This window comes from Poecilia mexicana, unplaced genomic scaffold (genome assembly GCF_051168715.1).
Source record: "Poecilia mexicana isolate PSO_F unplaced genomic scaffold, ASM5116871v1 scaffold_21, whole genome shotgun sequence".
NCBI classification, from domain to species: Eukaryota; Metazoa; Chordata; class Actinopteri; order Cyprinodontiformes; family Poeciliidae; genus Poecilia; species Poecilia mexicana.
In genome coordinates, this window is record NW_028263390.1 from 485642 (window position 1) to 627792 (window position 142151).

The window sequence follows — 142151 nt, forward strand, 5'->3', positions numbered from 1 at the left end:
AATCACAGCCACAATCATTCCATCATAAACATTCATTGTCAGCTGATGAAAATAAGCAGCTGTTAAGTGTGTTGGAAAGACAGAATGAAATTACAAGCTTGCTTGTAAATCAACAATCTTTATTTTTTCTGCCAAAACGGGACATACCAATATTTGATGGTGATCCACTCCAGTTTAAAACATTCATCATAGCGTTTGAACACAGCATTGAAACAAAGGCTCACAGTGCCAAAGACTGTCTATACTTTCTGGAGCAGTTCACTAGAGGTCAGCCTCGTGACCTAGTGAGAAGCTGTGTTCATATGCCTAATGATTCTGGATATGCTAAAGCTAAATCTTTGCTTCAAGAACATTTTGGTTGTTCATTGAAAATAATTGCTGCATACATGAATAAAGTTTTATCCTGGCCTGCTTTGCAGGCAGAAGATGTAAAGGCTTTACAAGCATTCAGCTTTCTGCTCAGGGAATGCTGTAATGTGATGGAAAACAATGGCTGTATGCATGAGTTGGATGTTCCTGCCAATATGCAAACAATTATCAAAAAACTGCCTTTTAAACTGCGAGACAGGTGGAGAAATGATGTGTGTGATTTACAGGAGAAGTTCAAAAGAAGAGCCACTTTCAGTGACATTGTTCGGTTTGTAGAAAGACAAGTGAAGATCGCCAGTGATCCACTTTTTGGTGATATCCAAGATTCTTCATCTAGACCAAAGAAGGATTTTGGAATCTATAAATCACAGCAGCGATTAAAGATAAAAGGAAGTAGTTTTGCTACTGTTGTTGGAGATATGCAGAAGAAAGCTGATCCTGAAGTAAAGAAAGGAAGAGAGACAGCTGTTATAAAGAGTTGTTTATTTTGTGGAGCTGGACATTCCTTGGACACATGCCCTCTATTGGAAAGGAGGACACATGGGGAGAAGATGACATTTCTGAAAGAAATTGGGGTGTGTTTTGGCTGTTTATGCACTGGGCACATCAGCAAAGACTGTAAAAGGCGACATAACTGTAAAGTGTGTAGCTTAAGACATCCCACTATGCTTCATGTCTTCTCCAAAGAAAAGGAAAATGCTCCAGTCCATAAGAGGAAGGAAGTGGAGACGACAAGTGGAAGTGCCTCCATCTCTGCTCAGTCCAGTGGTCTAACTGGGGCCGGTGAGCATGGCTGTACTCTCTCTATTTTACCAGTCAGAGTGAAGTCTACAAAGAGTCAAAAGACAATAGTAACATATGCCTTTTTAGACCCTGGAAGTTCTGCATCATTTTGTACTGAAGAATTGATGAACAGATTAAATGTCACTGGGAGACATACAAGCATCCTTCTACGGACAATGGGTCAAGAGAAGGTGGTTGGAAGCAACATTGTGTCAGATTTGGAGATTGCTGGGCTAAATGAAGACATCTTTTGTGAATTACCTGACGTATTCACACAGAGAAGCATGCCTGTTCATTACAGCAACATTCCACATCAAGAAGACCTTGAAAGATGGTCACATCTGAAAAATTTGAAGATTGTCGAAATCAATTCAGGAGTTGATTTGCTCATTGGGACCAATGTGCCTAAAGCGCTGGAGCCATGGGATGTAATCCGAAGTCAAAATGGAGGCCCCTACGCAGTTAAGACGATCCTTGGATGGACAGTGAATGGACCTCTCAGAGGAGACTGTGATGTCGACACAAGAGAGCTACAATCAACTGTTACTGTCAACAGGATTTCTATGTCAAGACTTGAAGACTTGTGGCAACAACAAATGAAGGTTGATTTTCCTGAATGTTCTCAAGATGAACAACCTGGATGGTCCAGAGAAGACAATCAGTTCATGGAGCTGGTTACAGAATCAGTTAAGTTGAAAGATGGTCATTACACCATTGCTTTACCTCTGAGACATAAAGATCTGAAAATGCCCAACAATAAGAAAGTAGCTGAACAGCGGGTGTTGAATCTCAGAAGGAAGTTTATCAAGAACCCTCAATTCCATTCTGACTATACTAACTTCATGAATGACATCATTTCCAAGGGCTACGCAGAGAGAGTCTCAGTTGAAAATCTTGAACGGTGTGATGGGAAAGTTTGGTATATACCACACCATGGAGTATATCATCCTCATAAGAAGAAGATAAGAGTCGTGTTTGACTGTGGTGCAACATTTGGAGGAAAATCTTTAAACACTCAACTCTTACAAGGTCCAAACCTCACCAGTTCATTGGTTGGTGTCATCACCAGATTCAGAAAGGAACCTGTTGTCATCACAGCGGACATTGAGGCCATGTTTCATCAGGTCCAAGTACCACCATCTGACTCTGATTTGTTGCGATTCCTCTGGTGGCCAAATGGAGAGTATGAGCAGCATCTGGTGGAGTACCGAATGGTTGCACACCTTTTTGGAGCTACATCATCTCCAAACTGTGCATGTTTTGCACTGAGAAGGTGTGCAGAGGACAATCAACAGTTGTTTACACCAAATGTCATAGATGCTGTGCTCCACAACTTTTATGTGGATGACTGTTTGGTCTCTGTAAGCACAGAAGAGGAAGCTGTGTCATTATACCAAGGACTTCGTGCTTTGTGTAAAAAAGGCGGATTTCAACTTCTCAAATGGATAAGTAACCGACGCAGTGTTCTTACTGCAATACCACAGCATGAAAGGTCCATTGAGGTGAAGAACCTGGATATGGATAATGATGAGCTACCAATGGAACGTGTGTTGGGTGTACAGTGGTGTGTACAATCAGACCTGCTGAAATTCAAGATCATCCTCAAAGATAGACCTCTGACAAGACGAGGAGTCTTGTCCATCATAAGTTCGATCTATGATCCTCTTGGATTTCTGGCACCAGTTGTTTTGGTCGCAAAGGGGATTCTACAAGATCTAAGCAGAAGACATATTGGCTGGGATGATCCTTTGCCACATGATGCTTCCCAGAAGTGGAAAAACTGGTTGGAAGGACTTCATCAGCTTGAACGGTTTGGAGTTAGCAGATGTCTGAAACCACAGGACTTTGGACAAGCCACAAGTTCGCAGCTTCATCATTTCAGTGATGCAAGCGAGAATGGATATGGAACCGTGAGCTACCTGTTGCAGTGTAATATTGATGGACAAGTGCATTGTGCATTTGTAATGGGTAAAGCGCGTGTAGCTCCACTGAAATCTACCACCATCCCTCGCATGGAGCTGACAGCTGCAGTGGTTGCCAGCCGAATGGATAAGTTGTTGAAGAAGGAGTTAAGGATGGAACTACAAGATTCAGTATTTTGGACTGATAGTACTTCAGTTTTGAAGTACCTCAAGAATGAAAGATTGAGGTTTAAGACCTTTGTGACAAATAGAGTTGGAGAGATACTCAATTTGTCAAATCCCTCACAGTGGAGGCACGTTGCTACCAGTATTAATCCAGCAGATTTGGCATCCAGAGGAACAAGTGTGAAGTCTTTTTTGAAGGCTGACACCTGGGTGTCTGGACCAAAGTTTCTTCATGACCCTGAATGGAAATGGCCTGAAAATCCTGAGGACATAAGTCATTTTGCTCTAGAGGATACAGAAGATCCAGAGGTCAAGACGTTAGTTTCTGTTAATGCGACATGCACCGATGAACAAGTGGATCCAATTATGGACTTTATTCATTCATTTTCCTCTTGGGATAAACTGAAAACAATGGTTGGGTGGCTACTCAGGTTTAAGCAATTGCTGTCCAAACTAGCTCAAAAAAGAGCACAACTAAAGATGGATTTTGCCGACTCTGATCTTGATGATGTTACACTTCAAGAAAGGCTGAAGAAAGAAATGAATATGTACAAGAAAAAGGTTGCATTCGGAGCCTTATCAGTGGAGGAGTTTGGAAAGGCTGAGAGTGCCATCATCTGCTATTGTCAAGGAAAGCGATATCCAGAGGAAATGATGAGTTTACAGAAACATGAATGTGTGAAGAAAACAAGCCAGCTCTATAAGCTTGATCCGATTCTTGATGGTGGTGTACTAAGAGTTGGTGGAAGGCTAAGTAAAGCAGCTATGCCTGCTGAAGCTAAATATCCAGCCATATTGGCTAAAGACCTTCACATCTCTGAAATCCTACTGCGTAACATACATCATCAGACAGGCCATGGTGGACGTAATCACATGCTTGCTGAACTGCATCAAAGGTATTGGATCCCTGGTGCCAGTGTTGCAATTAGGAAGATCCTATCTACATGCATAACTTGTCGACGACTCCATGCTGCACCAGGATGTCAAAGGATGGCAGACCTTCCACAGGAACGAGTGTATCCAGACAAACCCCCATTTACTTGTGTGGGTGTGGATTGTTTTGGTCCCTTTGAAATAAAACGTGGCAGGAGCCTGTTGAAACGATATGGAGTCATCTTTACCTGCATGGCAATAAGAGCAGTTCACCTGGAGATGTTGTCATCATTGGATACTGATTCCTTCATCAATGGTCTCCGAAGATTTATTGCCAGACGTGGTCAAGTGCTGGAGCTACGTTCGGACAATGGAACCAACTTTGTGGGAGCTGAACGAGAGTTAAGAGAAGAAATTGGAAGATGGAATCAAACTCTCATCAGTAACACTCTTCTTCAGAAAGGAATAAAATGGTCTTTCAATCCCCCTACTGGTTCACACCATGGAGGTGCATGGGAAAGCCTTATTAAGTCTGTTCGGAAAGTGTTAAATTCTGTTCTGAGAACACAGAGTCTTGATGAAGAAAGTCTTAACACAGTTTTCTGTGAAGTTGAGGCCATCATCAATAGTCGACCTATAACCAAAGCCTCTACTGATATCCATGACCTGGAAGCACTAACTCCAAATCATCTCCTTCTGTTAAAGACCATGCCTTCATTTCCACCAGGAGTGTTTTCCAAGAGTGATATCTACGCTCGGCGAAGATGGAGACAAGTGCAATATATGGCGGATCTCTTCTGGAAGCGTTGGCTAAAGGAGTACTTACCTCAACTACAAGAGCGGCAGAAGTGGCAAAGAACAAGACGGAACTTTCTTCCAGGAGATGTCGTCCTCATTGTGGACGACTCAGCTCCACGCAACTCTTGGTTAATGGGTAGAGTTGTGAACATTGTTCCTGATAAAGGAGGACTGGTGCGGTCAGTTCGCATCAAGACAAAGACAAACTACCTGGAAAGACCCATTACCAAGTTGTGCTTGCTTCAGGAGGCGGAGACAACATGAATATTTTAACAACCTTTGTTTTCTGCTTTCTCATTACCAGTAACTTCCGTTTCTAGTTGACTGCTTATTCAAAAAGGATAGATTTAGATAAATTAATATTGAGCAATTTATGATTGTTTGTTTCTTAGGATTGTCTCTTACATGTTAACATTTCTGATAATTATTTTGTAATAATTAGGGGCCGGAATGTAAGAGCCATATGAATGAAATTAATGATTATTGAGGTGACGGGAGCGCATGCCTTTGACACTTAGGTGGTGGGTGTGTCTAGGTGGGCGTGGCTGTCACTGAAGGTATGAATGGGAGCCACACTGGCGTGCTGGTTTATTATGTTTGAGGAAGCGGGTGCGCCGGTGGTGGTCATAATTTCTGTTGACCGTGTTTAATGCCGTTATTTGTTGGTAGTACTGAACGGTTTTGTCCTGGTCAGTCAGTGTAAAGTAAGACAATCAAAGTGGAATAAATAGATGATTGCATCAACAAAGAAGCGGCCTGGAGTTATTTGAAGCACGCGTCGGACAGTATGAAAATCCCCCGAGTTACCCCAGTGCGGTCCTCATACATTATTAGCTTTGCCGCACAATTAACTATCTTCAAGTTCAGAGTTTTATTTTATCAAAGCAACACAATAATCTTTATCTACCCTCTTTGTCTCCATTAGAAAACATTATTTTAAGTCACCTATATGGTAAAGGAGAGGTGTCTCTTCTTTGCTCCTTGTTTGTCGACAAATATTAAAAATTGTTGACCAATATTTGACAAATATTATTATTTTATTTTTTTATTTTTTTATTTTATTTTATCAGGTAAACCCCGTTGAGATACACATCTTATCTTATTTTCAAGAGGGACCTGGGTAGAAGTCTGCAACACACAGCAACCTGGTTACAAAATAAAATTAATTAATGCATATGCAGAAGTGTAAAACAGTAGAAAAGAATTTAAAAACAGTGACACTGTTTAATAGAATCTCGTCTGTTTTTAAGAATCGCTCGAAATAAGTCCAGTGAAACCAGCTTTGACATCTTTATTTCAGACTGGAGCTGTTTCCAGGCTGTAGGAGCCATCACACTAAAAGCTTGCTTCCCTTTTTCAGTTCAGAAAAGTGGAACATGCAAAAGAAAAATATTGTTAAAACGTAAAGAATGGGAATTAACAGACCTATGTAAAAGAAAGTTTAAGGATGCTGGAGCCAAGCCGAGTAGAGATTTATGAATCACGATCATTAGGTGATTGTTTCTCAGGACGCTTAAAGGAGGCCATTCAGCTTTTGCTGATTTATGATTTATTTTGGAGAGAGGAAGTCTTTTATTTTGAAGAATGCTTAACAGGATCTAGTTTTGTCTTTTGCCACTATCGAGCCTTCTGTTGATTTCGGTTGCTTGGTTACGAACAGCCATAGTTCAGCAAGTGTACTGTTAAAACAAATCTGAACAGAAACTGTTCAGCAAATACGTCTGAGCCTCCGTTATAATCTCCCTTTAGCCATTTCCCAAATCAGAAGCTACAATCGGAAGCCAACTTCAGCTTCGATCCAGACAGTCAGGAACGCCGCTACAGCTAGAGGACCGGACTGACGTTTCCTTCGGTGCAGTCCCGTTCTGTTTAGGATCCTGCTCAGAGTACGCATGCTATTAATGGTTTTAACCACAGTGCAAAGCAGCATCCGTATCTCTACATGTTGTAGACCAAACATGAAAGGAAACCTGACCAATTCATGTTAGCCACTGTACTAGCCTAGCATAATACCGCCACTTCCTGGACCTAAAATTATCACGTTTTAACGAGATACGTATCACGTTTTAACGAGATAACTATCACGTTTTAACGACATACGTATCACGTTTTAACGAGATACGTATCACGTTTTAACGAGATAACTATCACGTTTTAACGACATACGTATCACGTTAACGAGATAACTATCACGTTTTAACGACATACGTATCACGTTTTAACGAGATACGTATCACGTTTTAACGAGATAACTATCACGTTTTAACGACATACGTATCACGTTAACGAGATAACTATCACGTTTTAACGACATACGTATCACGTTTTAACGACATACGTATCACGTTTTAACGAGATACGTATCACGTTTTAACGACATACGTATCACGTTTTAACGACATACGTATCACGTTTTAACGAGATACGTATCACGTTTTAATGAGATACGTATCACGTTATAACGTGATAGCGCTCGAAATTTTTTTTTTCCTGCGTGATAGCAATGCGCTTCCGTACAGTCCTATGCAAACCCGTCAAATAAAGTCATACGGCAGGGTTAGGGTTCAGAAAATCAAATTTACTAATAGATTCGTTGTTTTAGCGGTGGAGTGGCCCGACGACCCGGTGGAAGGGCCCAGTGTGAGGGCCCAGTGTGAGGGCCCGGTGTGAGGGCCCAAAGGAAGGGCCCAGTGTGAGGGCCCAGTGTGAGGGCCCAAAGGAAGGGCCCGGTGTGAGGGCCCAAAGGAAGGGCCCAGTGTGAGGACCCGGTGTGAGGGCCCAATGGAAGGGCCCAGTGTGAGGGCCCGGTGTGAGGGCCCAATGGAAGGGCCCAGTGTGAGGGCCCGGTGTGAGGGCCCTCACACCAGGGCCGGTGGACCTGGAGACACTCGGGGTGTTCATGTTTTCATGTTGCTGAAATAATTCTGATTCAGAGAGAAAAACGAAAATGAGTCTGAAAACTGGTGAGAAAGTTCAAATAATACAACCCAACAGACTGGAACCCCACCAGGGATTTAAAAGGTCTTTGACAGTTATTCAGTCTGACTAAAGTCCTGAAAACTCATGGAGACTAAATATTGAATTATGAAGCTAAATGTTTAGTTGAAACTGTGACATTCATAAACGTAATAACACGAAGGAAATATAACCCCATATTTCAGTGTTGTAGGACTCGAGATCGGCCTTGGCCTCCATTTTTTGATGGTCTTGGGCTCTGAGGACTCGGCATTTTATTTCAAGACCAGTCGAGACCGCAACTGTGAAAATATCACTAAGCTACAGCATACTGTCCAGTTTATTTGTTAACATCTTTGTTTTCAGTGGATGGAAAACGCGCCATTAAAATCCAACCAATAACGTGTTTCTGTTCCCCCACTTTTCACTCGCGCGGGCGCTGCAGGACATGCGCAGTGGTTTCCTCTCAGCGGCAGAAAATGTCTGTCTAATCGTCAGTAATATAATAGCGCTGCATAAATCATCAGAAATCCGATGGCCACAGCTAACTCAGCAGCGCTTCGCTTTCACAGACGGTGGGGACGTCTAACTTTTTTCGTCACTTAGAAAAGTAGCTCAAAGAAGGTAAGCTCCGTTAACGTGATGTTAGCAAAGCTAGCTGTATAGAGACACATAAGCATTGTGATGAAAAAAAAGTCACTCACTGCCTGAATTATTGTGCGGAGATGTTGACTGACTTGTCGCATATATGGGACAACGCTGAGAGCCATTCTTTGTTCTTGCAATCCTCTGCGTATACTGCAGTATCTATCATTATTTTATTTAATTATGTACATTGATATTTTTTAATTAAATAAATAGAACACAATAACGAAAGAGCACAGAGCATGCACATTGCTCGTTTAAAGCGGCAGCTGTAATGTCTGCCATGGTGTCAGACTACCTGGCTTCATGTACTGGGATAGAGTGAAAACAGTCACAGTGAGCGTCTTGTGCCTGGTTACTTCTTGCTTGTTGCTCCTTGGTCAGTGTTCATAGTTGAGTGTCAGGGCATTGCCTCAATTGCTATGTTTAATGGTGCAGATAATGATGGTTTCTGACAGGGCAATATGGGCAAATGCCCAGGGTGTTATCTTTTTAGGGATGGCACAAGACCACCGCGGATTGTAGCACAGAGATGGAAGCAAACCAGAACAAAGAGTTTGTTCTGCTTTTAATATTGGTTAAATTTAAAGTATTTAATATCTAGGAGTTTTTATGTGAATATGGATCTTTCAGATCAATTTGAGAAGTAATTTTGATCATATTTCACCACTTTATCGTGTCTTGTAGCGTGGGGCGCTGGTCTTGGTCTTGACTCGGTCTCGGGTTAGGTGGTCTTGACCACAATACTGCCATATTTCCCTCTTATGGCTGAATAACCCAAAGTATTGCTGTTAATTTTACAAACAGCAGCTGTCAACATAAAGTTTTATAATAAGTTCTGTGTGGATCGCTTCATTTCTGCTCAATAAAAACAACTTTCCTTAAATAAAAGTTAAACAAATACGCTCATTATTTTACTGAATTTATGACCATTTTCATTCAGAACCAGCAGACGTTAAAATCTATTCAAACGAAAACTTTGTCATGTTTTCGTAATTCAGCTCATTATTAAAGGTTTTAGTTTCCTTTTGTTGCGCAAAGTGCCTCCGCTGTATGTGACGATTAGCTCAGTGAGAGGTGTGTCAGCCGTCCTCCGGTCAGAAGGGGGCGCTGCGTGCTGAAACCTACATGCTTGAGGAGCGAGTGGGAAACGGTATGTGTGGCGGAGAGTGGAGACGGCCATAGACATTAATACTTTAATTTAATTAATTAGTATTGATGTCTATGGAGACGGCGACCGGAGCAGGGCTATTAAGAAACGTCTGTGCAGCTTTCAGCTGTTAGCTGGGGCTATTAAAGTTAACCTCCAACCACCGCCTGGTTCATGTTCAAGGCGAGAGAGGGAGTTAACCCCGAAGCAGAGACTTGACTTCGGCCCTGGAGGAAACAGCCGCCCGCACAAGACATTATGGTACACCCGTTTACGTGCTGCTTTCACAATAAAAGCGCACATCCGGTCCATGTTTGATCCAGGTGCTGCAGTTGTAAAAATAATGGATCAGAAATAATTGGGGACATTATGCAAAGCTGAAAAACTCTGTTTCCAGTGACAGAGGGACACCTCTGGAACACAACCAGCAAACGTCAACCAGATCTGATGTATATTTTCAAAATAAAAGCCTATTAAAAAAGCACATTTTTACTTTTTTCCCCTAATTTGAAGTGCTTATTCCTTATAGAATGGAAAACGGGTCAGAAACCAGAGTGACATTTAAAACCATAAAGCTCAAATTTAATAAATGTAATATTTTTATTCAAACTGGATGTTTAAAATGTTCATAAAAGTTTTAATGATAGACATTTTTATACATGATTTTATTTTTATAGTTTTCAGTGAAATGTAATCAAGTCCTGAACAGCAGACATGAATAATGAAACATCCAGCAGATAGAGTGCCTGCTGCTGGGGCACTGGGAGCACTGGGAGCCGTCAGCAGAACCAGCTCAGGTCCTGAAACCATGACGACCATGTCACCATGACGACCCAGAGCTCCAGGAAGTCGGCTGAGGGTTCAGAGCAGCTGGAGGAGAGAAGATCCAGAACATCCAACCAGAGAAGAATGGATACCAGACAGAAGCATTCATCCAACCGTTCATTCATCCATCCATCCAGGATATTTTCTATCTCTAATTTCTCCATGACTGGTTTTATGGACCAGTTAAGAACCAGAACCAGAGACTGATGGGTCAAACTGTGTCCGTCCTCTGCAGACAGATGTCCTCTCCTCAGGTGGACATCCTGGACGTTTGTCCTCTGGACGTCCTGAGCTCTTTGTCTCGTCAGGAACCACAAACTCCAGGCCACCCACATGAGATTTTCAGTAGTTTTATTGAAAAATGCCTCTTCCGTTTTCAGAAATAAATAAGAAAATACGGCTGTGGATTTCACAATCTGCAGCTAAAACAATAAAAAGTGATGCTGCGTCTGAAAAGTTCTGACTCGACCCGGTAGAACAACAGGACGGTGAAGCGGCGCGTGACAGAATGAAGGCAAACTGATAAATACTAAGATACACATGAGAGCCGAGTTATACTGGACCTGAAGCTCTGCTGCGGCTTTAACACTCACTCTATGCAAATATGTTACAGGCAGGAAAACGGGAAGCTCACAGGGTTTACTGGGTTTACTGGTCCAAGCAGAACCTCCTCCGGTTCTAAGAACTGGGTCAAACACTCGCCTCCTCCAGTGCCGACACCGCCGCGCCAAACAGTATTCACAAACACCTTCAGGGGTTCAGCCGCCGCTCTTACGACGTCAGCCTGTCAGACGGCGTTCTGGGCAGCGACCTCTTCCGGCGCTGGTTCTGGAGCAGCTGGTTCTCCTGGGGGGCGGTGCCGGCCCGGGTTCCTGCTCGGAGACGCTGCGTTGAGATTAACGAGGACAGACGACCGCACGCTCTGAGCATGCTCAAGTTAGTAAGACGGCACAGGTTAGTCACAGCAGGGGGCGTGGCCACATGGAGAGGGGGCGTGGCCAATGCGTCTGACAGCAGCTAGCAGGGAGAGGTTCTGTTCTGGTTCTGATCCAGACTGGACTAAAACTGGACTCACTGACAGAACCAGAACAGTTCTGTTCAGTCCGGATGACTGGACCTGATATTGATTCATCCCAAAAACTGGCAGTGGGCACACTTCTGCTAATGTGCTAATAGCAGAGCTAACTTTTTGTTTACCAACTTTGAAAACGTTTAGCGCATTTAGCTACCCTCATTTAGACGTTTATATTCATGCCCTTATTTTGAAGGGGCTGAATGCCGTTTACCCAACAGTCTCATTTCCTCTTGGCACATTTGAAGTTAGCATTTTAGCACTAGCTTCTAGTAAATACCTTGTCAGTACAGCAAATTAGCATTAGTGGAAGTAAGTTTATTGTTTTAATGCTTAAGTGTTAGCATTAGCTTAATCTAAATACTCTGTTGCTAAAGTGCTACATCATTAGCTGAACTAATGCTTACAATTAGTGTTTTGGGGTCAAGCATTAGCTTTAGTTTAATACCACATTAGTTTAGCGCTTTAGCATTAGCTGAAATAATATTTTTGCATTCTTGCTTTAGGGTTAGCATTGGCTTTGGATAAATACGATGTCAAGATAGCGCGTCACTGTTAGGATAACTAATGTTTATGATTAGTGCTTCAGGATTAGCAATAGCTTTCACTAAGTACCACATTAGTAAAGTGCCTTAGCGCAGTGTTTTTCAACCTTTTCTGAGCCAAGGTACATTGTTTTAATTGAACACCACCAACCAAAAATGTAATCAAAGATACTCTGTAGCCGCCTATATTACATATAAAGTCATTCTTTTCAAAGTGTCTTGAATAGGAATCAAATAAACACAAAAAAATATGTATCATATTTTACATTTCTTATTTCAAATTGCACTTAACATGTCCACTTCAAAAATACACCTGAACACCTGAACAGCCACAACACTGTGGTGTGATGCATGAATGTGGTAACATTCATGTATCACTAATTCTCTTGTTTTAATGTAAAATCCTCTGTACCTACTGCCATCTAGTGGTAAGAAAATTACATGATTACACCGCTAGTCAGTACTACAGCAGACACTCAGAGATGGCATTATTTACAGATAGTTTGTTTTCAAAAAAATCTTTTAAGACCAATTACCCTATTTTCCAGACTATGAGCGCACCATGCTATAAACCGTGCCTTCAAATTTTTTACCCCCCCTGAAAACTTACATACATCAGCCGCACCGGGCTGCAGGCCGCTGGTATCTCTGCCGCTCTCGGTTTCCCATAAGGACCCAGCAGAGGGCAGCAGAGGGCTGCGTCCTAATAACTGCTGGATATATTAAGTTCTCCGTCTCCAAATCCGGTTTTGTTCACGCCGAGTTTACGTGCAGCGGCTTTATTTCCCTCCTGTGCTGCCAGATCGATACTCCTCAACTTAGAAGCTGCATCATATGAGTTTGAAAACATTTCTACGTCGTGCTGCTAGCATGTGGTTGTTCTAAATGAAAATCAGCGCGTTCTTCTTTGATTTCCAATTTTGACTTCCAATGATTCACTTCCTGCTAGAGAGCCCCCTGGTGGTTGAAGAAGAATTCACAGGAAAGAAGAAGCAGCTTATAGTCCGGAAAATACGGGAGGTGAAATTGGATAATTTCTACTGCACACCTGACGATCACTCACGGTGCACTAGTGTGCCGCGGCACAGCGGTTGAAAAACACTGCCTTAGCGTTAGCAGAAGTAATGGTTTTGACTGAGTGTTTTAGAGCTGCGCGGCTAACTTTTTAGTTAGCATTATCCACTTCTAAAAATAATCCAGAAAGGTTGAGTAAATATCCAGGACAGATTTTCATTTAGTCCCGATGAGCTGTCAGAGGCAGAGGCCACGCCCCCTGCAGGTGTTAGTCAGGTGACCTGATCACACAGATTGAAGCGGAGTTGGTTACTGACAGAAACCCAGTTTAGGACAACACAGAGGAAAGGTTCTGTGGATGGAGAGGAACCGGACCCTCCGGGGTCACAGAGGAGCGGTGCCGGGTTACGAGTTAAAGCCGGGTTCAGGACGACCCGCCTCTGTTAATCCACTTCTGTTAGTATGGGCTGTGGTTCTGCTCATGCTCCTCCACTGAGCCGGGCGGGTCGGTGGCGCCGGCGCCGCTGCGGTTAGTACGGCTCCCCTCGCTGCTGGTTAAGTGTTCCGGTTCCGGCGGTTTCCTCTAAGCGGTTCTAACAGTGTTTGTTCTGGCAGTCAGTGAAAGCAGCACAGGCGGCATTACAAGGCTAATTATACGGTGAACCTGAAACGGGCCAGACAGGATGGACCGGGTCAGAACCATCAGCTCAACACATGCACAAATGCTCAGAGTCTGGGTCCAGGTTCCGACCCGAAGGCTGCATGGGCGGGGCTTCAGACCGGACCGTCATTCAGAGGCTCTGCTGTTCCAGAATGGGCCAGAACCATTTCAGAACCGGTCAGGACGGGTCAGAACTATCCAGTGAGGGCCAGAATTGAACTGGAACTGAACTGGGTCTGTGACCCGGTTCTGTGGTGTGGTTCTGATCCACTCCTGGACCCAGACTCGTCACCAGAGGATCGTTCCCACATCACCATTCCTCCTCCTACGTACCTATGTATCCCTGGCCGTTGTAGGGAATCCCCACGCACTGCGAGGAGTCGCAGTAGCCGGGGGGCCCCGGGGGGCCGCGGGCCCCGGCGTAGCCCGGACGTCCCGGAGGGCCGCGGGGCCCGGGGGAACCTGAGGGGCCCGGGGTCCCGGTCCGACTCTCTCCTGCAGGACCTGGGGGTCAGAGTTCAGGTCAAACACTTCCTGGTTCTGTATGGTTAGGAACAGGAGCATTTCCTGTCTCATTAGACAATAAAAGCCTCTAGTCAGTCATCCTGTATGCTTTTCAAAATAAAAGCTACTGAGCTTTTATATAAATATTTCATTAGGATTTTGTTTGCTAAAGTATGATCAATATTCTATAGAATAATTTATCCTTCCACAGAAAATTATACCTTTCAAAATAAAACCCTGATGGTATATAACACAATTAAAACAGGTGAGTGACTTTAGCCTTTCAAAATAAAAGTGTCATCTTAAAACATAAAATCAAAACAGATGTTTTTAATGATTCAGATACTTTTCAAAATAAAAGCTTTGCTTTTTCCTGGTTCAGTTTTTACAAGCATCCAGAACATAAACACTGATGCTGGTACCTGGCGGCCCTCTGGGTCCTTTCTGTCCGACTCCTGGGACTCCTCGGTCGCCTTTTTCTCCTGCGGGACCTGAACACACCGTGGGTCACATATTGAGCCGTCCTCACCGGGTTCCGGTTCCGGTTCCATTTCCGGACCTACCTCTCTCGCCCTGCTGGCCGGGTTGGCCCGGGCTGCCGGGGAACCCGTTCCTGCCTCCGGCACCGGGCTCCCCACGGGGCCCCTGCCTGCCCGGCGGCCCTGGCGGCCCCGGGGGGCCCGGGCTGCTGCTGCTGCGGTAGTTCCCGTTGGGGATCTGGTTCAGCATGGTGTTGACCCGGCTCATCTGGTCTGAAACAGAACCGGGAGCGTTCCTGACCAGAACCAGCAGGGAGCGACGCATAGCTTAGCGGCGGCGGCTACGTACCGCTGACCAGCTGTGAGCAGACCTGGCGGGCGATGGAGCGCATCATGTTCTGGGGGGCGAAGTCGCCCTGCGGCAACAGAGAGCAGCCGACTTAGAGTCTGATAAAATCACCATGACGACATGTTGCTGACGTTAGCGAGCTTCCTGCTACATGACGTATGCTAGTTACTACAGCAGAACGAGTAACCTTCAGCCTTTTGGACCAGAGCGCGTTGAAACACAAGAAAACAGAAACAATGAGGAGATGAAGATGAACAAACTGAGGAAGAGGAGCGAGATGAAACAAAATCCAAAGAAGACAAAGATTTCTTCTGATAGCAGCTTCCAAATCGAGAAAATAGCTAACTGTTCTAGCTACATAGCACCTTCTGACGGCACTAAACGATCTCCATCTTTTTACTCAGGTGTTTGTACATTTGAAATAAACGTTACTCAACAAAAGTTGTTAACTTATCACAGCTCCTGCTAACGGTGTTAGCTCTACGGCTCCTTCTAAAGGAGGGTTAGGGTTAGCGTTAACCAACTCGCCCTGCTGGCCGGGTTGGCCCGGGCTGCCGGGGAACCCGTTCCTGCCTCCGGCACCGGGCTCCCCACGGGGCCCCTGCCTGCCCGGCTAGCTCTAGCCTTTAGCTCTAGCTAAAGGCTAGAGCTAACCTTTAGCTGTTAGCTCTAGCCGTAGAGCTAACAGCTAAAGGTGTTAGCTCTACGGCTCCTGCTAACGGTGTTAGCTCTACGGCTCCTGCTAACGGTGTTAGCTCTACGGCTCCTGCTAACGGTGTTAGCTCTACGGCTCCTTCTAACGGTGTTAGCTCTACGGCTCCTGCTAACGCTGTTAGCTCTACGGCTCCTGCTAACGCTGTTAGCTCTACGGCTCCTGCTAACGGTGTTAGCTCTACGGCTCCTGCTAACGGTGTTAGCTCTACGGCTCCTGCTAACGGTGTTAGCTCTACGGCTCCTGCTAACGGTGTTAGCTCTACGGCTCCTGCTAACGGTGTGATGTGAGCTTGTTTGTGCTAACGTCATGTTTAACGGCAGTTTCCCTGGATGTTTTTGTGCCTCCAGTCCATTATAACCGACCAGTGTTAACGTCCCAGCATGCATTGCGCAGGTGAACAGTAAATAAAGAAATGGGGTTTCTGATTCTGACACGTTCAGCTGGAGACGATCGGACTCACCCGCTCTCCTTTGTCTCCCTTTGGACCGACAACTCCCTGGAAGCAGAACAGAACCAGAACATTTGGACCTTCAGCAGCAGAACTCCAGAAATGTTCTGAGATTCCCAACACTCACCGGGGGGCCAAGGTCCCCGGGGTTCCCAGGCTGTCCTGAAGGGCCTTGAATTCCTGGAGTTCCTGGAGGGCCCTGGAAGGAAACACACAGAGGTCAGCTCCAGTAGGTCTAATGGGTCTAGCAGGTCTAGTCAGTCCAGAAGGTCCAGCAGGTCCAGTAGGTCCAGAACCTCCGGCAGTCTCACCATGGGTCCTGGTGGTCCTCTGGGTCCGGTTGGTCCCTCCTTTCCTGAAGGTCCCTGGAAACAGGAGAACCTGGGTTCAGAACCAGAACTTCCTGTGTTCTGACAGAACCGAATCGCTCGGCACTCACCCTTACTCCAGAAGGTCCGACGGGTCCGATGGGACCAACGGCACCAGGAGAACCCTGCAGAACCAAAAAACAAGTTGAAGTTCTGCTGTCCGGACCCAAAGGTGTTGGACAGTACATCTGGACCCGGAACCGGGTCATTTGTCAGAACTCTGCAGTTTCCACGGTAACCAGCAGAGGCGAAGAATCTAAACAGGAAGTGCGTTCCTACACTAACAACAAACTTTGACCCAATAAGAATAACTGATCATATCTATCAAACATTTAGTAATAACAATAGTAATAACAATAGTAATAACAATAGTAATAACAATAATATAATTCTCTCTATGTTCATAACGAAAACTTAAACTTTAAAATCCCAGCTGACCCGGTTCCGGTTCTGCTGCCTCTCAGAACATTCTGGACCTGGCCAGGGAATCCCTCACACTCTGGGTGTGGTCTGGTCCAGATCCTACCCGAATCCGGTCCGGTTGTCAGAACATGAGTTTTATCTGCTTCCGGTCCAGAACCAGAGCAGAACCGGGCTTACCTTCTGTCCCGGAAGGCCTGAGTCTCCGGGGTCTCCCTTCGGTCCCGGCCGGCCCTGAGGAGGAGAGCACAGGGAGTCAGATCAGAACCGACTGGTCAGAACTAACAGACCGGGTCAGAACCGACCGGTCAGAACTAACAGACCGGGTCAGAACCGACCGGTCAGAACTGACAGATCGGGTCAGAACCGACCGGTCAGAACTAACAGACCGGGTCAGAACCGACCGGTCAGAACTGACAGACCGGGTCAGAACCGACAGACCGGGTCAGAACCGACCGAGGGGTTTATGACCACAGTAAAGAATCTTCTTTTTATTCGGTTTCACAGGAAACTGATGGATGTTAAAATCTGACAGGAAGTCCAGGTGTGTGAGTCGGACTTACGGCCTCTCCAGGGATGGACATGCCGCTGGGCCCCTGGGGGCCGGGCAGACCCATGGGCCCTGGGGGTCCGATGTTTCCTGGCGGCCCTGCTGGCCCCTGAGGCACAGAGAGCAGCATGAGACATGTAACGAGTGGAGCGTCCTGCAGCGGAGAGGATCTTTGATCAGAGAAACTCACCGGAGCTCCGGCTTCGCCTCGCTCACCTCGGGGCCCCTTACTCCCGGGAGCGCCCTGCGGGGACACACAGCGAGCTGCAGCGGCAGGTTGCTGCAGCAACCTGCCGCTGCAGCAACACAATGCAGCAACCAGCTGCCGCAACCTCTAGTTGCAGCAGGTTGCTGCATCATGTGAAGGTGGACGGAGCAGACTGGAATCACGCCATGAACACATGAATGATGCAACACACCGACATGTTGCAGCAACCAGAGGCAACCTGTTGCAGCAACCAGAGGCAACCTGTTGCAGCTACCAGAGGCAACCTGTTGGAGCAACCAGAGGCAACCTGTTGCAGCAACCAGAGGCAACCTGTTGCAGCTACCAGAGGCAACCTGTTGCAGCAACCAGAGGCAACCTGTTGGAGCAACCAGAGGCAACCTGTTGGAGCAACCAGAGGCAACCTGTTGCAGCAACCAGAGGCAACCTGTTGGAGCAACCAGAGGCAACCTGTTGGAGCAACCAGAGGCAACCTGTTGCAGCAACCAGAGGCAACCTGTTGGAGCAACCAGAGGCAACCTGTTGGAGCAACCAGAGGCAACCTGTTGCAGCAACCAGAGGCAACCTGTTGCAGCTACCAGAGGCAACCTGTTGCAGCAACCAGAGGCAACCTGTTGGAGCAACCAGAGGCAACCTGTTGGAGCAACCAGAGGCAACCTGTTGCAGCAACCAGAGGCAACCTGTTGCAGCAACCAGAGGCAACCTGTTGGAGCAACCAGAGGCAACCTGTTGCAGCAACCAGAGGCAACCTGTTGCAGCAACCAGAGGCAACCTGTTGCAGCAACCAGAGGCAACCTGTTGCAGCAACCAGAGGCAACCTGTTGGAGCAACCAGAGGCAACCTGTTGGAGCAACCAGAGGCAACCTGTTGCAGCTACCAGAGGCAACCTGTTGCAGCTACCAGAGGCAACCTGTTGCAGCTACCAGAGGCAACCTGTTGCAGCTACCAGAGGCAACCTGTTGGAGCAACCAGAGGCAACCTGTTGCAGCTACCAGAGGCAACCTGTTGCAGCTACCAGAGGCAACCTGTTGCAGCTACCAGAGGCAACCTGTTGCAGCTACCAGAGGCAACCTGTTGCAGCAACCAGAGGCAACCTGTTGCAGCAACCAGAGGCAACCTGTTGGAGCAACCAGAGGCAACCTGTTGCAGCTACCAGAGGCAACCTGTTGCAGCAACCAGAGGCAACCTGTTGGAGCAACCAGAGGCAACCTGTTGCAGCTACCAGAGGCAACCTGTTGCAGCTACCAGAGGCAACCTGTTGCCAGTCAGAAGTTGCAGCATGTTGCAGCAACCAGAGGCAACCTGTTGCAGCAACCAGAGGCAACCTGTTGGAGCTACCAGAGGCAACCTGTTGCAGCTACCAGAGGCAACCTGTTGCAGCTACCAGAGGCAACCTGTTGGAGCTACCAGAGGCAACCTGTTGCCAGTCAGAAGTTGCAGCATGTTGCAGCTGTGTTTCTTAGCTCTTGTTCTGCCTCCTTCCTGTGTTCGCTTAGCGGTTGCATCATTGGTTCTGGTCGGATTCCAGGGTCTCCAGAACCGCCGGTTCTGCCGGGTTTGTGAACCGGGCCTGAGCGCTGACTCACCACTGGACCCTGGGGGCCCGGCTGGCCGCTGGCCTCCGACGTGCAGGTGCAGGCGTTGGGCAGGGCGGGGCACTTCAGCTCGTCTCTCTGCAGGACAAACACAGGTCAAAGGTCAACGTGGAAGACAGAGGAAACTGGTACCAAAGCACCTATAGTTCTGGTTCTGAACCGGAAGCAGAATTAATCAGAGTTCTGATTCCTCTGAGAGGAAGTTGCTAAAGGTTGATGGAAAGTTTAGTGGAGGGAAAACATGTTGCAGCCAGCAGCCTGATCAGATCAGCACTGTTGGGTTTACATGAATAAACTCTTTAAATAAACTGTTAGCTGCTTCTTTCAGAAAATCCTCAGGCTGAGCTGCAGTTTTTCCTTCCTCCACATTTTCCTGTGAAACTCTCAGAAGCTCTGGAGACTCCAGCCAAACATGTTGGCATAGTTTCCTTGTTTTGTGCTGCAGCCGGGATGTTCTGTGAAAGTTCTGGAACAAACCCAACAGAACCTCAGAGGGAAACCGGGTCAGGAACAGAACCCGGGTTTGGAGCGCCGAGTGCAGCAGCAAAGATTCAGTCAGCCGAGGCTGCAGGGTAAAAGACTCTCACCATGGAGGGCAGGTCGCAGCAGCGGTCCCGGCTGGTCCAGGCCAGGTTGCAGACGATGTCAAACATCTGGAGCTGGAACTGAGGAGGGAACAGCAGAACATGATGCTGGACACGGTTCTGATCCGTAAACAGGAAAAGCAGCAGGAGGTCTGGATCCAGTTACTGCAGCAACTGCAGCAGATGCAGACCTGCTGCTGCATCCTGTGGTTTATTACACATACCTTATATATTATTATGATTTATTCATTATTATGATTTATTCATTATTATGATTTATTCAATGTTATTATGATTTATTCAATATTATGATTTATTCCATGTTATTATCATTTATTCCATGTTATTATCATTTATTCCATGTTATTATCATTTATTCCATGTTATTATCATTTATTCCATGTTATTATGTTTCATTTCATATCTCGCCTGTACAGGTGATATGTCTGTATTTTGTCGTATGTCTCCAGATCATTGGGGATGAAATGATTTAACCTGTCTGGGTTCCTGGTGGTGGTTCGGGGGCCGCTGACTCACCGTGGCAGACTGGCCTTTGGACCCGATGGACTTGGCCATCTTGCCCAGAACCTGGTACCCGTCTCTGGAAACGTTGCCGGCCGCCTTTGTCTTCTTCTCCTCCACTTCCTGGCAGTCGACCTTCAGCTTCACGCTGCTGGAGGAAACCAGGATGTGGAGCTGAGGGAGGAGAACACGGGTCAGTGGGCCTTGTGGGCCCGGTTCTGGTTCTGGGCCCGGTTCTGGTTCACATGTCGGAGTAAAACACCTCCATCTCTGTGAGAACATCTAATGTTTCGAACCCCCAGAGATCAGACCTGGGCCTGAGCCCCAGAACCTGAGGCCGGGTCTAAACACAGATAGGATCACACTGACAGTGTCTCACTCGCACTGATTCACAGGAAACATGGATCAAGGTTTCCTGGAAAAGCCCGACTGAACCAGAACAAAGGAGGAACCGAGTCCAGAACTTTGATCCGAGATCAGAAAAACCTTCTGGTGCAGCGTAGAACCAGAGGAACACCAGACCGGGTCGCCTCCTCTCCAGAACCACTGCTAGGTTTACTGGACCCGTTTCACAGGCGCCGCCACTGGAATCCCAAACATCCTCTCGGTTATTTACTGCTCACTTCCTGCAGCACAATGGCAGCAGGAAGTGGCGCCAGAGGGCAGGAAGTGGCGCCTAGCCAGTTCCTTAATATCCAAACCAAGATATTAAGGAATCTGATATGGAGGCAGGAAGTGGCTGACTGGCATCGCTGCTGTGTGTTTACAGTGGTGGAGAAAGTACTCAAAAAATGTACTCAAGTAAAAGTAAAAAAGTACTGGCTTTTAAAAATACTTAAGTATTAAAAGTAAAAGTACTTGCTGAATGGATAACCTAATCGCTAATATCATTAAGTGAACTGATCGTATTTAATTTTAATACATAAGAAATGTGCCATTTTAATGAACAATGCCACAGATTAAACATGTCCTTATTGTGTTTATTCTCTGTAACAGTTTATACTTAGATATGTGATTCTATGAATCATAATTTCAGGAATGGAAACATCTCGTCTCCTGTCCTAACATAACATGAACTTCATTAGTGACATTTATTTAGAAAGAAATCCAACAGAAAGGGGATGGAAAGAAGGTGGGTGAGGGAGAACATGCAACCAAGGAGCCACGTAGCAGAGTTGTAGTCAAGACCACCGAACCCGAGACCAAGACCAGCGCCCTGCGCTACATGATATAATAAAATTAAGTTTATCAAAATTGGTTCTCAGATTGATCTGAAAGATCCACATTCCCATAAAAACACCTAGATGTTAAATACTTAGAGCTGAAATATATTTAACCAGTATCAATTAAAACTCATTTCATTCTGTTTTGCTTTCATTGCTGTGCTACAATCCGCAGAGGTCTCCTGCTATCCCTAGAAAAATAACACCCTGGACCATTGCCCATATTGCCCATGTCAGAAACCACAACTGAAACATCGCAATTAACGGTAAATAACGTTCAACTATGAACACTGTCCAACGGCGCAACAAGAAACCAAGCAGAAGGAGCACCATGACTGTTCTCATCCTCCCTCCCACTGCGATGTTTGCCACCATGACAGGAGATCAATCAATGAGCATGCTCTGTGTTCGTTCAACTTTTACTTATTCGGCGATTAAATAAACGTGTGTATGTGTTAGCTACTGCAGTGTACACAAGAACAAAGAACGGCTCTCAGTGAGGCTTCAGTCCTTAGGACTTAGTAAAGATCCGTCCAGAAGAATCGGATCGTTCCTGAATGTCATATTACTATATTGCACTTTGGTCACAGCGTTGTCCCATATATGAACACCTCAGTCAACACACAATGGCATGAGTAGCAACTTTTTTTCAGCGCAGATGCAACATGTGTCTCAGTACAGCTAGCTTAGCTAGCATCACGTCCACAGATCTTACCTTTCTTTAAGCTTTCCTTCCAAGTGACGCTAAAAGTTGGACTCAGTCCCACTGTCTGTGGAAGCGAAGCGCTGCTGATTTTACATGTCGCCATATCTTATATGCAGCTATTATATTACTGACGATTAGACAGACATCTTCTCCCGCTCAGAGGAAACCACTGCGCATGTCTGGAGCTCCGCGTGCGAGTAAAGGTGGAGGCGATGGGTGACAACAGACACTAAGTCACGTTATTGCTCGGATTTTACGGCGCCACTTTAAAACCCTGAACGTCACATTTTAACGGACAAAAAGCTCAACGCGACTTGGATGTAACGAGAAACGGGACAGTTTAGTAGAAATGTAGTGAAGTAGAAACTACAGATACTTACTGTAAAATGTAGTGGAGTAAAAGTAGAAAGTACCCATTATTAAATCTACTTAAGTACAGATACATGAAAATTGTACTTAAGTACAGTAACGAAGTACTTCGTTACTTCAAACCACTGTGTGTTTATTACTAACCGTCATGAAGTCAGACATGAAGCATTTAGCAGCAACTCTGACATCTAACGAATAAAAACTAAACCAAACGGTTTCTAGATTTCTAGGAAGAATTCACGGTTTACGTATCAAAACATCAAATGTTTCCTGGGATATATTTGGATAAAAATAACGGCGCTGTGGAATATTCCTGATATATTCATGGACGGTCTGGCTCTCTGGAAATGGTTCAGGGATCGAGACAAGCGTGGCCTGATGCGCTGCCTTTAACCTGCGGGGGGCGCTGTCTGACCTCCTCAGATGTTAGTGCTCCATCTCCTCATCTGGACTGGGAGGAACAGAGACGCTCCCCCTAAAGATTTTCTCCTCAGAGCAGAAAAACGTTTCATGATTCAGACGTCCTGATGTGAGCAGCAGCGGGTGGGGGAGGGGCCTGGACGGCTTACCTTGTGGAAGCTGCCATGGAAGATCTTCTTCACCAGGCTGTGGTCAAACGTGACTCTCTGGATTTCTCCGGTTTCGTCCTTATTGTAGAACGAAACAGTCTGAGCAGAACCTGGAGGAGAGAGAACTGTTCAGAACCAAGAGAACTGTTCAAATCAGAGACAGAAGAACTGTTCAAGATCTGTTCAGAATAGGGAATTTGTTCAGTCAGATGTCAAAACAAAGATATTAAGGAATCTGATACGTTTTAATTAGAAGCAAGGAGGATCAACTGGAGCTTTATGAGCACCACTAGCATAGCATCACTAGCTGAGCACTGCTAGCATAGCATCACTAGCTGAGCACTGCTAGCATAGCATCACTAGCTGAGCACTGCTAGCATAGCATCACTAGCTGAGCACTGCTAGCATAGCATCACTAGCTGAGCACTGCTAGCATAGCATCACTAGCTGAGCACTGCTAGCATAGCATCACTAGCTGAGCACTGGTTCCCCTGTGTTGCCCTGCATTGCTCTGCGTTGCCCTCGTTGCCCTCCAGCACCGCGGCGGACTCACCGTCCACGGTGACTCCGGTCTCAGGCTTGTGGTCCTTGGAGGAGACCTGCCAGAGGTCAAAGGTCTCGGCGGGAGAGTCGGGCAGCAGGCGGAACATCAGGATGATGGTGAAGGTGTCGGGCAGGCCGTCTGGGTGCAGCTCTCTGCTCAGGACACATAGAGCTGAAACTAGAAGCTGCCATAGAGTCGCTACGTTAGAATGCATTGGCCCCATCAGACTGAACCACATGTGGGGTTCCCCAGGGCTCAGTCCAGGGACTGCTCTCATTTCTATAAGCTCCCACTGTAGTTGAGATCAGTTTCCATGACTACCATATTATGATGTCACAAGGTGCCTCTGAACCAGCCAATCACTGAACAGACACAACAAATCAATGAAGGGGAGCCAGAACTTTCTCCAGCTGAACAGAATCTGAAGTTACCATCTTTGGACCTGCAGAGGAACCAGATCAGGATGACCTCTGACCTGAACCTGCACAGACAGTTAGAAAGCCGGCCTGGAGAACATCCAGAAAACACAGCATAGACCCTCAGGTCCTCTGGTTCCGGTTCTGGATAAGAACCCTCAGGCTAGCATGGAGAAGTAGCATTCAGCTTCTACACAACATAAATCTGGACCAGAACCAGTGAGCAGACCCGGCGACCCGGCAGGGACTCACGTGCTGGGCTGGGTCAGGAAGGCGTTGCGGTGCAGCCGGTACGCCGTGTAGCTGTTGAAGGATCCGGGCTCCATGGAGACGCCGGGGACGGAGCTGTAGGTCTTCTCCGTCAGGTTGAAGGCCTCCAGCATCCTGAACCCTGAGGAAGAGGAGGAGGATGAAGAGGAGGAGCAGGGTTCTGACCCGGTTCCACCTGAAGCTAGAACTCACCAGGTGAGGTGAAGCCATTGAGGTAGATGAGAGGACAGGCTGTGGAGGGAACAGAGCGTTCATTGGGGAACGGTTTCAGAGTGAGAGGCGGAAACGGAGGCGGACTGACAGGAAGTCGACGTTTCGCAGATGAAGGTGATCAGATTCTCCTTGATGGAGTCGAAGGCGTCGAAGTCGTCCACCACGAACACGTGTCTGTCGCTGGGCTTGCTGCCGATCTCCTGCAGCTCCACGAAGTCCACGTCCGCCACGCCGATGGCGAAGACGCTGTACCCTGGGAGCAGAGCCACGGGTCAGAACCAGAGCCACGGGTCAGAACCCGGGTCAGAACCAGAGCCACGGGTCAGAACCAGAGCCACGGTCAGAACCTCACTGATTTCTGTCTCCATCATCTGAAACGACCTCAGATCAAAGGGATCCTGATGTAAGTTTGGAAAAGTTCAGACTTTGGACTCCATTTTGGTCCATTTGGTGAAACTGAGGACGTCTGGATGTTTGGGTCAACATGAAGGCAATAAAGGACACAAAATGGCGTCCAGAGAGAAACAGTTCCTGGTTCCCTCAGGATCCAAAAGAGAAGCGACAACAAACAAGTTTTAACTTCCAGCTGTTAGACTGGAGCGGTTAGAACCGCTAGCTACAAAGCTAGTTCCGCTAACGCTAAAGCACTGTACCAATACAGCATGTAGCAGAAGCTAATGCTAACACGCTAACTTCAACAATGTTGACACCCACCATGTGTCAATGATACAATATGTTGTACTAGAGCAGCGGTGCTCAGGTGCAGCCGTCCTGCAGCTTCCTGCTCCAGCACACCTGAATCAGACGGTCGGCTCGCTGCAGGCGGTTCTGAGACTGTCCCGGTCTGAGTCCGTCTCTGGAGGACTGGACTTACTGTACTACACAGTATGTCACCCTCTGCAGGGTAACATGTGTAATTACACACCGACCTGTAGAGTTTGCCCTTCAGGATGTGGATAAAACAGTGTTCACCAACTTCAAAATAAGAGCGTGAATATAAATATCTGAAAACAGTTGATAACCAAAACTACACTAAACTTCATTTAGCTGAATGTTTACCAAACAGCTGCGTGAATTAGCGTTTGGAATTCATCCTGCAACATGAAGCGAAGTGCGCTAGACGTTTTCAAAGTTAGCAAAGGTGCTAAATTAAAGAATAGCTCCTCTACTGGCCCATTAGTGCCCTCTGCTGGTGGAGTGGATAATAAACCTTTAGGAGGAAACGGAGCCATAAATCGCTGCATCATTACCTGCATGCTGCAGCTTGGCGGCGTTCTTCTTCACCTCGTCCTGAGACCGACCGTCCGTGATGGCCACCACCACCTTGGGGACGTTCCTCCGCATCCCGTTCTCCACCGAGAAGGCCTTCTCATACGTGTGCTTCAGCGCCTCGCCTGTTCACACCCACAGGTTAGAGCGGCAGGCCGGAGACAGGCGGGCCGGACCGGGACCGGGACCAGGACCGGACCGGGACCAGGACCGGACCAGGACCGGACCGGGACCAGGACCGGACCGGGACCAGGACCGGACCGGGACCAGGACCGGGACCAGGACCGGGACCAGGACATGGACCGGGACCAGGACCGGACCGGGACCAGGACCGGACCGGGACCAGGACCGGACCGGGACCAGGACCGGACCGGACCGGGACCGGGACCAGGACCAGGACCGGGACCAGGACCGGACCGGACCGGGACCGGGACCGGACCGGACCGGGACCGGGACCAGGACCAGGACCGGGACCAGGACCGGACCGGGACCAGGACCGGACCGGGACCAGGACCGGGACCAGGACCGGGACCAGGACCGGACATGGACCGGGACCGGGACCAGGACCGGACATGGACCGGGACCAGGACCGGACCGGGACCAGGACCGGACCGGGACCAGGACATGGACCGGGACCAGGACCGGAGCGGGACCAGGACCAGGACCGGACCGGGACCGGACCGGGACCGGGACCAGGACCGCGACCGGGACCGGACATGGACCGGGACCGGGACATGGACCGGACCGGGACCGGGACCAGGACTGGGACCAGGACCGGACCGGGACCAGGACATGGACCGGGACCAGGACCGGAGCGGGACCAGGACCAGGACCGGACCAGGACCGGGACCGGACCGGGACCGGGACCAGGACCGGACTGGACATGGACCGGACCGGACATGGACCAGGACCGGACCGGGACCGGGACCAGGACCGGACCGGGATCGGGACCAGGACCGGACCGGGATCGGGACCAGGACATGGACCAGGACCAGGACCGGACCAGACCGGGACCAGGACATGGACCAGGACCGGACCGGGACCAGGACCGGACCTGGATCGGGACCAGGACTGGACCGGACATGGACTGGACCGGGACCGGGACATGGACCAGGACCAGACCGGGACCAGGACCAGACATGGACCAGGACCAGGACCAGGACCGGACATGGACCGGGACCAGGACATGGACCGGACCGGGACCGGACCGGGACCAGGACCAGGACCGGGACCAGGACATGGACCAGGACTGGACCAGACCGGGACCAGGACATGGACCAGGACCAGGACCGGGACCAGGACCGGACATGGACCAGGACCGGGACCAGGACATGGACCGGACTGGGACCAGGACCAGGACCGGACCAGACCGGGACCAGGACATGGACCAGGACCAGGACCGGGACCAGGACCGGACATGGACCAGGACCGGGACCAGGACATGGACCGCACCGGGACCAGGACCGGGACCGGACCGGACATGGACCGGGACCGGGACCAGGACCGGGACCAGGACCAGACTGGACATGGACCGGACCGGACATGGACCAGGACCAGTACCAGGACTGTATCGGACCATCCAAACACACCTGTCTTGGTGTTTCCTCCTCGGTAGCGGATGTGATGCACCGCTGCCATGGCGACGCCTTTGTCTGCGTATGAGTTGAGCTTGAACTCGGTCTTTGAGCCGTCGCTGTACTGAACGAAGGAAACCTGGAATAGGAGCGGCTTCATCAGAACATCTGGAATAATCCGGATTAATCTCTGGATCCTCCGAGACGGAGATCCAGTATAAACTAAACATGGCCGGTTCCGTTTTACAGTGAGTGGAAAGCAAACCTTTTGCTTCTCATCACATCACAGCAACAATTAAAATTAATTCAACAGAAATGTTTTGTAGTGAACATGTGACAGAGGGATCGCTGCATTAAAATGGAAAGTTGAGTGGAAGGAAAATCTGAAGCTTTACTGTTTAAAGTTTGATTATTTTACAGGAACAAAGATTAAAATAATTATTCTTGAAATGTGACCTTATGATATTTATATATAAATATATTTCACTGTGTTGCGTGCCATCGCTGTTGAACAGGACCAGGGCCACTAAAACATCTATTTAGTTTTTTGTTTCAGAATTAAAATCAAAATTGTGAGAAAAGAAAAGAGTCAGATTTTTGTTAGTGGCTCTAATCGGAGCGGACCGATTAGAGCCACTATTTATCTTTGATAAATAAATGAATAAATAGAATAAATAAATCAGATTTATTTATTCTATTTATGTGAAAATCATTTGTGTAAAAATCTAATAACATAATCTCCTTTATTTTAAATATAAATAATCTGCTGATCAGCAGATTATGAAATGATTTATCAATGACTTTCAGATTAATGATGATGTTTGAACTTTGACCTGCATCCCTGACGGTCCGACGACGTCGAAGGCGGCGATGATGCTGGAGACGAAGTGGACGACCTTGGTGAAGCTCTCCTCCCCGATGCTCCAGGAGCCGTCGATGACGAACACAACGTCTGCTTTGGCTCCTTTACACACTGCACACACACCAAGCAAAGCTCAACGTACGCAGCCAGAACTCTGACCCAGTTCTTCTGGTTCTGACCCATCAGAGCCTCTTAACCTCGACAGACTTCAGGAATGTTTCCGAGTCTGAACAGGAAGTAGAGATGGATGTTCGTGCAGCTACTTCCTCCCGTCTAGACTAGAGTAACATACTGTTTACTCATGGTCACACTGCGGGGATGTTTCCTCTCTGCGGATCAGAACCGCTTCCCATCCAGGTAAACTCTCTCTGCTGCAGACTCACCTGCCCATCCAGGTGGGATGGTGGGGGGCGGCGTCGGGGTTGGGGGCAGAGTCGGAACCGGAGTCGGCTTCACCACTGAGAGCAAACAGAATGACCAACATGTTGATCAGTAAACCAGAACCAGGAACAAACCAGTTGCTGCTAAGGAACCCAGTTTGACTTTGGTTCAGATTTTAATTTCACTGTAGCAAAAAAAATGCAGGAAAAAATCAGCTTATTCCAGTAAACTAGAACAGAAGGCCGGGTTCCAGGACCGACCAGAACCACCAATAGTTCAGGAACCTTCTGGACTCACGTGTCCGCTCCTTGGCGCCGACTCCTGGACCTTCCAGATTGGGAGTCTGAACGAAGACGGTGGCTGTGTACAGAGAGTCCGGAGAGAGTTCGTCGAAGCAGTACTGAGGCAGGCCGGCCGGGATGGTGACCTCCTGCTGACCCAAACTGGAGGCTGAGGAGGACGAACACGGGAACGGGTCAGACAGGAACAGACCGGAACCAACCGGAACCAACAGGAACCAACTGGAGCCAACCGGAACCAACAGGAACAGACTGGAGCCAACAGGAACCAACTGGAACCAACTGGAGCCAACTGGAGCCAACAGGAACCAACAGGAACCGACCGGAACCAACCGGAACCAACAGGAACAGACTGGAGCCAACCGGAACCAACAGGAACAGACTGGAGCCAACTGGAGCCAACCGGAACCAACAGGAACCAACTGGAGCCAACCGGAACCAACAGGAACAGACTGGAGCCAACTGGAGCCAACCGGAACCAACAGGAACAGACTGGAGCCAACTGGAGCCAACAGGAACCAACAGGAACCAACAGGAACCAACAGGAACCGACCGGAACCAACCGGAACCAACAGGAACAGACTGGAGCCAACCGGAACCAACAGGAACAGACTGGAGCCAACCGGAACCAACAGGAACCAACAGGAACCAACAGGAACAGACTGGAGCCAACTGGAGCCAACAGGAACCGACCGGAACCAACCGGAACCAACAGGAACCAACAGGAACCAACTGGAGCCAACCGGAACCAACAGGAATAGACTGGAGCCAACAGGAACCAACTGGAGCCAACCGGAACCAACAGGAACAGACTGGAACCAACAGGAACCAACTGGAGCCAACAGGAGCCAACAGGAGCCAACAGGAACCAACAGGAACCAACTGGAAGCAACTGGAGCCAACCGGAACCAACAGGAACAGACTGGAGCCAACCGGAACCAACAGGAACCAACAGGAACAGACTGGAGCCAACAGGAACCAACAGGAACCAACTGGAACCAACCAGAACCAACAGGAACAGACTGGAGCCAACTGGAGCCAACCGGAACCAACAGGAACCAACAGGAACCAACAGGAACAGACTGGAGCCAACTGGAACCGACCGGAACCAACCGGAACCAACAGGAACCAACAGGAACCAACTGGAGCCAACCGGAACCAACAGGAACAGACTGGAGCCAACAGGAACCAACTGGAGCCAACCGGAACCAACAGGAACAGACTCGAGCCAACCGGAACCAACAGGAACAGACTGGAGCCAACTGGAGCCAACCAGAACCAACAGGAACCAACAGGAACAGACTGGAGCCAACTGGAGCCAACCGGAACCAACAGGAACCAACTGGAACCAACCGGAACCAACAGGAACAGACTGGAACCAACAGGAGCCAACTGGAGCCAACAGGAACCAACTGGAACCAACCGGAACCAAAAGGAACCAACAGGAACAGACTGGAGCCAACCGGAACCAGCCAGTAATGTTAAGCCATCATGATATTTAGCAGAAGCTAATGCTAACGCACCAGATTGCAGACCGTTGGTACCCAGCATGCCTCAGTGTTTTAGCCGTTGAGGAACTCTCTCATTGGTTGGTCCATGGACATGATTGGAGCTTTTGTCCAATAAAGTTCAGGAGGGGAAACTGAACTGCTACGTAAACTGACTTCAAAATCAGAACATGAACATGAATATCAAACTGCTTGAGGAACTCCTAAAGTCGACTAAAACTTCAATACAAACGTCAAACTTTATTCAACTGAAAGTTTATGAAACAGCCAATTAAATTAGCGCTTTAGATTTTATCCAGAAAAAAATATTTATGGAGAGCTAAAAGCGCTAAATGCAGAGCTTAGCAGTCTTCAGGTCTGGATGAGCTGAAAATGTTTTAGGAGCGATCAGCTGCTCCTCACCGGAACGCCGATGAATCCGACCCTCAGGCTGACATCACTAACTAACTGCAGAAGAGACCTGCCAGCCTTCCTCACACTGAGCCCTTGTTTCTCTGGAGAACCCACTGGTTTCACTGGACGGCTCCCAGCTGTCTGCGGTTCTTCACCCTCGGTCATTAGCCGCCGATTTGTTCCGGCGGCTAATGACTAGCACATCCAGCGAAGCTTCATCTCCAAACCCGAGTCTGAGCAGCAACAGGAACCAGACGGACCTGAGAGCTGGAGGGAACCGACACCACGGATTCCTGTCAAACCCAAACCCGGTTCCAGCTGCTGCGGGTCGGAACTGGAGCCTGCATTACCCAGTCCAGGTCAAAGGTCAGAGAACCGGCCACACCGACTCGACCCGGGGGGACAACATGTCCTCCTCTGATCCACATGGACTTTAAATATAAAATTATGTTTATGTTCTAAAGATAAAATAAAAATATTGTTACAATTAACATGTTTAGTGTTATTACTATGACCTCACATATTAATGCTAAAGACGATACTAATAGTAGTAAAAATAATAATAATAGAAGATAAAATTGTTTAACGTCAATAATCCAGGATGTTTCCAGGAAGTTCCAGGACATTTCCAGGCAGTGTGTGGACTAAAGACAGAGGCGACTTACGGTCCACAGGGTTGAGTTTGATGCGGTAGGACGTTGCCGCGCGGTGCGGACTCCACTTGATGCAGAAGCTGTCATGGCTGACATCGTAGGTCTCAATGTTGGTGATGTTCAGGTAAACTGCAGCGATCAGAACAACAAGCCGTCAGCAGCCTCCATGTTAACCTGAACTCCCATCATGCATCTGGGGGGGACCTACGTGTGGTTCCCTCTCCTATGAGCGGCGCGCTGACCCCGGTGTTGTACTGAGCCAGAACCTTCACATCGTAGGTGGTTCCAGGCTCCAGGTTGGTCAGAGTGAACGAGGTGACGTCGCCCACAAAGAAGTCCACCGGCTGGTCCTTACCTGGAAACACGACAGAGGCTGCTAGATCCAACAGGAACCAGAGGAACCACAGGAACCAGAGGAACCACAGAGGAACCACAGAGGAACCAGAGGAACCACAAGAACCACAGAGGAACCACAGGAACCAGAGGAACCACAAGAACCACAGAGGAACCACAGGAACCAGAGGAACCACAGAGGAACCACAGGAACCAGGTGAGACAGATGGAGCAGCGCTCACCTTGAGGCGAGTAGATGAGCCGGTATCCCTGAACTGGAGCAGAGACGGGCTCCCAGGATACCCGGAACCTGGTGTACCACTCATCTGAGACCCGCAGGTTTCTGGGACTCAGCATGCCGACTGGAGAGACGGGAGAGGAGCCGTCAGTTCCAGTGGATCTGGAGGAGCTAAGCTAACGGTTTTGATTTGGGTTGAGTTGCTGGCTAAGCTAATGGTTCTTGCTAAGCTAACGGTTTTGAGCCAGGCTGGGCTTCCTCACTTGTCCGTCCGTTCCCGTTCAGGGACCCTCCGGGCCCCTCGGCATAGATGGCCTCCACGGTGATGTTGTAGGGCGTGTCTGGGAGCAGACTGGGCAGCATGGCGTTGTTCCGGTTCCCTGGAACCATCGTCTGGGACATCAGGAGACAGAAAGGCGTCAGTTTCACAGAGCAGGGTTTAAGATGTTCTACTGATCCACTTTGGTTCTCCAGTTCTAGAGATTTGGATCAACACTGAGGTTCTGAAGTCTTTGGACTCCAGCTGTTTTTTGTTCAGTTTTATTAGTGGGATTAGTCCGAGAGGTTAGAGTCCTTGTCAAACGGCGTTTTGACAAGTCCAAAGGGTTGGAGTCCCAGTTGACGGCGTCTCAACTAAAGTTCTACAGCTTTTTATTTCTCATTCTCACCGTTTATTACATGCAGTTTTTTATTTTAATTATGTAAAACACTTTGAAATGCCTTGCTGCTGAAATGTGCTATGCAAATAAAATTTGATTGATTGATTGATTGATTAGGAAGTCCCTGAATTTAAGTGCCAAATTTATCATTTCTATCAAAATAACCTAAAACACTAATTTTAGCTTAAATGCTTTCATTAGCATGAGGGCTATCAGTAGCATTTTGACCTCTACTTATGGACTCCATCTAAGATGTAATCAAGTGCGTTAGTTAAGTTTAGCTAAGGTGCTTAGGTTAGCTAAAATTATGTCAATATTATGTAGGGTATTGATAGCATGTTGACTAGCATTGAGTCATTCAATTCAATTTGTTAAGCTTAGCTTCTAAATCCAAATGAGCTGCAATGCTAATGGAGAGTTAACTGCTATCATCAGCATGTAGGTTACTAACATCAGCTTACTCCGTTCAGTATGCAAACACTAAAGTATAAGCTAAAATTAGCCAAAATGCTAATGTCAGCTAAGTGTTAGCAGCATGTTGTCCAACGGTGGCATGAACGCTGACAGCAGCGTAACTAAATTAAAGTTTGTTTTAATGAGGAAAACTGAGATTTTACAGCTTAAATTCCTGTGGGACTAAAACTGAGTCGCTGCAGAACGGTTGGCAGTTCTGGTGAAGCTAACGGTTCTGGACCGCAGAGGTTCTGCTCAGTCTGCAGCGACTCACCGGCAGTTCCCAGAGCCATTAATAATGTCATGATGCTCCTCGTGACAGTGTTGGTCCAACAGAGGCCGTAATTAGCCGTGCTAACGGTGATTCATGGGATGGAGGGAGTCCTGGGAAGTGACCTCATCGCATATCTGAGCCGGAACGTCAGCAGAGTTTACCCAAAACAGCCAGAACGTGAAAACAGACCATTTCTTTTCAGCAGACGGGTTTTAATGAAGCAGTTTGTGCCGAGAACTAAAACGACTTCAGCTGAGACTCCTCGGTCTGGATCCCGGCCAGACTGAGGATCCAGACCTCGGTCTGGATCCTCGGTCCAGACCAGTGGTTGATCAGATCCTCCAGGTCTATCCTCCGCTGGTCTACCTTTCGGGTTTTTATCGATTCCTGTTTCCAGTCCAAGGCGGAAAGCTGAACTCACAAACTCTGTGATGGGGTCTCCGGTCATGGGGGCGTAGGCGATCCTGTACTGGCGGACCGGGCCCTCGGCGTGGTCCCAGCCGATCGTCAGGCTGCTGGTGGTGGCGTCGTACACGCGCATTTTCCTGGGGCCGGCTCGGGGCACTGGAACACACACACGGTTGGAAAACACACTGAGTCCACCTGGGACCCTGCAGGGAGAGGAAATGTGTCCGGAGCGCCACAGGGACGCTGTCCGGCTCCCTTTAGTTCCTGTCTGGCTTTTATTCTGTCTCCTGTGTGGAAACTGAAAATCAGGGAATCACATGGACGACTGGGCGGAAAGGCAAAAAGAAAACCTATCAGGAACTTTTGAAAATGGCCAATAACCAATTTTATAAAATAAAAAAAATTATAAAAATTATGATTTCACATTTTAATGAAATCTTTAAAAATTAAATAAATAAAAATACTAATGAAAAAAATGTAAATAAACATTAAAAATGTAAATAACATTTAAAAAGATAAATTACTAATGTAAATAACCTTGTCACCTATTTTATGAAAATACATCTGAGTTAAAAATCAACTGCTGTGGTATAAACTAAAATTAGGCTAAATTTAACTTAAATAATTAATCTGCGCCACTAATTTGTAGGATCTGAATTTTTGACACCATTGTTTCAGGTCAGTTTGAGACGGTTTTACTCTGTGATGATGTTTGTCATGTTGAGATGTCGGTGTGAACTAAAATGCATTTCTTCATGCTTCATTATTTATTCTGATTAATCCGATTACAGATTATAAAGGAAAAATTTAATTATTTACCTAAAAATGACATTAATCTAATTTTTTACAAGAATCCTGTTTCGTTTTAAAGTGCGGTTCTCCTGACCCCGTTCTTTCATTAACTCTCAGTGATTTGGTTGCAGAGAGCCAGAATCGGACCAGAACCGGGCCGGCTCGGCCTTCGGTCGGGTTCTTACGTGTTTTGCCGTCGCCCTTGACCGACGCCCCCTCGGCGTCGGCGTACAGCGCCGTGACGGTGATGGCGTAGGGCGTGTCCGGGATCAGGTTGTCCAGGTAGGCATTGGTGATGCTTCCAGGAACCAGAACCTTCCAGAACCAGAGAGAGAGCAAAAACAGGAAATGAGGTCCAGTTCTGCTCGCTTTTCCAGAACCGACATCGGCTCAGACTGCAGAAACAATCGGTTCTGTCCGGCTTGGAAACGCTGAGACAGGAAGTTCATCAGAGCTAACGCTAACCGCCCAGCAACACGGGTCGCCAGGTTCTGCAGGCTCGGCCCAGAACGCCGTAAAACCAGAACTGACGTCATGGGAACCGCCAGCAGGAAATTCATTTAAATAAATACTAATAATAAAAAACAAAAATAATAATAGTAAAACAATGTATAAAAATTAAAAATGTAAAGTGATGAGAAGGAAGTTAGTAAAACTGAGCAAAGGTCCAAACGCTGAAACAAACAAAAAGAACCGCCTGAAGGACTTCTGGCCAGATCGGGTCCCGGTACCGGATCAGGACCGGGATACAGATCCTGAACTTCCGGGAAGTTAAAAAGTTCTGACTCGTTCCCTGACGGTTCGGTTTGGATCAGAACCAGCCGGAACCGGATCAGTGAAAACATTTTTATCTGTGCAGAGAACAAAACCAAACCTTTAAACCTCAGCTTGACGTTTTAAACTCCTTCAGTTTCACACAAAATTATGTAAACAGCTGATTGGACCGGACCGGATCCATTATCCGGCTCATATCGGCCCGGTTCTGACCCAGTTTCTGCGGCGGGGCGTGACTCACCGACTCGGCGGCCCGGGCACCGCTCAGCGGGGCATAGGCCACGCGGTACTGCTGCACCCGGCCCGACGCCGCCTCCCAGCGGACGTTCAGGCTGCTGGGCGTCGGGTTGTACACCTGGATGTTCCTGGGCGGCATCCGCGGAACTGCAGGGGTCAGAGGTCAACACAAGGTCAGGCAGGAACACACCGAGAGCAGCCTGGTTCGGGTTCTTCTGGGGGTCAGAGGTTGTTTGGTCTCACTCTGAACCCGCCGACCCAGTTGGGGGTGAAACACCAGTTTTACAGCAACAGATAAACACAACCAGATGTGCAAAACGACGCCATAAAAGCAGAAGGTTCTGTTCCAGGCTCACCACCAGGGAAACTGGAGTCACTGGTGAGAAACTCGTTAACATGTTAAAAATTCTGATGCTATTAATCACATTTTCATTCCAACTGGAACCTTTTTCTGTGAATGTTTCTGGTACGACCGTAAATCTGGCGCACCGCTACATCCGCTAACATTAGCGATGGAAGCAGCTTCTCTTCATTTCTGCTTCAAACGATCTGATTGGACGCTGGAAAACGCTATTGTTGTGTTTAGGTTGTGCTAAAAGGAGTTAGCATATAAGTGAAGCTGTGCTAGTCTGAAATAGCATCTCAATGCTAGCATGTAGCAGCTAATGCTAATGTCAGCGTCCACATTTGTAAAGAAGTTCCATGAATGACCAGGATCCTGAAACTCTCTGCTCCAATCTGAAGATTAAAAACTAGAAATATTTCTGACGGACCTTCAGCCAATAACTGAGCAGAAAGTGGATTTATTTTTATTAGTTTAGTTCTGGATCCATTAATGCTGCGCCAGGAGGAAAACATCAACCCCGACTGACAGGGTCCGGTCAGAACCGAGTCCAAGCCCAGGAAACACAAGCAGGGGAACAAACAGCTGACAGACCAGAGAGGTGAACGGTGGGTTCTGCCGAACCGGGTCGGTACTTACGGGTCTTTCCTCTGTCGGCCTGGCGCAAGCCTTCGCCCTCGGGGTAAACGGGAACCACGGTAACGGTGTAGGGCGTGTCCGACAGCAGGTTCCTCAGCACCGTGTCGGTGGTTCCGCCCGAAACCTGCTCCTGTTTCCCACAGACACAGAGAGGCGGGTCGGTTCTGAGGGGTTCTGCACGGCCCAGAACTAAGCCAGGAAGCTATCCTGTTAAAGGGCCGGTGGTACGTGTTATCCAGGCAGGAACTACAGTACCTTCATGATATGACTCAACGGGAACTTTTACTTCCTGATTTAACGCCTGGAAATTGTGTCTCTGTCTCTTTAAGAAGCTCCTGCTCTTTCTGAAGCTCCACCTCCAAGAAGTCATGGCTCCTGTATTAATCCCTTAACAACGTTTCTACCAGCGCCGCTCTGAGCAGCAGCTCTGATAATGAGCTCAGCAGATGTTTGCTAATTGCTGCTGGCTAGTCTGAAGGAGCTGAGTTCTCCTGGGAAAACACTAAAACACGATGGAAGATGAAAAACGTTGGTTTTACACGATACCGGCCCTTTAAAGTTTGAAAGCTTTCTTCAGAATCCAGAGAAATACTTAGTTTAATCTAGAACCGGCCCGGCCCGGCCGCCCACCATGTCCTCGGCGCCGCCGGCTGCTGGGATGTAGAAGATGCGGTACTGGCGGACGTTGCCCTCAGCCGCCTCCCAGCGGACCCTCAGGGAGCTGGTGGTCGGGTCGGTGACCTGCAGGTTCTTCACCCCGCCCAGAACCTCTGCGAACGGATCACAGAGAGCGGTCAGAACCCCCGGCGGTCTACAGAACCACGGCCCGGTCCGGTTCGGGAGGAACTCACTGGTTTTCCCGTTCTCAGACATGCGGTTTCCCTCCACGTCCTCGTAGACGGGGACAACGGTCACTCTGTACTCGGTGTCCGGGCTGAGCTCCGTCAGAACCGTGCTGGTGGTGAGCCCGGAAACCTGCGTCTGCAGCACAAACACAGCATCAGCTCCTCGCTCCCGACCCGTCCTCATTCAGATCAGCTCTGTCTTATAACGATGAGGTTCTGGACTGGTCCGGGTGGAACCGGAGTTAAACTCCCACCCACCGCGCTCTCGGCGCCGCCGGCCGCCGGCGCGTACAGGACCCGGTACTGACGGACGTCGCCCTCGGCCGGCTCCCAGCGGACCCTCAGGGAGCTGGTGGTCGGGTCGGTCACCTGCAGGTTCCTCACTCCGCCCAGAGGCTCTGAAAGGAACGACAGGCTGTTTGATTTACCCTGCAGGCTGCGGCGGACGGGCAGAGTCCTTAACACGCTGCTTTATGAGAGCGCTTCAGCTTCCACAGCAGCTGATGAACTCTGAGCAGCTCGCTCTCCTCAGGTTCCACAATGAAACACATCCAAACATCTGAGGTGACTCCAGTGCTGCAAACCAGGCCACGCTCTTCTGCTGGGGATAAATCTGTCTGGATTCCTGGGAACATCCGGGCAGCCAAACTCGGAAAGCATTATCCCATCCCGCTGTGAGATGTTGATTTAAGGAGTTTCCATCTGAAGAGCTGCTGCACATTGTAACCTTTCAAACTGTTCAGACGGTCGTTTCTGCAGCAGCAACTGAACACAGATGTTTGGGTCAACGGACAGCAACTAGCAACACGGCAACCTGCTGACGAGTCGATCCGACTTTGCCTGAATTCACACCAGGATTTATATCACTAGGTCATAAACGGCGTTTCCCCTTAAACCTTTAAAAGATGCTAACCAGTTGTTTCCATACATGCTAGCCTACATGGCGGTGCGGCGTTGTCTCCATGGTTACCAATGGCTAGACGCTACCTTCTCCATAATGCCACATTTGATATTTCCTGTACAGCTTTAAAAATTAACCCTGACCTTAAACGACCCCTGACCTTAAACGACCCCTGACCTTAAAACGACCCCTGACCTTAAATCGACCCCTGACCTTAAATGAACCCCTGACCTTAAAATAACCCTGACCTTAAACGAACCCTGACCTTAAACGAACCCTTACCTTAAACGACCCCTGACCTTAAAACAACCCCTGACCTTAAACGAACCCTTACCTTAAACGACCCCTGACCTTAAAACAACCCCTGACCTTAAACGACCCCTGACCTTAAACGAACCCTGACCTTAAATTAACCCCTGACCTTAAAATGAACCCTGACCTTAAAACGACCCCTGACCTTAAAACGACCCCTGACCTTAAAACGACCCCTGACCTTAAATGAACCCCTGACCTTAAAATAACCCTGACCTTAAACGAACCCTGACCTTAAACGAACCCTGACCTTAAATTAACCCCTGACCTTAAAACGACCCCTGACTTTAAATTAACCCCTGACCTTAAATGAAACCCTGACCTTAAAACGAACCCTGACCTTAAAAAAACCCTGACCTTAAATGAACCCCTGACCTTAAACGAACTCTGACCTTAAACGAACCCTGACCTTAAACGACCACTCACCTTAAATTAACCCCTGACCTTAAAAAAACCCTGACCTTAAATGAACCCCTGACCTTAAACGAACCCTGACCTTAAAACGAACCCTGACCTTAAACGACCCCTGACCTTAAAACGAACCCTGACCTTAAATGACCCCTGACCTTAAAACGACCCCTGACCTTAAATGAACCCCTGACCTTAAAATAACCCTGACCTTAAACGAACCCTGACCTTAAACGAACCCTTACCTTAAACGACCCCTGACCTTAAACAACCCCTGACCTTAAACGAACCCTTACCTTAAACGACCCCTGACCTTAAAACAACCCCTGACCTTAAACGACCCCTGACCTTAAACGAACCCTGACCTTAAATTAACCCCTGACCTTAAAATGAACCCTGACCTTAAAATGAACCCTGACCTTAAAACGACCCCTGACCTTAAAACGACCCCTGACCTTAAAACGACCCCTGACCTTAAATGAACCCCTGACCTTAAAATAACCCTGACCTTAAACGAACCCTGACCTTAAACGAACCCTGACCTTAAATTAACCCCTGACCTTAAAACGACCCCTGACTTTAAATTAACCCCTGACCTTAAATGAAACCCTGACCTTAAACGACCCCTGACCTTAAAACGAACCCTGACCTTAAAAAAACCCTGACCTTAAATGAACCCCTGACCTTAAACAAACCCTGACCTTAAACGACCCCTGACCTTAAAACGAACCCTGACCTTAAACGACCCCTGACCTTAAAACGAACCCTGACCTTAAAACGAACCCTGACCTTAAATTAATCCCTGACCTTAAAATGAACCCTGACCTTAAAACGACCCCTGAACTTAAAACGAACCCTTACCTTAAAACGACCCCTGACCTTAAATGAACCCCTGACCTTAAATGAACCCCTGACCTTAAAAAAACCCTGACCTTAAAAGAACTCTGACCTTAAACGAACCCTGACCTTAAACGACCCCTCACCTTAAATTAACCCCTGACCTTAAATGAACCCCTGACCTTAAAAAAACCCTGACCTTAAATGAACCCCTGACCTTAAACGAACCCTGACCTTAAAACGAACCCTGACCTTAAACGACCCCTGACCTTAAAACGAACCCTGACCTTAAATGACCCGTGACCTTAAATGAACCCTGACCCCTTCAGGCTGCGACCTCTCCTGCTTGGTTCACCACACAGAGAAACGGCTGTAATCGGGTCGGACCGGTCTGCAGGTCGGTTAGACACGGGCCGGTTCTGGTGGACCTACTCGTCCTGCCCTGGTCCTCCTGCCGGATCCCCTCCACGTCAGGGTAGATGGGAACCACGGCCACGCTGTAGAGCGTGTCGGCCTGCAGGTTCCTCAGGACGGTGGTGGTGGTGCCGCCGGAAACCTCCTCCTGTTGGACCCATAAGACCTGATCAGTTTCTGCTGGACCTCAGGGTGAATGTTTGCTTCTCCTCAGGTCAGCTGGGACAGGAAACGGCTCTCACCACTTCCTGTTGTCCTCCGGGCTGGGCGGCGTAGAAGACCTTGTAGGTCCGGACGTTTCCCACGGCCGGGTCCCAGCGGACGGTCAGCGTGCTGATGGAGGCATCCACCACCTTCAGATTCTTCACTCCGCCCAGAGGATCTGGAGGAACACGCGGGTTTTAATCACTGGGTTCAACCGTAAATCCAGCCGGCGTTCCTCCCGGAGGGGAAAGCGTCTCACTTGTCTTCCCCGTCTCAGACATGGACTTCCCCTCCATCTCTGGGTAGACGGGGACGACGGTGACCGAGTACTCCGTGTCCGGCTGCAGCTGCTTCAGGACGGTGCTGGACACGGTTCCAGGGACCTGGTCCTGGTTTGACAGGAAGAGGGATCAGCTGAGGCCTGGCTCCGCTGGACGAAGCTCAGTTTGGGATCTCAGCTTTGTCCAGGATAAATATCAGGTTCCTGTATTCCTGTCCTCCTCATTTCAAACCAGACAGAAATCTCTGCAGGAAATTCAGACTGAAATTTTTTATTTATAATTTAAATTTGTCCAAATTTTGAGTGGAAACTTGACTTTGTGTCTGGACTTTAGAAATGTGAAGGAATTTGTGTCAGGGATCCCAAACAAAGGAGAGTCTGCATGCAGGTTAGAGGCTGACGGTGGAACTGAATGCTGGGAATTAAATGTGGGATTCCTCCAGGAAGCTGTTCAGGACTACAGACGTTCATTCAGGAAGAAGGAAAACCTCATCAATCAACCAGCTCAGGTCTGGAAACTGATTTCAGGGTAAAACTGAGCAGCAGAGGAAAAGGAAAGCCACTGATATGTTCATTTAAATCTTAAAACATGTCAGCCAGGACTGAGCATCTCTGGGCGTGTTCAGAGCGGATCTCACCATTTCCTCCTCTCCCCCGGCCGTCGGCACCCAGGTCACGACGTATTCGCGGACGTTTCCCTCGGGCGGCTCCCAGCGGACGTTCAGGGTGCTGGTAGTGGGGTCGGTGACCCGCAGGTTCCTGACGGATCCCAGCGGCCCTGAGCGCACAAACGCCACAAACGTCACAAACTGGAAAAAGTCACAAACGCCACAAACGTCACAAACTGAAAAAGTCACAAACGTCACAAACTGAAAAAGTCATAAACGTCACAAACTGAAAAAGTCACAAACGTCACAAACTGGAAAAAGTCACAAACGCCACAAACTGAAAAAGCCACAAACGTCACAAACTGAAAAAGTCACAAACGTCACAAACTGAAAAAGTCACAAACTGAAAAAGTCACAAACGTCACAAACTGGAAAAGCCACAAACGTCACAAACTGAAAAAAGTCACAAACGTCACAAACTGAAAAAGTCACAAACGTCACAAACTGAAAAAAGTCACAAACGTCACAAACTGGAAAAAGTCACAAACGTCACAAACTGAAAAAGTCACAAACGTCACAAACTGAAAAAGTCACAAACTGAAAAAGTCACAAACGTCACAAACTGGAAAAGCCACAAACGTCACAAACTGAAAAAAGTCACAAACGTCACAAACTGAAAAAGTCACAAACGTCACAAACTGATAAAAGTCACAAACGTCACAAACTGGAAAAAGTCACAAACGTCACAAACTGAAAAAAGTCACAAACGTCACAAACTGAAAAAGTCACAAACTGAAAAAGTCACAAACGTCACAAACTGGAAAAGCCACAAACGTCACAAACTGGAAAAAGCCACAAACGTCACAAACGTCACAAACTGGAAAAAGCCACAAACGTCACAAACGTCACAAACTGAAAAAGCCACAAACGTCACAAACTGAAAAAGCCACAAACGTCACAAACTGAAAAAGCCACAAACATCACAAACTGAAAAAGTCACAAACGTCACAAACTGAAAAAGCCACAAACGTCACAAACTGAAAAAGCCACAAACGTCACAAACTGAAAAAGCCACAAACGTCACAAACTGAAAAAGTCACAAACGTCACAAACTGAAAAAGTCACAAACGTCACAAACTGGAAAAGCCACAAACGTCACAAACTGAAAAAGTCACAAACGTCACAAACTGAAAAAGTCACAAACGTCACAAACTGGAAAAAGCCACAAACGCCACAAACGTCACAAACTGAAAAAGTCACAAACGTCACAAACTGAAAAAGCCACAAACGTCACAAACTGAAAAAGCCACAAATGTAACAAACGTCACAAACTGAAAAAGCCACAAACGTCACAAACTGAAAAAGCCACAAACGTCACAAATGTAACAAACGTCACAAACTGAAAAAGCCACAAACGTCACAAACTGGAAAAAGCCACAAACGTCACAAATGTAACAAACGTCACAAACTGAAAAAGCCACAAACGTCACAAATGTAACAAACGTCACAAACTGAAAAAGCCACAAACGTCACAAACTGAAAAAGCCACAAACGTCACAAACGTCACAAACTGAAAAAGTCACAAACGTCACAAACTGAAAAAGCCACAAACGTCACAAACTGAAAAAGCCACAAATGTAACAAACGTCACAAACTGAAAAAGCCACAAACGTCACAAACTGAAAAAGCCACAAACGTCACAAATGTAACAAACGTCACAAACTGAAAAAGCCACAAACGTCACAAACTGAAAAAGCCACAAATGTAACAAACGTCACAAACTGAAAAAGCCACAAACGTCACAAACTGAAAAAGCCACAAACGTCACAAATGTAACAAACGTCACAAACTGAAAAAGCCACAAACGTCACAAACTGGAAAAAGCCACAAACGTCACAAATGTAACAAACGTCACAAACTGAAAAAGCCACAAACGTCACAAATGTAACAAACGTCACAAACTGAAAAAGCCACAAACGTCACAAATGTAACAAACGTCACAAACTGAAAAAGCCACAAACGTCACAAATGTAACAAACGTCACAAACTGAAAAAGCCACAAACGTCACAAACTGAAAAAGCCACAAACGTCACAAACGTCACAAACTGAAAAAGTCACAAACGTCACAAACTGAAAAAGCCACAAACGTCACAAACTGAAAAAGCCACAAATGTAACAAACGTCACAAACTGAAAAAGCCACAAACGTCACAAACTGAAAAAGCCACAAACGTCACAAATGTAACAAACGTCACAAACTGAAAAAGCCACAAACGTCACAAACTGGAAAAAGCCACAAACGTCACAAATGTAACAAACGTCACAAACTGAAAAAGCCACAAACGTCACAAATGTAACAAACGTCACAAACTGAAAAAGCCACAAACGTCACAAATGTAACAAACGTCACAAACTGAAAAAGCCACAAACGTCACAAATGTAACAAACGTCACAAACTGAAAAAGCCACAAACGTCACAAACTGAAAAAGCCACAAACGTCACAAACGTCACAAACTGAAAAAGTCACAAACGTCACAAACTGAAAAAGCCACAAACGTCACAAACCCTAATCCCTAACCCCCCCCCCGCTGCTGCAGGCTCCGCCCCCCGCTGCTGCAGGCTCCGCCCCCTGCTGCAGGCTCCGCCCCCCGCTGCTGCAGGCTCCGCCCCCCGCTGCTGCAGGCTCCGCCCCCCGCGGGCCGGCCGGTACTCACTGGTCTTGCCGGTGTCGGTCAGGCTGGGCCCGTCTCCCTCGGCGTACACCGGCACCACGGTGACGGTGTAGCTGGTGTCGGGCAGCAGCTTCTGCAGGATGGTGGAGGTGGTGCTCTCAGACACTTGTTCCTGCCGGAGACACAGGAAGTGAGGTCAGGACAGGAAGTGAGGCCAGAGCAGTCAGAGTTCTGTAGATCCAGCAGCGGGTCCTGCAGAGGAAGCTGACGGAGACTTTTGGTTTGAATGTATTGTAACGGCAGAAGGATTTGGATCTCCGCAGCGTCAGAAGAGTCAGATGTTTCTCCGTCGGCTCGCCGGGATTTAAAAACAGTAAATCCACAAACTGAAGAATCCGTCCGGACCAGCCGAGGTCGGAGTTTCCTGGCAGCAGCCGGCGCTGCTGTCTGGCGGCGGAGCGCATGGATTATCCCGTCAGAGGCAGCGCTCCATAAATCCCCGCCGAGGCTTTGATCGGCTCTCTGAGGGCGACGGTTCGAACCCCCGAGAGCCACTAGCCGCCCTGCAGCAGGAGGCTCAACATGTCAGGCTGAAAAACGATCAGCAAGATTATTTTTCATCCCCAGAAAACTCCCCAAGTTACTGCGATGGGAGCAAAGCCGGAAGCTACGAGCTCAAACACGCTCAGACGATTCCTCAGGCAGAAATGTGACCTAAAGAAAACATTTCACTAATCAAATTTGAAAAGTATTTTAACAGAGAAAAGCTCTAAACAACCAGCTGCCTGTATCCAAGCATGTTGATGGAAAGTTGAGTGGAAGGAAAATGTAATCATTTCAGAGCCGTGAGCAGTTACTGAGAACTTCTGCTCAGCTGTTTCTTTATTATATTACTTTTAATATTTTCTGGGAAATGTTGAGTTTTAATTCAGCGTGAAGCCAGAATCCTGAACTTTAACAAAAATAAAACTCAGTAGTTTTCGGGTCGGTAGTTTGATGACCTCACCACGATTTCCAGGCCGCCGTTCGCCGGGACGTAGATGACCTTGTAGCCCTGGACGTTGCCGTCGGCGGCGTCCCAGTTGACGGTGAGCGTGGTGATGGTGGGGTTGCTGACCCTCATGCCGCTGACGCCGCTCAGAGGCACTGTGGGCAGAAACACGCAGACATGCCGGGTCAAAGGTCGAGCGTGAGGGAGGGCGAGTCCAAACGTTCTGCGGCAGCGTACACGTCTTCCCGTCCTCAGACTGCCGCCGGCCTTCGCGCGCCGGGTACACCGGCACCACGGACACGGTGTAGAGCGTGTCGGGCTGCAGGTTCCTCAGGACGGTGGCCGTGGTTCCTGAGGGAACTTGTTCCTGTAACGGACGCAGAGGGTCAGAACGCCGCCTGGTCAGTCGGTCCGGCGGCGGCCCGGTTCTCACCATCTCCTCTCGGCCGCCGGCGGCGGGAACGTAGAAGACCTTGTAGAGCCGCACGGCGCCGTCGGCCGGGTCCCAGCGGACGTTCAGGGAGGTCATGGTGGGGTCGCTCACCATCAGGTTCTTCACGCCGCCTAACGCTCCTGAAGCAGACAATCCGCCGCTGAGACGACGGAGTTTTCTCCGAGTCATTCCGGGTTTGGGACTTACTGGTTTTCCCGTTTTCAGACATCCTCTTCCCGTCTCCCTCAGCGTAAACCGGAACCAGCGTGACGGAGTACAGCGTGTCGGGCTGCAGGCCGCGCAGGATGGTGGCCGTGGTTCCCGCCGACACTGTTTCCTGTTTGCAGCAACATGCCACACTAATCAGCCGCTTGGAGACACAGCCTCAGCATCAGCCCGACGTGACCTGCAGCTTTCTCAGAATATAATCTGCCGTTTCACATGATGAACAACTGCTGCTCTGCTCTGGCCCGGATTATGTTTTCATTCAGCTGCAGCGGCTACCGCTAAATGAAAAGTTAGCTCTGCTGTTAGCACTGATAAAAGAACCGAAAGCACCTGAAGAGTCGGTGTAGCTAAAGTTCCTCTGCTCCACAGGAAACCAGGGCGTTTCCATAGCAACTGCTGACCCAGCATTTCCCTGCTTCACCCCACAGCTTCTTTCCTCACGTTAAAGACTGAAACTCTGCCAGGTTTCCAGATCAGAATAAAAGCTCAGTTCAGCCTGACCCAGCGGCAGAACTTTAACTAGGCCAGTTACACAGTGAAGCGCTGAGGGAAGCAGGTTCCTACCAGTCCTACCATGCTCTCCGCTCCTCCGGCTGCCGGAGCGTAAATCACTTTGTACTCGCTGACCCGGCCCTCCGCCGGCTCCCACCGCACGTTCAGCGTGGTCATGGTGGGGTTGAGCACCTGCAGGTTCCTCACGCTGCCTAGGGGCTCTGCAATGGCAAACACAGCTTTAATATGGGATTATTCACTTAAATATAGCCTTAATCTGGGATTAGTCACTGAAACATAGCTTTAATCTGGGATTAGTCACTGAAACACAGCTTTAATCTGGGATTATTCACTTAAATATAGCCTTAATCTGGGATTAGTCACTGAAACATAGCTTTAATCTGGGATTAGTCACTGAAACATAGCTTTAATCTGGGATTAGTCACTGAAACATAGCTTTAATCTGGGATTATTAACTTAAATATAGCCTTAATCTGGGATTAGTCACTGAAACATAGCCTTAATCTGGGATTAGTCACTGAAACATAGCTTTAATCTGGGATTATTCAATTGAAAACAACTATATTCTGTCAGTTTCTCTGTGATTTACTGGATTAACAGTTCATCCCAGTGGCTCCCAGTTGGTGTGGAGGCTTACTGGTTTTGCCCTCTCCTTTGATGTCCCTACTGGCGCCTGATGGGTAGACGGCTGCCACGGTAACGGAGTACGGCGTGTCGGGCTGCAGCTGCTGCAGGATGACGTTGGTCTTCTTCCCGCCGACCTGCAGCTGCTCACAAGAAACACAGAGTCAGATTACACACAGGCTCTATAATCTCAGATTATGGTTTCTAATGTCCCAGCAGATTGTTTGTTGGATCTCTGCAGCCTGAAGCAAACCCAGCGCCTCGGAGGCGGCCCGGTTCTGAACCAGAGGAAAAGAGTTTGGGCGACGACATCTCAACCTGTTCACACGAGTCGGTGTGAGGTAAACGCAGGAGGAGTCATGCTGCGGGACCTTCAACTCCTAAAGGATTAAAGTCTGATGGCTGCAGCTTGGTCCAAACTGGACAGGACGGCTGAAACAGAAGAACTAACGACCTAGTCAAAGTCCAGATCCTATGCTGTCTGATATCTAGGACAGAAGGTTCTGCCGGGCCTCTCCTGGTTCTGAGGTCCATCGGTCAGAAGTCAGAACATCTCAGAGACTCAAATTCCCAGCATTCCTTCCTGCAGTCCTCAGATTGAGGCGGATCCGGTCCGTAGATCGAGGCGGATCCGGTCCTCAGATTGAGGCGGATCCGGTCCGTATATTCTTGTATTATGACGTTTCTCTCTCATGTTAAAGAGAGAGTGGTTGCAAAGCAGTTTGATTGGTCAAAACTGATTGGAAATCGCTAAATAAGTTCAGTCCACTGACCGTTGTCGCATAATCCCCACTGTATTTTGTAAAGCTATGACTTTATTCTGTTATCATCAAACTGAAGTTTTATCCCTTTGCTCTCTGATCATCACAATGAACCCCCTCCAGGATCCGGGCCGGGCCTTACCGTCTGAGGCTCGCCGCCGGCGACCGGCAGGTAAGTGACCTTGTAGTTCTTGACGGGACCGGGAGCGGCGTCCCACTTCACGGTCAGCGAGGAGACGGTGGCGTTGAACACCCGCAGGTTCCGCGGCGGCTCGGGTCGCACTGGAGGCAGAGAGAGGACACAGTGAGGGGGGATGAAGGTGATGATGATGATGATGGTGGTTCCTCTGCAGGAGGTCATGGAGCTGCAAAGGTCAGGATTAGGATGGAAGCAGCAGGATGATGATGATGATGATGAGTGAAGCTGGAGCAGAACTGGACTTCAGAACCCTGACTGTTCAACCCAAACCCAACGGTTCTGGTTGGTCCAGAACTAATTATCTGACCCGGCTTCACAAGCAGCACCATGAAGACCAAGGACCAGAGGACAGCTCTGGGTTAGCCTAGGCTAACACTAGGCTAACCCAGGCCAACACTAACCTATCAATGTCCAACGCTCAGCTAACCAGGGCTATCCAAGGCTAATGCTAGGCTAACCAACAATAATGTTAACCTATCCAGGATAACAATAGGCTTATGAAGGAAAACAACAGATTTACCAAGGATAATGCTAAGCTATCATAGGCTATTTTTAGACTGCTGTGCTAATGGACAGTACAGGAAGAAGACCATCCTAGGCATGCTAGTCACTAGAGTCTCCTAAGCTAACGCTAGTGAGCTGTCTCCGTCTGATTGACCAGCGTTGAATGTTCAGTTAGCAGTGGCAGTTTATCATTGATCAGATCAGTAGCTAGCTTTGGAATGAATATAGCGTCTACACTATCCATCGCTGGGTACGCTACAGTATGAACTTTGACCCTAATAGTGCAGCATACGGATGAAAATCCAGGATCAGGATAAGCCTATAGCAGCAGCAGAGGCTGCCATGGCGATGTAGTTAGACTGAGCTCCATCGCTGCAGCAGGATGGCTGAACAACATGCGACAAAATGGATCCACACGATGGTGAGGTTATGGAGACACACAGCTGATGATGATGATGATGATGATGATCCTGACTCTGCGTTCACACCACAGCCAGAGGCAGGCTCCACCGGGACACACCTGGTTTACTGCAGCTAAACTGACCCTGAAAAGCATCTAAGCTAACCCGGTAAGGCAGCTATGCTAACCCTGAAGGACAGCTAAGCTAACCCTGAAAGGCAGCTAAGCTAACCCTGAAGGGCAGCTAAGCCAACTCTGAAGGGCAGCTAAGCTAACCCTGAAAGGCAGCTAAGCTAACCCTGAAGGGCAGCTAAGCTAACCCTGAAAGGAAGCTAAGCTAACCCTAAATGGCAGCTAAGCTAACCCTGAAAGGAAGTTAAGCTAGCCCTGAAGGGCAGCTAAGCTAACCCTGAAAGGCAGCTAAGCTAACCCTGAAGGGCAGCTAAGCTAACCCTGAAAGGAAGCTAAGCTAACCCTAAATGGCAGCTAAGCTAACCCTGAAAGGAAGTTAAGCTAACCCTGAAAGGAAGTTAAGCTAGCCCTGAAGGGCAGCTAAGCTAGCCCTGAAGGGCAGCTAAGCTAACCCTGAAGGGCAGCTAAGCTAACCCTAAAGGGCAGCTAAGCTAACCCATAGCTAAAGGAGACGCTGCTGGTGGTGTGAGCGCACAGCGAAGCTCTGAAACACAAACATGCTGAGACACGAACGCTGCCGCCAGTCGCCTCAAAGTGTGAACAAACTCTGAGAAGGTCGTGACCTCTCAGTGACCTACCATCTGGAGCCTTCAGCACTAGAAAGAGACGTCAAGAAGAAGAGCGTTATTCCAGGTTGGCCAAGAGCAGAAGGTCCTGCTGGGGGGGCGGGATCACTTACAGGTCCGCTCGGCTCCGATCAGATCCTCGCTCTCCGACTCGTCGGGATAGATGGCCGTGACGGTCACCAGGTACTCCGTGTCCGGGTCCAGGTTCTCCAGAACGTACGAGTTCTCATCGTTGTTCAGGATTTCCTGTTGCGGACGAAACCAAGAAACTTAACATCTCTGCTAACTTTGAACTGTCTAGTGCACTAAGCTTCCCCTAGATTCATTTTTCCAGAAAAATTCTGAAGTGCAAAATTACTTTGTTGATTTGGCATTTAGCATTCATTGTGCTCTGTTAAATACTATATTGGCATAGCGACCTAGCACTAGCCTCCGCTAAATCCCGTGTCAACATCACGCCTTCTTAATAGCTAAATACCATTTTGGTGTAGCACTTTAGCATTAGCAGAAGCAATGCTTCTTTATGGTTGGTGCTGCCCACCACCGGGTCGAGATTTCAACCATCTAAGCTGCTGGGGTGAGGTCATTACTTCCCAGTTAAACAGCTGCACAGCATAATGCTGCCACCACCATGCTTCCAACAGCAGGTAAAGAGTCTAACTAGATAGTTTCTCAGGGATAAAACGCTGAGCAGACATATTTCAGCACTTTGGATGACAGCTTACGTTCTTGGGGTCCTTCTCGCCTTTCCTGGTCCATGAGATCCGGAAGAGCGCCACATCTGGAGCGCCATGTTCCCAGGTGGCTCTGAAGGAGTTCTGGGTCACCTCGGAGAACTGCAGGTTCTTGGGAGCTGGGACAGTATCTGTTTAAGGAGACAGGAAGCAGATCTGACCACCGGTTAGCCTGAGGTTCACAGGCTGGAGGCAGTGCGAGTCCCAGCTGGTACCAGCAGAACCTGGAGTCTGGGTTAGGTCAGGAAAAAGCCTGAAAACTGGAGCAGGAATCAGATTTTACTCCAACATTCCTGCAGACTCCAGAGGAAAGAACCGGAGCGACCTCTAAGCCATTAATCTACAAACGTCTGGCTGTGCAGGAAGAGAGATGAGGCTGCTGGGACTCAATCAGAACCTCAGTGGTTCTGGTTCAGAAGACTAAACCTCTCAAGACCAAAGTTCTGCTTAAAAACGGGGAAAGCATCCAGAAATGACACAAGCTGCTCAGAACTTCCTGTCTGCAAACTGGACCAGAACCAGCAGAGGTATCAAAACTGTCAACACTTTAATTCTGAGGTTTGTCCTGGTGATCCGACAGTACCAGGTCCGGTCCTGTGGACCAACAGAACCGTGATTACTCCATGAGTCTGATCTGATATTCACCCTAACCTGCAGCTTCACAATGAAATGTAGAACCGGGCCAGAAAAGGTCGGGACATCTCAGAACCAGAGCCATAAAACTGACAAACTGAGTTATAAAGTGCAGCTGGAAGTGATGTGAGCCTGCGAGGTGCTGAATGAGCCGGGTCCGGACCTGTGATGGCGGTTCCGAGCATGGGGGCGGCAGGTCCCTCGTCGTACACGGGGGTGACGGCGACATCGTACTCCGTCTGGGAGATCAGGCTGGTCAGCTGCAGCGTGGTGACGTCACCGTTCACCTCCACCTGCAGGTGACAGTTACCGGTCAGAACCGGGTCCAGAAAGCTGCAGCATTACTTCTAGATCTGGATCTGCAAAAGCTGAAGAGCTTTAATCAGAACCTAGACCCAGAAGAGTCTGGAGGTGAAACCGTTTTTATCTGAGGGAAAATGTTCCAGAGCAGCAGGAAGCCGAGATGAACCGCCAGGCCGATCCGGGTCATCCATCAGAACCTTCTGGAGGCGTCAGAGACTCTGCTGACGTCCAGGAGGAAAGGGAGGATCTGTAAAAACCCAGCCAGAACCAGAACCCAGCCCGGCGGAACGCTTCGGCCGTGACTGCGGCCAACAGTGAGAGGAGAACCTCCTGGAACCGGGCCTGGCTACGCTTCCTGTCACCATGTTTCATACGACTCAGAGCCACTTGGAGCGCTCCGAGTCGCTCAGCTGGTACAAATAAAATGTCTCGTCTGTTGGAATGGCTCTGACAGGCTACCTCCTGAAAGCTAAGAGAACTTCCTGTTCCCTAAAGAGTACTTCCTGTTAGCTATAGGGTACTTCCTGTTCCGTATAGGGTACATCCCATAGACATAATATAAGGATAGACCCTCATGGACCGCTCTCGCCTATTGTCGCTGACGAGATTTAGGGCGGCCATCTTGGAGCGGTACTCCACTCCACTCAGCGTTATGTGTTTAGCAGCACAATGACGTATCAGCGCATTTAATGATCATAACAGCTTTTTTGTTACTGGGTATACCGCTCCAAGATGGCCGCCGTATTTCCTGCGCCGGAGCGGTCCATGAGGCGTCTATGCTTATATTATGTCTATGGTACTTCCTGTTCCCTATAGGGTACTTCCTGTTAGCTGTAGGGTACTTCCTGTTAGCTGTAGGGTACTTCCTCTTCCCTATAGGGTACTTCCTGTTAGCTGTAGGGTACTTCCTGTTAGCTGTTGGGTACTTCCTGTTAGCTGTAGGGTACTTCCTGTTAGCTGTAGGGTACTTCCTCTTCCCTATAGGGTACTTCCTGTTAGCTATAGGGTACTTCCTGTTAGCTATAGGGTACTTCCTGTTAGCTATAGGGTACTTCCTGTTCGCTAAATGGTGCTTCCTGTAACTTCCTGGTTTACCTCCTTCAGCTCTCCCCCGTCAGGTTTGTAGGTGATCATGTATCTGCGGACGGCTCCAGGAGCCGCGTCCCAGTTCAGCATCATGCTGCTGTGGGTGACGTCGCTGATCCTCAGCTCTCCAGCAGGGGACAGAGGTACTGAGGGAGGACAAAGACCTGTTAGAGCCGGAACCAGAACCAGATCCGGAACCGACCACCAGGTCAGTCCGGCTCACTGGATCCAGTCAGGCCGCTGAACTGCTTTGGCAGAAAACTGGGAGCTTCCTCTGGCCCAACAAGGGTTAAAGGTCAAACTACTTTTTTTTTTTTTTGGTAATTTAACCAGTCATGAGAAAAGCAGTTAAGTTTATTAGTCAAATTTATGTTTTCACCTCGGGATTCACTCATTTACAAATGTCACAGATCAAACTAAATATTTAATTAAATATCTAAAGGGCTAAATATTTAGTTTGAAGTAAAAAGTTTGTTTCCAAGCTAACTAGTTAGCAAGCTAAATATTTTATTTTGAGATAAACATATAACTTATCTAAATTTTTAGTTAGCAGGCTAAACATTTAGCTTAAACTGGTGACGCTCCGATCGGGTTCTTTGCTGCCGATTCCGATCTCTGCCGATCACCTGGATTGGCTGTTAATGTTTCGCTTTAGGCATAAATGATTCTGTTATCTGGCAAAATGGAAAAATGATCTGGCAATAAATTCACCAAATTTAGACCTTTTAGACATATTTCAATACACGTCTAGAGTTTGTTTTCAGCTCCTGCTGCAGCTGCTCGCTGTGAGAGCTCACCGTCTGGAGGCTCAGCCCGTCTGGGAAATATTACCACCAGTAGCGACGGTCCGACAGCAGAACCAGAACCAGAACCGGCGTCTCACTCCGCAGCTCCAAGACTTGAATTATTGTTGGTGTTATTTGTTTAGCTCTCTGACCGTGATGCTAATCCGGTGAGTGTTGGTAGCTGCGCTGCTCTACCTGCTGATGGGTCCGGATGTCTTTGGTTCCTGCACTGATGCAGCCAAATCAGTCAAGTTCTTGTTTTTAAATATCATATTAGATTCGTGGTGTTGATGCGTCGTGTCGTGCTTCACCCCGAGGTAATTCTCCACCGCGACTCGCAAACGTCCCCAATCAGTTAAAGTTCCTCACTACAGGAGAGCAGCTGCAGGCTGAGAAGGGAGACGCAGGTGATCAGTTTGTGATCGGCAACAAGAGACAGCGATCGATCACCGATCATACACTTTCTCACAGAAATCAGCCGAAGGATCGGCGGCCGATCCTTCGGCCGCCGATCCTTCGGCACACCCCCGGTACACCCCTAGTTAAATGTTTAGTTCTGTCTGTCAGACGCAGGTTGTTGCTGTTAGTTGTTAAGCGGCTCATCTGTGTGTAGCTGCTGGAGGTTGAGGCTCTGAACCCATTTCCCCTGGACGTGGCCATGTTGCTAGCGACCCGGTGATACCGGAGCCGGGTTACGTACAGGTGACCCCGCGGCCCTCCAGGGCCTCACTGGTGGCCTCGCCGTGCAGAGCAATGAGTGTGACGGCGTACTGCGTGTTGGGGATGAGCTGCAGCAGCTGGGTGTTCGTCACGCCTCCAGCAACACGAACCTGCAGAGACAAACGGAGTGAAGTGAAACCTGGAGGCACTGAGCATGCTCAGAGCGCCGCGCATCACCGTCTGCTGCAGAACCAGGACTCACCTTTCAATATTCAGCTTAATGTGGCTTAAGACCATCTTTAGATTACTATCAGTTATTTAGAAACTGTGCAGTACTCACTTTTAACCCAGAAAAGGACTTAGATTAGCCACTCTTTAGCTTATTTTTTCAGAAACTGTAGAGTACTCACTATCTAGATGCAGAGTCACTTTTGGATCTAGACTACTTTTAGACTCCTTCTGATCCAGGAAGGGAATTAGAGCAGAGGAAACTTCGCACCCTGAACAGGAGCACCTAGTTTACATACTTTAGATCAACACTGGATTCTTTTTCTTTGTTTTGCTCCTTCTTTGGCTTGTTATTTTGTTTGTATTTCCTTTTAATTCCTGTAAAGCACTTTGTATAAAGATAAAATTACCTTTACCTTTAAGAACAGGATAAAGATGAACCAGAACTGAACTCATTGTTAAATATTACAACTGTTTTTAAACACAATCTTTAATTTGTGTTACTATGGCTGTAATCCGTGATGCAGCCACACAGAAGATCTGCCTCGATTAAACCAACAAAATGAAACGTAAACATCGTCCAGATCCAGAAAGATTCAGGATGAATCCAACGAATGATGAAGGAAGAGCTCAGACAAAATCAGATCTGAAAATCCTCCAAGCTCAGGAACCAATGTTGAAGAGATTTACTGAATCAATGTTGTTTTGTGGTTTAAATCTAATGAATGAAATGTCGACGTCTGATCAACGTCTGATCAACGTCTGATCAACGTCTGATCAACGTCAGCCGGCTTTAGTCATCAAGGTCGTCCAGAAGGTCAAGGTCACCTTGAGCTGCTCAGGCACGGCAGCAGCAAAGGAGCGACAGGAAGAATCGGGACGTGGCTGCAGAAGAACAGGAAGCTCCAGGATTTTCAAAATAAAAGCCTGTTAGCCTGCTACATGTTGAACATGGAGTTTCCGTGTGGAAACATCTGGAAACGGTTCTGATGGCTGCAGCGTAACGCTCAGAGGTTCTGACCCGGCCCGTCAGAACATGAGCTCATCCCTCCGTCTCTTTAAATGGCTGGTTCTGGTGCTGCAGCTGCACCTCCATCTGGAAGCTGTAACCCGACCCGCCGAGCAGTGCTGGGCCGACCCGGTCCAGATGTGAACTGGGGAGACGTGCGTAGTTCTGAGTGTTTGGGTCCGGGTCAGCGTCAGAACTGCCTCATGTCTCTAACAGATCCAAGAAGAAAAGTAAAGAACCGGGTTCTGCAGGACTTCAGCCAGATCACACACACACACACAGACGCAAGCGCACGCACGCACACACACACACACGCAAGCGCACACGCATGCACACACACACGTACTGAGCTTTCGAATCATCTTCAGGTGTTTCATTAAAACTCATTTGACGTTTTAATTTCTAAACTAGGTGGATCTGAGGCTCTCCACTCGGGGCACTGCAGTCTGGGGGCAGAACAACCGTTTGGGACGTAAATATTTTTTCTGTTCTCTGGTCTCTGTTTCCATCAGGATCCAAACCTGGAAAATACTTGAATCCAATTCAGACATTTCCAAGTGATGATTCCTCTTAAAGGGCCGGTATCATGTATTTCCATTTTGTAGCACAAACAAGTAACAGCTGGAGTGTTTCACATGTGCCCAACTGAGTTTATGTGACATCACCGAGTCTGGAGAATCAGTTCAACTGGGACGAAAGAGGCAACATTAGCCATGTGGCACCTGTGGGGGCGCTGCACCAAGAACCACTGAAGGAAACGACACAAAAACCTCTGATGCAACTTCCTTCTTCACCAGATGGAAACAAGATGGAGGCGTCAGATTTTAGCAGTTGGAGGATTTCTCCCAGAATGCCCTGTACTATAGTCCACTTCCTGCTTTTGGAGCGGTCTATAGTCCACTTGGCGTTCACAAACCGAACCCAGACCGAGGTTTGGAGGACCGGAGGTCAGAGGTCAGTTAGCGTTCACACCTCACCAACCGGACCGGAGTTTATAGACAAACGGACCAGAGTTGCGTTAAAGTGGATTAAATGGGATTGAACCGGAGTGGGTTGAAGCGTCCTCACCTCCTGCTCCTCCTGAGGCTCCGAGGCGTTGATGGAGCGGTACAGCAGCAGGTACCCGCTCGCTCCGGCCGCCGCCTCCCAGCTCACCCTCATGCTGCTGGACGTCTCGTCATAAACCTTCAGGTTGCTCGCAGGAGGCAGCGGCACTGGGGGACAGAACCAGTTAGAACCAGTGAGAACCAATTAGAACCAGTCAGAATCAGCCAGAACCAGTCAGAACCAATTAGAACAATTAGAACCAGCCAGAACCAGCTAGAACCAGCCAGAACCAATTAGAACCAGTTAGAACCAGTCAGAACCAGCTAGAACCAGTTAGAACCAGCTAGAACCAGCTAGAACCAGTTAGAACCAGTTAGAACCAGTCAGAACCAGTTAGAACCTGTCAGAACCTGTCATAATCATTTAGAACCAGTTAGAACCAGCCAGAATCAGTTAGAACCAGTCAGAACCAGTTAGAACCTGTCAGAACCAGTGATAATCATTTAGAACCAGTCAGAATCAGTCAGAACCAGTTAGTACCTGTTAGAACCCGCCAGAACCAGTCAGAACCAGTTAGTACCTGTTAGAACCAGCCAGAACCAGTTAGAACCAGTTAGTACCCGTTAGAACCAGCCAGAACCAGTTAGAACCAGTTAGGACCAGCCGGAACCAATTAGGACCAGTTAGAACCAGTTAGAACCAGCCAGAACCAGTTAGGACCAGCCAGAACCAGTTAGAACCAGCCAGAACCAGTCAGAACCAGCTAGAACCAGTTAGAACCAGCTAGAACCAGTTAGAACCAGCTAGAACCAGTTAGAACCAGCCAGAATCAGTTAGAACCAGTCAGAACCAGTTAGAACCTGTCAGAACCAGTGATAATTATTTAGAACCAGTCAGAACCAGCTAGAACCAGTCAGAATCAGTCAGAACCAATTAGAACCAGTTAGTACCTGTTAGAACCCGCCAGAACCAGTCAGAACCAGTTAGTACCTGTTAGAACCAGCCAGAACCAGTTAGAACCAGTTAGTACCCGTTAGAACCAGCCAGAACCAGTTAGAACCAGTTAGGACCAGCCGGAACCAATTAGGACCAGTTAGAACCAGTTAGAACCAGCCAGAACCAGTTAGGACCAGCCAGAACCAGTTAGGACCAGCCAGAACCAGTTAGAACCAGCCAGAACCAGTTAGAACCAGCCAGAACCAGTCAGAACCAGTTAGAACCAGTCAGAATCAGCCAGAACCATTTAGAACCAGTTAAGACCAGCCAGAACCAGTTAGAACCAGTTAGAACCAGTTAGAACCTGTCAGAACCAGTGATAATCATTTAGAACCAGTCAGAACCAGCTAGAACCAGTCAGAATCAGTCAGAACCAATTAGAACCAGTTAGTACCTGTTAGAACCCGCCAGAACCAATTAGAACCAGTTAGTACCCGTTAGAACCAGCCAGAACCAGTTAGAACCAGTTAGGACCAGTTAGAACCAGCCAGAACCAGTTAGAACCAGTTAGTACCCGTTAGAACCAGCCAGAACCAGTTAGAACCAGTTAGGACCAGTTAGAACCAGCCAGAACCAGTTAGAACCAGTTAGTACCCGTTAGAACCAGCCAGAACCAGTCAGAACCAGTTAGAACCAGTCAGAACCAGTTAGAACCAGTCAGAACCAGTTAGAACCAATTAGAACCAGTTAGTACCCGTTAGAACCAGCCAGAACCAGTCAGAACCAGTTAGAACCAGTCAGAACCAGTTAGAACCTGTCAGAACCAGTGATAATCATTTAGAACCAGTCAGAACCAGCTAGAACCAGTCAGAATCAGTCAGAACCAATTAGAACCAGTTAGTACCTGTTAGAACCCGCCAGAACCAGTCAGAACCAGTTAGTACCTGTTAGAACCAGCCAGAACCAGTTAGAACCAGTTAGTACCCGTTAGAACCAGCCAGAACCAGTTAGAACCAGTTAGGACCAGCCGGAACCAATTAGGACCAGTTAGAACCAGTTAGAACCAGCCAGAACCAGTTAGGACCAGCCAGAACCAGTTAGAACCAGCCAGAACCAGCCACAACCAGTTAGAACCAGTTAGGACCAGCCGGAACCAATTAGGACCAGTTAGAACCAGCCAGAACCAGTTAGAACCAGCCAGAACCAGTCAGAACCAGTTAGAACCAGTCAGAATCAGCCAGAACCAATTAGAACCAGTTAGTACCTGTTAGAACCAGCCAGAACCAGTCAGAACCAGTTAGAACCAGTCAGAACCAGTTAGAACCACCAGTCAGAACCAGTTAGAACCAGTCAGAACCAGTTAGAACCTGTCAGAACCAGTGATAATCATTCAGAACCAGTTAGAACCAGTCAGAATCAGCCAGAACCAATTAGAACCAGTTAAGACCAGCCAGAACCAGTTAGAACCAGTTAGAACCTGTCAGAACCAGTGATAATCATTTAGAACCAGTCAGAACCAGCTAGAACCAGTCAGAATCAGTCAGAACTAATTAGAACCAGTTAGTACCTGTTAGAACCCGCCAGAACCAATTAGAACCAGTTAGTACCCGTTAGAACCAGCCAGAACCAGTTAGAACCAGTTAGTACCCGTTAGAACCAGCCAGAACCAGTTAGAACCAGTTAGGACCAGCCGGAACCAATTAGGACCAGTTAGAACCAGTTAGAACCAATTAGAACCAGTCAAAATCAGCCAGAACCAGTCAGAACCAATTAGAACAATTAGAACCAGCCAGAACCAGCTAGGACCAGCCAGAACCAATTAGGACCAGTTAGAACCAGTTAGAACCAGCCAGAACCAGTTAGGACCAGCCAGAACCAGTTAGGACCAGCCAGAACCAGTTAGAACCAGCCAGAACCAGCCACAACCAGTTAGAACCAGTTAGGACCAGCCGGAACCAATTAGGACCAGTTAGAACCAGCCAGAACCAGTTAGAACCAGTTAGAACCAGTCAGAATCTGCCAGAACCAATTAGAACCAGTTAAGACCAGCCAGAACCAGTTAGAACCAGTTAGAACCAGTTAGAACCAGCCAGAATCAGTCAGAACCAGTCAGAATCAGCCAGAACCAATTAGAACCAGAACCGCTGAATGTGGAGAGTAAAGTATTCACGCCCTTGAAACTTTTTTCTGGTCCAAACAAACTGCAGTGAACAAATCTGAAAAGGAGCAGGAAGAGCGCTAGCTATTAGCCATGATGCTAACGTCCTGTGAAAGCGGCTGCTGATTGGAGGAGGAGCAGGAAGCAGGGTGAGGAGGGAAACACTCACAGGTGGTCTCGGTTCCCTTCAGAGGCTCGCTGCTGGCGTCCTTCAGCACGGCGAACACGTTCACCACGTACTGCGTCAGCGGCGTCAGGTTCTCCAGAACCGTGGTGGTCACCTCGCCGTCCACCAGGACCTGGAACGGAGCGACGCTGCACTTCAACCACCAGCATGACGTCACAGTGTTAGCAGAAGGAAGATGCAGTGTAATAAAAACTTTCTAGTATATTTATGACTATTTTCATATTAAGAATTTATTCTGGCGTCTTTATTCCAGGATTATCATAGTTTTATGTGGCATTAGAACAACTTTGCTGTAATATTAAGACTTTCTCCATCATCATGTCCTCCAGATGTTTCAGCTGATGATTGAAACACGCCGGACTTGAACATGTCGCTGGGAGAATCCGTCCAGCTTGGTGGAGGAAGTGACTTCATTCCTGCTGCTGACAAACAGAACCGGCGGAACAGCCAGATGTGTTTGTGATGAAGCTGATTAAAGACTAAAGTAAACAATCAGCTGTTACTCATCTGTGATGTGTCAGGAATCCTGCTTTTACAGCCGTTACATCATTTACTGCTTTAATGACAAGATTTACTCAGAATTCCTGCTGGAAAATCAGGAACAGCTTGGAAAACATTGTCCCTGAAAGTGAAGAGGTTTAATTATTCCTGAGTGCTGAGGCCGCTCGTTAAATCACACACAGTCAGACGAGACTCCGTTCTTTAATAATCTCATCTTCTCTACCAGAACCGGCTGATCCGCTCACAGACTATCCACCCTGGAGCCGTGACCCGCTCTACGGCACTGCAGGACACCAAACGCAGTCAGAACAAATATCTGGAAACAAACTACAATAACATCTTACTGGAAACTTGGCTGAAGTCAATATTTCCTTCGTATTAGAGAAAAAGTCCTAATTTAGAAAAAACTTCTGCAAAAATGGGAACTGATAAAAATATTTACTATAAACATGTGATAAGCATTCACTGTTTCTGTGGTTTAAGACCCGGTTTACACCACAGTTCAGAACCGGAGCCAGACCCGGGTCGGGCTGCAGCTCACCTCCATGGTGGGGCCTCCGGCGGCCATCCTGTAGGTGACCCTGAACTGGTCGACGGGGACCTCTGGTGGCACCCAGGAGGCTCTGAAGGAGTACTGCGTGACCTCAGAGGTCACCAGGTCGGTGGGCGGGCCCAGCTCGGGACCAGAATCTGGAGGCAGAGTGAGGCGGAGTGAGCTGTACGCCGTCAGGGGGAACCTTCGTTCCACGGCCCCATCCTACCTGGGCCCTTGACGCTGTTGCACAGGTTGCTGGACAGGTCGTCCACGATGTCCAGCAGGAAGCGGAAGTCGGCCACGTTGTACATGTGGATCTCGTCTGGGTCGGAGGCGATGGAGCGCAGCTCGTTCTCGTCGGCGTTCTTCACACCTGCGGGGAACACGATGAGAGATCTGCTCTGCCTGACCGCAGGACGCGGTCGGAGAGCGGCCGGCGGCGCTCACCGACGGCGTACAGCTCGATGCCGCTGTCCCTCAGGCTCTGGGAGCTCACGATGATCTCATCCTGCGACTTCCCGTCGGTGATCAGAACGCCAATCTTCCGGGAGTCGGGACGCATCCCCACCGACGGCTGGAAGTTGGTCTCCAGGATGAAGCGGAGAGCCATTCCTGTCCAGGGAGCAGAAGCCCAACGGATGAGCCGGGACTTACAGTAAAGCTCCGTCTACGCTGATCTATAGGTCATTATGCTCAACCAATAAGAAGGCAGCATTTATCAACCAAGGAAGTTCATAAAACACCACATCTTAAAGCAGAAAACTGAGCTTAACATGAACTTTCCTTTCAACAGATTTGGGTTTTCTAGCTTAAAATGGAACCTGGAAAAGGAACTTCCTGATGCTAAACCCGTTGCCATGGTCACTGACGGTGCCAACATGGCAAAAAAATATCAGATTAGATTAAAATTGGGATTTCCATCTGCGACAGACTGGCAACCTGTCCAGGTGACCCTGCTTCTCACACGAAAAGTCTCGCTGGAGAGGCAGCAGCATCCCACAAGGGACAAGGGTGTAAGAAAATGGATCAACGGATTTCCACTGGTAGCTAGCTAAAAGGTTAATAACGTTAACTCTAAAGCACTGACCATAAACATTAGCTCTGCTAACGCTGAAGCGCTACACCAACATATTTAACAGGAGGTAATGCTAAAATGCTATACCAACATTATATTTAACAGAAGCTAATGCTAAAACGCTACACCAACATCTTTAACAGAAGCTAATGCTAAAACGCTACACCAACATATTTAACAGAAGCTAACGCTAAAACGCTACACCAACATCTTTAACAGAAGCTAATGCTAAAACGCTACACCAACATATTTAACAGAAGCTAACGCTATAACGCTACACCAACATATTTAACAGAAGCTAATGCTATAACGCTACACCAACATATTTAACAGAAGCTAACGCTATAACGCTACACCAACATATTTAACAGAAGCTAACGCTATAACGCTACACCAACATATTTAACAGAAGCTAACGCTATAACGCTACACCAACATATTTAACAGAAGCTAACGCTATAACGCTACACCAACATATTTAACAGAAGCTAACGCTATAACGCTACACCAACATATTTAACAGAAGCTAACGCTATAACGCTACACCAACATATTTAACAGAAGCTAATGCTTAAGCGCTACACCAACATTATATTTAAAAGTAGCTAATGCTAAAGCACTCACCATAAACATTAGCTCTGATAACTGAAACTGAATTTTTTATTTAAACTAATTATCAAAACTGTTGAATGAAAGTATTGTGATAATTTTGGGTCCATGTCGTCGAGATCTAAGCAGAAATATATTTTTATGGTATCATATGGTGAGCACTTTTATTCTGAAGGTCTGAAGGAAGCTGTCTCAGGGCATTCAACATCTTCATCTGGCTGTTAAACTGCAGCAGACTGTAAAGATTATTTTAAGTGGTGTTGAGCAGAACCAGCGGAGCCGGTCCAAACGGGGAACAGGTTAACTAGACGAACCAGAACATCCAGAACACCGACAACATCCGGGTCATAATTAACTCACTCACAGAGGAAATAAATCACCACCATAAAAACTTCCTGCGCTGATATAAAACCAACATGTGGCAACATTTAACACCTGGTTCTGCTTGGAGCCAGAACTTCCTCTGCTTCACTTTCACTGAGTCAGAACCAGAACCAGAGAAAGTGCCGGGTCAGAGAGGAGGCGCTGCAGGGCCGATAAAATCAGGGTCTAACGGGGCGCTCGTCAAAAACGCTTCATCCACCATTCACTAGTTTGACTTTAATCTCAGATTTCTGAAATTTAAGTCATTTTTTTAAAGAAAAAACAGAATTCTGAAATATAAAACAAAATCATTAAAAAATAAAGTAAAATTTTTTAACAAAAGTGGCAAAATTCTGATTAATTTCAAGATTTATGCATTAACATCAAAATCCTAACCCTAAAGTCAGAATTTTGAGATTAAAGTTACATTTTGAATTTAAAGTAGAAACTTTAAAAAAATCTGCACTTTAAAATAAAAGTCAAAATTGTAATTTTAACCTAAAAATTCTCACAATTCGGGATTTTCTAAGCCTGTTTTCAGTAATCCTAATCCTCTTCAATAAATCCTATTTTTCCATCAGTTAAAGCATTTCCCAGGTGTTCCCTCCCCCAGATGTTCCCTCCCCCAGGTGTTCCCTCCTCCAGGTGTTCCCTCCTCCAGGTGTTCCCTCCCCCAGATGTTCCCTCCCCCAGGTGTTCCCTCCTCCAGGTGTTCCCTCCCCCAGGTGTTCCCTCCCCCAGATGTTCCCTCCCCCAGGTGTTCCCTCCCCCAGATGTTCCCTCCCCCAGGTGTTCCCTCCCCCAGGTGTTCCCTCCCCCAGGTGTTCCCTCCCCCAGGTGTTCCCTCCCCCAGATGTTCCCTCCCCCAGGTGTTCCCTCCCCCAGGTGTTCCCTCCTCCAGGTGTTCCCTCCTCCAGGTGTTCCCTCCCCCAGATGTTCCCTCCCCCAGGTGTTCCCTCCTCCAGGTGTTCCCTCCCCCAGGTGTTCCCTCCCCCAGGTGTTCCCTCCCCCAGGTGTTCCCTCCTCCAGATGTTCCCTCCCCCAGGTGTTCCCTCCTCCAGGTGTTCCCTCCCCCAGGTGTTCCCTCCCCCAGATGTTCCCTCCCCCAGGTGTTCCCTCCCCAGGTGTTCCCTCACCTGTCATGGTGTTCCCTCCTCCAGGTGTTCCCTCCCCCAGGTGTTCCCTCCCCCAGATGTTCCCTCCCCCAGGTGTTCCCTCCCCCAGATGTTCCCTCCCCCAGGTGTTCCCTCCCCCAGATGTTCCCTCCTCCAGGTGTTCCCTCCCCCAGGTGTTCCCTCCCCCAGGTGTTCCCTCCCCAGGTGTTCCCTCACCTGTCATGGTGTTCCCTCCTTTGTACGGCAGACTGTTGACGGCGTTCAGCAGTGACTCTCGGGTCGGGTGTGCGTTTAGGTGCCACTCGGTTCTCGGGTCGCCGCTGTACTGGGCCAGAGCTGCAGGACAAACAGAACCATCAGTTAACGACACCGTGACCCCTCACCCCTGAGCGTTTCTATGCAGACGACTTTCGGCTCTTTTAATCCCTTTTAGTCTGAAAAGCTGCTGAAATGTTGAAGCATCAAACTGAAACCGTAAAGCTTCAGCAGCAGCTACATTTCATTTCCTTTGGGATCAATAAAGTGTCTTTAACTGAACGATTGAACATCCTGATGATTGGTCGTCTGCTGACCCAACCGAAGGAACTCTGGGATTATACTGGGATTCATGGGCGTAGGTTTGGGTAGGGACGGTAGGGACATGTCCCGACCAATATTCACGGGATATGAAAAAGTCCCGACCAATTTTTGCCATATTGGCTCAAAGAACGTGGATCTACGATCTTTGATTAGCAGCAACAGGCGGTGCGCGGAACGGAAGCTTCTTAGTTTGACATTTATTATGAGCCTCCGAGACCGTGTCGGAACGGGGGGGGGTGGGGGGGTGGGGGGAGGGGGAGTCAGTTGCTGTGGGGGTGGGGGGAGGGGGAGTCAGTTGCTGTGGGGTTGGGGGGAGGGGGAGTCAGTTGCTGTGGGGGTGGGGGGAGGGGGAGTCAGTTGCTGTGGGGGTGGGGGGAGGGGGAGTCAGTTGAATCGTCGGACGTTCTTTGATTAGCTGCAAAAGGCGGCGGCTAGCTGGGCACACGCGTCTCCTTCTGAGTCTCCGAGACCATGTCGCCACCAAAAAAGAAAAGGACAGACATTAGAAGTTATTTCGCTACGTCGGCTGTAAGTACAGTGAGTGGACCCATAAGTTAGATATCTATCACGCAACGCATTTGTTGTAAAGTCCGGTGTTTAGTAAGGTCAGCACTGAATGTGAGGTAGAATAGGTCTGTTAATTATGTAATATTTTTTCACATAGGATGCTCAGACAGCAGAGCAGAACGATGGAGAGGTGGCTGGAGCTTCAGGGCTCCAGGTGAGGTGTTAGTTCTCAGATATGAAATATACTGTGAAATTATCTCAGTAAATATGGCATTTGAAGTGTTAGTCTTAAATTAAGTTAAGCTAGTGTGAATACAAACCAGGTTACGCTTTGTTTGCTCTATAGGAGGCTGTCAGTGTGAGTGCCAGTGACCAGGGAGTATCCAGAGGATTTCTTTTGATCTTACTTGTAACGTTTGCTGAATTTTGTAAAGGAAAAAGTAAAGTGTTCTTGAACTGATCTGCTGAGTATGACTGTATCTGGTTGTATACACAAGATGTATGATATGGTTATGGTTGGGGGGAGGGGTTATTAAGCCAATGTGGTTTCCCCCCCCTTCTCAAAAATGTTCGGTGCTCTTCGGCATTTCACTGTGCTGGGGGGTGGGGGGGGTCAAGGTCCCCACCAAAACTTAGACCAAACCTACGCCCTTGCTGGGATTATACTTGGATTATTATGTTGCTCCGAAATGTTGCTAAGCTTCAAACGACGGCGTGAAAGCAAGGGACGGTTACCGATCTGGACGTTGTTGGGGCCGATGTCGAACACGCCGACCATGCGGGCGATGAAGTTGCGGATGGTTTTGAAGTTGATGCGTCCGATGCTCCAGGAGCCGTCCACCAGCAGGACGATGTCGGCCTTGGCCGACGTCCGGCACTGGCTGTCTGCAGAGACACGAGGCGGGCCGGCGTCACACGGGCCGACCAGAACCGGCCGGTCCAACTACCAAAACTGAAGCTCAGAGGATCTCAGCCGCCATGTTTGGATCATTCTAAAGATTTTCATTCGTCTTTAATGAGACGTTTCCTCTCTGATCTGTTTAAATTATCTTCACTGCACGGTAGTGTGTGAATAATGCTGTGGGATTTTTGTAACCCTCTCCTGACTGATACATTTGTTCAATCAGATGTTTGGGAACTTCTTTTCAGTTTAGTTAGTGAAGCTAGAAATCTTGGCAGACGCCTCTTCCTCTCATGCTAAGGCTGATTTTAGACATGATCTGACACCATCTAGTGGTTGGAGTGTGAACTACACATGTTTCTTGGAAACAATGGGCGGTAATCTCCAGAAATAATCTATATATAACTGCCCAAATACAATATTTTCTTTACCAATAAACGGGATAAAAGTGTCTAGGACAGATTTCAGTAAGCTGTATCTGAAACACTGCAGGACAAATATCAAAACAATATAAAACAATATATGTTCATATTCAGTTTGAGCTCCTGGGAGCGTGAAGCGAAGGGATTCAACTGAAACACTGTAGTGACGCTAAATCAATAGATATTTAAATACATATTTTAACTCAATGCGAAGGTTTTGGTTAAACATCAGTAAAATAATCTGAAACGTTTATTTAATTCCTTAAGTGCCTGCTGTCGCTAATTAGCATCACAGCTAAGTTGACACTAGTTACAGAAAATGTTCAGATTGATACTCTGATTAATTCGCATTTTTTGAACCATTGGATATAAATTCAGGTCTTAAGTGTTTGATTAAAGTTGGAATGAAAAGCTGCTTAAAGGGCCGGTGTGGGGCGTGAATACTTATTCTGGCTGTCTGCTGTTTATGTTCCTCCCTCTGCTTTGTTGGTTTTCCAGCTGATTATCGTCTCATTAGAGGTGAGAAAAGCTTTGAACTGATCTGGTTTTAATGACTGTGTGTCCTGCTGAGCTCCACCACGTCGGATCGGTTCACATGACGAGAAGCGACAGAAAAGAAGAAGAAGAAGAGAAGCTGCAAATCACAACCAATCACTTTACAGACATTTCAGTAACATCATATAACAGCAGTGACAGTTCATGTTGCTGCAGCAGATCCAGTGTGTCCAGCAGGTCGGCTGCGTTGTTTTCCTGCAGCAGCGGCGAACTCTCGGCGCTCCTTCAGCGACCTGCAAGAGGAAAAACATCGGCTCGTCCCTCTGCAGGACGGCACGCCGCCGGACGCCCGGCGTTACACACAGCGCTGCCTCCCTGCCCTGCAGAACCAGGCGCTCTGCAGGCGCTGCTGGAATAGAACCAGCAACCCCACAGTTTCCTGTAGGCCTGAAAGCAGCAGCAGGTCTGAAGCATCTGACAGGAACTTGGTACAGATCCAGCGGTCTGGGGATCATCTCGTCACATAAACACACGTCCAGTCAGGACAGAAACTGTTCTGAATTAAACAAAAAAACTTTCAATAATAAAAACAAACTTTTACAAACTCCTTTAGTTTTTCTACATGCTCTGCAAACATAAACTGAGATGTCAAACAGAGAAAATTAATGATTTTCAGCATTTTCCACTAACAAAAATCTGAAAAGTGTGGCATGCTTTTATATTTGTCCCTCGTGAGTCAGAATGTAGCAGGATGCTTCCTTTAGGGTTTATATCTGCAGACATTATGAGGTAAATTAATGAACCTGTGCAGGTGAAACACCCAGATAAATATCTTACATAGTGGCTCAAGAAATGCTGACATACAACCTGAAGTATAAAGAGTGAACATATTGGTAGGCTTAATAATGCATTTTTATATTACACTTCTGTTTTTGTTAAACCTTAAGGTTTTGTTTTGTAATTTCTGCCACTAGGGGCAGTATTTTGATTTGCTTTTTCATCTGACAAATAGATCAGATGAAAACCAACCGTCAGTGATCGGCTTTAAGTTATAAATGCTAAAAAACTTTACGTGTGAAAGACAAATTAAATGCTGCATGTTTTTTGGCCCTACAGGGTTTCCATACATGAGGAGTGTTGAGAAACAAAATCCTCCATCTGCAGCAGCTCACCTTCTGGACCAGATTAACTGGAGGTTAACAAAAGCTGCTTGTTCCATATTCAGGGAACGTAAATATGGAAATATGTCATTTTTCATGAGGGGAGGACCATTTGCTGAACGGATGAAGCAGTTTGTTCCATGAAAGATCAGGATGAGCTGATCATCCGAACGTCTACAGTCTGTTACGCGAAATTCACATTTTACACATTTTTTAGTTTAAACTGCTTCTAAAAAACACCCAGTGGCGTTTTGGCAGTGAGTTCACGTTCTTTGGTTTCTGGAAAACGAGCCGTTTCAAAAACCTCCTGAGTCACACAGCCCGTTACCTAGCAACCATACCTGGGTTGCATTATGTTTGGTCAGCTAGTTTACCGCAACATTCACTATACAATGGCTGCTGGAAAAGCAGCAAGTTTTGTTGTTGACTTGCTGCTTTCTGGGTGGTTGTGCAGGAAGCTCTACTAATGCTTTTCAAAGATGTACAGTTGTAAAATTGCACATGTTTGCAGCCATTTTTAGGTGAATGTAAACACTGAGTTGGGGGCGTGGCCAGCAGCAGCTCTTTTAGATTTAAAGAGACAGAGACCCTAAAACAGCTTGCTATGTAAGAATGATTCTGTGCAAAAACTGTAACGAACATGTTTTGTTTAGGCCACAGATCGATGCTAACCTAGCAACCCTAGGGTTAGGGTTAAAGAGCGTTTCAGATTATTCTGAAGTAAACTGAAAGCAGAGCCTGAAATCTGCACCAAGTTTCAATCAGCAATCCCCAAACCACGCTGCCATCAACTGGCCCGACTGCAGGAAAGCGTGGGCTGCCCGGCAGCTGGCCAGAGACAGGAAGTCAAGTGACAGCGCCTGGTTCTGACAGGAAGTGGTGTGATGAGGATGATCTGATTTTACCAGAGGGATCCAGAGGCGGCGGTTCCGGTTCATCCATCAGCGTGGTTTTCTCCTCCCCGGCCAGCGGCGAGCTCACGCCGCCGTCAAACATCCCGAAAACAGCCACAGAGTACTTGGTTCCTGCCCTGCAGGAGACAAACGACATCACTTCCTGTTCCCAGACAGAGAGGGGCTGAGCTTCAGGAAGACTTTCATCCCAATCAGAACCACTGTTTGGGTTCAGAACCAGCTGGGCCCACTTCTTCAGCATTCCAATCAGTTCCTGCACAGGATGATGCTGCCACCACCAAGCCTCACCACGAGGATGACTAGCAGCTTGATGTTCGTCTCATCTGACCGCCGACCGTTTCTCCAGATGAAACATCATCAACTTTCAGGAAACATGTTTGTAGTCAAAGTAAAGAGGAGTAGCTGTAAGGCACGGCGGTGGCAGCATCATTACAAGTGGAACAATGAAACATGAACACAGAGAGATGATCCCAAAGCTCTGACCTCTGATGGACAAAGAGGAAGCAGGTATCTTCATTTGAAACGTTTATTAAAAACTACATATTTATTAAACCGTCACATCATGACAGTTTGACCTGCTCTCTGAAGACCTGGGACAAAAACAACCAATCAGAGGCAGGAGGCGGGGCTTAGCGCTGTCAATCAAACTTATGCTGTTGCTGCTAAATATGCTAACGGAGGAGAAACAGCTTACTGTTACAGAAAAACTGTGGCTATGCTAACCACCCTTAGCATTCATGCTAGCTGTAGACTAGCAGAGAGCAAAAACGACAATCTTGTTTACATAGACTATAATTTATTTCATTTTTGCTTACTTATTCTGGATATTTAAAATGTTTTCCAGTTCCAGTTAAATATTTATTAGAGCTTAAAGTTTATTGATCTTTGAAAATAAAATTATTATGTCATTAATGGAAAATGGTCACAAAACAACAATATTATCGTTTATTGCAATAACTTGTTTATCGTGTAGCTGAATTTATTGTCATAACAGGCCAAGATGTAAAATCATATTTGTTATGAAAGTTACATAGCGGGACACGTCAGAGCCTGTATGTATACTTATGAGCCTTTCTGACCAGAGAGAACCAAACACCTGCAGGTGAGCGTACCTGAGCTCCTCCAGAACCACCGTGTTGTCGTACGGACCGACCATGAGCTCCCCCAGGTCCACGTCGTTCCCAGAGGGGTGAAAGGTCACCCTGTAGCCCCGCACGTCCCCCGGAGCCGGGTCCCAGGACACCCTGAAGCTGGTCTTAGTGGGTTCAGAGGTCAGCAGGTTCCTGGGGGCCTTGAAGGCCGGCACTGCAAGGGACAGAGGAGGACAGAGGAGGAGGCGTCAGGACCCACTGCTGGGTGGGAGGAGGAGGACGGAGGAGGACATAAGAGGACAGAGGAGGGAGGAGGAGGACATAAGAGGACAGAGGAGGACATAAGAGGACAGAGGAGGACAGAGGAGGAGACGTCAGGACCCACTGCTGGGTGGGAGGAGGAGGACGGAGGAGGACATAAGAGGACAGAGGAGGGAGGAGGAGGACATAAGAGGACAGAGGAGGACATAAGAGGACAGAGGAGGACAGAGGAGGACGGAGGAGGACGACATAAGAGGACAGAGGAGGACAGAGGAGGAGACATCAGGACCCACTGCTGGGTGGGAGGAGGAGGACGGAGGAGGACATAAGAGGACAGAGGAGGGAGGAGGAGGACATAAGAGGACAGAGGAGGGAGGAGGAGGACATAAGAGGACAGAGGAGGGAGGAGGAGGACATAAGAGGACAGAGGAGGACAGAGGAGGACATAAGAGGACAGAGGAGGACGGAGGAGGACATAAGAGGACAGAGGAGGACATAAGAGGACAGAGGAGGACATAAGAGGACAGAGGAGGACAGAGGAGGACATAAGAGGACAGAGGAGGACGGAGGAGGACATAAGAGGACAGAGGAGGGAGGAGGAGGACATAAGAGGACAGAGGAGGACAGAGGAGGACATAAGAGGACAGAGGAGGACGGAGGAGGACATAAGAGGACAGAGGAGGACAGAGGAGGACATAAGAGGACAGAGGAGGGAGGAGGAGGACATAAGAGGACAGAGGAGGACAGAGGAGGACATAAGAGGACAGAGGAGGACAGAGGAGGACATAAGAGGACAGAGGAGGACAGAGGAGGAGGACATAAGAGGACAGAGGAGGACAGAGGAGGACATAAGAGGACAGAGGAGGGAGGAGGAGGACATAAGAGGACAGAGGAGGACAGAGGAGGAGGACATAAGAGGACAGAGGAGGACAGAGGAGGAGGACATAAGAGGACAGAGGAGGACAGAGGAGGACATAAGAGGACAGAGGAGGGAGGAGGAGGACATAAGAGGACAGAGGAGGACAGAGGAGGAGGACATAAGAGGACAGAGGAGGGAGGAGGAGGACATAAGAGGACAGAGGAGGACAGAGGAGGAGGACATAAGAGGACAGAGGAGGACGGAGGAGGACATAAGAGGACAGAGGAGGACGGAGGAGGACAGCGCCCCCTTCTGGAGGCCAGTGTATAATAAATCTGCCAACTTGTTTGTAGAGAAAATCAGAGGATTTGTGTAATGGCCGCTAGTAGCGCTGAGGTTCTGGTTCTGCTCTGCATCAGAACCAGAACATGGAGAAGCTGCATTCAGCTTCTATTCACCACAGATATGGAATAAACTTCCAGAAAACAGAGCCCAGCCGAAACCCTGAGCTCCTTTAAACCCCGACTGAACCAGCCGATCTGATTAACAGCAAATGAAACTTTGATCGATAAGTTTGACAAAATGTAACGTTTGTTGTTTGTGTCATAATTTATGATGTTATTTGAAATATAATCTGGATTCTTGCTAAAATGTTTTTCTCTGATAAACTGGAGTTTACAGCAGCTGCGTTTCTATTAACTATAAAATTGCTAAATTTGAATTATGAAAATTTAATTAATGGAAACAAAAATTTTTTATAATGCAAAGAAAACAGGAACGTTGTTCATGATCTTCACCAGTTGGGGGCAGTAGTACTGCAAAACCTATTTGCCAACCGCCAATAAAACAAAGAAGAAGAAAATAGGAAGTAGTTTGATGATGGCGCGGCGTGATTTCTAATATTTATCACATTATTAAAAACCTAAAATATTTAGAAATGATTTTAATTTAGTTTCTTATTTACTAGAAACAAATTAGGAAGTTGTGTTTTATTGACGTTTATGGAAAACTGACAGAAATGTGTTCATATTGGTAACTGAAGCGCAGCTACTGTCTCTGTGGACGTGTCTCTGTGTCTCTGTGGACGTGTCTCTGTGTCTCTGTGGACGTGTCTCTGTGGACGTGTCTCTGTGTCTCTGTGGACGTGACTGTGTCTCTGTGGACGTGTCTCTGTGGACGTGACTGTGTCTCTGTGGACGTGTCTCTGTGGACGTGTCTCTGTGGACGCGTCTCTGTGTCTCTGTGGACGTGTCTCTGTGGACGTGTCTCTGTGGACGTGTCTCTGTGGACGCGTCTCTGTGTCTCTGTGGACGTGTCTCTGTGTCTCTGTGGACGTGTCTCTGTGTCTCTGTGGACGTGTCTCTGTGGACGTGTCTCTGTGTCTCTGTGGACGTGACTGTGTCTCTGTGGACGTGTCTCTGTGTCTCTGTGGACGTGTCTCTGTGTCTCTGTGGACGTGACTGTGTCTCTGTGGACGTGTCTCTGTGGACGTGTCTCTGTGTCTCTGTGGACGTGACTGTGTCTCTGTGGACGTGACTGTGTCTCTGTGGACGTGTCTCTGTGGACGTGTCTCTGTGTCTCTGTGGACGTGACTGTGTCTCTGTGGACGTGTCTCTGTGTCTCTGTGGACGTGACTGTGTCTCTGTGGACGTGTCTCTGTGTCTCTGTGGACGTGACTGTGTCTCTGTGGACGTGTCTCTGTGGACGTGTCTCTGTGTCTCTGTGGACGTGACTGTGTCTCTGTGGACGTGTCTCTGTGGACGTGACTGTGTCTCTGTGGACGTGTCTCTGTGTCTCTGTGGACGTGACTGTGTCTCTGTGGACGTGTCTCTGTGGACGCGTCTCTGTGTCTCTGTGGACGTGTCTCTGTGGACGTGACTGTGTCTCTGTGGACGTGTCTCTGTGGACGTGTCTCTGTGGACGTGACTGTGTCTCTGTGGACGTGTCTCTGTGGACGTGTCTCTGTGTCTCTGTGGACGTGACTGTGTCTCTGTGGACGTGTCTCTGTGGACGCGTCTCTGTGTCTCTGTGGACGTGTCTCTGTGGACGTGACTGTGTCTCTGTGGACGTGTCTCTGTGGACGTGTCTCTGTGGACGTGACTGTGTCTCTGTGGATGTGTCTCTGTGGACGTGTCTCTGGGTGAGCAGGCTGAATCTTGGACCAACGTACGTGTCGTTCCTACTCCTTGCCTTGCTTTTCCGTCCCCGCGCTTGTAGACTGGCAGGACGGAGACGCTGTAGGACGTGTCGGGCTGCAGGCGCTTCAGGACGGTGGACGCCGCCGTCCCCGGCAGCTTCAGGACCACCTCTTTGCCTCCGTCCATGGGGACGTACTTCAGACGGTAGCTGAGGACGTTCCCCGGAGCCGGTGTCCATGTGACCTTCATGGTCCGCTCCGTCTCATGGGACACCGTCAGAGACTTGGCCGCTGGAGACGCTGGGGACACAAACACCACAGATCCTCAGTTCAACTCATGAAGGACAGGCCCTGTCCCCTTCCGTCCCCACCATCGTCCTCTCCCTCAGGCTGCAGCTGGACATTAACCTGGACAGGTTACTGTCCCCAGGTACTGAGCGATGGACCTGGAACAGCCGAGGAGTTGTGATGCATCTGGAGGGGATAAGAAGCTCTGCGGGGGAACGCTGCGGTATGGACTGTTAGAGCTCCCAGGGACTCTAAATGCCTCATTTCATCCTGGAAGGATTTTATTGGGAGACACAGTCAGACTCTGAACTTCTCTCAGTTACAGTTTCTTAATTCTTAAAGGTGATAATACGTCTGTTTTTAAATATTTCATCACCAGAAAGTATTCACGCACTTTTACAAATTTAAAGTTATGAATTGCCAAAGATCTACGTAGCATGTCCCATCATGAGGAGTAAAGATGGAGAGTTAGCCGCTCTCAGAGAGAAAAGACACAACAATTATTTATGCTAATTTTATGCTGGAGCCACTTGATGTTCTAATCAAACTTGTTTCACTGCGTTAGCTCTGCGTAGCGCTACATTACAGCGCTAACTGTACTTTCCTCTATGCTAAATACTTAGCTCAAAGCTAACTGCCCATGGATAAATATTTAGCTTGATAAACGTCTATCTTCAAAGTAAAAATTTAGCTTTCAACCTGGAAATTTTATGTAACTTCAAACTACATAGTTACTTTAATAACTAAATAATGAACTCAGAGATAAACATTTGTTTGAAACTAACCTTTGGAGTTAAATATTTAGCTTGAAGGTGTGACATTTATAAAATAATGAATGACATTGTAAATATATGACTAAAATTAATCCCCAGTCTTCTCTTTTATAATAGGCTAAATAACGAAAATTATTGCTGTTAATTTTTGACAGTTTAACTTTACAAATGACACCTTATAAAGGAGCATCTTAACTACAACTCATGACAATTACAACATTAAATAATCATAATCATAATTGTCTTTTTACTTTTGTTCGTCCAGATTGTGTGTCCTGACTCATCGTAGCTTTAGAAAATAAAAATCTGTCTTTTTGTCTCTGGTATAGCCTCGGTGCAGCTAGCTTAATGTTTGTTGTTCCTTTTTCTGGTTCAGTTAGCTTGAGACTAAATATTTAGCTTCAGGCTGAATGCTTAGCCTGAAGCTAAATATTTAGTTTGTTAATGTCATATTTAGCTTGAAGCTAAGTATTTAGCATGCTAGACATCTAACTATATATTGAGCCAGCAAACCTTTAGCTTATGGATAGCTTCTTACCGTCGGTGGTCTCCAGCCCGGTCAGCGGCTCGCTGTCTTTCTGGTCGTAGGCGGCGATAACAGACACTTGGTAGCGGGTCTCTGGACTCAGACCGTCCAGGACAGTGGATGTCTCGTCCCCTGGGACAGTTTTGTCCCCCTGCTCCCCAGAGAACAGGGACTTCCAGCGGACCTTGTAGGCCTGGACGTTTCCGGGCGCCGCTGTCCAGGTCGCCCTGAAGCTGGAGGCGCTGACGTCGCTGGTGACCAGGTTCTTAGCGGGCCCGGCCTCTGAAATCAACATGTTGATTTTTACTAAAGTTAATCAACATTGGGCCTCAGGATTATGTTCACTTTTCAAAGAAATGTTTGTTCTAGATCTGATTTTGGTCGCTTGGTGAAACTCTCTCCCCACATCCCAGATGTTTTCAAGCTTAAAGTTACAGTCTTCCAGTTCCTCAGTGGCCAAGAACATTTTTAAAATCCATCGTCTCTTCAAAACAAAGGAACCAGTTAGATCTACTGGCAGATGAAAATATCTTTAAAATGGAAAGAATGATGTCACAGAGTGGACAGCGGAGCCATAAAAACCAGACAGAACCGGATCAACGTCAAGGTTTCTGGGTTTCTATTGTTGCAAAACTTCTGCTGCTTCCTGAACACTGAAAACAGACGGCAAGAAAAGATCCAAACTCCAAGAATGGAACCAAAACGGATCCAGTGAAAATGGATTCAATGGAACCAAAACGGATTCAATGGAACCAAAATGAATCGGTTGAACGGTTGGATGAACTTTGCTGGGAAGCAGAATTCTGTGACAGGAAGTTCGGACCAAAGGGTGTGAATACTTATGCCAGGTTCTGTGAACTCCATGAAACTTCATTCAGAACCAGTTCTGATGTAAACAGGAGAACCAGAACCAATGGACCGGGTCCGGTGAGGAATGTTCTGGATGGTTCTTGTTTCATCACTCAGTGGAAACTCATGACGACATTACATCACTCTGCAGAACCCCAGACATGATCCTGACTGGGAGGTTTTCCGCTCCACTGGACCCAGACGGTTCTGGAGGACATCAGAGTTTCCAAGTCGGTCCGATCGGAGCGCCTAGCCGAGAAGCTGCTGAGGGAGCCACGTTTACTGCCTGATGATAAAACCTGGGAATCTGTCGGGAACACAGGGATTCTGGCCTGAGCGCGCCTTTCCCCTACAGCCTCCGTAACGAGACCCAGGTGAGGTTCTGAACGGGTCCGGACTCCGCAGTAAGAGCCTCCCGCCAGCAGGCTGAGCTCACTGGGCCTTATTTGGATCCAGAATCAGAACCTCCTGCTGCCATGTGGCCCAAACCCAGGAACACCTGGACGGCCTCCTGGACCCTTCACAGCCAGATGGCCACTAGGGCGGCGCTGAAGGACGGAAACGCCCAGCTGGGGGGAACAACTGAGGAACAAGCAGGCAGAGCTGGGGAGGAATGAGTTTTCCCTGCTAATCAGAAGCTCCCTGGCTGCATTCCTCACTAAGAAGCTAGCAGCGCTAACCCCAAAGCACTAATCACAAACATTTGTTCCACATATGCTAAAGGTTACGTCAACATAGAATGTGGCAAAGCTAATGCTAAATCACTACATCACCCAAGTATTTAGCAGAAGCTAATGCTAAAGCTCTGCACCAAGACAGTATTTAGCAAAGTTAACATTAAAGCGGTACACCCATAGACATAACATAAGAGTAGACCCCGCATTGGCCGCTCCGGCGCAGGAAATACGGCGGCCATCTTGGAGCGGTATACCCTCCTACTTTGCTCAACCAAAACAGCAGAAGATGCCTCAGCACTGAGGGATATTGTTGTTCTGGTCGATGGATTATTGATGTAAGGGCTCCACAGACAACATTTCACAAGTAAGATGGACATATTATTGTGTATATATTGTGATTAGAATATTACTTTACTGTATTTATGTCCACCGGCGAGATACCAGCTAATATTAGCTACAGTGCTTGGTGTAATACGGGTTCAGCCCCGCTATGAAGGCTGACTGAGATTCTGTTAATATAAAAAAATTAATTATTCTCTAACATTGACTTAGATTATCTGACACAAAGGCCTATATTAGAAATGAAACAATATAACACATATTATAAAGCTTATATTATGTGTTATAACATTCACCGGCAAAGTTTACACAGGTGGTAAAGACTATTATTTATATTCTTTCACTGTGTCAAAAGCAAGGGCGTAGGAACGAGTCTGTCATTGGGGGGGACGCATATCGGAAACCTGACAGATCAGTAAATAGCTTGAGCATAAATGTTAAACAATTATGCCATCAACACATCAGTAACGCGTTACTCTAATCTGACCCTTGTTTCAGTAACAAGTATTCTAACACGTTACTATTTACAATCCAATAGTCAGATTAAAGTTATGCAGTATAATGACTGTCATTCCAGGATGAACACTCACTTTAGCATTTGCCTCACAACTAGCAAGCTACATACTCTGGTAGCACAGAGCCGACCAGATTCTGATGTATCTTATTGGTCAAAATGCATTGATATAAATTGACTGGCAATTGAACAGGTTCTACTTATTTCTAAAACCAAAGTAGAAAACAGCTCATAAAATAAGACACAACAGTTTTAAACTCAATACAGCAGTTTGACCAACAAAAATAAAATCTAAACAAGTTTTGTTCTTCTTTAACATCTCTCTACATCAGTGCAACAGTTTGATCTACAAAATAAATAAAAATTATACTTTTCACGTCTAACAGACACCTTAGCTCCTCACTGTTAACTCAGTCTCACTTTCCAGCCCTGCATTCAGTAACTTACCAAAGATCCACGAAAAACAGAGGCAAAAAGACTAAATGTTTTTTTTTCTCCTGTCATTTTCAGCCGCAAACATTTAACTAAAATATCTACAGATATGTGTTTCTGTCTCTGCCTCCCTCTGACTCTCTGCAGCCTGATGTTCCTACATGGATTCATGGATTTACAACAGACACTTTAGTAATGTACAGTGTCAGAATGTGAACTAAATATATAAAAAATGTTTTTATCATACAGAATGAGAATTTAAACAACTTAATTTTCAGATGTATACATTATTATACATCTCAACTCTATTTACTGTGTAGCAAAAATTTTCACTAATTTATTTTTAAACCTCTCCTCAAGCACTTTTCTTATTGTCTTCTAACCATTAACCTTATGGTGTGGAAATAATGAAAAAATATTTAAACGTTGAAATAAATCAACCTGACATTAGTCTCCTCCTGTTCTCCTTTCTGGTTCTATTATAATTAATATAATTTTTATATCTTCACACCCTGAAACGCCAACTGGCTCTCCTATGTCTTCCCTGACCTGCTCCTCTCATAATAAAATAGTTTAGGTTATTTAAAAATTAAAAACATTTAATACATATTTCAATAAACTAAATGAAGACCTCACCAGAGCTTCTTCACCTTTCTTCAACATCATTCTAGCACTGCTGTTCTCCTAAATATATAATATAATATAATATATAAACACACGTTAAGTGGTCGAGTATTGCTTAGTTTAAATAATAAAAAGGCTCATTTTGCTGCTGTTTCAGTCTAAATCATTGTGACTAGACTAGCTAACTGTTAAAGTTAGTGGTAACACTTTGGACATGTGATTATTCCAGAATTTAAATGGCTTAACCTAAAAGATTTAGTTCTATATATGAAAGTAAACTGACAATAAGATCATACGAGCGATATTCATGGCAACATCCCTGACAGATCATTTACCTCCTTCAAACGGAGTTTCTGACTCCATCTGCTGCTGCCTTTACTCTGAGCCGTTCAGAGGGGGGAGGGGCAGGAAGCGCTCTGCTGAATGCGCTGTTATACGCCTTCAAAATAAAAGCACGCGAGTGGAAGATTTTAAAATTCTTCGCAACTGTTGTGAAATTATTGGGGGGGACGAATGTGGCTCTCTCCAATATTGGGGGGGACATGTCCCCCGCATCCCCCCCGCTTCCTACGCCTATGGTCAAAAGTAAGATACGTCCTAAATCTTCTGCTTTTGTTTTGAAAGTTTCCTAAAGACACGATGTGAGGAAGAAGAGGGAGAAATCTATAAAGAGAGACGGATTCACTGCAGGATGAATCTCACATATATATATATATATATATATATATGTTATTCACTATTAATCATTATTTATTTGTGCCATTATTAAACTTTATTTATTAGTGTTTGTATAGTTATATAAATATATATTGATATTACTAAATAATTTATTAAATAAATTATGAACGGCTGTGTGCTTTGTAATATGCTAATCATACGTAAATATCAGAATATTCCATTCCTATTCTATTGTTATAGCCACTAAGCATATTTAAATATGATGAACTATGTATTAAAAACATACTTAAAAAATACAATTGTTTATAAATGTTGCTTTGATAGATGTTTGAATATGGTTTACAGTAACAAAAAAGCTGTTATGATCATTAAATGCGCTGATACATCATTGTGCTGCTAAACACATAACGCTGAGTGGAGTGGTGGACCGCTCCAAGATGGCCGCCCTAAATCTCGTCAGCAGAACATTTATTTCATATATTAAGACAAAATTTTCAATTGGATATTAGAATTTACATGTTCTGCAATGCTGTCAGATATTGAATTTATATTTGTATCTGGTTCTTTTTTAATATTATTCCTGTACGTTTCTTGTTTGAAATAAATTTATTGGGGAAAAAAGAGTGAACATGAGGAGAGGAAACAACGGCTCCTTCAAATGCGTCTTCAAACTAAGAGCAAGAATATAAACATCTAAAACTTCAACACAGATATTGAATTTTATTCAGCTGAAAGTTTACAAAACAGGCAAAAAAATTACCACTTTTGAATTAATAAACTTTTTGAATTAATTTGAATTTTAAAAAAATTAATTCGGGGGAAGCTAAGTTGACTAAATGTTTGCCAAATGGGGCCAGAAATTAGCTCCAGTATCACCTACTCAGTGCTAACAACTTCTGAGTGCTAACACCTGCTCAGTGCTAACACCTACTCAGTGCTAATATCCACAGAGTGCTAACACCTACTGAGCGCTAACACCTACTCAGTGCTAACACCTACTGAGCGCTAACACCTACTGAGCACTAACACCTACTGAGCACTAACACCTACTGAGCACTAACACCTACTGAGCACTAACACCTACTGAGCGCTAACACCTACTCAGTGCTAACACCTACTCAGTGCTAATATCCACAGAGTGCTAACACCTACTGAGCGCTAACACCTACTGAGCGCTAACACCTACTGAGCGCTAACACCTACTGAGCACTAACACCTACTGAGCACTAACACCTACTGAGCACTAACACCTACTGAGCACTAACACCTACTGAGCACTAACACCTACTGAGCGCTAACACCTACTGAGCACTAACACCTACTGAGCGCTAACACCTACTCAGCGCTAACACTTACTGAGCGCTAACACTTACTGAGCGCTAACACCTACTCAGCGCTAACACTTACTCAGCGCTAACACTTACTGAGCATGCTCAGTGCTTCATCCTGTGGTTTAACAGGTAACCTTCCCTTAATGAAGGCTGAGCCTGAGAGTCTGTAAAGCCGCATCACTGCAGCTCTCTCTGCAGACTCAGACTGGCGTGATTTAGGATTTGGTATTCTGCCAGAGTTTATAAGAGCAATTATTGTAAACCTCAACCATTAGCTGAGCTTCAGAGGCCATAAAAGCTGATCGTTTTAAAGGATCAGCGTCTCAGGGCCACCCTTTAAAACTCCGCTGACTCAGTCATTAAGGGATTTAAACATGAATGTTTGTCTCACATGTCAACATTAGACATTTAAGCACAGATCAAGAAATAATAAATCCATTTCAGCTCTGCATGTCAACAATAAGCAAACGACACTCTAAAAGACATCAGAAGCCTCATTCAGTTTAATCATTCTGATGCATTTTACAGTTTAACTTTAAGGTTTTTTCCTGATTTTCCCCCAGAATGTTCAGCTTAGAAAATGATGGTGGTTCTAACCCAATTAAATCTTCAGAACCTTCTGGATTTAACTCTCTTCAATCCAGTTCTCCTCCCAGCCACTGCCAGAGGTTCCTGTCCAATCAGAGCCCCGAGTGCACAGAGCCACGCCCACTTTCATCCACTCCCAGTAAATAGACCCTTTTCACATGACGTCACACAACCTCCGTTTTGGCTCGAAGCTGTGTATCCTTAGTTCCGGTGTACATAGTAAGTAACGATAAAGTTGTCTATTTCATATATATATATATGTAAAATGGACACATATATATCTATATATATATCTATATAGAGACATATATATAGAAAGAGAGATTTAGATATTTATATATATATATATATATATATATATATATATATATATATATATATATATATATATATATATATCATATATATATATATATATATATATATATATATATCTGACAGCATACATTGATCAGACAGAACACCGGAGCATGGAGTTTACACAGTCTCTAAAACATTTGCCTAAAATAAGATTTGAAGATAGATCACGATTTGCAAACCAATTTTCTCTGACAACAAAATCTAAATTAGACAAAGGCTAGAAATTCTTCACCGAACAAAACCTGTTTGACTATGAAGGTAGGTATTTTTGTTTTGCATAACCGTTAGCTTAGCATTAGTGAATTTTGTTAGCTAGCTAACTACGTGACATAACTGTTCCTTAACCAGAACTTTTTACTGTTTTTGAACTATAACGTTTTAGGCTCTAATCTTGATCAGATTCTTAAATTATAGACTGGAGTTGCCACTCATCCCATAAAATAGGGGTTTGTTTGTTATAAGCAGAGATGTCCGGTGCCGCCGCTGCTTTGTAATGCCTTCCTCTAATCGGACCACTTTTTCGGTAACGAATAATCTAACGAGTTCGTATTTCAAATCCAGTAATCAGATTAAAGTTATTTTTATGTCCTTTATTTTCCATTAATACAGAAAATGAACCTCTAAACGTTACATCACTGGCAGGCGGCGGTGTATATGTTTCCTAACTGTGGCTAAAGCTGCTGCTAGCTGGTCATGATCGGAGGCTGGTTCCTTTGAATACAGTTGGAGAATGGTGAATTGACAATGACTAATAACGGTTATCTAACACGTAAACACTGTTTTATAAAATACAGAAAGTGAACCTCTAAACGTTACAGCACTGACAGAGAGTATATTTTTTCCTAAATGTGGCTAAAGCTCCTGCTAGGTGGTTTACTCTCCGATCGGAGGCTGTTTATTTTATACACAGTTAGAGAATGGTGAATTTACAATGATTAATAACAGCTATCTAACACTTAAATGCTGTTATTATTAAACTTGCCTTTTATTATATCCTTAAGATTATGAGAATGCGGGAATTTTTCAGCTTGGTTCCCAAGGCAAAATCACACCGGAAGTAAAGATATCCAGGTTTGAGTTATGGCGGCCATTGTCTGACGTCACTGTGAAAAGGGTCTATTTCAGCTGACTGGTTTTGGAAAAACTGGACCTGAAGGCTCTGTTGGATCCGTCAAAGTTCGTGCACGAGAAAAATTAACAGAAAAAATGGTAGGAATCACCATGGCAACCACTAACTTTAAGGGTCAGTAATCCCCTGTGTCAGCAAAGCCCCGCCCCCAACCAAAGTGGGTGGAGCCAAGAGACACTAAGGTGTGTGGTCAGGGCGAAGGAAGCCCTGTTGCTAACTCAATGAACATGTAGCAACTTAAAAAACAAAAAAATGAGCAACAAATCTACATGTGCTCTTTTAAAATAGCGACAAATCTGACGAGTTTTTTAAAAAGCACAAATTCATTTGACCTTTTGAAAAAAAATTTAAAAAGCAAATTTTTCAAAAAAAGCAATAAATCTAAAGATGTTTTTTATAAAGTGACAATTCCAGCAAATTTTTATCAAAACAGACACAACAGATCTGATTTTTTTAAAGGTGATTAGCAACACATCTAGATCAATTTATCTGCAAAATAAATTAATTTGTGATTTAGTTAACCTTTAAGTTTGAAAAAAAGGGCGCCAATCACCATAGCAACTGGTGAGTTCAGGGACAGTACATAACCTGCAGCAACAGGGAAACGGGTTGTCTAGAACCAGAACACGGTTCGTCCTGGCCCGGACGTTTCACAGCAGAACCGCTTTACGGCTGCTGGACCCGACCCAGAACCAGAAAGGCAGACAGAACCGTGTTTCTCCTCTTCTTGACATTATTTCATGTCCATCATATCTGCATTTACACCCGCCTCAGAAACTTCCCAGCTGTTTCATTTTCATAAATTGTCCATAAACAGGACAGTAGAGATTAATGTCGTTACTCTGACATGAAACGAATGTTTTACAAAAGGCGGCGCGGATTCAAACCGGCTTTCTGGCATCAGTCACAGAAAACCAGAAAAAAATCTTTCCTGTGCATCGGAGTGGAAACTTTCCCTTCATCATCCCGCTGACCCGGAAACCCAACTCCCAGCTGCTCCCGCGGACCAGCACGCTCTTTATACTGGGCCAACTGGGAGAGCAGCGCCTCCAGCAGCAGCTGCTACTGGAATAACTGCTGCTAAAAATCAGTTAAATCAACCAGTGAGTCATTTTTACAGCGCGCTGTAAACACTTACTGATTATTACACAGCATGGCTTATAGCTGCTTGATCCCAGAACCGGGCCAGGGACAGAATCGGGACCAGAACCGGAGCAGCACAGCAGACGTCTGGAGGAAGATCCTCCACTCGTTACCATGGCGACCGGCCCGCTCCGATGCCTCCGTCTGCTGCTTGTCAGGGCGGTCCAGTCCGACCCGGAGCCTCCTGGGTGGCGTCGCCGGGTCAGGAGGTCAGCAATGTGTGAGGCCCCGCCCCACCCGTGGGTCGTAGGGCAAAGGTCAGCAGGAACGTCCAGAGGATCTCCAATCAGGTCGTTTACAGCTTCAAAGATTAAAGTTTGGTTTAACAGGCTGCGGGTCGGAACCACTCACTGGGCTTTTAGTTCTGGACCCGGCCAGGAGGAGGAAACGACGCCGCTCTAAAACTGTCAGGCAGTTTACTGGAAACCCAGCAGAACCTTCAGAGTCCGGAAACATTCCAGCCGGAGCTTCAGTGGCTCGGTTGGTTCTGTTGGGCCGAACGCGGTCGCCCTGACCTGAACCAGATCAAACAACCCGACCCGTTTACATTCCTCACATGAAAGGCTGCGCTCCCAGCAGGACGGTTGGACTCGGTCCGGTTCGGTCCGGTCCCAGCAGTCTGAACAACCCGATTCTGATCGTCTTACCTGAAAAGAATCCGATCTGGTCCGCTCTGTGGATCTAATGGGCTCTTTGCACCTAAGGCGTTGACGTCACATCTCCAGGAGCTAATGCGGCTCACTTTTTTCCGCTTTGAGTTACCATGACTGGTAGAAAAGACTAAGTCGTATTTCAGATGCAAAAAAACAATACTATTAACATTGTTGTCTTCCTAATATAATGGGCTTTTAAGTTTTCATTAATTTCCAAGCGATCCTGAATTAAGAAGATGGCTTGTAAATATCTGTCGCTACCAGCTAACGCCGCACAGCAAAGTTTGCAGCCTTCACTTCACTCCGGATCAGCCTAAAACTACCGGGGATACGGATGGTAAATAAAGGAGCCTCCCTGAGTTATTTCCATGGAATCACTTCTGCATTCAGCCTGAAAGAGTTTATGGGAACGAGAGAGCAGACCAGAGCCAGACAGCCGAGCAACTGATCCGCCTGTACATCCTGCTGTAAACACCGTCCTATCTGAGCTCTTCACAAGAAACATGCAAAGGTAATAAAACGAAATAACACGGAGACATGAAGCAACACGGTCATATTTTTCTAAAAGCAGCAACTTTGAACCTGAACAGCTGAACCAGATCTCTGACACCAGAGCTGCGCTACTGTTAAGCTATGAGGCTTGTTGAGCTCCGTCAGGCTTCGGAAGTAAAAAGTCCGAACCGGAACCGAACCCCGTTAGTCTGTGACACTAACGACAATAAACACACATAATATACTTGAAAATAAGATAAATACATTGTCCGTTAGAATGTTTAGATACTTAAATAGCACATTTTACAAGAACAATGTCCGAGAATATTGCCTACTAGCATAAGCTAACGTTAATGTTAGCCACAAAGTTTAAGTAAAACTCACCTTCGTGTCAGTGAATGTATAACGAGGCGAACATCTTAAAACCTTTCTCCAGCTGACTTGTTGGGGCTTCGGATCGATGTACAAACCTTGGCCAAGCACTGCAAGCACCTAATGTAAATGATATTTGTATTGGATCGGAAACAATCGAGCCGCTTTACCCCGAACGCGGAAGCTGAGGTGCAAAGAGCCCATTATGACGTGAACTGTTTCCAAGAGTCTGAATGTTTAATCAACGGTGACATCATCAGCGTGAGACAAGCGTCTTAATTCAGCAGCAGAAGAAGAATCTGGACGTAAACGACTGAAATGATAATAATAAAGTGACGGAAGTAGCCTGAGTCAGTGAACGCATCACATCCCAACCCCACCACTGCTGATCAGACTCCACATGCAAACAGAACCAGAACAGAACCGGGTCAGAAGCTGCAGTCAATGCTATTAGCCGTTGCTATTAGCCGTTAGCTTTTATCAGCTTCCTTCGCCTGGCGACCGTCTTATGGCCGTGCTGTCGCTTTACAATCAATCAGAGACGGCGGCCATCTTCAACCTAGCGCTGCTGGGGGAGGGCAGCGCTTGTAGAGTGGTGTGAAGAGTGGCCTAGTCAAAGTGTGACCCTGAACAACATACTTTCCACAGATTGAATGATAAACCGTCCGGTCACTGGGTCAGAGGTCAAACGGAAGCAGTGTGTGCGCTGTGGTTTAATGGTGCGTACCTTCTGTGGTCGTCTCGTAGCCGCTAACCGCTAGGCTCTCCCCTTTGGGGTACTGAGCCGACACCCTGACCTCGTAGCGGGTCAGAGGGGTGAGGTGGGGCAGGACGGCGGTGCGGGTGTCCCCTGGGACAGACATGGACACGTAGTGTCCCTCTGCGTCTTCCTCCGGCTTGAACTGGACCATGAAGAAGTCCACGTTGTCGGCGTCGATCTCCCAGGAGGTCCTGAAGCTCCTGGAGCCGATGTCAGAGAAGGCCAGGCCTCTGGGCTGGACGAGTTCTGGAGAGAGAGGCGCACAGTTAGACGTCCTGCTAACAGAACCGGGCCGGATGGTGAGAGTACATCCTGCTAACAGAACCGGGCCATGGACCCAGAAGACGTTTTAACAGAATATTTATTATTTCATATATTCATCAGATTCTGTTTGATTATGAAATTATGGATTACTGCGGACCGTCCTCTTCATGTCTCGGGAAGGCAGAGCATCTCCAGTCAGAGGCTTCTTCAGTCACTGTAACAGACTGCTACAGGAGATCTTTCCTGCCAACAGCCATCACCATCTTCAATAACTATTTGAAGGATCTAAATTAATGAGGTACAAAAACATTTAATTTCTCTTTGGGATTAATAAAATATTTCTGAATTTGAATTTTTACCAAGATTAAATCATTTATTTATCATCGTTTTGTGATAAATTGAGAACAAAAGCAACATTTAAAAATTATATAAATCAAATCATAAATGACATCATACCAGGTAACGTTCTTAAGAAACTTGCAGGTTTCATTCATGGACCTAAAACAGAATTTTAAAAACTTAGCTGTGCTAACAGCTAACTTTGTTTTTTGATTAATTTTAAAATAATTATTACAATTCAAAAAGTTTTGACCACAGTTTCTTTTTTTGATTGAGAAGTTGTTTTTTTTTGTTTGAAACTAAATATTTCTTGCAAATCTAAAAGTTTTGATCACAATTTTATTTTTTTTGTTTGACATGATTTTTTTGACTGAATAATTGTGAATCGTGGTGTGAATGGAGGCAAAGCTGGTAGTTTGATCAACACGTCAGGAGGAAGGAGGTATGGGTGGATTTTGAAGCAGCTTTTTCCAACTTTTATAAATCCCTCCGTCTGTGAGCCCAACCTGGTGAGTCGCGTTCAGACGGAGGGTTACGGTTAATAACGGAATAACTTCCGACGTCCATCATGGCTTCAGTTGCAAAGGGTCAAAATCCACACCATATTTATCAATAGCTAACACTAAAGCATTATGCATGTATGGCATGTAGCAGAAGCTAATGCTAAGTCACTGTAGCACTGTATTTGGTGGGAGCTAAAGCGCTAACGTTAACCATGTTGATACCACCGTGTGTCAATGACAGCATTTCCTTCAGCCTGTTATTTCGGCCTCAATGGGGTCAAAATTCATAATTACAGAATCAGTCGATACTAAAACTTCAAAACAACTTAAACTTTACAAAACAGCCAACAAAACCAGAACTTTATCTTATCTGCATCTTATCTTTAACTTCCAGATACATTTCTAGCCATCAGATTGTGTTTCATGTATTTTTGACGTTATGTTCTAACTGAGTGGTTTCAGGATTACCGTGTCGCCTCCTGTGATTTTCAGATTATCCTTCAGAAATTACAGGTTAGCTATTTGTAGCCAGCTTCTGTAGCCGGTGCTCCATTAGACAGTTATTCTCTGAAACGTAAAGGTACAGAACCGTTTGGGCTTTAGAAGATAAATCACTTGAACTAAATCAAACTGATGATGTCTGTTCATAAATCTGGACATAAAGTTTACCAAACCAAGAAATTGGCTTGTTTTTAATAACCTTTGTTTAAATATATCACCTGGTGGAGATCCATTAGCTGGCATATTCAGAGCGGAGTTGATTCGGGTCAGGATCATATAATTCCAGCTTCCATGCTGTGATTTCCACTCATCTGAACCAGACACCATCATCTGAGTTTCAGCCATTTTGGGTTTTTTCTGACTGCAGGCTGGATGTCTGCCAGTGGTTTTCTCCTCACCATGTGGGCCACAGATGCTTTATCCAATAAAAAGTAATAGGTGAGTTTACTTTTTAGTGTTCAGAATTAAATAATTCAAGTAAAAACAAAAATAAAGTCTTCCTTTGAAAGTCATCGCAGAGAAATGCTTTGATGGTCTTGTAAAAAGCAGATTTTATTTCATTGGATCCTTTCAGATCTGATAATGAAGGCTGCAGTTTATCCTTCTGGTCTTTATTCATCATGGCACGGTGAACACATTACGGGAGAACCCGGCCTCATCAATCACCTCTGCTTCATCTGGAAAACGTAAAGCCTCTCAATAACTCCCTGGTTCTAGGAGGCTGTTTTTCTCCGAACCAGAAGGGAGACAAACACAAATCATGGGAGCTTTCAGGAGCGCTGAAAGGAAAACGGTAGTTCAGGAGGTAGAGAGGCCGACCTCGGCTGATGGAGACGCAGAGCCTGGAGGCCCGACGGCTCCATCATGGCCGCCGCCGCCGCGCTCACATCCAGCCCTCATTATGTAAGGATTATATAATCAGCGATCAGAGGCGGCGTGAGTCACCTCAGCTGCAGGAACGTCTGATCAGAACAAAGAACCTGCTTCAAAGTCGGCTTTTATTTACGTGACGGCGGCGACACTGAGTCAGCTGCAGAAAAACAACACTTTGACCCAGTTTTACTGTTTCCACATGCTGGACTGGCTCTGGACTCAGAGATCAAAAGGTGCCATGTGTCTTACACATCCAGGGAAACGCGGCCTGGACACAGGAGACATGAAAGCAGCGTGAGATGAGGGGAGCAGCTTTGAAGGCTGCTCGGGTTTCTGCTGTTTACGGCTCCAATTAATTGTTTTGGCAGTTGAATTATGTCAGATACTCGTTATGAAATTCACATGGGCCGAAGTGAGAGGACTGTACGGAGCAGAAAGCCTCCCTGGCTGATCTAAGGACTAAATGTCCTTCCTGTCGTCTCCAACATTAAACTCAGAAAACTGAAGCTCAGCTCCACCTTCTCGCCTCCTTACACCAAACTAACATTTTGGTCCTTTCCAGCCGCGGTCAGACACACAGCGGCTCTGATTGGCTGCCCACCGGCCAATCAGAGCTCAGGAAGCCTCCTCTGTAACCAATGGCTGCGGCAGAAGAAACACAGAGCAGCTGGAATAAATTAGGTTCATTAAACCTGCAGGTTTCATAAAAATATGAATTCATCCCCTAATAAGATTAATATTGCAACAAAATTCTCTTATTATTACAACTTTGTAATATTATGACCTAATTACTATTTTCATAGAAGAACAACTTTATTCACACATTGCTGCTACTTTGGTTTCGTATTGTTACGACTTTATTCTTGTATTATTACAACTATTCTCATGTTATAACAACTATATTCTCCTAATATTACAACTTAATTATCGTACTATTATGACTTTATTCTAGTTGAAATACAACTTTATTATGAAATAAAGTTTGTGAAATGTGACTTGTTTCATAATCTGTACGCGTCATCAGATTCATTTTAATGGAACGACTTTATTCTCGTATTATTTAAACTTTATGCTGCTACTGTAGAAAACTCTCCTGGATAACGGCCTGTTGCAGCGCCTCGTTTCCAAACGAAACATTTATCATAATGTTTCAGAACATTATTATAAAACTGTTTTCTGCACAGGCGGATGTCGTCTCCAGTCAGAGTAAAAGTTCCCGGCCTCGCCGCCGTTTCCATGTTCGTTTGGTTGAACAGGAAATGAGGCGTTTTCTCTGGTGGATCCAGAAAACGACTTTGGTTCTTGGAAAAGGTTCTTTGTGTGGAAACGTTCCTCGTTCCACACAGCAGATGTGGAAGTAAGGATTCACATTCTTTGGTTTCATTAAATCAAACAGAAACAGGCCTTCTCGCTGATGATCAGCCAGATTTAAAACCAGCAGAAAAAACCTGGAGCCTCTTCAACCAGCATGTCAGCAGAAACAGACGCGATCCTACAGATCACATAACGTACAGCAGGCAGTGAGGCTGAGGAAACTTTAATCGCTTTCGCTGACGTGGCTGAACCAGTTTAATGTCAACCAGTGCAGCTGGTTCCAGACTGCTAACATCACCTGGTGCTCTGACATCATTCCACACAGACGGATGATTAACTGAGCAGGAGACCAAATGATTACGGGACAGCCTGGCTCTGACTGGAGGACCCTGAACCACGGTTCTGACCCGCATTCCTCTGGGCGCTAATAAACCGCCGCGCAGCAACACATGGACCTGTTTCACTTTACACGCTCCGCTGCTAAACCCCAGAACAGATGTTGTGACGGTTCCACATCTGTTTCCACCAACCACAGCATCGGCTCAGGTGGACGTCTGGCTCTGGAACCGGCGTGTAATTCCTGAGACTACAGCAGAGGTCAGAGGTCATAATCCTGCGTGACGACAGCACAGCTGTGTGAGATGCTAAGCCAGAATCTGCCAGGTTAACAGAACCAGAAACAACCATTTCCTAGTCAGCCCAGTAGCACTGAGGCCTAGTCCAAACATACACAGATACATTTCTATAGTAGAGTTTTATATCACTAAAAATGATCATTTATAAAAACTATGGCCAGATTTGAGAAAACTGAGAACGGAGATTTATGGTCCTTCAAATTACAGTCTGCGACAAATAATGCGCTAATATTTCTACATATGTTGTAATAACTTTATATTGTGATGTTTAAAAGCAGTTTGGCGCTACACTGCCCCCTGTAGGTTTGGTTTAAAACAGCATTCAAGAGCATATTTATGTTGGTTCATGCAGATGAAAACCTTTCTGAAACCAATCCCAGTAATTTCATAAAGACAGTGTGGACAACACCTGAGAGACATGAGAGTTAAAATGGCCTCTGTGGCTTTAGGAAAATTATAAACTTATTCAGGATTTTCATAAATGAAGCTACAACGGAGATCTAACTCTGCTTCTTGAATCTCTTTCGATATCAAACCTTTTGCCGATAAATCTGAACACACCACAGCGTCATCTGCGTAAAGTGTAAATATGACTTACGTCTCTGGAAGATGCTGCGGATTTCCTGCTCGATCCTCAGGCAGATGGATTGCGTCAGCTCCTTGGATATTCTCTGGAAGGCGTCAAAGTCCTCCACCGTGTAGACGTGCGTCTCCGCGGGGGCGTTGGCGATAGCCTCCAGCTCACTTCGTACGGCGTCTTTAACGCCCACGGCAAAGATCTCCACGTCGGCGTTCCTCAGCTTGGTGGCTGGATCTTTGAAAGCGTCGGACGACTTGCCGTCGGTGATGAGGATGGTGACGCGGGGGACGTTGGCACGTGCCCCCCTGCTGGTCTGGAAGATCTTCTCCCTGACGTAGGCCATGGCCCTGCCGGTGTTGGTAGAGCCGCCGCGATACGGGAAAGTCCTCACCGCCTTGACCACGGCGTTGACGTCTTGGTGAGTGTTCAGGTAGAACTCGGTGTATGGGTCCCTGCTGTACTGCACCAAGGCGATCTGGACTTTGTTTGGGCCGATGTCAAAGGTGTTCACCAGAACTTCAAGGAAAGCTCTCACTTTGGCAAAGTTTGTCACGCCGATGCTGTAGGATCCGTCAACCAGGAGCACAACGTCGGCCTGCACATCCACCCCAAGAGAGCACTCTGGATGGAAACCACAAACACTAAGTGCTGCTTTAACTCAAACAACAAAACATTCCTTCAGCTTTAAAAGAGTCAAACATTTTCATGGACGCACCCAGGGAGACTTTAACAGGTTCTGTCTTCTGCATGACCGTCACAGGCTCACTGGACATCAGGTCCTTCATGGCGAAAACGTTGACTTGGTACGCGGTGTCAGGAGAAAGGTCTCTGACCACCACGGAGGTCTGAGACGAGGCCAGGTACAGATCCTGCTGCTTGCTGCCGGCCATCATGGGGATTATCTGGACCCGGTAGCCTGAAACGTCTCCGCCGGAGGCGTCCCAGCTCACCCGCATGGACTTGGAGGCCACCTCGAGGACTCGGAGGTTAGAGGCCGGATCCACGACTGCAAACACAAAACAGCTGGTTTTTATTTTGTTTCTTCTCGTCTGAAGAGTGAAAACTGCAGTAAAAAACAGAGGCAGGGCGGGGTGGGGCAGAGCGGGGTGGGGCAGAGCGGGGTGGGGCAGAGCGGGGCGGGGCAGAGCGGGGCGGGGTGGGGCAGAGCGGGGTGGGGCGGGGCAGGGCAGAGCGGGGCGGGGCAGAGCGGGGTGGGGCAGAGCGGGGCGGGGCAGAGCGGGGCGGGGCAGAGCGGGGCGGGGTGGGGCAGAGCGGGTTGGGGCGGGGCAGGGCAGAGCGGGGTGGGGCAGAGCGGGGCGGGGCAGAGCGGGGCGGGGTGGGGCAGAGCGGGGTGGGGCGGGGCGGGGCAGAGCGGGGCGGGGTGGGGCAGAGCGGGGCGGGGCAGAGCGGGGCAGGGTGGGGCAGAGCGGGGTGGGGCAGAGCGGGGCGGGGTGGGGCAGAGCGGGGCGGGGCAGAGCGGGGCAGAGCGGGGCGGGCCGGCCTCACCTTCTTCTCCGCTGACCAGCGAGCCGAGCTGATCCTCCACGCTGGAGCACATCTGGCTGATCAGATCCTTCTGCACGGACTGGATCTGCTCGAAGTTCGCCACACTGAACACGCGGCGGCTGTACGGCGTGGACGCCATGAGCCTCATTTCTTCTTCGTCAGCATGGTGGACACCTGGCGGGGACAGAAACTCCCTCAGCGCGCCATTCTCGTTCCCATCACAAACACGAAGCTTTTTTGGTTCCCGTCCGTCTGCCAAATCCGTCCTGAGCTCTAACACGACCCCGTTATAATTTACTGAAGGACATTTCATTCTGCTTTCACTCCAAGCCAGTAAAAAGTGGAAAATGAGCACGACTTTTCCACGTTCGCTGACTGAACAGATTTTGTTCCATTCTGGCAAGAAAGTCTGACAATAAGAGCCGTAAATATGAAGCTGGTTGGAGTTTAACAGTCCTATAATGCTCTGCAATTCTCTGACATTGTTATACGAGCTGCAGCCTGTCGGTTTATTTAAAGTTCAGCTGAATGAGTCACTGCAGAGAGGAAAACAGATTTACTGTAGCAGCCAAACACTTCTGAGTATCGATATGAAATCTCTGAAGTCTCTGTGCACATGTTCTCTGAGATCTGAGAGAAACACTCAGGAACAATAACACTCAGATCAGATCACGAAGAAGCCAGATTTAGTTTTCCATTCCGGGACATTTCCAGCTCTTTGGGCCCACAGAAGCTAACAGAAACCAACAGAAGCTAACTGAAGCTAACAGAAACCAACTGAAGCTAACTGAAGCTAACAGAAACCAACTGAAGCTAACTGAAGCTAACAGAAACCAACAGAAGCTAACTGAAGCTAACTGAAGCTAACAAAAACCAACAGAAGCTAACAGAAACCAACAGAAACCAACAGAAGCTAACTGAAGCTAACAGAAGCTAACGGAAACCAACAGAAGCTAACAGAAACCAACAGAAACCAACTGAAGCTAACAGAAACCAACTGAAGCTAACAGAAACCAAAGAAGCTAACAGAAACCAACAGAAGCTAACTGAAGCTAACAGAAACCAACAGAAGCTAACTGAAGCTAACAGAAACCAACAGAAACCAACTGAAGCTAACAGAAACCAACTGAAGCTAACAGAAACCAAAGAAGCTAACAGAAACCAACAGAAGCTAACTGAAGCTAACAGAAACCAACAGAAACCAACAGAAGCTAACTGAAGCTAACAGAAACCAACAGAAGCTAACACAAACCAACAGAAGCTAACAGAAACCAACAGAAGCTAACTGAAACCAACTGAAGCTAACTGAAGCTAACAGAAACCAAAGAAGCTAACAGAAACCAACAGAAGCTAACTGAAGCTAACTGAAGCTAACAGAAACCAACAGAAGCTAACTGAAGCTAACAGAAACCAACTGAAGCTAACTGAAGCTAACAGAAACCAAAGAAGCTAACAGAAACCAACAGAAGCTAACGTTCTCATGTCGTGAAGTCATGTTAACATGCGGCCAATAGCAGAAGGTGCTGTGGGCGGAGCCTGTTGCTCAGGGAACATCCAAATCTGAGATATGTGCACAGACAGGCAGAAGATGATCCACACGCAACGATCTTGAATTTCATCCTCCTAATAATTATTAAAATGTTTAAACTGAATCCATAAATTTCCTCTACACGTCATTTTTTCACAGCAGAACGGAGAGAAAGTAAAAATGACTTAAACAGGAAACTATGGGGAGAGTTTAAAAAGTTACTCAGTCAAACTGCATATTTTGAGTTATTGACCCTGTCAGGTCAAAATGGCATATTTTCACCAGGTTATTTATTTCTTTATTAACTTAATGTTGGTATTAATGTTGGTATTGCCTGAAGCAGAGATAATTACATATTAACTTTCTGCCTGTTTCGTTCTGCTGCTGTATTTTTAAACTAATCTGGACGGAAAGTTTTCCTGCAGCTCTAACTCATCCTGCCACATGAAACAAAGTCTGGATTTATGGCTGTTATCAGCTTCTGCTGCACAACCTGGAAATATGTTTGCTTTAATAACTCATGGAGCCTTTTTTCCACCGCTGCCGTCCAAAGGATGAGCTGCGTCAGTCCCCCTGTTATCGCCGTGGCAACGGTCTGAGTTTGTGGAAAATTTGCGAGGAGCCAGAATGTAAACGTGTTTCACTCGCCGCTTCTCATGCCAGACGGTCCGGCGGCTCACCCAGGACGAACACGTCCACGCCCCGGCTCCTCAGCTGCCGGGCGGCGCCCTCCACCGGGTCGTCCGACTTCCCGTCCGTGATGATCAGCAGCAGCTTGGGGAAGTCCTTCCTGGAGCCGGCCGCCTCGGTGAAGCCGCTGGCCAGCAGGTGGCTGAGCGCATCGCCTGAGTAGAAACCAGACAGAAACCCGGGAGCAAAGAACCAGATTATCAAACCTCAATCTGGATTATGAAGACAAAACACAGTTTAGTGAATAGAAACAGAAACCTGCAGCAGAACATTAATGAAATATTTACTCCTGCAGATTCTGATTCAAACTTTTCATCTTTTTATGTTTTTAATACTTCTGGGTTTATGCTGCTCCACAAATAAAGTTTTATTGATCTGAATTGATCTACATCCATCCATCCATTTTCTAACACCTGGTCCAGCGGGTCTGGAGGAGCTGCTAACGCTCGGGAGAGAGGCGGGTCACCTGGACAGGTCGCCAGAATTAATCTACACTTTAAAATTAATTTATTATAGAAAAGGAAACTTTTATTCCCATATAAACTCACATATTACTATTTTATTAAACATCATAAACTACTAATAATTGCAATAAATAATAATCCTTCAAAGGAGTGGGTAGAAATATGAGCATATTAGAATCTGCAGCAACATCACATTTATGATCTCCTGTTTATGATCAATATAGCAATCTACTGTCAGATTATTGATTAATGCAATCCATTCAATAATACAATATCACTAATATTAACAATACTAATTATGATAATATTGATGCTAATGATGTTATAGTAACAACAATAACACAAATTAAAATAGCTTCTCATATTTAGTGCAGATTTTGAATTTATCATCTGAATCTGTGTTTAAATGAGGAGATATCAGATGTCCGAGTGCAAGTGAATGCATCACGGAACGACCTGCAGCAGCCGGACTGCTGGCGACCCGGTTCTGTGTGGTCGAAGAGAACCGGGTCGCAGTCCAGAGAACTGAAAATGATTACAGAAACCAAACATTGGTTTTCTCTACAGTCAGAGAAAATGTGAGGAGTGAGACCTCCTGTCTGGGTGGGAGGAACCAACCAGCTGAGCGCCTGTCACTGTTTCTATGGCAACGGGTTTCAAACCCAGAAAGTTTTTCTGTTTTTACCTGAAGGTTGAGGAGTCAGCAAATCCCTCCACATGTTGAGGATTTAAAAAGAAAACTGCTAAAAGAAGCTGAACGCTCCTGAATATAGAACTAAATAACATAGATCTGTAATTAAAGCGTAGATCGTCTGGGTGTGAGGAAGGTCCTTCTTTAAACCCAGGTGAGTAAAGTTTGACTTTTCTTCAGTGTGGTGATTTAAAAGGAAGTAACACCAGCAGGGGGCGCCACCAGCGCCTCTCACCTGTCCTGGTGCTGCCTCCCTTGTACGGCAGCGAGCCGATGGCCTTCATCAGAGCGGGTCGGGTCAGGTGTTGGTTCAGGCTGAACTCGGTCCGCGGGTCGTCACTGTACTGGACCACGCCAACCCGGGTTCTGTCCTCGCCGATCTGGAACGCTCCGGCCGCCGCCGCCAGGAAGCTGCGGATGTGCTTAAAGTTCGGCCTGCCGACGCTCCAGGAGCCGTCGACCAGGAAGAGCAGGTCAGCCGCAGCAGAGGCCGGGCACCCTGGGAAAGAACCAGAACCAGAACCAGTTAGTCACATCTGGACCAGTTAAAGTCATACTAACTGGGTCCACAGAAATCGTTCAACTGATTGTTTTGTTTTTCAAGATGGCCGACACAGCTGTCATGGAAAATTAATTTTTGCCCCTGAATTGCTAATTATATGAAAGTGTTTGGTGTTAAACTGCAGCCTATTTTGAATCATAGAAATATTTTCTTGATCTTGTTTATGTTTCACTAAAATCTTAAGTAGTTATTGTCAGTTAGCCACTAGCCACTAAACAATCATTTTAGCTCTGCTAACACTAAACCACAGAACACATTTAAAAAGTTAGCTCTGCTATTGCTGAACCACTAAATGCATAATAAAATTAGCAGAAGCTACTAAACTACCAAAGATTTTAAAAGATTACTGGAAGCTAAAGGCAAACCACTATGCACATAAAAAAGAGCTATGCTATCGCTAAGTACAAAAAAATGACTGAAGCTAATGCTAATCGTTGTTTCTTCTCCGCTTGCCAACAAAGTCCTGTTTCTGATTCTGCTGCATTTATTCAACTTTAGAGTTGAATAAACACGATGACCAAAGTCAAAAACACCGGATGTAGCATAAAGTTCATCCAAGTCATAAAATGGGTAACATTTTATAAAAATAATTGGCTTAAAAAGTTTCAAAATGGCGGCCATCTTGAAATCTAAGTAGCTAATGGGAAATATGAAAAACATACAACCTGAGGTGACAATGCTATTATTTTTAAAATTAGTTTCCTTGAAATATTTTTACAGTAATAAACTCCACTAAACGACTCGGCAGCAGTGAGTCACAAATAAAGTCTGAAAAGCAGAAGGAGTTTAATAAGGAGCTCCAGCAGGAAGCGTTGAGTTGCACATTTACTGGTTTTCTAAATCATGGTGTGTTCCAGTGTAATCATCAGGGCTTTCACAAGGCTTGGCTCACGCTGCACATTAGATCAGCCTGTTGTAGGCAGAGGCAATTAACCAGCTGCTCTGCCTTCTGGAAGTTTCCTTCTGACTTTCCTCTTGTGAAAAGTGGGAAAATTCAGCCCAAATTCGTCATCGTTTGCAGATCTGGGCCCACAGAGGCTGCAGCAGCAGCGTTCCTATAAACCAGCAGATCTGTAATGGTTTCCATTTCCACCAGGGCATCAGAGCTGGACTCCAAAAACAGCCTCAATCCTGACCTATGACCCCCCGCAGTGAGTGCCTGCAGCTGATTCAGAAACTGGCACCACTGGTTGGCAGAAAACCGTCTCTGATGACCAAGAACATTTGAGTTTTATTGGGTCCAATCAGGACATTACTGTACAGTTGGGCCCAGTTTGTTGGGAACTGCCTTCTGCTACCATTAGCCTGAAGATAACATGAAACCAATTTACTTCTGCTGTGGTTAAATGAAAAAAGGTTCTGAGCTAATTAGGTCAGCTAGCTAAACCAGCTCAACAGTTTCATCTCCAGCTAAAAGCTAAACGCATATTAAAGTCCGTTAGCTGGTAGCTGCTAACAGAACCAAGATTTCAACTGGCATTGATACATTATTATTTTGATGTTCTTGTTGTTTTATTATTAATTAGCTGGTTAGATTAGTCAGCTAAACCAGTACAACAGCAGTTCTGGTGCTAAATTAGTTTGTTTGGTTAGCTAAACACTTCGCTCTTAATGAAACTGTTATGTTGTCTCTAACAGCTTTAAGTGTCTAAAACAAGTTTAATGATTAAAAAGGCAACGTCTGGTAGTTAGCTGACTTTGCTAACTGCTAACCCGCTGCTGAAATGGTTCAGATTGTAAACTAATCCAGGTTCTGATTAGAGCTAATGGCTAACTAGCATCAGGTATGTTACAGCTAGAAATAGTGTGTTGTAAATATTGATGCTATATTTGTTTTGTAAGTTGTGGGCGTTGGGCTGCTGAGTGCCTCTGCTGTAAAGCAGGAAGGTTTCCTGTTTAGAAGAAGCAGAGCAGAACTTACTGACTGGATTGGAGGAATCGGGTTTCCTGGCTCCTCCTCTGGAGCTGCTGCTGCTCGACTCAACTGGAAGACAAACGGTTCAGCCATCACATAATCTGTTGCTTTAAAACCTGAAGCCAGAACTGAAACAACCTGCTGGACGTTTCATCCCCAGATCACTGAGTTTAGCTTTTTCCACCTTCAGCCGCCATGTTCCAGCAGCAAACTGGTACCAGCACCAGTCCTTAACTGGAACATGGAGGAGGAACTGGGACTTTTCCAGTGTCGTTAATTTTAACACTTTGCTTCCCTTCATTACAAACTCTGGATCCACTGGTTCTAAAAACCATTTTCATTCATTTTATGTCTGCCTGGAATCAGATAGTTTAAATTCTTCTTCTCCTGGAGTTTTCCGGCCCGGATCAGGAATGTTCGACTATCTTACGTAACATTCACTAAATAAACATCGTTCACAGTTTGTTCTCGTTGGGCAAGAATAACTGAAATCAGTCAGACTGATTCCTCTGCAGGTTTTTAGCTTCTCACTGATTGATTGTGTGAACATAAGTGAAGCAGTGACAAACTAAAGGGAGGGTTGGTGGGGCCCAGGGCCCCCCACTGGAACAGGTCTGGCATAAAAACAACAGTTTTATTAATTATATATAATACCAGAGGTCGTGTTAACGGAGTATTTTCCATATTTGACCGGTTATTTGTTTAAAATACGGGAAAATGTAAAGCCCGTCGGTCATTTTGACAGGTTCTAATTAACACCCCTGACTGGTGCACATGGGGAAACATTACAGACTTTATGCTAAGATTTAATCGCAGAGGCAACTGAAATCAGTTAATTAAAAATCCTTTCTGAATATCATCTCATGGTCTCTGAACTAAATGCGTCTTTCTGACCGGAGCTGACGGCCTGTTGAAGAGTTCTGGACCGGACGCTTTGGAGCGTCTGGTTAGGAAGCGGATCGCAAACCTTTGGTAGAAACGGAGCGTTAAACTCAAGTCTCCATTCCAGACCAGAGAAAACCAAAGGGAACCCAACGTTGAGCTAATCCATTACAGCCTAAACAGAGGAGCCGGCAGATTATCTTGAGGACATAAATGATGGCGAAGTTATTAGACCGTAACATGCGCAGTGCGCTGCGGCTGCACAACCAATGCGGACGCGGCCCCGCCGCTGCAAAGGGCTAAACTGACTCATCCTGCGGTTTTAACAAATGGAGCTGAAGACGTTACTGTCCAGGAGAGGGCAGACGTAACATCTGTCCGTTTCAGGGAGGCGAAACCACAAAGAAAAAGAAATCCTCATTAAAGCGCCGCAGGGGTAGAAAAAGGTCCAGCTGACTGATGAACCGGCACAGATTTCCCTTCAGATGCGACCAGGAGGAATTAGTGAAGCTGTGAGTTCAGACCTCCGCAGGTGAAGTGATGAAATTTAAGTGGAGCAATTTAATTTAATTTATTACAAGTTATTGGGGCCTCAGTCGGTGGTTTTTGTCACTACGCAGAAAAAGTTAGTTGCGTTCATCTGCTGGATTCACGGTTCAACTGGGCGACCATCATAAATACATTTATTTACTTGTGTCACCTTAAAGTTTTTACTGGCCTGATCAGAGGAAATGAACTTTCTCCTAAAACCGTTTAGTAATAAAATCTGAGCTCCAGCTTTGGCAGCGACACTTTGTCTGAAATAAATGACAAAGTTTCTGTTTAAATCAGAAATCCAGGCGGCGCTGACTCATCAGCCGTCTTCCTGTTATGTCTCCCAGTTACTGCTGCTGGTGTGTTGGAGCGACCAGCTGCTGAAGTGCTTGGTTGGACGGCGTTCAGCTTTCCCTTTGGTGACTCACGTGTGAGCTGGCCAGAGATGGGCAGACTCTGCTGGGATCCGGCGAACGCCACGATGGTGACCACATAGTCCACATCAGGACTCAGCTCTGAGATGGAGGTCTTAGTCGCAGAGGCAGGCAGAGAAAAGTGTCTCGCCGCTTCGCCTGCAACAAAGTAGAGAGTCAGAAGGAAGCCATTAGGAAACTATGACATGACTTCATCTCTCCAAGAGTCAAATCTGACTCCAAGTGCTGACCTGCAGCGCTGGAAGAGCCGAGGAAACAACAGTTTAATGAAAACTTTCCACATTAAAGCTCAGCACATGCTTTAACTCCTTAATACTCTCAAATCTGGCATGAAATGGTTGGTAACTGCTGCAAAAACATCTCCTGGTTCCAGGTAGAGAGGAGACGAAGCCTGGATTAGGAGCTGAACGCTGGATGGCAAACGGATGGAAGACATTTAGAGGAATGTTGTTTTTCATCTCCGTCAGTCACGGTGGGTTCATGTTTTCCCTGAAACGTTTCCACGCAGCGCAGAGCGAAAAAGACTCGCAAACTTTTCCAGAGCGGAGGAAAAGAAAAACCTGATATGAAAAACTATCACACCCTCGGCTGAGCGGTTTGAAGAACCTTCAGACTCTACACAGTCAGCCAGACGTTCAGATGGCTTGGGGGCATAGCCCACAGCATAATGCTGCCACCACCGTGCTTCACAGCAGACCAGCTGCTAGCCAGCCAACAGGACGTGTCTTTTCATCGGACCGGAGGGTTCTGACGGCCAAAATGAAATCAGGCTGACATGATGGCAAAATGCCACCATTGTTCCCAGGGAATTTTTTTAAATCAAAAAATAAACACTAGCCACTGAAAAATTCAAAATGGCTGCCATTTTTAAAGATGGTTGTCAATACAAATGTGCCAATATAATTCCCAGATTCATATTTTTGGTGTGAAATGATAAATTATCAGACTCACTGATAATTTTTGTATTATTCAAGATGGCCGCCATCTTGAAAAATCTTATCATAGAAAATAAAATTTTGCCGTAAAATATTGTGTTTGGTGTCGACTCATAAACTACATATTTTAAATCATCATTTTAAAACCCATCTATTTTACTTGGCTTTCAGCTCCAACAGGATCTAGTTTTAAATTATTTGTTTTTAAACTGAAAGAGTTTTATTTATTTTATTTTTTTGTTATGTTGTGTTTTAATGTATAACACTTTGTGTCAGCTGTGGTTGTTTTAAAGTGCTTTATAAATAAAGTTGATATGGTATGGCATCATTTATTTTTTGACCTTGTTTCTTTTTTGTTTTGTGAATATGTTTCAAAATGGCCGCCCTGGTTGTAATGGAGATTTTATGTGTTTGCACTAAAATCAGCAGCAGTTACTGACAGCGATGGGCACAGCTAGCCAAAATGTTAGCTTCACTAAGCAAGAATCTTAGCCATGCTAATGCTAGACACATAAAAACACAATGGAAACCAACAATAAACACATATGAAAAATTAGCAGAAGCTAATGCTAACCTGCTAAACACACATAAAAAAATACTTTCTAGCTAGCAGTGTCCGCTACTGAGTTTTGTTTTGATTGCCGTTTTCTTTGGGTGGATGATGAGTTTTATAGCAGAAAGTCTCAGAGATGTGATGGTCACATGATCTGCTCAGGCATGTAGTGATGGCATCATTACGTCATCAGGAGCTCCTACCTGAGTCAGAGGTCACGTGTATCCTGTAGCCCTGTATCCTGCTGAGCGGCCGACTCCAGATCATCTGAACCGTGTTCTCATTTAAAATCTTAAACCTTAAATCGCTTGGCGCGTCCACTGTGGAGACAAAACGTCAGTGGTTAGCGGTTAGCGGTTAGCGCTGCGGCTCAGAGGCACGCGGGTAATCTGAAGGGCGGCCAACAGTCAACGCTTCCTGGAGGAAGTCAGAGCAGTTCACTGTTGGAGGAAACAGACAAACAGAGAGAGACGACAAGAAGAAGAACCAAACCCAGAGATGGTTCTGTTCTGGGAACACTGGGAACACTGGGAGAGTTCAGGATCTGACCAGGAAGGAAACAGTGACTGAAAACCTGAATGTGAACAAAGTTTATCTCAGTTCTTCAACCGATAAAGTAAAATAAATGAATTTAGACTTTAAAACGTCTCATTAATGAAACTGCAAGGAATTATTTGTTGATTTTTTTTTTCTGATTTGTTTTGTTTATTATATATGTTTAATGGATTATTAGAAAAAACAACAGCTTGTGGTTCTAAGGCTCCAACTGAAATCAAAATCAGGTGTTTTTACCCAAACTGGGAAAGAAAAACCAGTGAAACTGAAATAAGTTGTACTGGTGGTGCTGATGGGAACCTAGTGAGCGATGCTAAAGCAAAATGATGCAGGAGGGACCAGAAATACGTCTCCATGTCTGGTTCTGCTGTGAAACTGGACTGGACAGGAACCGTCAGACCCAGCAGCAGGAATAAACCCAGTTCACAAAAGTTCAGCTCGAAAACTGCAGAAATAATTTGGGTTATTGATCAAGAGAAAAAATGGAGGCTTATTTTTTAAAGTCACATTATCTCCAAGTTATTCATTCATGTATACATGTCACAGATTGCTAACCAGCAAGCTAACTACATGTTTACATGCTAACTACATGTCTAACAAGCTAACTACATATTTACAAGCTAACGACATGTTTAACCACCTAACTACATGTTTGACATGCTAACTACATGTTTAACCAGCTAACTACATGTTTAACCAGCTAACTACATGTTTGACATGCTAACTACATGTTTGACATGCTAACTACATGTTTGACATGCTAACGACATGTTTAATATGCTAACTACATATTTACAAGCTAACGACATATTTACAAGCTAACGACATATTTACAAGCTAATGACATATTTACAAGCTAACGACATATTTACAAGCTAACTACATGTTTAACCAGCTAACTACATATTTACAAGCTAACTACATGTTTGACATGCTAAAGACATGTTTAACCAGCTAACTACATGTTTGACATGCTAACTACATGTTTAATATGCTAACTACATATTTACAAGCTAACGACATATTTACAAGCTAACTACATATTTACAAGCTAACTACATATTTACAAGCTAACGACATATTTACAAGCTAACTACATGTTTACAAGCTAACGACATATTTACAAGCTAACTACATGTTTGACATGCTAAAGACATGTTTAACCAGCTAACTACATGTTTGACATGCTAACTACATGTTTAATATGCTAACTACATATTTACAAGCTAACGACATATTTACAAGCTAACTACATATTTACAAGCTAACTACATATTTACAAGCTAACGACATATTTACAAGCTAACTACATATTTACAAGCTAACGACATATTTACAAGCTAACTACATGTTTAACATTCTACTACATGTTTTTCCTTCTGCTCCCTCCCTGCCCATGTCTGCCCTGCTTGCTCTGTTTTTCTCTTTTTCTATATTTTTGGAGCCTTTCTTTGCACATCATCCAAATCTACAAATTATGGATCTGGTCACCAGATCTCTCAATGCAATTTATCAAATTTTCTTGATGAGAAGTCTAGGCGCAGGAGAGCCTCTTGTCCTGCGGGGACACACCCGGCGGGATTCACCCAGGATTTATTCATGATAACAAGGTTTCTGCTGTTTGGAGCTTGTGGATTCCTGGATTATCGAAAAATTTGTGACGGACTTGGCCGAACTAGCAAACACTCAGACTGTTGGTGTGGAGAGAGATGCAAGTTGGATGTGAGTCTTGCTGAGACTCGCAGCCCAGCTGAGGACTCTAAAACTCACTAACCGGATGGAATCGATCTTGGAGAAGTTGCTAGTTTCGGTTCAGTGGAATGAACAAACTAATTTGGATAATTGGTAACTGAGATGTATCTCAGAGACTTTAGGGAAGATTGAAATCTATAATCTTCCTGACCTAAGACATTCTGTTTCTGAATTGGCTTTCCCTGTGTGGCCTTGGAAGGGCTGCATATTTCCAATCTCCTTGAAGATATGTAAACACAACGCTCTTCCATCCTCACCCCTTCCTGTTATCCATGCAGCTGTGGAGCTGAGCAGTTCCAAAGACATTCCTAGATAACACCTCTATCGGACTCTGCCAGGGGCTCAGTAACGTTCCTTCGTGGCCCAGTGATGTCACCGACTTCACTGTTTTGTCTGAATGTTGCCATTTGCCCTAATGTGTCCTGTCCTCTTTTTTGTTAGAAACGGTGGAGTACTCCCTATTTAACCCAGAAAAGGATTCAGATCAGTCACTCTTTAGCTTATTTTATCAGAAACTGTAGAGTTTCACTATTTAGAAATGGAATTAGATATTTAGCAACCCTGAACAGGAGCACTCAGTTTCCATATTTTAGAACATTAGGTTAGTTTTCTTTCTTCTTTTTTCTTTCCTTTGGTTTGTTATTTTCTTTGTATTTCCTTTTAACTCGTGTAAAGCACTTTGAATGGCCTTGTTGCTAAAACTGTGCTATATAAATAAAATTACCAACCCTTAACATGCTAACTACATATTTACATGCTAACTACATGTTTAACATGCTAACAACATGTTTACCTGCTAACTAATTTAGCTTCACGCTACATGTTTAGCTTGAGACGGTGACATTTCGACATGAGTGAACAAAACGGTGATAATATGACGTGAACTGAATTTTCTTTCCTTTCCAGATTCAGTGCCTCAGGCTGTTGAACGTTTTCCTTCCTGTGGAACCCACCATGCGGCGGCGCCAGTGGACGCTCCCTGACCTCAGTCCAGCGCCTGGGGTCGGATCGACCAGACGAACCAATCAGGGCTGATCATGCAATGGGTCGGTGACCTGGGACTCTTCTGTCGCCTCCATTGCAAACCTAAAAGACGCAGTGGTTCCTCTGACCCACTGCGTCTTTTCTCCTTCTGCTCCACAGGTTCTTAAACTGCTTCACCACAAACACCAGAACCGCTCAGATTCTCCTGCCACCAACCAGACACTTTATCAGGGCCACCTTGTCACAACCCGATTGGACCCAATTGACCAGAATCTGAGGATCCACCACATCCCAAAGGTTCTCCGCTGGATGAAGACCTGCCGACTGGAGAGACGTCTGAAGGTCTAGACACCAGGTCTGATTCTGGTCTGGTCCAGTTCTGGTCCGGGTCTGCTACGTTGGATCTGATCCCAGGTTCTACATGTTCACGGTGTTCTGCTGGGTTGGAACCAGTAGTTCTTCACTACCTGGAACCGCTGACCTCTGACCCCAACAGGACCTCATCCTCCAATCGGCTGCTCTGGATGTTTTCTGTCTCAGATCCTCGATGGTTCTGGTCCGGTTCTGGTCGCCATCTTCACCGGCAGACCCTCTACAGGTCTACAGGTGTACCTAATAAAGTGGCCGGTGATTCGGTGAGTGAGTTCGCTGGTTCTGTTGTGAATTCAGCAAAAACCAGTTTAAGAACCAAAGTTCTCAGCAGAGGAACCGGAGGAGCAGCAGGACGACCATGCAGGGGTACACGGAAAGTTGCCTTGGACAACTTGGAGCAACAAAAAGAGTCTCCGTGTACAGAGGACGAGTGGACAGAGGACGAGTGGACAGAGGACGAGTGGACAGAGGGACGAGTGGACAGAGGACCAATGGACCTCAATATTTCACCATGATCCTCTTCAGGTTGGGGTGAGCGGAGCTGCCGGCGCCTAGCTAGCTTCTTGTCATCTGGATTAAAGCTTCATGCAAACAGACGAATCCAGAGGAACTGACTTCTCTAAGCAGGAGAAACGGTTCTGAGTCTGTGAACCGACTAAACGTTCACTGGACCTGGATAAAGAAGAATCTGATCTGGATGAACCCGAGCAGCTGGTTCTGGTTCTGGTTCTAGCTAGAGAGCAGAGAAGAGCCTAAACCACCAACCGGTCAGAGGGTTTGTGAAGAGCATCACCGTGAAATATCATCGTGAAGCCGAGACCCGGAGGCCGAGCCGCGGCTTGACCGGAAGACCACAGAACATCAGAGCTGGAGGGCCACCAACCTGGGGAGTCCGTCCCTGGGGGGGCAGGGGCCCCGCGGGGCGGTGGGGGCCCCGGGCGGCGGGGGGGCGGCGGGGGGCCCGCGGGGCCTTCCGCTTCTTGACGGTTTCAGAAACTAACGGGGAATCCGTCTCCACACACACACACACACACACACACACACACACACACACACACACACACACACACACACACACACGCACGCCGAGCCTCACACACAACCCGGACCGTCTCCTGTTCTAGAGCGTTTGGCCTCTTCGTGACCCCGGGGAAGCGGCGCGGGGCCCCTAAATGACGGGGAGGAGGCCCCTTGCAGGAGAGGCTCTGACCTTTGAGCAGATCCAGATTTTCTGCTCTGGAAAATAAGCTGGAAGTCATATTGAGTCTTTTCCGTTCAGTGAGGAGGAGAGACGCTGGGAGGAACCTTGGCCACCTGAATCCAAGGGGCCCTTCGCTCCTGGTTCACTGAACTGGAACATTTCGTCTAAAATGTTTCTAGTTAGATTTTAGGCTAGAGCGCCTCCTGCTGTGACAGGAATGAACTCCATCTGCCACAAAGAGACGCAGAAACAGAAAAAACAAATTCTGTCCTTTATAATGTAATTAAGTGTGTGATATTCTCTGGTGATTTATGGTTTTGAACATATATTTAAGAGTCACGAACGGCACTGCGCTGAAGCTGAAGTCATGATTTAGAGGCAACATCTGGTCTGAAAGCTGCCATCATAAATCTGAGAGACATTTTTCAAATTCCTGCAAAAAGAAGCAAAACTGAGGCAGCGGAGAGAAAATAATCCAACAAATCAAATCACAAACACGCGTTTTGTTTCTCAGAGTTTATTCAGGATTTACTGCTGGAGAGGAGGAAGAGGAGGAAGAGAAGGAAGAGGAGGAGGAGGATGATGATGATGAAGCTTTACCTTGGTCCTGGGCCCGGGAGGAGGCCAGCAGCAGCAGCAGCAGCAGCAGGGCGCTCTTCATCTTCGGCTCCTCTTCCTCAGCTCAGCATGCGACGAGCTGCGAGGAGAAGAAGATGAAGGTCAGAGAGGAAACCTGACAAAGAACCGATTAACCGAAAAGAAAAAGAAAAACACTTTTAAACATTAAATCACAAATCTAACATTCATCATGTGAGGAAGCAGCTGGAGAAACTCTGCGCCCCTTCTCCCGGTCCGGTCCGGTTCTGATGCACAACTATCAGACAGAAACGCAGTTTAACTCCTGCCTAAACTTCACTGCGAAGAGGGGAAATGTTTCCACTGGTGAGGAAAAAGGTGGAGAAGTTTTGGCACCGCAGTGCGCAATTACGCACCGCGGTGCCAAAACCTGCTCCGCGCGCTAAGCAGATAGAAAATGTTTCTCTGAACGAAGCAGAAACCGGACTGACCTGCGCGGGAAGCTGCTGGTTCTGCTCTGAAAACGGGAAGAAAGCAGGAAGACTCGGGCTGGTCCGGTCCGGTTCGGGATCTCCGTGGGTTCTATGGCTTCCCAGACGCGTCGGGAAGCCTCTTCCAAGTGGGGAGGGTTTCCACGCGGGCCGCTACTTAACAGGGGGGCTGCTCCCAGCACTCCCAGCGCTCCCAGCGCTTACGACACACAGCCGGGCCAGAAAGTGGTGCGTAACCTCTGAGAGGGCTGGCACGCGCACGGAAACTTTTCCATATTTCTGCATTCCTTTCCAATGATGGAGGACCGCGCGGCTGCAGATGGAGACGGCGGCGCAGCATGTGGGGAAGGGAAGGAGCAGAAAACTGTCTGGAAAACTGGGAAAGTTTTCCCGTTTTTAGCGTCTTTCTGGATCATCTGCAGGTTTCAGCGTCAAACATCCAGAACTCATTTCAGTCAGAATAATAAATGTCTGCAGATGTTCGTCTATTAATGAGTTGAAACCTGGTTCTATTGAAGCTGGATCGGAACCAGAACATGCTGGCAAGTATTAAAGATGACGTCATCACTGCTGTCTGGCCGCATTTTGACGTTTTAATCGGAGCTAACAACTTGAGGCAGGAGGAATGTGTGCGGCCTGCGGCGCCCCCTGGCGGCGGCCGGCCGCTACAGCAGCACTGATGTTTTCCACCAGGTGGCGCTGCAGCAGCGAGGGCCGTGAATAGCTGAATATTTATGGACCTCTTTGCTTCTACTCAATATTTTGTCTAAATTTTATTTTTTTTTAATACTATTTTTTCCCCCTGAATTTATTTGCTGAAATTTTAATAAAAAAATCTTATTAAATATGTAATAAATATTCTAAACAAAATGTTAATTAAAAAATGTTTTACACAACAAAATTCACAAAAAATAAAGTGCTTAAAAAGGAAAAAAACGAATGATGTCATTATTTAAATCTGGCTGGTCAACCTGCGGACCAATCAGCTTGTTTCTAACCGCATAAGCCCCGCCCCTTTTTAATAGAATCATGATTTGCTGCAGCAGAAAAATATAAATACAGAAATTAATTCAGCTTTTAGTTGATAACTGAATTTTAAGTTTAGACATTATTGAAATGTTAAAGTTACTGCAGATAAATGTCAGGTGTGTGGGCCGCTCTGGTTCTGGAACAAACGGGTCGGATCCGCGGTTCTGGGTCATCAGAGGTATTTTGTGTTTATTGATCCTCAAGTGAACAGAAATATCAAGTTACCGCTCCAAGAACATGAAACAAGAACACAGAGAGAGCAGGAAACGGGTCGGTTCTGATTCTGGAATATCATCTCTATACAAATGGGCCCGGCTGGAACCAGAACAACGATCCAGACCGGTGTCAGTCCTTCTTCTGAGGGAATGACGCCTTGACCAGTTCGTACAGCGTGAAGCCGACTCCTGCAGGGAGAAACGGAGCGTCAGAACAGAACCAGACCGGACCTTTGGACCGGATCGATCAGAACTTTTCTCACCCAGGACGGTCAGCACCATGGTGGCCCGGTACAGCAGGGCGTCGCTGCTGCCGCCCTTCAAATGGATCGGCATCCCGTTATCCTCCTGCAACAGAACCATCAGAGAAACCGGGTCAGAACCTGCTGTCGGGTCAGCAAACGGGTTAGACATGGACCAATGGGACCAGAGATCAGTCAAAGGTCAAAAGGTCATTTAATAAAAACAGTCCAGATATTTCTCCTGTGGTGGATATTTGAGTTTGATACCAAAAATCTTTTTAATTATTAAATTATGAGAAAAATGTGATTTTAATGAAAAGCTTCGATAGTTAATATCTGATATGGTCCGTCTGGTTCTATTTGATGCTGACGAGTTAAAAGATATTTATCATTTCTAAAACTGATGCCAGAAAACTTCACAAGATGCTCAACAGTCATTTCCATTTATTATTATTTTTGTGGAGGAATTCTTCTAGAATATAATAACTTTATTCCTGTATTATTCTGTAACAGAGTCGATCTGAGTCAAAGTGATTCGTTTATTTCAGGATCGACAAACTTCCATCATGGCGTCATCACAACAATCAGTCATCTGTGCTACATGCCTGACGCTCCTTTATGACGTCATCAAAGGGAGCCATTTGTACTTTTTAATCATACTTAACATGAACTCATCTGCAACTTCTCATTTATTCAGCAGAACCCAAAAGGTTCTGAAGTTTCTTCTCTGCTTTGAACCCACAAGTTCTGTCTTCTTCTCTAAAACTGTCAGTTTTATGTGTCGTTTCAGTTGTTGAAGTTCTTCAGTCGACAACTTAACTGATCTAAGCTGGTTTTAGTTCTGAAAAAACCCAAAAGGTTCTGGGTTATTATCAATAACCTTCAGTTCTTTATTAAATTAAGAGGTTCTGTTCAGTTCTGGGGGATAAATGGTCCAAAGAAGACAGAAAACCAGAAAAGAAAAACCTGCAGAACCGCTGAGCAGATCAACAATTTGACCTTCATTCAGCTTCCCTGAGCCTGAGCTCTGACCCAGCGTGACGTCACCGGTGTGTGAAGGTGGACCTGGACGCATGAAGGTGTGTGTTGGGGTGTTTGCTCACCTGGAACATCTTCTGCTTCTGGGGAACCTTGTTCTCCACCTGCCGGCGGGCAGAGCTGCAGATGCTGCGCCGCGCCATCTGCTGGACCGCCTGGGAAACGCACCCGGACACCGGTCAAACTCACTCACAGACACACACCCGCTACAACATTTTAATAAACTTCCTCTTGACCGTGTTCATGATCAGAATCAGAACCAGAACCAGAAAGAGGCTGACAGGAGGTTCTGTTACAGCTAGAGCCGCTCCGGAAGCTCTCTGACCCCGGCAAGCTAAGTGAAGCTAAAACTAGCCGTTGAGTTGAGCCGCTTTAATCTAACTGGTCAGAACTAAATGGGCGCCAACAGCCGGAAGGTGAATAACCAGTAAAATCTACTCACATTCATGGTTCTGAACATCTTCGTGGACCCGTCTGGTAGCGCGATTCTAACACAAGGACACCGGAACTCAACTGATGCTGCTGCTTCTTCTTCGCTCAGTTAAGTTCTCCGCTTTGAGCGCTCCGCTGCCCCCTGCCGGAGACTCAGCCAAACTACATGTTCAGTTTAACCTCCAATCCCCAAAAAATGTAGTTTCTGCGCATTAAAGTTCAGATTGAAAGGCATTAAATACTCGTGTGTTTTATTGTTTTCTGGATTTCCAGAACCTCAGCAGAACTACGCCTGATCTCATCCATGCAAAAGGAGCCCAGACCCAGAAGTGAGAGCAGAAACTGAATAGAAAATGGAGATTCTGTTCAATGGGTCTAAAGTTCAGACTTTCATGTCCTGAAGCCAGAACCATCAGAATAAACACCAGTTGTTTCTCTCTGAGAGGAATGGCTTCACATGAGCTTTACTTTCTGATTTAAGTTGGTGAATAATCTTTCTGATCATTTTCAAATTTCAGTTCTAGATGTTCAGGACTTTAATTCACACTGAATCCTGAAAGGAGGCTCCAGAAATGTTCCTGCCCAGATTTCCCTGCAGTCCAGCAGTTAAAGCTAAAGTTTTCCCTCCTGAAAATTTCTTTATTTCATTTTGAAATCCATTGAACTTTGGTCACATTGCAGGTTTCAACTGTCCAGACCAGTAAGAGGAACTGGTTTACTGGTTTACTGGTTTACTGGTTTACTGAGTTCTGAATAGGTTAGAGCCCAAAAGCTGCAAATCTGAGGAACTTTCTCCTCGTTTTCGTCACTCCCATTTTCCAGACAGGAAGTGAGGAGCAGTCAAAGGAACAACAATCATGTTTTAAAAATTAAGAATTTATTCATTTAAAGCAACAATATTAACAATAATATTAAAGACAAACGTCATCAGAGGCATTTAGTTCATGCAGCACAGAGACCGACAACAACAGAGTCTGATCACAACCATAAATAACCAGAACCAGAACCGGGACACATGCAGCAACGCAACGTTCAGACCCACCGCAGGAACCAGGACCAGGACCGGGACCAGGACCAGGACCAGGACCGGGACCGGGACCAGGACCAGGACCGGGACCAGGACCAGGACCAGGACCGGGACCAGGACCAGGACCTGGACCAGGACCAGGACCGGGACCAGGACCGGAACCGGGACCGCTCAGACGGATCGCTGTTCTCTGATAAATCTACATCAATCATTTAGTTTTAGGTTCTTCTGGATCTTTTCCTGCGTTTTCTTCTACATTAACTTTAAAAACAATTAAAATTAAACAGATCAGAAGGAAAATGTAAAGAAATAATGAATGGACCTGGATAATTCCTGGATCTAAACGCTGGAAATATTTATGACCAAAATGTGCAGAAATTATCTTTAAATTATCATCCTGCGTTTCTGCAGACAGATTATTATTATTATTAAAGCCTGCTTCAGTGCTAACGCTAGCACTAGCATTCACAGTTGGATGGGATTAGCTCCCCCTGCAGGATGGGAGGAATGAAACCCAGAAACGTTTCGATCCTGAAGCAGATCCAGGAGCTCAGAAAGTTTATCACTAATCAGGAAAACTTCCTCATGAAAATGATCTCCGAAACTCAGTAAAACAAGAAATTGAGTTTGTCGTTAAAAGCAAAAATAAAAATGTCTCCAAACTGAATGAGGGAGAAATTCCTGGATCAGAACCCAGAGGTTCTGCTGAGCTCTGAGGACGTTGATGAACCACAGACCACAGACCGGAACCGACCGGACTTCCTGACCGGGTCGGTTCTGGGAGCCGGACCTGGTTCCTGCAGTGGGAGCGGTATGTCTGCGACCCGGCGGGTCGCTCCAGAACTTATCGGGTTCTTTCCCTGTCTGGTTCCGCCTCGCTCTGCCGTGTTGTTAGAATCTAAAAAAGCTGATTTTAACCTCAACGCTGCAGCAGAACCGCTCCGGCCCGGCCCGGCTCTCAGTGGGAGATCTCGGCGGCGTTGTTGCGGTTTCCGTATTTGTGGTGGATGATGAGGAGCAGGACGCCCAGCAGGAAGCAGACGGAGCCCACGCTGACGTAGGCGATGCCCAGGAACGGGTTCTTCCCGCCCATCCAGGAGATGGTGCTCAGGATCATCCGCTTCCGGCCCTCGAAGCTCCGCACCGGATAATCTGGGATCCGCTCGTTAAGGAGGAAGACTCTGGATCCCAGCTGGGCTTCTACTGGGAACATGCATTACTGTAGGAGAGCTCAAAGTGACCTCTGACCTCTGACAGGATACTGTACACCACCTCCAGGGTGTAGTTGCCGCGCGGCAGCGTGGGATGCACGTTGCTCCGCCTCTGGATGATCCGGTACAGCTTCCGGAACGTGGGCAGGGCGGCGGTCCGCATCCACACGATGAAATCCTCGTTGATGAATCCGTTGTTGTCCGGGTCGGAGTCCAGCTGGAACACGGGCCGGCGCCAGTTCACCGGCCGCGTCGTCCCTGAACCGGAGGAAGGTCAGAGTTTAACAGCGACTGGAGCGGGCCGGTCACTGGGTCAGCACCGGTTCACACAGAGACCAGAACCAACCTGATGTCTAATCTATTCTTATATTCTACACTTTGAGTTATTTCACTTTATTTCTTTACATTTCTCACAGTAATAAATAAATCGACCCAGAAGTTTTTCTGATAAATGATGATATGATGTTTTGAAGCCATTTTCCACCAACATAATGAAGAAACGTAATAAGAAAAACTTTATATTCTAATGAACATTTAACTCTGGAACTGGAAAACATTTAAATATCCAAAATAAATCAACAAAACTGGTAGAAAGAGAAAAACAATAATTTTTTCTGTCAAAGGAAATTATTGATCTCATTTTAATTTATCGTTTGATTAACTGACTCATTGCAGCCGGTCCAGTTGCATCACCAGGTTCTGCCAACTTTGATTCCTCAGGAATCAGTAGAGATGAAAATAAGAACGTTTTTCTGTCTCGGTTTGAACCGGAGGGAAACCGGACCGGATTCCGGTTTGGACCAGGCGGTTCGGCTCGTTACAGGAACTGACGATACCTTGGAAAACGACGGTGAGGTTGGTGTTTTCTGCTCCAGGATTCCTGAACTTCACGTGTTTGTCCGTCCACCAGGCGATTCCTGTGGCCGTCAGCGGGATCTGGACCTTTGTGCCGTTTGGGTCGATGTAAATCAGCTCCAGTGAGTCTAAAACATAAAAATACTGAATGAATTGAGCAGAAGATGTGGAGCGGTTCTGCAGGGAAAGCCCGAGTCGTCACCGTTAAACATGCTGTTGGCGATGGCTCCGCACGGCGCGATGGGCTTGTTGTTGCTCTTGGCGTACGGCTCGCACTCCTTACTGGGTTTCTGTTGGGAAGCAGAGAAGTAAACGTAACGGCTGGATGAAGCAGAACGTCCTGAGCAGCGCAGCCTCACCCTGAGGGACTCCTCGTTTCCGTTCAGCTGGCTGTCGTCTCGGGACTTGACGTACCGCCGGTGGTTCTGGTAGAAGTTGGAGAGTCCGTAATACATGAAGACGTTGCTCTGCGGGTGGAAGAGAGACGGTTAGGCCACGGCTGCAGCGGGCTGTGACCCGGAAAGCAGCGGCTCTTACTTCGTACGGCTGGTCCAGGTGGAAGGGGACGGAGCAGGTGCACGGCTTGGTGCTGTTCCAGCTGAAGTTCTGGGAGCAGGTAAAGCACGGACTGGACATTTCTACTCCTGTGTAATCGACCTGGACAGAAACCATCGCTAGATGCTCAGCATCATGGATCTGAAACTTCTGAACCCAACAGCTGCACTAGATACCAGATACACATTGTCACTAAAATGAAGGATTTTTGGATGGAGTTTGGTTGAAACTTTTAAAACTTGGCTTTACTGTTAATTATGTTTTTCATTTAAATTTTTGCCAAATCACCCAGAGGACCTCAGCTTTCTAAAGAAATATTTATGCAGATAATGTTTTACAAAGACAGAGCAAATGGAGCTTTATTCAAGGATTCAGTTTTTATTTCATTTTATTTGTCAAATCCTCCATAGAAACAGTAAATAGAGAGCTGCTTCAACCCATACAATTAAAACCAAGACCGTATTTTAAATTGATGTTCATATACCACTGCACCAAAGGAAGAAATGTCACTAAAACAGCAGATTTCTGAACGGAGTTTGGTTGACAGATTTTTTAAAACTTGGACTTAGGGCTTTGATGCTGTTTGAAATTTTTAATTATACGGAATCAAGCAGAACATTTTATTTGTAATAAATCTTTATGAAATTGTAATAAAGGGTGTGTTTTATTTAAAAAAAAAAAGATATAAAATGTCACTAAAATGTCATATTTTCGAAGTCCGGTTGAAAAATTTTTAAAGCTCGGCTAATTTCTTTGGTGTTAATTATGTTTTAATTTCTTTTTCTTTTAGCGGAATCATCCGGAGGGGCTAAGTCTTCGAAACAAATGTTCACTTTCCAACAGAGAGAGCAGTTTAAACACGCCAGGAGGAAATGTCTCTAAAACACCAGATTTCTGAACGGAGTTTGGTTGGGCTGTAACAGCGTGTCACTGGGTTGCTTAATGGTTTCTGTTGATTCTCTAACAAACATGGCTACCTCGAACTCCTTGATGTTGTTGGACGTCACGTACAGGCCGATGCCGATGGGGATGAACATGAGGCCGATGATGAAGAAGGCTGGCAGGACGGTCCCTGCGGTCAGGATGGGCTGCCAGGCCGGGAGTCTCTGCTGCTTGAAAGCGGTGTTTTCAGGCTTCTTGCTCCGCAGAGAGCCGCCCCCGCCCCCGGCCGCGGCTCCGGATCCCGACACGGTGATGTGTCCGTCCTCGTCTTTGTAGCTGGAGGCCATCATTGTCAGCGGTTGTTTCCAGCGAGAGGTTTGTAAAACAACTGTTGACCGTTAAACTGACGGATTTAAAGCATTGTTATAAAATCACAGCAGCCACCAACGTCTTCCTCCGACTTCTCTAGGACCAGTGCTGCCCCCTGCCGTCTAGATAAGGACAGTGTTTGTTTTCTGTCTCAAAAGCGCCACCTTCTGGCTCCTTTTGGTAATACAGTTAATAAATCTGGAATTAAAAACTTAAAATAACAAAATACCAAAGCGGAAAAAATTAATTAAAATGGACTTTAAATAATAGATGTAATTAAATTCTGACTTAAATCTCAGAATTCCTTTTTCAATAACCCCTATATCTCCTCCATAAATTAAAGTAAAAATACAAACAGAATATAAAACTCAGAAGAATGATTTAAAGTCAATCAAAACTATATAAATAATGTAGCTGCAGTTATGGGACACATAAAGCAGTAAAACTAATAAATGATGATAAAATGAAAAATGAAAAATTTTAATTCATTGAAACATCAAAAATAATTATACTGAATTAAACAATGATGATCTGTTTGCACTTGACTAAAGAAATATTTGCTGAAATAAAATGTAACAAACCAACAAAATATATACAAAATATGCAGCAATAATCTTTGTGATGAATTAACATACATATGCGTGTTTTTGGACATTTTAATGGATTATTTGAGTCAGATGAAACAGCAAAATTTATTTAGTGTAAGTGTGAAAATTGGAGTTATGCAGTGGCGCAACTGCACATTATTCAGGTGGATGCGAAAACATAAATCGGCGCTCCCTCCCTCCCCCCCGAGGGAAGGAACGTCAGGGTGAAGGAGCGACGCTCATCTTCTCCCCCTCTGGTGATGCGCCCCTATGCGTTGCATACGCTACATACCCACTTTTTGCGCCTCTGGAGTTATGAAATGTAAAATGTTTTATTGTGAAAGGCTCCCTGGATGGGAGAGAGCGCAAACGTTCGATGACGACAGAAGACCGAGAACAGCTGATGGGGGAGTGAAGAAAAAAATTAAATGTTCGACACTGAGAAAGAGCTCAATTATTTTCTGTGGATTATTCTTCAAAGGAGAATCACAGCAGCTGGACACCCACGAGTCTTACATTAGTTTCAAATTACCCGAAACTTGTGGCTTAAAAAGCCACTTGATTTAAAAGTCAGGAAGGTGAACATGTTAAAGAGGTTTGACTCAGAGAGCCGAGACAAGAGAAAGAAGCTGAAGTTTAGACAAATAGTTTATTTGGTTCTGGTCAGAAATGGTTTCACGGTGCCTCTGTAAGTCCAAACCTGCACGAGCAGCAGAGAAGCGAGCGTGGCATCAAACAAACAGAACCCAACAGAACCAGGCTGGGATCAGCATCCGTTCAAAGCAGCAAACCGAAGAAGTGACCGATGAGCAGCCGGAGCCGCGTGTTGGGAGCGGATCCTCATCAGACTCTCAGCCCTTTCCTGCTGCTGCAGAGGCCGAGCTGCACACCCTCGACTTCCTCAGCTCGATCTTCATCGCCTGGCCTTCGGCCCGAGACTCCAACCTCGTCACAGCGGACACACCCACAACCGTCTTCCCGTTGAGCTGCACAGGGATCCGTGAGGCTGCGCTCGGAGCCGACTGCACATCCGAACTGAGCTGAAAACATAAAACCCAGGATGAACAGGAGACACAGGTCCTGGATGGAGAAACCTTGAAGACCCGAGCCTCTTAAAGGGATAGTTCTGAACTTTTCAAGTAACGTTTGAAGCAGTTATCAGCAGTAGATCTTGTTAGCATGTTCCCCCTTTGACGCTAACAACCAGTGGTGGGCACCGCTAACCCAAAAGCTATCCGGGCTAATAGCGTTGCTACCTGTCCCATATTGAACCGATACGGGACGCAGTTTGTTCCGTACTCTACAAATGTATACGTGTAATAATAAAGAGATGGTCCCCGAGTAGTTTATATAGTCGGCTGCCCCGGTCATTGATTGACTCAAGGTGTTGGTGATGCGACATTGTGCCCAACTGCTTTCTGGGTAGGTGCTGCCGCCGCAGCTCCCCCCACCCCCTTTACATATAGATGTATTAAGGTCTGAAAGGTAGCAACCATACGCGCTAACCATAAAGCACTAATCATAAATGTTAGCTCTGCTAACGCTAACGAGTTATACCAACACAGCAATAAATGGAAGCTAATGATGAGCACTTATTTCAGCCATGTTGATACCCACCATGTGTCAATGAAACTCTGCTAGCATAAACAACACGGTCTGGAAGTAAAACTCAAAAATGTTCACACAAGATCTCCATTTCACTCTTGTGCTGTACTTCTGCATCTTACTTTTCTACCGTGTTTAAGTTCTTCTTTCACTCATGACGTTCCCATCAGGAGTCATATTAGGTCTCACTCATGACCTAAATATGACTCCTGGTCCATCTTGGTCAGACAGTTGAAGATACAGTTGCCAACCGTCCAACCAAAACACACCCAAGGTCTATCATGGTCAGACAGCCTGAGACGCAGTCACACGGAATGGCTAGCAGTAGCTAGCAAGGCCACAATGACTTTAACTTGTTCTAATTGTTGCGTAGTTTCAACACAAATAGACCTGACGTCTCGGTTGGTTGGGCAGTTGGAGATGCTGGTGGTCTGTGAGGACCCACTGACTTTAATGTCTTCTAATTCCTGCATACGTTGGCAGACCGAACTTTCCATCGGATCGGGTGCAAAAACACCATCTGATACCTGCATAATCCTCAGTCACCTGAAACAATTCAGAAGCATTTGAAGTGTCAGAAGATCAGAAGTCACTCGAGATCTTCAGACACTCACCAGAGACTGCATGGGTCTGGATGCTGCAGTGGTGACAGGGTTGATGGTTATACTGCTGGTCATCTTGTTCTGGCGTGGGGAGCGGAGCACCGTTCCAGTTTCCTGGCAGTCGCAGCTACTTCCTGTTGGTCTGACAGGACTGCTGCTGCCCTCAGCGCTCCTCTGGAACTGGGAGCCCAGGTGGATGTGGATCTTGTTGTCCTCCGTCGTTATGATGTTGCTGTTGAACTTCCTGTCTGGTGGTTTCTCGGAGGTCATCTTGATCAGCGTCCGCCTGGTGGTGCTCTCGTGAGGGTCGGATGAAGCACACACCTCAGCTACCGGCGTGGTGCTAACTGTGATGATGGACACCGGCGACTGCAGGACCCCAGCGATGCTGTTGGGCTTCTCTGGACTCTTGGTCCTGGAGATGCTGGTGACCGTAACTGGAGACTTGACCCGATCAGGATCTCTGCTTACAGTACAGACATTTGAGGGTTTGGGGACTATGGTGATGCGAGGCTGCTGAAGACCAAGCGTTGGGATGATGGTTGTGCTGGAGAAGAAGTCCTCAGACCGCGGGCTGGTGATCTCCAGGGTGGCCGTGCTCGACCCGTGGTCTGGTGTCACACGGATGTGAAGAGGTCGTCCGAGATTCGGGGACATTGAGGAGGAACCTCTGGTCTGAGTCGGCGTGACGGCCCCCTTCTTGCCCATCCAGGGTGTTGAGGATCTCCCTCCATGGTCTGCTGATGCCGGAGGGTATCGATCCAGAACCACGGGCCTCTTCAGGCCGTGTTGTCTGAGGTTGTTCATGAGGTGGTTCTCCTCCTGAACGGATTTCCGGATAAATCCGGCTGCGGTTTCATCCTCGGCCGACCCGTTTGACTCCGTCTGGACCGCCGTGGAGGTCACAGGGACGTCCACCATCCTCCTGCCGTTCACACCGGGCCTCAGGGCTCGGCTGTAGCGCTTCGAGGCCTCCAGCTCTCTGGCGAGGTTCTCCACATCCACACTCAGGCGCCTCTTCTTCTCTTCTTCCTCCAGGAACCTCTGCTGGAGGACGGAGAAGTCCACCTGCAGCTGGGAGAGCTGGTCCTCCTTGTTCATGAGTTCGTGGATTTTCTCCTTGAGGGCTAGGACTTCGACCCGCAGCTCTCTGGTCTTGGCCTCCTCCACTTTGCAGCGGATCCTCAGCTGGGCCTCCAGACTCTTGGCCTCGCCTCGCTCCACTGCTTTGCTCCTGGCCACCTGAGCCTTCATCTCGTCCACCAGCTTGGACAGCATGTTTGCTCGGTCCTGCTCGTGTCTGAACTTCTTCTCCAGCAGGTCGTATTCGTCCTCCGACCTCATCAGGTCTCCCTCCACCACCTGCAGCTGCTCCAGCCGGCCTCTAAGCCTCTCTATCTCAGTGCTGAGCTTCTGGACTCGGTTGTCTTCTTCTCGGTCTCTGTTGGCCATCTCCTCCAGTCTGTCTGCTCCCATCTTCTTCAGCTTCTCGTTCAGCTCGTCAAGCTCTTCCTCGCTGTTCCTCAGCGTCGATCGGAGCTCCTCCCTCTCCAGAGTCAGACCTTCCAGCTGGACTTCTGTCTCTGACTTGAACTTGAGGAACTTCTTGCTCTCCTCTATCAGCTTCTCAGTAACCTCCGTGACCTTCCCTTGCTCTGCCTTCAGCATCGTACTCAAGTCTTCGTGTTTCTGCTCCTCCTGCTTCAGCCGCTCCCCCATCGTCTTCCTCTCGTCCGCCAGGATGATGGTGAAGGACTTCAGCTTCAGCAGTTCCTCTCTGAGGGCCGACTCGTTTGTCTCCAGCTTGGACTCGGACGACTCCAGCTCCTTCAGCCGAGTCCGAAGCCGCTCCAGGTCTGTGCCCAGGTCCTTCACCACCTTCCTCTCCTTCTCCAGGTTTTGGTGCAGCTGGGCGCTCTCCGTCCGGCTCCTGCCAAACGCCGCCTCCAGCCTCTCCAGCTCCGCCATCCTCTTCTGGAGGCCGTCCACCTGCAGCCGCAGCTCCTGGTTGCGGTTCTGCTCGTCCTGCAGCCGGTTCCTCAGCTCCCTGCACTGCGTCTCGGTCTTGGTGATCTCCTCGTCTTTGCCCTCCATCTCCAAGACTTTCTTCCTCAGGTTCTCCAGCTCTGCGGTGAGGGAGGAGTTCCCGCGCTCTCCTCTGCTGATCTTCTCCCTCAGCTTCTGCAGGTCCTCCTCAGATTTCTGCAGCAGCGTGTTCCTCTCCTGCAGCTCCCCGGCCCTCTGCGCCAGCCCGTCCAGCTTCAGCCTCAGCTGCTGGTTCTGGGACTCCTGGTCGGCCATCTTGGCCAGCAGGTCTTGGTGCTCCTGCCTGAACCTCGTCTGTTGGGCCTCCAGCTCCGCCTCCAGGCACAGCGCCTTCTGCCCGTCCTGCAGGGCGGCGTCGCTGGACGCGGCCAGCTGCCGCTCCCGGTCCTGCAGCTTCTGGCTGAGGTCCTGGATCTTCTGGTTCTGCTGGTCGATGTGTTCGACGTGCAGCTGCCGCTCGTCCGCCAGCAGCAGAGTGAAGGACTTGAGCTTCCCCAGCTCGTCCTGCAGCTTGTCCAGCCTCCGGCGGTGGTCCTGGTCCCGCCGGGCCTGCAGGGCCTTCTCCTGCTCCAGCAGCCGCTTCAGTCTGAGGGCAGAGGGAGGAACCGGCCCCACATAGTCACTCAATTCAATCTTCAATCAATTTAAAAGGAAATTAAATCACAAAAGATGAAATTAAAATTGAATACTTAAAAAATGTCATTAAAATTTTTAATTAATTGAATAGAATTTAAATTGAACTGAACTAACCGCTCTGAAGCAGCAGCTGCTTCAGAGCGGTTCTGGTTCCTCTCTTCGGATCAGGAGTTCTGGACGACTAGCAGCTCATAAATCGGCTGAGCGCAGCCGGCCCCGGGCAGAAGCAGGCGCTGCGCTCACCTCTCCCTCTCCTGCTCCAGCAGGTTGGTGAAGTCGTCGCTCTTGTTGATGAAGTCGGCGTGTTTCCGCTTCTCGCTGTCCAGCTCCATGACGGTGCGGCGGTGGCATTTCTCCGCCAGCAGCAGCTGCTCCAGCATCCGCCTGTACGTCTCCTTCTGCTTGTCCTCCAGACGGTCCAGCTGCAGGACGAGGCGAGAACCTGTCAGCGCAAACCGTCCGGAACCGGCAGCTCCAGAGAGCCTGGGGAGCCTGCTGCAGCTCTGGACCCCTGACTTAATTACTAAATAACAAATATGCTATAAAAAACTTAAAAATAAATAAACAAAAATAAAAGAATAACGAATTAGAAAAATATAAAAAAGTAAAAGTAAAATAATACAAAAAATAAACAAAAATAAAAAAGAAAAAACATACAAAATTTATGAAATTAAATAAAAATATTTGTAACAAATTAAAAATAATTAAATGATTTAAATATAAATTTTTAAAATCTACCAATAAAAAAATGATACCAACTGCTGAGTATGGTGGTGGTGGCATCATGCTGAGGGCTTGTTTGAAGTTTAGCTCAGAATGTTCATCGTGAAAACAAACATTTAAACCAATCAGAACCGGACCGGGTCAAAGTGCCCAACCAGCTGGAAGGAGTCAGTCAGAACCGCTTTGACCTTCTGACCTCAGCCATCGGCCTCTCGTACACGTCCTCTGTGCGCTGGTTGCCATGGAGAAGCGTGGCGTCCCTCTGCAGCGCCTGCAGCGGCCTGCAGGGGGCAGCAGAACCGTAGTGGGCCTCCAGGGTCTCCGGTCCGGTTCTGTCAGACCGCAGCAGCCTGATGACGTCATCCCGGGCCTGAGGACAGAAAACAGCTCAGATCGGTTCTGGACCGGAGGAAACAGAAACCAGAACTTAGAGAAGAGTCCAACAGAAACAGACGGATAATCAATAAACCAACCAGATAATCTATCGATCGGTCCATCTGAGCTTCTAGCCGATGTTTCCATTCATCTCCTAAACAACATTTAACACTGCGACTAAAACATTTTAAATATTAAAAAACCCAAAATGATTAAAGTCAAAATTCCATTTGAAATAATAATCATCACCATAATTCGTCTGCAAGCAGCTGCAGCGGCTTTTCAGCGATGGGAACATTTTTAACAACTGTTGTAAAAATCATTGGGAAGTTTTTAATTTATTATGCAAATAATTGAATAAAATCCACCTGGAGGTTTCCTCTGAAAGCTGCTGAACCAGCAGACGTTCATCTGGACACTAAGGCACAAGCTAACATCCGGGCTTCAGCCAATCAGCACCAAGGAAAAGAATCGCCAGCCAATCGCGTGTCAGCATTCTGCTTTGGGATTTTATGTTAGAATATTTCAGATTTAAAAAAAATCCATAAATTGTCAGATTTTATGTTAATAACCTGCAGTAACATTTTGAGCCTGTTTTACCCCCAGGTGTTTTACCCCCCCAGGTTATACCCCCAGGTGTTTTACACCCAGGTATTTTACCCCCAGGTTTTACCCCCAGGTGTTTTACCCCCCCAGGTTTTACCCCCAGGTGTTTTACCCCCCCAGGTTTTACCCCCCAGGTGTTTTACACCCAGGTATTTTACCCCCAGGTGTTTACCCCCAGGTTTTACCCCCAGGTTTTACCCCCCCAGGTTTGACCCCCAGGTGTTTTACCCCCAGGTGTTTTACCCCCCCAGGTTTTACCCCCAGGTGTTTTACCCCCAGGTTTTACCCCCCCAGGTTTTACCCCCAGGTGTTTTACCCCCCCAGGTTTTACCCCCAGGTATTTTACCCCCAGGTGTTTTACCCCCAGGTGTTTTACCCCCAGGTTTACCCCCAGGTTTTACCCCCAGGTGTTTTACCCCCAGGTTTTACCCCCAAGTGTTTTACCCCCAGGTGTTTTACCCCCCCAGGCTTTACCCCCAGGTATTTTACCCCCAGGTGTTTTACCCCCCCAGGTTTTACCCCCAGGTGTTTTACCCCCAGGTTTACCCCCAGGTGTTTTACCCCCAGGTTTACCCCCAGGTGTTTTACCCCCAGGTGTTTTACCCCCAGGTGTTTTACCCCCAGGTTTTACCCCCCCAGGTTTTACCCCCAGGTGTTTTACCCCCAGGTTTACCCCCAGGTGTTTTACCCCCCCAGATTTTACCCCCAGGTGTTTTACCCCCAGGTTTTACCCCCAGGTTTACCCCCCCAGGTTTTACCCCCAGGTATTTTACCCCCAGGTATTTTACCCCCAGGTATTTTACCCCCAGGTTTACCCCCAGGTGTTTTACCCCCAGGTATTTTACCCCCAGGTGTTTTACCCCCAGGTTTTACCCCCAGGTGTTTTACCCCCAGGTATTTTACCCCCAGGTGTTTTACCCCCAGGTTTACCCCAAGGTGTTTTACCCCCAGGTTTACCCCCAGGTGTTTTACCCCCAGGTTTACCCCAAGGTGTTTTACCCCCAGGTTTACCCCCAGGTGTTTTACCCCCAGGTATTTTACCCCCAGGTGTTTTACCCCCAGGTTTACCCCCAGGTGTTTTACCCCCAGGTTTACCCCCAGGTGTGCTACCTGCAGCTCCCCCTCCATGACGCCCAGCAGCTGCAGCAGGTCGGTCCTGCTCAGGTCCAGAGGATTCGTCCTGCAGCTCTCTGGACATTTTGCAGTTTTGTTTCCTGACTGCGGTGTGGCCGTTCGGCCATCTTTCTCCTGTTTTTGTATTTTCTTCCTCCTCTTCAGCACCTCTGGTGCTTCTTTCTCCCCCTCCTCCACCTGTTGCTGCTTGTTGAAGGCCTTGCCGTGCGTCTGAATGCGTCCATCCTCTGGGCCTGCGGTGCTGCAGCTCCTGGATCGCATTTTTCATCTGCAGGGAAGCAGGAAGAACCAGGCAGCTTTATTCAGCAGACGCTTCAGGGGTTGAAGACTTTCTAATGTGTTAATCCACAGCAGATACTGACTGCTCATCACCTCTCCACATCGCCTCAGTCAAACCTGGATGACTTTACATCCCGAACCTGATGTCAGGAGGCCAGGTGATTCACAGAACCAGAAGCATTCACACCCTGCAGAGCGAAACGGTTTCACTCAGGAGGCGTTGAAACACGAAAACATGGCGTCCAGAGAGGAGCTGGCCGGGCGCGAATACTTCTGGGTCATTATCTGATCCGGTAACCAAAGACGACTGGATCGTATCTGGCTGCTTTTAGCTGGAACGGCATCTGCAGCGTCTATTTTTACTCTGGAACACCAACATAAAAATATCACTACAACAACAATATGAGGAGAAACACGAGACCAGTTGGACTCCCAGTTAGCACTGGGAACCAGAGCTAACTGCTGCTAGGAGCCCAACGCCTCGAAATTAAACAAACTGCAGTTAACGCAAAATATGCCCTACTAGGATTTATTTGTTTCTTATCTTTAATTTTTTATGTTTAATGTAAAAATTAAAATTCTTCTTTTTGCACTGGGACCAGTTCAAACCAGTGGACTGAAGTCCAGGTCCTCCCAGTCTGAACTGGTTCCAGTTTCACCTCTTTCCAGATGGATGATGTAGCTGGGCTCACAGCGATAACAAAACAATGATGATGTTTGCTGCTTGTTTCATAAATCCTGTTGGAACAAAAACATGGTTTCCTGTCGGCTGAATAACTCGGATTGTTCCCGTTCATTTCTGACTGAAAGGAACCCGAGTCGGAGGAACCGACCGGACCTTCCGGACCAACAAGTCGCCTCTCAGCCTCGGATCCTGCAGCTGCTGCTCCAGCTGTTGGTGAGAGAAGAAGAAACCCGGAGCTTCACACGGATCCAGCTGGACGGCCAGGAGCCAACGCCGGGTCGGTGAGAACGCCGCTCCCTGGGGAGCCGGGAGCTTTCCCAGGCCCGGTCCGGCAGAACCGGTCCGACAGAACAGAACCGGTCCGACAGAACAGAACCGGTCTGACAGAACAGAGCCGGTCCGACAGAACAGAACCGCTCCGACAGAACTGGTCCGGCAGAACCGGTCCGGCAGAACCGCTCCGACAGAACAGAGCCGGTCCGACAGAACAGAACCGCTCCGACAGAACCGGTCCGGCAGAACAGAACCGCTCCGACAGAACTGGTCCGACAGATCCGGTCTGACAGAACAGAACCGATCCGACAGAACAGAACCGATCCGACAGAACAGAGCCGGTCCGACAGAACAGAACCGATCCGACAGAACAGAGCCGGTCCGACAGAACAGAACCGATCCGACAGAACAGAGCCGGTCCGACAGAACAGAACCGATCCGACAGAACAGAACCGGTCCGACAGAACAGAACCGATCTGACAGAACAGAACCGGTCTGACGTTCAGAGGAGTCATGGCCTTCAACATAAGGTCATTTCCCTCCAGGACCGAGGAAGAGGAGGAGGAAGATGTTCGGACCCGGACCTGGAACCTCCATCGGTCTCATCTCATTCTGTGACCCAGAGCTCATTGCGATGGGTGAACCTAGAAGGTCAGAGGTCAATGAAATCATGGGTGAAACCTGGAGGCCCGTTGCCGTGCCAACTAGTTCTGTCTGTAAAAGTTATGAAAGGAAACAACAGCAGAGGAAGAGGCCTGAGCTGATGGTGACCTTTGAACCTCTTAAAGGGCCAGTATCATGTAACTATGTTTCTTTAAGTTGAAATAAAATTTTTACATATCAAACATGGTTTGAAAGACATTTCACTTCCTGATTTAACATTTTCAAATTGTGTCTGTGTCTCTTTAAGAAGCTTCTGCCCTTTCTGAAGCTCCGCCTCCAGGAAGTCGTCCCAACATGGCTCCTCTATTAACCCTTTAAAGTTTTCACCAGCATTGCTCTGAGGAGCAGCTCCTTTAATGAGCTCAGCAGCTGGTTGCTAATTGCTGCTGGCTAGTCTGAAGGAGCCAAGAAGGGGAGGAGCTGCGCCTCGAAGGCGGGGCTTGGTCCACCCTGGTGTTTAGAAGCTGAATGGTTGCCATGGAGATTAAAGATTTCTCAAACATGAAAAAAATCAAGGCAAAATCAGAAAACATCAATTTGTAACGACACTGGCCCTTTAAATGTGTGAGGAAGCTGATAAATCTCCATGATTTAACTGGGACGTCAGCCAGAGCTGAGGAAGAATCCGGACTTCGTCTTCATCACTCCCACAGCGATCCGTCTGGACCAGCCGGGTGACAGACACTGAGCCTGCTGCCATGGCAACCAGCTGTTGTGACCCAAACAGCGGGGCGACGGTGCCGAATTAGAGCGGTGATCTCATGGTGTTTATCAGCAGGCCGGGTTCTGGACGGGTCCAGTGTAACCGTGGAAACCCTCTGGGAGGAGGCTGGAGCCGGGAAAGCAAAACCTCTCTGATCTGATCCGGTCCAGCAGGGTTCTGGTTCCACCCTCTGTTTGGATCCGATTGGTTCTGTTAGTTTTCCTTACAGAACTTCTCATCACTTCTGTTGTTCTGCTAAAAGAATGAACCAGAACCAAACCAGAACCGGTCCGGTACTGTTAGTTCAACCAGATAATAAGGAGACAGAAGCAGAGCTGACTAATATAATAATAATAATAATAATAATAATAATAATTATAATAATAATAATAATAATAATAATAATAATAATAATAATAATAATAATCCATCCAGTCATTTTCTAACACGCTGGTCCCCGAGTGGGTCGGGAGGTTCTGGTGCCTCTCCAGCTAACGTTGCAGGTGAGATATAATAATAATATTATTAATAATAATAATAATATTATTATTATTAATAATATTATTATTAATATTATTATTATTATTATTATTAATGATAATATTAGTAATTATATTATTATTATTGACAATAATAATATTTACAATAATAATAATAATAATAATAATAATAATAATAATAATAATAATAATAACGTCAGTCAGTTAATAGAAACTGTAAATATTATTCATTTTATCCCAGAACAGTATAAAATGTATCTGATGGTTCCATCCAGTTCTAACTGGGTTCTACAGAACCGGTTCGGGTCAGTAGAACCTGCTGCAGTTACTCATTTTGGACTGAAGCCACACTCTGTGACGTCACAGCCGCGCGCCCCCTGATGGAACGGCACCCTAGGCGCAGAGCCACACCGAACCAGCACTGACTGGGAGAATCAGGTAAAGTTTAGCAGACCGGGGAGATTTAAACTGGGAGGACTGGTACATGAGGATCAGGACTGGAACCAGTTTAAAACTAAAACTACAGCTGATCAATAATTAATACCTTCAGCCGCTCCAGAACCACCAGAACCACTCACCTGTTCTGCTCTCTATCGACCCAAACCTTCGGAACCGCCGGGCGCCTGGTGTATTCAGTCCGGACTGCGGTCCCGCCTCAGACAGGTAGAGGTGGAGCAGCTCCGCGGGGTCCAGCCCGGTACTTTCTGGACCTCAGGACGTCCTGCCGAACTCACGGCGGCTGGTTGAGGTCATCAGCGGTGACTCTGCTCTAAATTTAACCGCTTCTCTCAGCCCGCCAGCGGCCAACTGACCGAGGCTTTTCCAGACAGCTGAATATCGGCAGCCTTCCTCCTCCTCCTCCTCCTCCTCCTCCTCTTTCTCTTTCCTGCTTCTCTTTAATGAGCTTTACTTTGAAATCTGCTCTCTGCTCTTAAACTGGATCTAACTTCAGCTATTTTCAATGTTTTCAAACTATTTTCTCTCTTGCTGTTTAATAAAGGCATATCTTTGGGCAGCGGAGTGCTGAGTTGACAGTGACCTGCAGCGCCCCCCTCCTGTCAGCCACGGAACTACAGTCAGACCACAGAGTTTCCTAGTACTTTTATTTAAAAACACACTTTAATTATCCAACACAAAGGAATGAACCGCTATGGAAAGATCTTAACAACACCAGAATATGGAAAGACATTACAAACAATAATTAACAACATGACAACAATCAGCACAGAATCACAAATAAAAACAGAACCACACCGAGGAACATCACCGCTTTAATATCATTTCATTCAAGTAAAAATCAAAAGTAACTATCCAAGAAATTCTCAAGAGTATTGAGTAACTGATCATAACATCAAATTTAATATTTACCAATTATGTAATTAGGCAGAAAAGTTCTAACCTTATGGGCAAATTATTGTATTTTAAATAAGAAAAAGACCAAAATAAACAAATAACCCAAATTAAGCATAAGAAAAACTAGATAATTACATAAATATACAGCTATATGGGTACCTATCTACCTGGATGGATGGATGGATGGATGGATGGATGCTACATGAATAGCTTGATAGCTAAACATCTATATAAATATCTACATAGGTTCATAGCTAGCTAAAAAGCTGCATAGATTGCTACAGAGATAGCGATAGAAACAGCTATTTAGCACATACATCGCTAGACAAATATCTGCATAGATAGCTAGAAAGCTATATAGATAGCAGGATAGCTACATAGGCGGCTACAACCATAGCTACATAGCTACATAGCTACGTAGATAGCTGATAGATATATAGATATTTACCTACATAGATATTTGTGTAGCAATATATCATCATCATTTATTACAGACAAAAGACATAAAGATAAAAATAAATACGACACATAATATTATTCACTGAGTCACAAATAAATGACACCAGTGATGAGGAAAATCTCACTGTACTGCATAGATATACAACTACATAAATATAGCTACGCAGCTGGATAGACCTCAGATACATAGATAGTTATGTAGATATGTAGCTACTTAGCTAGCTAGTTAGCTACTAGATAGCACATACTAGACAGATGGCTAGAAGCTACAAAGATACCTACATAGAGGAAGAAAATCTTTCTTTCAAGAGAAAAGGTAATTGTACCATATATAAAAATAAAGTAAAATAAAATAAATCATAAAGTAAAAGAAGAACACAGCCATCACATAGCTACATAGATAAATAAATGATATACATTTACATAGAAATCTCTATAAATATTTAGCAACATAGAAAATTATGTTGATAGCTACACACAGACAGCCCCATATATTTTTATTTTTTGTTTACTAATAATTTTTCTTGGTTATTTTTTATGCCTAAAGTAGAAAGAGTAGAAATAATTGGCTGGGTTTGAAACACGGATGAGTTTTTCAGAAAAGAAAGAAGCAGAAAGTGCTTTAGAGAAATCAATAAAAGTGTAAAATCCAACCATTGGACTAAAACTCCCTCAGGTTGTATTTTATCCTGAAGAGATTTATTTTTATAATTTAGAGAGCAGTGAGTCTGTGGTTTTGGATTAAGAGGGAAAACCCGGATTACCCGGAAAAAACCCAGAAAGAAAAGAGTAGAAACAATCGGCTGGGATTGAAACCAGGAGGTTTAGTTCCAACACCGAGCCGCTCAGTTTTTATGGAAGCAGGAAACTGTTTCGTTTCAAAGACATTTAAAAATGGATTCCTCGAACAGAGCGCTGCTATGTCTGTAGTTGAAATGAGAATCTGTTTTGGATGGAATGAGACAGAAGCCATCATTTTGTTCGGGAGGTTTTCGGTTCTTTACCAGAACAGGCCTGCATAGCGAGAAGTGCGGAGCCGGTGGAACCACCTGGAGATGTTCTCCAGGTCCCGGTCGAAGGCTCCAAACATCCGGGCCAGAGTGTTCTCGGGTTTCCTTGTGATGTTCATTCTGGTTTCAAGGTAATCCAGAAGCAAGACGTCGAAACTGTTTCTTGCAAGCAGAGCGACTTTAAGAAGTTTCTGGATTGACCCGAAAGCCTCGTGGATTTCCTTGGAAATGGCCGCAGCGATGCGCTTCAGGTTTTCTGGCTGCAGCTCGAGTTGGGAAGCAGTCATCTGGTTCTGTTGGACCATCAATCCGCACAGACGGCTCACCATCATTTTCCGAACATCTGACGGGAAGAACTCGTAAAGCTCCTCGGGGATGTTGATCATATTTCTCAGGAGCAGACAGCAGAAGATGACGCCGCTGTCTGCTGTCGGCCTGGATCCCGGAGACGGGGAATCGGACTCGTGGTCTGGGCTGGCATCGTGTCTGTGGCAGTCCGGGATTCTTACTCCAAGCTGCTCTGCCAGAGCTTCAATGAGCGCCTCGTCAAACTCCTCATCTCTCCTCATCGCCGCCTTCACCATGTTTTCAGACGAGCCGAACCGCTGGTGCAGAGTTTCAGAAACGGTTGTCACGATGTCGGATAAGTTGTCTTTGGTGATGATGACCAGAACTCCGTCTGGGTCCCCAGTGGAAATCATCAGCTTCTTCAGACGCTTCTTCATCTTCGCCATGCAGCTCTCTGAGAGGATGCGTTTGGCGTTCATGTCGCAGTTTCTCAGAGTCCTGATAATCATAACACACACCATGGTGTTGATCTTGTCTTTTGTCCCAGGAGGACCGTAGACCAGGTTCTGTCTCAGTACATTCACCATCTCTACATCATCGAAAGACATTTTGGATTTGATTTATTTCTCTTCTTGGAACAAACAACCAACAACAAGTGGCTCCTGGACTGAAATGATCCAAACTGACCAACAGAGGGGACTGTTCAAGTCATGAGATCATAGGCGAATTGTGACGTCACAGCCGCAGGCATAACAAAGGCATACGTCAGAAGCAACCTCAGCAACAGAGGTCTCTAAAATAATAGCTGTGTCCGAATTCAGGGTCTGCATCCTTCGAAGGACGGATTTGTAGGCCGATTACGTCATAGCGTGGCGACAAGGCCTGTCCGACTTCTAAGACTCCTTCAAATGCTCCTTCTTTTCCCCAGATTTGAAGGATGGGTCCGGTGTCCTTCACGGCCCGCGATATCCCATAATTCATTGCGGGTTCCAACTGGGCGTTCAGGCAGAACGATAATGGCGGTGAATAGCGACAAATTATTTAGCTTTATAACACTTTAAATGACACAACGTGATTTGGTTCAACGTTTTTAGGCGAGAATGTAAGTGTGTAAATCTTAAATATCTGCTCGGTTCATCAATACATCACCTAATTGCAATATTGCTCTGACATTTTCGGACCTGTCTGCTCCCGCTGCGTTAACAGCCAGCTCAGCTGTCAGCCGGCCAGGCGCTCCAGGTTCGGTACACCGAGAGAAAACGCCTAACTCCTGGCATATTGTTATAAAAACTCCCGCTAGCTTTCCCCAATGAGTGGGAGTTAAACACCGATATTATTCAGACAGGTCTGGTTGAAAATGTTTGGTTTATAAAGTATTTCAAAGCAGAGCACATCGGTTTGATTTATTAATTAAAGTTAAGCCTTCAAACATAATAGGTTTATTTAACCGTAATGTCCTATCTGCGATGTGGAGAGTATTATATTTGTAAATGAATAATTTGTATTCCTTGTGGAAAAGTGCAGTACACATTTAGAATCAAACTAAGATTTCCTTTTTACTATGGAACATCCTTTACTATAAAAGTTGAAGAATAATATAGAAATCAGTAATACATGACTGAAAAACAAACTTCGGCTCCGTTGTTTTTTTGTTTTTTGTTTCTTCTCCGCTCTCTGCTTCACGCTGTCACGGTTGCTTGGCAACATGAGTTACGCTGAGGTGGGGGCGGGGACAGTTGGTGAAGCTACACCTGTCCGAATCCACAGATATTTTTCTTCCGGTCTTAGTTTATTCCCGGCCTTCGAAGGACCCGTCCTACGTAGACCAGTCCTTCGAAGGATGCAGACCCTGAATTCGGACACAGCTAATAATCAAAACTTACATTATCCTTTTCCACCTGCGTCAGCCAGTTCTCTTCTGCGCATGCGTAAAGAAGAACCCCGTCCGCAGCTCACCTGTCTGACTCCGATAGCTGGACTGAAGCCATCCTGCGGGGACCGGAAGCGCGGACTCTCCACCAGAGGGCGCCCTGGTACAGGTCAAGCTGCTGTTCCGGTCCATCAGAACCGGTACCGGTCCGCGCATGTTCTGGTAACTGGATGTTCTCATAAAAAGCAGTTATTAAAAACACAAAAGGTTTTTTATTTAAATAGGATGAAAACTTATTTTGAATTGTTTGCATCGCTGTTGATCCTGCCTGAATGTTTACCTCCATTTCTGATGGATCGTTTGATTCTGGTCTGTTTTGCTCCTCCAGGGTTTGACGCTCAATGTTGGAGCTTCTCTGTTGGAGCAGCCGTCATATTTCTCATTTTCACACCGAACGGGTTTGTCGGTGAGCTTCAGTGTCGGGTCAGTGTGAGCCCAGAGCTCCGCTGTCATCACTGATGAAGTGTGTAATGGTTCCGGTTCTATTGACCCGCTCACGGCTCACTTCACTGATGGAGACGATCCCTCCTGCTGAGCGGGAAATGGCCTTCAATGGACACAACATTATGTTTTCATTATTTTTAAACAAAATCAAACACTTTCAAATGAACAAGTTCTACAAAACAAATGAAGCATTTTTGTTTCAAATGTAACTTTTTTCAGTTGATCAGATGAACTTTTTAATGAGTCGCGATTCCTAACAGGAATATTAAGAGTTTTATTTCATCATTGGGTTTTCACAGTGGCGGACGCGCCGCTCAGCTAATACTTGACAGTGGAGCTGATTTTTAGCTTAGTGCTTTAGCATTTTTGTTAACTTGGAAAAGTTTAGTGCACTTAGCTTTCCCTAAATTAATCTTTGTGGATAAATAAAATGTGCTAATTTATGTGGTTACCGTGGTGAATCAGGCAAAATTATAAAACTGATTGTTTTCAAATTTGAATCCATGAGTTCTGTTCCACAGAATCATTTAACATGTTGTGTTATTGACACATGGTGGGGCTAATATGGCTGAATTTAGTACTTTAGCATTAGCTTTCTCTAAATGCCATGATGGTAGCGCTTTAGCTAGCAGAACTACTGGTTCCATTTAGTGCTTCTGTTAGCCTAGCAGTTAGCGTCGACCACCATTGAGTTTCCATTTATCCTTTGCTTTGTTCTCACTGATGCCAAGAAGGTGGTTTTTGTCATGTTTAGTTCTTGTTGTTTGAATAAGTGAGAAAATCCTGTTTTTGTAAACATTTGTGTCTGGCGTTTCGTCCCTCTGCTGCACGGCGCAGGTTTGGGTCAAACCCTTCGCTCATGTAAAATATGAACGAAGTCTGGTTCTGATTCTGAAACCTGGCTGTATTTCTCTTTTGTTATAATTACATAAAATGTCTTTGTGTGGTTATTCATGTTGCTCCTTCCTGACTGAAACACCTTCAGAAAGTCTTTCATTGTTTTAACCTTTTACTTTAAGACTGGAAGCCCCTCCTTTTTATTACTTCTTCTTCTGTGGTATTGTTTTTAAATTGTCTGCGCCTCTTAGCCCCGCCCCTTTCTCATGTTGTCCTGAGGGATGACATCTAGTTTACTTATAGATCTATCATGATTGTAATGAATCCGTTCTGTAATGTAAATGTTTAACTGAACCGATTCCAAAGTACCAGGAACTAACTTTAGTTGTTCTGTACTTTAGCTTTGTGTTGGAGCGGCGGCCATAACGAGGTTGATTTCTGTCTGTTGTTCTCGTCAGAAATAAACCGAGAAACCATTAACGGTTACATTCTGCCTTGAAATCTGTTAAATGAACTGAAGATAAAAACTTTCAGCTGGTTTTTCTGTATCTGGAGGCTTCAGAATGAAGCTCATCTAACAGGAATATTCAGTTCTGTTCCACCGGTGAAACATTAAAGTCTTCTCTTTGACTCTGAGCTCTGCAGAAATCTTCCAGAAGCTTTTCCTGTTTGATGATGAGCAGAAACATTTTAGCTGCTCAGCCGTTTCTCTCACATTGAAGCTAAACGTTTCTTTGACCCTCAGCTCCAGACGAAGGAATGAAGGAAAACGACCGTTTGCAGGACAGAGCGCGACGAGCCAACAAGCTAATAACAAAATGGGTCTGAGAGCCTCAGAGATGAAATCACAGCCTGTCAGAATCTGAGCCAAATTTAATTCAATTCCCCTGAGAAGATAAAAGCCGGGTGTCAAACGTTCCCTCCTCCTCACACCTGCTGTCTGTCCACCTCAGACCTTTAATCTCCTCCTTCAGGCTGATCGTCTTCAAACAGATCAGCTTCCAGGTGAACGACGCGTCTTCATCCTCAGGAATGTTTTAACTCAAATCTGCACAGAAATCATCACATTTGATTATTTTTATGTGACTTCCAGCTGAAAATTTGCAACAATGTAAAACAGAAAAGTCAGTGAAGAGCCAGAAATCCCAGAGGAGCGATGATGTCACGAGAGGAACATCAAACTCAAAATGGCCACCAGACGTGGAAGCAGAGACAACGAAGCATCCAGTTTGAGTTCAGAAAATAAAACTGAGAGCAGCAGATTGGAGACCTAACAAACTGTCACCACACCAGAGATTTAAAAGGAAGACCTTGTGATTCTGCTCCAGTTCTGACCAGCAATCTCACACAATGATCAGCCGTCTACGCCTGCATCTAGTCAGTTTTCATACCCTCCCTTAAAGCTAATGCTACATGTGGCTAATAGAGGGAATAAAAATAAAAATAGACCTTCATTTGGCTCAGACACAGAGTTAAAACCACGAGGAAGGAGCTCTGTAGGTGATGATTTGTTTGTTGTCAAACTTGCAGAGCAAAGAGAACAAGAATAAAATATAAAAATAAAAACTTGTGTTTTTGTCTGTTTCAACATTAAAACAGTAAAAAATCTGAACATTCCTGCTTTTTGTTTCAATCCGTCTAACGCTGAATGATCAAACTTCAGGATGAGCAGGAAGCGTTGAGTCGGTTCGTCTGTGTCATCAGAAACCTCATCGACGTTCTGGACGTGTTGATGATCCGCAGGAAACGCCGCCGCCGCCGCCGGAGCGTTAAATGAAGCTGGGAGAGTGTGAGAGCAGAAGATCAATATGGATCAATACCTGGACCTGACAGCTTCTTCAGTCCAAGGCACCGGCAGCTTTTCACCAGTCAGAGGAGAACAGGAGAGGAAAAAACCAGAACCAGAACCACTGACCGGACCTCAGCAGGAATCAGTGTCACGATGCACTTCATTCAGGGTCTAGTCAAAGTTCCACAGTTTACCAACAGGGTGAGGACAGAGATTAAGGAAGGCCATCACAGAACCTCAACGCTGGCCTGATTTATCCGACCAAAACCGGTTTGGACTCAGAGACCTGCTGGATCGCTGAACCGATCCGGGTCTCAACCGGATGAAACCAGATGGTGAAACTCCACAACTCAGTTGGTTTCTGGAAAAGAATTGCTAACTTTATGGCTGGTCGCCTTTTTGATGAGTCTCTCATGTCCAGACGAGGCCACGCCCCCACCATCTCTTGGCCCCGCCCACTTTGGTGGATTTTTTTTTTTTTTTTTAATAAATGTGTCTTTCCGTGTTTAATCAGGTGTAAATACAGTAAACACATTTCAAGGCTTCGGATTTAAAAACCTTCAAACTTTGTTGGTTTCTCACTGCTCAACCCAGTGGCGCAAAAAGTGGGTATGCAGTGGATAGGGCTCTGCACCAGAGGGGGCGTCAAAACTCGGTCTGGAGGGGGCGGCGCCCCGATGATGCCTTCACCTCACCATGCCCTGACGCTCCTTCACTTCGCGCACATGTAAATGTAAATGTAGGGAGTTTTACCTTTCACGTGTCTTCGTCTGGGGGGGTAAACATGTGGCTCATATAATATGTAGTTACGCCCCTGGCTCAACCTGCTGATGTTCCGTTTTACGAACCGGAACCAAAAGCTTCTGGTTTGTGATCACAACCCGCCGAACCCCGAACCGGAAGTGTCAGCTGGCTGTGACGGCTAAAGCTGGAATGAAGCAGAGTAAAGACATCGCTCTTATCTGCATGGGAGGAACATCTGGACGCTCCAGCCCAGAGTTGGAACAGAAGCGTCTGTCCGTGACGCTGCAGTAATCCTGTTCGACGTTAGCTCGGCTCTCCGACCCACACACGTCCCTCTGAGAGCCTGATTCCCTCTGATTTCATTAGAAACTGTCGTCGGGTCGCCTGGAGGTGGACACGGCCTCCGCAGACACAGAACCGGCTCTGCTGAGCTTCTGTCAGCGCCGAGCCGCGGCGCCCTGCAGCTTTAAACCCTCCATGAGCAACAAGCTGCTGGAACAGATGCAGGAGACGAGCTGACGGGTTTCCACAGGTTCACTCAGCGCCGCTCAGACTAAATGTTTATCCATCCAGCTGCGTGTTGGCTTGAAATGCTTCATGTTTAACCAAAAATGAACAGCTTCAATTAGTGACAATTTGACTAAAAACTCATTAATCAACAGAATTATCAGAATAAAATGATAAATGATTATCATTTTATTATTTTTGGTGAAAGTTCATGAAAAATACCACGTAATCAATATTTCCAAATACATCCTGTGTGTAGATAAAGCAGAAAATGACATCGAGGCAGATATTTCTGTTGACAGTTTGGATTAATTTCAGGACAAAATTCCCCAAAAATCTCCTAAAACCTTCAACTCAGACTGAAAAAGAGAAATATTGAATATTTAGCCATGGAATATTAGCGTGCTAGTGTTAGCATTAGTGTGTTAATCTGAGCCTTGGTGTAATATTTTTGTGTTACCGTCCTAAAGTTATTTTTTTGTGTATGCTAATGTAATCTTAGCATGAAAGTGCTCTTATGTTAGCATTGGAGTGCTAATATTAGTGCTTGTTGTACAGTAATGTTACTGTCAGGATGCGGTGGTGCTAGCTGGACATTAATTAGCAAGCTAAAGTTAACAATAGTGTGTGCTAATCTTAACAATCAGCTAATATTAGCAATGGGTAGCTTCCCATGCTCATATTAGCTGTGCTGTGCGCTAATGTCACCATTAGAATGCATGTTCAGTATTCACATGCTAATGTTAGCTTTGGTACATTCTACAGTGTAACATTTGTGATCTAGTGCAGTAATATGAATGTTTGGGATTTGATTTATTTTTTGGCAACAGGAACGGCCATGATTAAAACCAGGAAATGTGCCAGATTAACCATGATGCTAATGTCCCTGCACAATCCACAGTAGGCTGATGAAACATTACAAAGGAGCAAACATTAAGAGGAGATGAAATTATTGAATATAAAACGGCAGCAGATCCAGAAAAAATACACAAGAAAACAGGATGCAAGTGCTAACATTAGCTTTAACATTAGCAGGCTCCCATTCTTCACTAATGTTAATGGTATGCTGGTATACTTACATTAGCATGCCAATGTTAGCTTTGTTGTGCTAATGTTAACATTAGTGTGCTACTGTGATGTGATTGTTAGTTTGCTAATGTTTGATTAGCATCGACATACTAATAGTAACATTAGCCACTAATGTAGCTTACTTATGCTACCTAAGTTAGCTTAGCATGTCTGAGCAGGTCAGAGGATTATCAAACAAACTTCTGGTGATCAGGTGAACATAAACAGATGTGTTTAGCAATATTCAGCTACATTAGCTGTTTAGTTAGCGGCTAATGTTGCTATGAACAAGTCAGGTTCAAGATCTAAGCAATGAAATTGCTAGCTTAGATCTGAAAATATGAAGGAGAAATTTTGAGTTTTTGGAAATAATAAAACTTCAAGATTAGACAGAAAATTGCTGTTAGATATTAATAATCAATAATAAGACAGAGCTGAGCCAAAAAGCGAAGCTCTCGATTTACCAGTCATCTACGTTCCCACCCTCATCTATGGTCATGAGTTTTGGGTCGTGACCGAAGGAACTAGGTCACGGATACAAGCGGCCGAAACGGGTGTCTGGGCTCCAGAGAGAGAAGCTCGGTCGTCCAGGAGGGACTCGGAGCAGAGCCGCTGCTCCTCCACGTCGAGAGGAGCCAGTTGAGGCTCAGGCATCAGGTCAGGATGGACGCCTCCCTGGTGAGGAGATCATGTCCCACTGAGAGGAGGGGAAGACCCAGGACACGCTGGAGGGACGATGATCCTGGGAACGCCTCGGGATTCCCCCAGAGGAGCTGGAACAGAGGCTGGGAGAGGGAAGTCTGGGCCTCCCTACTTGGGCTGCTGACCCCGCGACCCCGGATAATAATAACAGGATAATTACCTTATTATTGATCTGACCTTAAAGCAGAACATTATATTGTAAAAACCTCATTCACATATTAAATAAAGAGCTAATATTATTGTGGTTATGTGAGTCTTCATATATTATAAAAACATATTTCCCTCGTTTCAGTGACAGATTATTAGGCAGAAGCCAATGTCAGTCTGGCAGCCATTTAATAGGAACTCACAGTGAACAACACACAACAAACATCTTTAAACAGCTGACATGATGGCGTCCCTTTATCCTCTCATACCAACAAAAACAATCAAACGTTGTTCTCTTACTGAGCCTGAGGTTTTAGAAACGGCTTACAATAAATAAAAAAGGCCACAGTGGAAATCAAATCGTTGTGACTCTGAGTTTTTCCCTTCTCAGCTGTGAAAACACTGAAAACAACAACAACAATAATAATAATAATAATAATAATAAAAATTTTTGGCATTTTGAGACTCATAAGTTCAGAACCAAACCAGAAAGAAAAAAGCAACCGCAGTTTAATCAAACCTAAAATAAAAATTCACCTGCTGTGTGGTGAAGAAGTAAAAACGTCATAGAAACAAAATTCTTAGTTAAATTTCTTCGTTTGGTTCTTTTAGGTAAACAGACAAACCTCAGAGAAGCGACCCGGATGACCCGACGAACACGGAACAGAACCGCTCCCGTCATGGCCGACACATTAATTTCGATTATTTTGGATTTGATGATGAAATGGGAGCAAATGAAACGTAAACCGGACCTGCAGGGTTCAGTCCAGCCGGGTTCTAACCGGACCGGGGAAACGGACCGCGTCATGCTGGCCGTGCTCTGCGCCGACCCCTCCGCATGCCAAGAAGAAGCTCCGCCCCCTGCTGGCTCAAACTGGAACTGCTCGTTACCGTGGAGATACAGTCAGACCGCCTCCTGGTTCTGCAGTTCTGGGACGTGAAATCTTCAGCACAGAGATAACGAAGCCAACAAGACCATCAAGCATTTGCCAAGCGGGCCGATCAAATGAAAGACGTCCTCCGGTCTGTCCGGTCTCCGTCCGCTGAGTTCCTTTCTGTTTCGGCTCAAGAGTCCGTTTGGGTCTCCATCCCGCCCTCATGGACTCTGAAGCTCTATGTTATCGATCAGATTTTCCTTCTTGGTGAGCTGCAGACTCCTGATAGACCTCAATGCTCCTACGAGGTTCTGGGTGGCGGACCGGCCGGCGGCCGCGTTCTCCTGGTGGAGGTGCTCCCTCTGCATCTCCAGCGCCTCTTTCTCCGTCATCACAACAGATTTCAGGCCACCGTCTCCCTCGGCGCTCCCCCCCACCGACAGCGCTCCGTTCGATAACTGAGGCGCCTCGTCCTCTTTCCCGTCTCCGCTCTCTGACGGCCCCGGCTCGGGACCGGCGGCGGACTCTTCCCCGTTCAGCGGGGGTTTCGCGGTGTAGGAGTCTCCAGGCTGCGCCGCGTCCTTCTCCAGGTCCTCGTACAAACTCTTCTTCTGCGTCTCAAAGTATTTGACCACGCAGTAGGTGATGGAGCCGATGGTGTTCACCACCACTCCGCCGATGAAGAGCCGCGTGGGCGCCACGTCTTTGAAGGCCAGCATGCCAACCGTGATGGTGGCGATGCTCTTGACCACGCCGACGAAGCTGGTGGTGACGGCCGAGTTGATGTAGGTGCAGTGCAGAGTGGTGAAGTTCATGGCGCAGCCGATGAAGATGCACAGGATGAAGATGACCGTGATCTGAGGTTCCTTCCAGCCCTCGTAGGTCCACATGTTGAGGGCGTCCATGGAGATGATAGAGCAGATGAGCAGCACCTGGAAACAGGAAGAACGTTAGAAAACAAACCAGAAACGAAGATGAAAGCAGGAAATTCCTAAAACAAGGTTCCGCACCGGAGACGCCATGATGGTGATGGCGTACTGTGCAGTCAGAGGTCCATACTCGCTCTCCAGACTGGTTTTCTGGATCAGAACCAGGTAGGAGGCGTGAATGATTACAGCCAGAACCCCGGTGACGTAACCAAACTGATCCCCGGTGAGGTCTCCGGCTCCTGCAGGAAACAACCAAGACAGGAAGTGAACCTGTAGGCCGACAGTCTGAGCTCCAGTCTATGAAGGCAGGTTTCCACCTGAGCTGTGCTAAAGAATGAATCACAATCATTAGCAAAAGTGCTACACCAACACGGTAATCAGTGAAAGCTAATGCTAAACACTACCAACATGGCAGTCTGTGGAAGCTAATTCTTAAGTGCTATGCCAATATGGTATTTAACAGAAGCTAATGCTAACATGGTATTTAGCCTTGTTCTCTACTGTTTGTGTTTGTTGTTTAAAATGAAGTTACTGAGTAGAAGAGAGAGAAAGTGAGGACAGGAAACTGAACTGCTGCATAAACAGACTACACCCACTTCAAAATAAGAGCATAACTTCTTGAAGAATTTTAACCAAAACTTAGACTCAGATTTTGAACTTTTATTCAGCTGAACGTTTACCAATCAGCCAGGGAAATTAGCGCTAAAGTGCTAAACTAAAAATTAGCTCTGCTGTTGGTGGATTAGAGGAAGTGTCCGCACCACTGGACGGATGGATGGATGAACACCATAGACATAATATAAGGGTAGACGCCGCATTGGCTGGTCCGGCGCAGGAAATACGGCGGCCATCTTAGAGCGGTATAAACTCCTACTTTCCTCAATCAAAACAATAGACGATGCCTCAGCTCTGAGGGATATTATTGTTCGGATCTATGGATTATTGATGTGAGGGCTCCACAGACAGCATTTCACAAGTAAGATGGACATATTATTGTGTATATATTGTGATTATATTATATATTAGAATATTACTTTACTGTATTTATGTCCACCGGCGAGATACCAGCTAATATTAGCTGGTATCTCGCCTAGCTGGTATCTGAACCCGGTGTAATACGGGTTCAGCCCCGCTATGAAGACTAACTGAGATTCTGTACATCTAAAAATATTAATTATTCTCTAACATTGACTTAGATTATATGACACAAGAGCATTAGAAATGAAACAATATAACACATATTATAAAACTTATGTGTTATAACATTCACCAGCAAAGTTTACACAGGTGGTAAAGACTATTATTTATATGTAATTCTTTCACTAGTAAGATACATCCCAAATCTTCCGTTTTTGTTTTGAAAGTTTCATAAAGACACGATGTGAGGAAGAAGAGGGAGAAATCTATAAAGAGAGACGAATTCACTGCAGCAGGATGGATCTCATCAGATTTTGGACTTAATCTCAACTGCTGAATCTCTGAAGCTAGAAGTCGGCAAAAAAAAATAAAAAAATAAATATATATATATAAAAACATATATATATATATATATATATATATATATATATATATATATATATATATATATATATGTTTATATATATATATATATATATATATATATATATATATATATATATATATATATATATATATATAAACATATATATATATATATATATATATTCAGTATTAATTATTTATTTGTGCCATTATGAATCTTTATTTGTGTTGTATAGTTATTTAAATATGTATTGATATTACTAAATAATTTATTAAATAAATTATGAACGGCTGTGTGCTTTGTAATATGCTCTTTATACATCAATATCAGAATATTCCATTCCTATTCTATTGTTTTAGCCACTAAGCATATTTAAATACTTAAATAACTTAAATAACATACTTAAATAATACAATTGTTTATAAATGTAGCTTTGATAGATGTTTGAATAAGGTTTCCAGTAACAAAAAAGCGTGTTATGATCGATTAAATGCGCTGATCCGTCACTGTGCCTGTTAAACACATAGGACCGAGTGGAGTGGTATACCGCTCCAAGATGGCCGCCCTAAATCTCGTCAGCGACAATAGGCGACAGCGGGGCATGAGGCGTCTATCCTTATATTATGTCTATGGATGAACACAACCAACTAGTTCCTGAAATCCTGGCTCTTACCTGCCAGAACAGCGCCCCCTGTGGTGATGAGCACGGCGGTCACCACGCCCACAGACGGGAGCGCGTTCCGGAGCACGCACACCCCGATGCAGAGCGTGAAGAGCGGCAGGCAGCGCTTGAACACCACGTACATGGGCAGACTGAGGCCGCGCAGCGACCACAGCGTCAGCGTGGACTGCAGCGTGGACAGGATGCAGACTGGCGCAAACTCCTGCGCAAACAGGAGCAAAGTGTCCTAAACACACACCATCAGCTGCGCCGTTTTACAGCACAACGGGGAGTGTTAGGGCAAGGACAAGAGAAACATAAAATAGTAAAAATATTAACAGAACAAAGTCA

The 142151-nt window shown here is 46.4% G+C and overlaps 6 protein-coding genes across 10 annotated transcripts in view; all 6 read right to left on the reverse strand.

The window, feature by feature from the left end:
• Nucleotides 1-10819: 10819 nt before the first annotated feature.
• col12a1b (collagen, type XII, alpha 1b) lies at nucleotides 10820-108332 on the reverse strand. 3 transcript variants are annotated; one of them, XM_088001711.1, is made up of 76 exons: nucleotides 107282-108332; nucleotides 106815-106911; nucleotides 101554-101670; nucleotides 99857-100000; nucleotides 98019-98081; nucleotides 95771-96034; nucleotides 94371-94535; nucleotides 92163-92336; nucleotides 91372-91662; nucleotides 90675-91277; nucleotides 85615-85893; nucleotides 74719-74988; nucleotides 73153-73419; nucleotides 69884-70076; nucleotides 68763-68887; nucleotides 65615-65764; nucleotides 64010-64129; nucleotides 61079-61243; nucleotides 60858-61004; nucleotides 60638-60786; nucleotides 59578-59707; nucleotides 56336-56481; nucleotides 54071-54200; nucleotides 52595-52731; nucleotides 51360-51489; nucleotides 50555-50694; nucleotides 49943-50075; nucleotides 49842-49859; nucleotides 48111-48250; nucleotides 47221-47350; nucleotides 46644-46783; nucleotides 46050-46179; nucleotides 45843-45982; nucleotides 45647-45776; nucleotides 45425-45564; nucleotides 44461-44590; nucleotides 41776-41915; nucleotides 41117-41246; nucleotides 40896-41035; nucleotides 40672-40801; nucleotides 38040-38179; nucleotides 37788-37917; nucleotides 37567-37706; nucleotides 36937-37066; nucleotides 35959-36101; nucleotides 35129-35258; nucleotides 34165-34307; nucleotides 32621-32750; nucleotides 32362-32481; nucleotides 31995-32141; nucleotides 31799-31915; nucleotides 29231-29383; nucleotides 28936-29010; nucleotides 28524-28663; nucleotides 27706-27829; nucleotides 26098-26241; nucleotides 24936-25100; nucleotides 24827-24865; nucleotides 24617-24755; nucleotides 23958-24100; nucleotides 23405-23514; nucleotides 20553-20711; nucleotides 20019-20096; nucleotides 19423-19509; nucleotides 17801-17854; nucleotides 17624-17719; nucleotides 17241-17294; nucleotides 16712-16765; nucleotides 16584-16637; nucleotides 16400-16471; nucleotides 16285-16320; nucleotides 15110-15176; nucleotides 14845-15033; nucleotides 14704-14772; nucleotides 14111-14281; nucleotides 10820-11357 (listed from the first exon to the last, which is right to left on the reverse strand). In XM_088001711.1, exons 2-76 carry the CDS (start codon nucleotides 106873-106875, stop codon nucleotides 11257-11259), a joined length of 10374 nt encoding a protein of 3457 aa, XP_087857837.1. In that variant the 5' UTR covers nucleotides 106876-106911; nucleotides 107282-108332; the 3' UTR covers nucleotides 10820-11256. The 3 variants fall into 3 exon arrangements, with proteins under 3 accessions (XP_087857837.1, XP_087857839.1, XP_087857838.1); XM_088001713.1 differs by having other exon boundaries at nucleotides 10820-13780; XM_088001712.1 differs by lacking the exon at nucleotides 49842-49859.
• Nucleotides 108333-108472: 140 nt separating this feature from the next.
• cox7a2b (cytochrome c oxidase subunit 7A2b) lies at nucleotides 108473-110383 on the reverse strand. The gene is made up of 4 exons (XM_014974877.2): nucleotides 110248-110383; nucleotides 109871-109960; nucleotides 108789-108873; nucleotides 108473-108714 (listed from the first exon to the last, which is right to left on the reverse strand). The coding sequence occupies exons 1-4, from the start codon at nucleotides 110263-110265 to the stop codon at nucleotides 108656-108658; spliced, it is 252 nt and encodes an 83-aa protein (XP_014830363.1). The 5' UTR covers nucleotides 110266-110383; the 3' UTR covers nucleotides 108473-108655.
• A 714-nt stretch (nucleotides 110384-111097) lies between these two features.
• LOC106908711 (cell cycle control protein 50A-like) lies at nucleotides 111098-115263 on the reverse strand. Its single transcript, XM_014974876.2, has 7 exons — nucleotides 114863-115263; nucleotides 113868-113987; nucleotides 113690-113797; nucleotides 113533-113620; nucleotides 113312-113458; nucleotides 112527-112733; nucleotides 111098-112416 (listed from the first exon to the last, which is right to left on the reverse strand). Exons 1-7 carry the CDS (start codon nucleotides 115115-115117, stop codon nucleotides 112223-112225), a joined length of 1119 nt encoding a protein of 372 aa, XP_014830362.1. The 5' UTR covers nucleotides 115118-115263; the 3' UTR covers nucleotides 111098-112222.
• Nucleotides 115264-116353: 1090 nt separating this feature from the next.
• filip1b (filamin A interacting protein 1b) lies at nucleotides 116354-127607 on the reverse strand. 3 transcript variants are annotated; one of them, XM_088001880.1, is made up of 7 exons: nucleotides 127132-127607; nucleotides 123823-123917; nucleotides 123427-123718; nucleotides 121532-121705; nucleotides 120856-121034; nucleotides 117943-120562; nucleotides 116354-116763 (listed from the first exon to the last, which is right to left on the reverse strand). In XM_088001880.1, exons 3-7 carry the CDS (start codon nucleotides 123709-123711, stop codon nucleotides 116575-116577), a joined length of 3447 nt encoding a protein of 1148 aa, XP_087858006.1. In that variant the 5' UTR covers nucleotides 123712-123718; nucleotides 123823-123917; nucleotides 127132-127607; the 3' UTR covers nucleotides 116354-116574. The 3 variants fall into 3 exon arrangements, with proteins under 3 accessions (XP_087858006.1, XP_087858005.1, XP_087858004.1); XM_088001879.1 differs by having other exon boundaries at nucleotides 123813-123917; XM_088001878.1 differs by lacking the exon at nucleotides 123823-123917 and having other exon boundaries at nucleotides 127132-127606.
• Nucleotides 127608-129365: 1758 nt separating this feature from the next.
• Nucleotides 129366-130363, reverse strand: LOC148152878 (uncharacterized). Its single transcript, XM_088002253.1, has one exon. The coding sequence runs from the start codon at nucleotides 130269-130271 to the stop codon at nucleotides 129366-129368; it is 906 nt and encodes a 301-aa protein (XP_087858379.1). The 5' UTR covers nucleotides 130272-130363.
• Nucleotides 130364-138003: 7640 nt separating this feature from the next.
• The window catches only part of slc35d3 (solute carrier family 35 member D3), a 6908-nt gene continuing 2760 nt past the window's right edge, over nucleotides 138004-142151 (reverse strand). Inside the window, exons 2-4 of the mRNA XM_014974878.2 lie at nucleotides 141813-142023; nucleotides 139717-139874; nucleotides 138004-139638 (exon numbers count right to left, since the gene is read on the reverse strand). Of these exons, the coding sequence (XP_014830364.2) occupies nucleotides 138928-139638; nucleotides 139717-139874; nucleotides 141813-142023 (1080 nt within the window). The 3' untranslated portion in view covers nucleotides 138004-138927. The remainder of the gene's footprint in view (nucleotides 139639-139716; nucleotides 139875-141812; nucleotides 142024-142151) is intronic.

What these genes read in the sequence shown, in the direction of transcription:
- col12a1b (XM_088001711.1), bottom strand. Translation starts at nt 106,875, where the DNA reads ATGAAGAGCGCCCTGCTGCTGCTGCTGCTGCTGCTGGCCTCCTCCCGG. An exon ending in ACGGCGGCCTGGAAATCGTG is followed by an intron (nt 44,591 to 45,424) that starts GTGAGGTCATCA and finishes TGTCTCCGGCAG; the next exon opens with GAACAAGTGTCTGAGAGCAC. An exon ending in CAACGGCCAGGGATACATAG is followed by an intron (nt 11,358 to 14,110) that starts GTACGTAGGAGG and finishes GTCTCCGAGCAG; the next exon opens with GAACCCGGGCCGGCACCGCC.
- cox7a2b (XM_014974877.2), bottom strand. An exon ending in AGAAGCAGAAGATGTTCCAG is followed by an intron (nt 108,874 to 109,870) that starts GTGAGCAAACAC and finishes GTTCTGTTGCAG; the next exon opens with GAGGATAACGGGATGCCGAT. An exon ending in CATGGTGCTGACCGTCCTGG is followed by an intron (nt 108,715 to 108,788) that starts GTGAGAAAAGTT and finishes TTCTCCCTGCAG; the next exon opens with GAGTCGGCTTCACGCTGTAC.
- LOC106908711 (XM_014974876.2), bottom strand. Translation starts at nt 115,117, where the DNA reads ATGATGGCCTCCAGCTACAAAGACGAGGACGGACACATCACCGTGTCG. An exon ending in ACAACATCAAGGAGTTCGAG is followed by an intron (nt 113,988 to 114,862) that starts GTAGCCATGTTT and finishes GTTTCTGTCCAG; the next exon opens with GTCGATTACACAGGAGTAGA. An exon ending in CACCCTGGAGGTGGTGTACA is followed by an intron (nt 112,417 to 112,526) that starts GTATCCTGTCAG and finishes AGCGGATCCCAG; the next exon opens with ATTATCCGGTGCGGAGCTTC.
- filip1b (XM_088001880.1), bottom strand. Translation starts at nt 123,711, where the DNA reads ATGCGATCCAGGAGCTGCAGCACCGCAGGCCCAGAGGATGGACGCATT. An exon ending in TCATGGAGGGGGAGCTGCAG is followed by an intron (nt 121,706 to 123,426) that starts GTAGCACACCTG and finishes TTCTGTCCTCAG; the next exon opens with GCCCGGGATGACGTCATCAG. An exon ending in CTGGAGCAGGAGAGGGAGAG is followed by an intron (nt 120,563 to 120,855) that starts GTGAGCGCAGCG and finishes CTCTGCCCTCAG; the next exon opens with ACTGAAGCGGCTGCTGGAGC.
- LOC148152878 (XM_088002253.1), bottom strand. Translation starts at nt 130,271, where the DNA reads ATGTCTTTCGATGATGTAGAGATGGTGAATGTACTGAGACAGAACCTG.